A 144,179-nucleotide genomic window follows, 5' to 3' on the forward strand; every position below is an offset into this window, starting at 1 on the left:
CACGCGCGCTCCACGCACTCCGCGCCTCTGCGCAGCCCGGCCGGGCCGCGGTCTCCGTGCGCTCACACGCACGCGCGCCCCACGCGGCCCGGCGCCCGCGTGTCCCCGGCCCTCCTCGCTCTCTCTAGCGCGCGCTCCGACCCTTCTCCGGCCTCAGGCGCTCCGCGGCGCGGGGCCGCAGGTCCCCGCGGGCCGCCCTGAATTATTCATCGGCGGGAGGATATTGGATGTACCCGCCGCCCGCTCCGCGCGGGGCCGTCGTGCAATGCTATCCGCGTTCCGCGCGCGCCGCGCGCCCCTCCTCCTCACGGCCGTCCTCTCCGAAACCTGGGCAGCGAAGGGGGATCACATTTCCTTTGTCATCGGGCCATTTCACCCTCGCTCGGGTCCCCCCTGCAATCCCGGAGCCTCCCTCCCGGGCGTGCTGGAATCAGAGGAGCCGGCGAGGGACCCGCACGGCCACTTCAGGAGCCGCGTGGCCAACGCTGCCCGCGGCTCCCGCCTGCGTCATCCTCCTGCAAACGAGTCGCCGAGCGGGGACGCGGGTGGCCCCGGCTACGCTGCGCCTACCGGGCTCTAGCTCTCCCGGTGCCCTGGTCTCCTGGGTTGCTTTGGGTTTTATTTTTGCACAACTCCCCTGAATGGGGGGCAGCGTGCGCGCGCGCGTGTCCCCTCTTTCTCTGCCTTGCCGCCTCTCGGAACGCCGGTTATTGGGACTGATCGGAATTCGGAATCCTTTTAATCTCCAAAGGAGCAAACTCACTTCCGCCCGAGTGCTGGGAGGGGTGGGGGAGGGGAGGCCGGGGAGGGGGTTCCAGGCAAACAGGAAACATTAGCCCTCTTGGCCCGGCCCGCTTTTGTGTGCGCCTCCCCTCCTCCCACCACCCTCCTCCCCCGCTCCGGCCGCGGGGGAGACGATCGCCCCCAGGCCTCAGTGTGACGACCTTTGGAACCTCCCGGGCGAGGAGCGCAGAGCGACTCTTCCGTTTATTTTAAAAAAAAAAAAAAGAAAGAAAGAAAAAAGACTTCATTCGGAATCCCTGCCTCTTGGAGGCTGATGGCCACTGCCCGGGAGAGCTCGGGTTCCCCCCCTCCACAATTCCCCCCACTTTTCTCTTCCCTTTCCCTTTGCATTTCTCTAGGACTCGGCAAAGCTGAGACTGACCTCGAAGCATCGCACAGTTGGCCAGTTGGATGTGTGGAAATAAACGAATCTGAATTCTGATCGTCTGAGGGGCCGGTTACTCTGTTTTAATGGGCGCCCAGGCATCTGTTAAGAGGAGGTGACCTACTGACGGCCCCTAGGCCATCTGGGTGGTGCCCCAGGCTCTTCTAGGAGAGGAACTCTAAGACTGTCTGAAGAATGACTTGGAAAGGCTGCTCTCAAAACTTTTAAAAAATGTCATTTAAGATGGGTGTGGTGGTTACCCATTATAATTCAGCAGGAGTTGAGGCAGGAGATTGATCTGAGCCTGAACTACACTGTGAGACCTTAGGTCAGATTAACGCATGAAAAAATACATAAATAAATGCCATCTAAGATGTGTATGAAATTTCACTGTATAGATTATACCCTAGTGGAAAAAAAGAAGATGGACACAGGAGCCTCAGAAGATCAAGACCTGGGCCACGTGAGACCACTCAAGAAAGAGATGAAATATCTGGAGAGATGGTTCTGTAGTCTTTCAAGAGGACAGGAGTTCAATTCCCAAAACCAGCGTTGGGTAGTTGAGAACTGCCTGTAACTCCAGCTGCTGGGATTCCGACTTCTTGCTACCCTTGGGCACCTGGATTCATGGGCATATAGATACAAATAATTAAAAAAATAATAAATTTAAGCCGGGCAGTGGTGGCGCACACCTTTAATCCCAGCACTCGGGAGGCAGAGGCAGGCAGATCTCTGTGAGTTCGAGGCCAGCCTGGGCTGCAGAGTGAGTTCTAGAAAAGGCGCAAAGCTATACAGAGAAACCTTATCTCGAAAAACCAAAAATAATAACAATAATAATAATAATAATAATAAATTTAAAGGGAGACTAGAAGAGAATTTAGTCTCCAATATAAATAACCATGCCTGGATCATGATAAGGGTGGGATGCAATTCTAGATACTGCCTCTCTAGCTATTCATGAAAAAAACAGGGAGATCATTCTGGAACCATGAATCAATTCTACTGGATAGACTGCTGGAAGAGCCCTAAGGGCTCCAGTGCTCCTGAGGTGAGAGCTTCCCAGGCCCACCAGTGTCTGAAGCACCACAGGAAGACAGAAGCTGTTGTCCAGAGCAACCCTCTTCACCACTGAAAGAACAGCGAAGATCTGTGACCATCTACTTCTGAAAGGCGGAAGTGAGAAAACTATGGGTCGTCTAAAACTGAGCAGAACCTCACCAAACAAAGAGGACATCTTATGTGTGTTTATAATAAAATTGTCGGGGGCACCTCAAAAAAACATTCTTTTAAATGACCATCTGTGCACAGAAAATGGCTCTGCTGGGGAAAGGCAGTTGCTACTAAACCTGAAAAACTGAGTTCCATCCCTGAGACCCACATGGTCCCAGGAGAGAAGCAAATCTCACAAGGTGTCCTCTGTGGTGGCAAGAATATGCCACATGCATGCAAATAAATGTAAAATGTAATTCAGATTTATTTAAAGATTTCTTGCTACACATGTGTGTACAGGTGTCCACGGAAACAAGAAGGGGCATCGGATACCTTGAAATTGTAGTTACAGGCATTTTGTAATGGGTGCTAGGGACTGAACCCCAGTCCTCTGATAGAGCAGTAAACACTCCTAACTGGTGGACCTTCTCTGCAGCCCCTGAATATGGTTTTAATAAAAACGAAGGGCAGAAGCTGGACAGGGTGTCACAGCAAGTGTAATCTCACCACTGAGAGGTTAAGTCAGGAATATTGCTGTGAGTGTACGTAGCCTTGGCTACATACTGAGATCCTGTTTTCAAAGGAAAAGCAATAAAATTAGGGGCTAAAGCTTGGTGTCACAGCCTAAAATGCCAGCTTTTGCAAGGCTGAGGTAGCAAAATTGAAAGGCTTAGGCCACCCTGGGCTGCATAGTAGTACCCCCGTTTCCAGAACATAAAATAAGCCAGGCATGACCCTACATCCCTTTAATCCAAGCACTTGGGAGTCAGAGGCAAGTGTCTTTGAGGGCAGCCTAGTCTAAAAACTGACCTCTTTCTCAAGAAAAAGTAATAAAAAACTATAAAAATCAGGGTTGGGACGGGCGGTGGTGGCACATGCCTTTAATCCCAGCACTCAGGAGGCAGAGCCAGGCAGATCTCTGTGAGTTCGAGGCCAGCCTGGTCTACAGAGTGAGTTCCAGGACAGGCTCCAAAGCTACAGAGAAACTCTGTCTCTGGGGAAAAAAAATAAATAAATAAATAACAAAAATCGGGGTGGGAGGTATAACTCAGTGGTAAAGTGTGTGTGTGTGTGTGTGTGTGTGTGTGTTACTGAAAGGACCTTCTTGTGGCATCTCTTCATTTTTATTCATACTAGCCTCAACAATCCTATGTCAGCCCCAAGTGTAGAAGACATCAGTCACCACGCCTGGCTAGTATTGCTTGGGGACAATCCAGGGCTCTCCTGTTGTAATGTTAAGAGACGGGCTGGAGCCCGGCGGTGTGGCGCACTCCTTTAATCCCAGCACTCTGGAGGCAGAGCCAGGCGGATCTCTGTGAGTTCGAGGCCAGCCTGGACTACCAAGTGAGTTCCAGGAGAGGAGCAAAGCTACACAGAGAAACCCTGTCTCGAAACCCCCCCCCCAAAAAAAAAAAAAAAGAGACGGGCTGGAGAGATGAACTAGCAATTAAAAGCTATCTTTGTACTTCCAGAGTACAAAGGGCTGGACCTGGGCTCAGTTCCCAGCACCCATATAGCTACTTACAACCCTCTTTAACTTCAGTTCCAGGAGATTCCACTCCCTGTCCTGGCACTAGGCACGGCACTACGCACACGCATGGTGAACATACACGCAGACAACACACTCATAAACGTTAATAAATCCTGAAGAAAATGTTTTTGGCCAGGTACAGTATCACATACTTTTAATCCTAGCACTCAGAAGGTAGAGGCAGGCAGATCGCTGTGAATTCAAGGCCAGCTTGGTCTATATATCGAATTCCAAACTAGTCAGGGCTGCATAGTGAGTCCCTGTCTCCAATAATAATGAGGAGGAGGAGGAGGATGTGCAGAAAGTATTGCAGAATCCATACACACCTGTGTGTTTTCACCATACAGACCTGTCTGTAAAGGTATTTTATGTACATTTCAATTTGGTTTCATTTCCTTTCTTTGATTGACTTTAGTTTTATTGTAGTTTCTTGAGTTTTTCTTTTTTTTTTTTTTTTTTTTTTTTTTTAAGATTTATTTATGTATTATGTATACAGTGAGTGTTCTGTCTGCAGGCCAGAAGAGGGCACCAGATCCTATTACAGATGGTTGTGAGCCACCATGTGGTTGCTGGGAATTGAACTCAGGACCTCTGGAAGAGCAGCCAGTGCTCTTAACCTCTGAGCCATCTCTCCAGCCCTGAGTTTTTCTTATTTGTTTTAAAAAAGAATTTTTTGTTTTTGTTTGTTTGAGACAGGGTTTCTCTGTGTAGTTTTGGTGCCTGTCCTGGATCTCACTCTGTAAACCAGGCTGGCGTCGAACTCACAGAGATCCGCCCGTCTCTGCCTCCCGAGTGCTGGGATTAAAGACGTATACCACTATTGCCCAGCTTAAAAAAGAATTTTTTTTTGAGACAGGGTCTCACTGTGGTCGTGGCTGTCCTGGAACTCTCCATGTAGACCAAGTTGGCCTTGAACTCACAGAGATGCACTTGTTTCTGCCTCCTGAGTGCTGGGATTAAACGTGTGCGCCACAATACCTGGCAGATTTATTTGTTTTTATTTTATGCATATGAGTGTTGTGCATGCTGATGGGTACTACACGTAAGCAGTGCCCTTGGAGGCTGGAAGAGGGCCTCTATCCTGTCTCCTGGAACTGGGAATACAGACAGTTATGAGCCACCATGTGGATGCTGGGAAATGAACCCTGGTCTTCTTCAAAAGCGCAAATGTTTGTAACTGCTGAACCATCTCTCTAGCTCCTGGTTGTTGTTGTTGTTGTTGTTGGGATGGAGACCCTCATGTAGCCTTTCTGGTGTCAAACTTGCTATGACCTTGAGGATAGCCCTTGAATTTCTAATACTCCTGTCTCTCCCTTCCAAATGATTGGCATTATGAGCATGTACCACCAGACTGGATTTAGCTTTATTGGGTGCTGAGAATCGAAGCTAGATGCCCTGCATTCAAAGCCAGCAATCCAGTGGCTGAACTGTGTCCTAGGCTTCTGGTTTGATTACTTAAAAACAAGCTAACACAGTTGGGCTGGGCAGTGGTAGCATGCAATTTTAGTCCCAGCACTCGGGAGGCAGAGACAGGCAGATCTCTGTGAGTTCAAGGCCAGCCTGGTTTACAGAGTGAGTTCCAGAACAGCCAGAGCTGTGTAGAGAGACCCTGTCTGAAAAGCAAAGAAACAAACTGGAGCTGAATGGATTAAGAGCACTGGCTGCCTATGGGACGGGAGAGGTGGTGTAGAGGTTAAGCATTGGCTGCTCTTCCAGAGGTCCTGAGTTCAATTCCCAGCAACCACATGGTGGCTCACAACAACCATTGATAATTGGATCTGATACCCTCTTCTGATGTACAGGCATATATGCAAGCAGAACACTGTATATATAATAAATAAATAAATCTTTAAAAAAAAAAGAGCTCTTCCAGAGGACCCAGGTTTGGTACCCAGCACCCACATGGGGGCTTACAAACATCCATAACTCCAGTTCCACTTACATACATGTAGACAAAATGCATATACATATAAAATAAACTATATCTTTAAAAAAAAATAGCTGGGTGATAGTGAAGCCCAGCACTCAGGAAGCAGAGGCAGGTGGATCTCTGAGTTCTAGGCCAGCCTGGGCTACACAGAGAAACGCTGTCTCGAAAAACCAAAATAAATAAATGTGAAACAAATAGGCAAAACAGACTGGGGGAGAGGAGGGCAGACTGGGGAGCTGCCAGATAAGGGGAGTAGGAGAAAGAGAAGGAAGGAAATCAGAAGGAAGATGGCGCCAGAGGCTTTGGCTCCACCCACCGCCACCACCACCAAAAATACAACAGAGAGAAGACAGAGCGGTGGGTGGGAAAAACCGACAGTCCCTGAGGAGCAGGGCCCGGGGACTTGAGAAGTGACACTTGACTGAAGAAGGTAGATCGGGTTCCTGAGCACAACTGCTCAGAACAACCAGAGAGAATGGAGGAAGAAGGGAAGGAGGAAACCGGGAAGGAAGGAAGGCTGTGAAACTGTAATCTTGACACTAGCAAGAGCAAGGCCAGCCTGAGCTACATGAGACCCCCTCTCAGAAACAAAGGTGACGTAGAACTCTGGTTTGGGGTTCCATTTCTCCACTCTGTGACTTTGGGGGAGATTATTTAATCTCAATTAAATCTCAATCAGAAAACCCCAATTTTCTGTCCACATAACAGGAATGATAGAAATAGCCAATCAGAATTAAGTGAGCTTCTAAATGTGCAATGCTTTACATAGTACCAAGCACTCATATATTAGCTCAGTAAAATGGACGTTTTGTAAGTCTATTGTATGTGTACGGGTGTTCTGCCTATGTGTATGTCTATGGACCATGCATGTGCAGTGTCTATGCAGGGCGGAAGACAGCATGGGACCCTCTTCAACTATAGTTACAGATGGTTGTGAGCCACTGTGTGAGTGCTAGGAGCTGAACTCAAGAGCAAGCAGCCAGTGCTCTTAACTGCTGAGCCATCTCTTCATCCCTCAGTAAACAGACTTTTTTTGTTTGTTTGTTTTGGAGACAGGGTTTCTCTGTGTAGCTTTGCGCCTTTCCTGGAACTCACTCTGTAGCCCAGGTTGGCCTCGAACTCAGAGATCTGTAGCTAGAGTTTTCCTGCCTGGCCCACTGTCAGGACAAATCTCTCTCACCCGCTAGTCCCACAGCCGCTCAGACCCAACCAAGTAAACACAGAGACTTATATTGCTTACAAACTGTATGGCCGTACCAGGCTTCTTGCTAACTGTTCTTATATCTTTTTTTTTTTTTTTTAGATTTATTTATTTATTATGTATACAGTGTTCTGCCTGCATGTATGCCTACAGGCCAGAAGAGGGCACCAGATCTCATTACAGATGGTTGTGAGCCACCATGTGGTTGCTGGGAATTGAACTCAGGACCTCTGGAAGAGCAGTCAGTGCTCTTAACCTCTGAGCCATCTCTCCAGCCTCTGTTCTTATATCTTAAATTAATCCATTTCTATAAATCTATACCTTGCCACGTGGCTCGTGGCTTACCAGAATCTTCACATGCTGTTTCTCATCGTGGCGGCTGGCAGTGTCTCTGACTCAGCCTTCCACTTCTCAGCTTTATTCTCCTCCTTGTCCTGCCTATACTTCCTCCTGCCTGACTACTGGCCAATCAGTGTTTTATTTACTAACCAATCAGAGCAACACATTTGCCATACAGAACATCCCACAGCAGAGAATCCCCTGCCTCTGCCTCCCAAGTGCTGAGATTAAAGGTGTGCACCACGACCACCCAGCTGGTAAACAGACTTTTTAAAAGAATCATTGGGGTCACCCAGCTAGATGGCTCAGCTTGCCTCGAGGTTTGACAACCTGAGTTTGAACCCCAGGACTCATACTGAAGGATAGAACCAATGTGAGTTGTGCTATGACCTCCCTGTACATGCCATGGCACACATTTGCACACACCCCACCACATAGATAAAGACTATTGAAAAACAATCCTGAATGCTATCTAAAGGGACAATGGAAAAGCTGTGTGCTTTTTCCCAGTTTCTGACTAACATTGTTCTTCAGTCTTGCCCCTGATGCCTCCACTCAGGGATCCCCCTTAAGTAGATAATGGACCCCAAGCTGCTTGGCCTGACAGTTCCTATCCAGTCCTCTCCCTCTAGTCTGTCTCCAGTCTGGTACCCTAAGCTCTTCCCCTGGAATGCTACTGTCACTACTTTGAAAGAAGAGGTAAAACATGTCTTTCCCTGCCTGACCCTGCAGATAAGCCTTGGTCTCGGGGCCACAGCCACCATGGAAGAAACACTGACTTACCTTTCAGAAGAGCCTCAGAGATCTCTGGAACACAGAGGAGTCCACTGGAGTCCAGTCCTGGCTGTCCAGACAGGTATATGAGGGAAGCTGTCTTTGAGCCTCTGCGAGCTGAATGTCGCCCTGTAGAGTCAGTCTGAATTCTGAATCCACAAAATTGTGAATTATAATAAAATGATGATGGCTCAGTGGGTAAAGGGTCTTGTAACCAAACCTGACACCCCGAGTTTGAGACCCCACATGGCGGAAGGAAAGAATTGATGCTCATAAATTGTAAACTGACCTCCACAAACACATGGTGGCATGCATATACTCATTCATTTATACACAAAAATAAATAATTTAAGAACTTCATTAGCACGTCTGATGCCCATGACCAGAAGATGGCATTATATAACCTGGAAATGGAGTTAGACAGTTCTGAACTACCAAGTGGGTGCTGGGAATTGAAACTGGGTCCTCTGCTGCCTCTCCAGCCCTAAATTTATTACATTTTTATTTATTTATTTCGAATCTATGTGTATGTGCATATGTATATACATACATATAAGAGCACAGAGGCCGGGCGGTGGTGGCGCACGCCTTTAATCCCAGCACTCGGGAGGCAGAGCCAGGCGGATCTCTGTGAGTTCAAGGCCAGCCTGGTCTACAAAGTGAGTTCCAGGAAAAGTGCAAAACTTCAGAGAAACCCTGTCTTGAAAAACAAAAAAACAACAAAAAAAAGAGCACAGAGTACAGTTGTGAGAGATCCTGGGGATGGAATGGAGATCGTTGTTTTAAATAATTTATTTAGCTTTATTTTATGTGCATTGGATTGGCATGAAGACATCAGCTCCCAGGGAACTAGAGTCACAGACAGCTTGGAGTTGCCATGTAGGTGCTGGGAACTGAACCCAGATCTTCTGAAAGAGCAGCCAGTGCTCTTAACCCCTGAGTCACCTCTCCAGCCCCTGGAATGGAGATCTTTAGGCTCAGCAGCAAAGCGTCTTTATACACTGAGCCATCTTGCCAGCCCTTTTTGTTTGTTTATGGAGACAGGAGATAGTCCTGGCTGACCTGGAACTTGCTATCCGGACCAGGCTCGCTTGGAACTTGCAGCAATCCCCCTGGCTGTACTGCTCCAGATCGAGGATTACCAGTGTGGACCACCACACCCAGTGTAACCACTGCTTTATGCTACTGCATTTTAAAGTCACTTGCTCTGTAAAAAATGATCTTGGGAACAAAAGAGCTCCCACCCAGCCTACCTTACATCTGCTGCCTGATTCAAACCCTAAGGATTCCCTCCCTGGAGGCATAAACTTTTGCTTGCTCTCCCTTGCATTTGCCAAAGTTCCCTAACCCTGGGCTATCCCCAACCCCTGACCTTGAAACACTGATAATTACTGTGAAGTTAATTTATGTTGTGATAAATTTGTTTGGCAGGGTTTTTTTTGTTATTATTGTTGTTTAGGATTTTGTTTGTTTGTTTGCTTGTTATGTTTGGAGACAGTGTCTCTAAGACTGTGTAGCTGAGGATGACTTTGAACTTCTGATCTTCCTGCCTCAGTCTCCAAATGTTGCTCCACTCTTGCCCAGTTTATGAAGTCCTGGTAAAGAACTCAGGGTTTCCTGCATGCTAGGCAAACACTGTACTGCCAGGCGGTGGTGGCTCATGCCTTTAATCCCAGCACTCAGGAGGCAGAGGCAGGTGGATCTCTGTGAGTTCGAGGACAGCCTGGTCTAAAGAGCCAGTTCCAGAACAGCCATGGCTCCACAGAGAAACCTTGTCTGGAAAAAACAAACAAACAACAACAACAACCCACTTTACTACTGAGCTACATAACCAGACCCAATATTTTTTCTTTCTTTTTGTTGTTTTTGTTTTTGAGACAGGATTTCTTGGTGTAGCCCTGACTATGCTGGAACTTGCTCTGTAGACCAGGCTGGCACCAAACTAAAATATCTGCTTGCCTCTGCTTCCCAAGTAGTATTAAAAGTGCATGCCACCACTGACCAGCCCAATTTTCTTTTCTTTTCTTTTCTTTCTCTCTTTCTTTCTTTGTTTTAAAGACAAGGTTGCACTGTGACAAGCTCTCACTGTGTATATAGCCCTGTCTGTCCTGGAACTCACTTTGGAGACCAAGCTAGCCTCGAACTCACAGAAATCTACCTGTCTCTGCCTCCCAAGTGCTGGGATTAAAGGCGTGCACCACCACCGCCAGGCTACATTTTTGTTGTTGTTTTGTTTTTTCCAAGACAGGGTTTCTCTGTGTAGTTTTGGTGCCTGTCCTGGACTGGAGCTCACTCTGTAGCCCAGGCTGGCCTCGAACTCACAGAGATCCACCTGGCTCTGCCTCCTGAGTGCTGGGACTAAAGGCGTATGCCATCACCGCCCAGCCAATTTTTTAAAATATGTATGTATTTATTTATTTATTTACTTATTTATTTATTTATTAGTACACATGTGCACAGTGTTCTACCTGCATGCCAGAAGAGGGCACCATATCTCATTATAGATGGTTGTGAGCCACCATGTGGTTGCTGGGAATTGAACTCAGGACCTCTGGAAGAACAGCCTGTGCTCTTTACCTCTGAGCCATCTCTCCAGTCCCCAATTTTTTATTTTTATTTTTATTTTTTTAAAGAACAGATCATTATGTTACCTGTATAGCTCAGACTGACGTCAAAGTTTGATTCTCCTGTCTCAGCCTCTTGAATAGGTAGAATGACAGATGCATGCCAACACATGTCTTTCAGATTTCACAGATGAGACCAATCACCATCTTTCTGTGCTTGGCTTCCCTCACTTAGCCCTGTGTCTTCCAGGCTTTTCCATATTATCACAGACAGCAGATTTCCTTTCCTCCTGAAGACAAATAAGGCCTGGAAAGATGACTTAGTGGTTAAGAAGGGAACACACACACACACACACACACACACACACACACACACTGGGCACATGCCTTTAGTCCTAGCACTTGGAAGGCAGAGGCAGGCCTTATCTATAGAGCAAGTTCCACGACAGGCAGGGTTACACAGAGAAACCTTGTCTCAAAAAAACCAAAAAGAGAACTGCCTAGAACTCCAGCTCTGGGAGATCTGGCATTTGAGAGCATTGTTCCTGTGTGCATAAATCCACACACAGAGACCATAATTAAAAATAAGATTAATGTCAAAGACTAAACAGTACTCCATCCCACGGGCCTGTCTGCTTCTTTCTCTTCTCCTCTCTCCCCTCCCATCTGCCCGTCGTCGTCGTCATTCATCCCTTCTCTTGTCCTCTCTTAGTTATGATACAGGGTGTTACTGCGTAGTTCCCCAATATCCTCAGATTCCTGACCCTCCTACTTCAGCCTCCCAAGTGCTGGAATGAGCTGTGTGTACCACTGTGCCTACCTGCTCTCTAATTTCCTTTTTCCGTGTACACATCAAAGGATACTTAAGCTGAGTTCACATCTTGGCTATTATGAACACTAGAACATAAAAATCTCTTCGACAGGGCCTGGAGAGATGGATCCCAGGTTAAGAGCATGGGCTGCTCTTCCAGCAGACCTGGGTTTCATTCCCAACACCCATATAGTGGCTCACAACCATATGTAACTCCAGTTCCGGAGGATCATCTGTCACTGTCTTCTGACCTCTTAGGGTGCCGGGCACACACGTGGTGCACATGCATACATGCAGGTGAAATAATGCACACACATAAGATAACAATAATAAATTTTTTCAAGAAATCTCTCCCACATGCTGATTGCGGCTCCTCTGGGTACACGGTAGGACTGCTGCTTCTGGGTACATGCCTGGCAGTAAGGTTGTTGTCTCTGTCAGGTTCTGCTTTGGCCCTTTCTAGAAATCGCCAACAGTTTGCCTCAGCGGCTGTATGAGGTACATTCCCTCTAACATTTCTTTGTCCCCATCCAGGGGGACCCTGACCCTGGGGCTGCAGCCCGCAGGGAGGTGAGAATGAGCACCTTGTGCAACCACGCCTGGGCAGACTCTGCGGCTCCAGGTGTTTGTCTGCACAAGTTTGGCCTCTGCTGTGCTTGGGACTGTCCATGGCTACAGTTTCCCCATCCCAGGGCCTGTCCCCCCTTAGATCTCAGCTTAGACTCTCTGGCCACTGAGGCTGGGGCTAGTGGCCACCTGGGGTCTCAGCACTCACAAGACAGAAGAAAGAGAATTGCGTAAAGGGGTAGCCTGGTCTAGAGTACAAGGCTACATAGTGAGTCACTGTCTTAAGCCTAATGGCCTGAGCTTGACCCAGGGAGCTACGGGGCCGGAGAACCTCTTCCTGCCAGCTGCTCTCTGACTTCCACAGGCACACCATAATACAGTGTGTGCACATGATACAGGTATACACACTCACTCACACGAAATAAACAAGTGCAAAAAGAATTTTAAGCCAGGCGGTGGTGGCGCATGCCTTTAATCCCAGCACTCGGGAGGCAGAGCCAGGCAGATCTCTGTGAGTTCGAGGCCAGCCTGGACTACCAAGTGAGTTCCAGGAAAGGCGCAAAGCTACACAGAGAAACCCTGTCTCAAAAAACCGAAATAAAAAAAAAAAAAAAAAAAAAGAATTTTAAGGGCTGCTGAGGTGGCTCAGTGGTTAAGAGCGCTGGCTGCTCTCCCAGAGGACCTGGCTTCAATTCCCAGCACCCACATGGCAGCTCACAACTGTCTGTAACTCCAGTTCCAGGGGATCTGACACCTTCATACAGACATATGTGCAAGCAGAACACCAATGCACATAAAATAAAAATTAAAAAAAAACCAAACAACAGACTAATAAACAAAAAAATTTAAAAGAGAAAAAATTTCCCTCTCCCTTAATTCCAGCACTCACAGGAGGCAGAAGCAGGTGGATCTTTGTGCATTCAAGGCCAGCCTGGGAACTTGCCTTAAAAGAAATTGTTTGTCATCAGAGAAATGTAAATCAAAACGACTCTGAGATATCACCTTACACCTGTCAGAATGGCCATGATCAAAAACACTGATGACAGTCTATGTTGGAGAGGATGCGGAGCAAAGGGAACACTCTTCCACTGTTGGTGGGAATGCAAGCTTGTACAACCACTGTGGAAATCAGTATGGCGGTTTCTCAGAAAACTGGGCATCAATCTACCTCAAAACCCAGCCATACCACTCTTGAGCATATACCCAAGGAATGCTCAATCATACCACAAAGATACATGCTCAACTATGTTCATAGCAGCATTATTTGTAATAGCCAGAACCTGGAAACAACCTTGATGCCCCTCAACTGAAGAATGGATTAAGAAAATGTGGTACATATACACAATGGAGTACTACTCAGCAGAGAAAAACAATGACAGCATGAAATTTGAAGGCAAATGGATGGAACTAGAAAATATCATCCTGAGTGAGGTAACCCAAACCCAGGAGGACAAACATGGTATGTACTCACTCATAAGTGGATTCTAGATATAAAGCAAAGAACAATCAGACTGCAACCCACAGAACCAGGGAGGCTACATAGCAGGGGGGACCCTAGGATGACGGTGGCTTAGAATAAGTTTTGGTTTTACTCAATTACTGGGCAAGCCTCAGTGAAACATTTCACAATTAGGATAAGAATTTATACTATATCAAGCTAATAATAGAAAAATAAATTTTAAAAAGTGGGGAAAAAAAAAGAAATTGTTTGGCCGGGCAGTGGTAGAGCACGCCTTTAATTCCAGCATTTGGGGAGGCAGAGGCAGGTGCATCTCTGTGAGTTCAAGGCCAGCCTGGAAACTTGCCTTAAAAGTAATTGCTTGTTTTGCTTTGTTTTATGAGACAGCTCTGGCTGCCCTGGAACTCACTATGTAAATCAAGCTGGGCTCAAACTTACAGAGATCCTTCTACCTCTGCCTTTAGAGTGCTGGGATTAAAGGGCACTACTAAACCCAGCAACCTTAAGATTAATAAAGAGCTAAATAAATAGGGGCTGGAGAGGAGGCTCAGAAGTTAAGAGCACCTGCTGCTCTTCCAAGAGACTATGGGCTTGATTCCCAGCACTGTGGCTTACAATTGTCTGTAATTCTACATTCAGAGGGTCCAATGTCTTCTTCCAGCCTCTGAAGGCACCAGGCATGTACATGCCCCCCCCCCCATATACATGCAGTCAAAACACTGATAACTCATACACATAAAAAATTATAAATTAAAAATAAATAAACTTTATTAGTTTAAAATTTTTAAATTGCTTAGCGGGCAGTGGTGGTGCACACCTTTTAATTCCAGCACTTGGGGAGGCAAAAGCAGGTGGAAATTATATGAGTTCTAAGTCAGCCTAGTCTACAGAGTGAGCCAACCAGGGCTACACAGTGAGACCCTGTTTCAAAATAAATAAATTAAGTAAATGAATACAATAAAAGGAAAGTTGGGCACAGAAGTGTGTGTGTCTTTAATCCTAGAGCCGAGGAGGCAGAGATAGGGATTCCCTGGGCTTGGTGGCCAGCATGTCCAGCCAGATGGACGAGTTTCAGGTTAGTGAGAAACCTAGTCTCAAAACTAAGGTGTGTGGGCAATCCAGTTCCAGGAGTTCTGACGCCGTCTTCTGGCCTCCACAGGCACTGCATGCACGTGGTGCACGTACATATAAGCAGGCAAAACCACACACACAAAGTAAGTAAACCTAAAAGACAAAATTGAGGGACTGGAGAGATGGCTCAGCAGTTAAGAGCATTGGCTGCTCTTCCAGAGGTCCTGAGTTCAATTCCCAGCAACCACACGTGGCTCACAACCATCTATGAAGGGATCTGACGCCCTCTTCTGTCATGTAGGCATACATGCAAATAGAGCACTCATATATATACAAAATACATAAATACATAAATCTTAAAAAAAGCTGGACGGTGGGTGGTGCTGCACACCTTTAATCCCAGCACTCAGCACTGGGGAGGCAGAGGCTGAAGGATTTCTTTGACTTCAAGACCAGCCTGGTCAACACAGCAAGTTCCAGGACAGCCAGGGCTGTTACAAAGAGAAACCCTGTCCAAAACAAAACAAAACAAACACAACACACACACACAAAACAAAAACAAAAACAAAAACAAAAAACCAAATTGAACAAATAAAGGAAGTAAGGTTTGAGCACAGTGAGGAGGAAGAGGAGGAGCGTGTGCACCTAACCTGGTGTTCCGTTTCAGCCAGCACTGCCCAAATAACCATGGTCATAATAATACCAACCCGGTGGCTTCCACACACAAATACACGTACAAACTCACAGTAAAAAAAAGAAGGCTTGCCGGGCGGTGGTGGCGCACGCCTTTAATCCCAGCACTCGGGAGGCAGAGCCAGGCGGATCTCTGTGAGTTCGAGGCCAGCCTGGGCTACCAAGTGAGTTCCAGGAAAGGCGCAAAGCTACACAGAGAAACCCTGTCTCGAAAAATCAAAAAAAAAAAAAAAAAAAAAGAAGGCTCGATAGTGGAGCACCTACTTAGCGTGCTTGGGTCTAACTTCCACCCCCTCCTGTTTGCCTACTGAAATCCCAGCGCTTGGGAGGCTGGAGGACCATTAGTTCCCAGCTGTGTTGGGTTACTCAGAAAGACCCTTTCTACCCTCCCACCCCCACCCCAGCCACAAGACCTGTAATAATGCTTCTACTAGCTCACCGGCATCCGTCCACCCAGCCCCTGACAATTAGAAATCAGGCCTGTGCTTCTGCGAGTACCCCTCTCACCTCGACCATTTCTCTGTGTGTTCCCTGAGACCGTCCACATTATCTTATACAACCAAGTGCCGTTATCCAAACCAGGAAATCCCATGTTGATACAAGTCTGCTATCTAATCCACAGACTGTTCACATTTCATCAGTTGTCCCAACGATGTCCTTTCTGCGTTTGTTTTTCCTTTCTGGGATCCCAAGTGCAGAGTCTCAGGGCTCCGTGGATCCAAGACATGCCCCAAGGCTCCCTTGGTGTGTCAGGAGTCTGCCGGGTGTCCAGGCGGGTTGCTTTGTCACAGCCCACACCGTGTTTGAAAATTCTCCCTCTAGGAGCCCACATCTCACCTCTCTCAGCAGGTCTGTGCCTCCAGACCCAGGGGACGGACTCTTTGCAGGGACTTGTAAAACCTTAAATAAACTACGCAGCGAACTAATTTCACTTTGACCACTATCTTGTTAAAATTCCTGAAAAAAGTGAACTCATTGGGCCCGAAGTACCTTAACAAAAGCCAGGCTGTGTCCACCCATCTCTGTCAGCCCCTCACAGCCTTTTATGTGCTGTTTAATGATTTTTTACAAATACTTTCTCTTGCCCTTAAAGTCCGATTAATTGAATTTTAATTCAGTGGGCTTGCTCTCTCTAGCAGTCCTGGTTTAGCAGGTGGACCCTCACTGGTAGACCTAATTAGGGTTCTTGTTCAAGCAGAATGGGATTGTGAGAGGTACATTACTTAGTGCCCCCATTTTGGATCATAGTGAGAAGAGTCCCTTTTTCTTTTCTGCCTAAGGAAGAAACCTATATGTTAGCGGCCAGGCTGGATCTAGTCACACTGACTCGGTGAACCCATGACGACCTCCCCAGACAACATTTAGTCACACTGACTCAGTGGACCCATGACGACTTCTCCAGGACCACTGTCATATCCTTTGTTCTATTTTCTTTCTGCTTTATAAAAAATTGTCTTTTTAAATTTGTATACCATCGTGTGTATTGCCTGTAGGTCTATGCACATGTGAGTGCAGATGCCCAAGGAGTCCAGAAGAGGGTATGGGGTCCCTCTGGAGCAAGAGTTACAGGAGGTTGGGAGCTGATTGATGTGGATGCTGGGAACCAAAGTCGGGTCACCTGGAAAAGCAGTAATTACCCTTCACCACTGAACCATCCCTCCACTCCGGGCCTGCCAGCTTTACACTTCACTTGGGATGGGGATCAGCGGATCAAAGCTCTTTGCCAGTAAGACTGATGACCTGTGTTCCATACCCAAGACCCACGAGGTGGGAGAAAACCCATTCCTGATGCTTGTCTTCTGACACCCACCCACCCCAGGGCAAACATACATGCCCTCACAGGTGCCATCCTTGTTTCCCTCCATTGTGCTCACACAAACAAATGCAATTCTTATTATTTTGTTTTGTTTTTGAGACAGGGTTTCTCTGTGTAGCTTTGGAGCCTGTCCTGGAACTCACTCTGTAGTCCAGGCTGGCCTTGAACTCATGGAGCCACACTATGATGATAATGGACTGAACCTCCAAACTGTAAGTGAGCCACCCCAATTAAATGTTTTTCCTTTATAAGAGTTGCCATGTAGCTGGGTGGTAGTGGTGCACGCCTTTGATCCCAGCACTCGGTTAGGCAGAGGCAGGCAGATATCTGTGAGTTCAAGGCCAGACTGGTCTACACAGCTAGTTCCAGGACAGGATCCAAAGCTACACAGAGAACAAAACAAAATAAAACAAACAAAAAACGAGTTTCAGTGGTCCCTGTGTCTCTTCCTAAACCCTATTTTTTTTTTTTTTCTTTTTCCTTTTGTCAATTTACCCCTGCCTTCCTGGTGAAGGGCTTTAGAACTAGAATTTGAATCCAACAGGTAAATTGTGCTGATTCTGTCTGTGACACCAGCACTTGGGAGGCTGAGACAGGCTCCCTTAACTGCAGAGCCAGCTCTCCAGCCCCATTTTATCCTTTATTTAAATAAACTCTGGGAGCCGGGCGGTGGTGGCACACGCCTTTAATCCCAGCACTCAGGAGGCAGAGGCAGGTGGATCTCTGTGAGTCTGAGGCCAGCTTGGTCTACAAAGTGAGGATGGCCTACAGTCAGGATGAGGTAGAGAGACCCTATTTCAAAAACAAAAACCATACCAAACCAAACAAACACAATGACAAAACTCAGCCAGGCATGTTGGCACACACCTTTAATCCCAGCACTCAGGAGGTAGAGGCAGGCAGATCTCTGTGAGTTCGAGGCCAGCCCAGTCTACAGGGATAGTTCTAGGACAGCCAAGGCTACAAAAACAGAATGGCAAGACTCTGAGGAAACATGCCTTTCCATCTGCCTGCTATCTACGGTGACAGTCCTCTTTCTTTCTTTCTTTCCTTTTTTTTTTTTTTTTTTCCTCGAGACAGGGTTTCCCTGTGTAGCTCTGGCTGTCCTGGAACTCACTCTGTAGACCAAGCTGTCCTCGAACTCAAGGAGATACACCTACCTCTGCCTTTTGAGTGCTAGGATCAAAGGTGCTAGCCACCAGCACCCAAATGGCAGATCCTAATAGTCCCCAGTTCCAGGGGATCCAACATTCTCTTCTGACCTCCATGGCTCCGGCACACAAGAGCATAGACACACATGCAGGTAAAACACTTAAAGTTTTTAAGTGAAAATTTTAATATTCTTAAGTTAGTCTTTGAGACTTTCATGGGTGTATATCAAGTATTTCAAATGGGTTCACCTCTAGTCCACCCCCAACTCATCCTGGATCCCTCCTCCACACACTGCCTTATTGCCCACTGAGTCCACTTAGTACTGCACATATGTGCCCAGGTCAGGGACCATCTACTAGAGCATCTACCATCTACTACCAGGAACCACATACCCACAGAAAACTGACTAGCCCAAATAGACAGTTTTTGTTTACTTTCTTGTAGATTCATTTCATATGGGTGTGAGTATTTTGCCTGCATGTATGTCTGTGCACCATACAACGGCAAGTGTAACAAGTGTAATTGGAGTTACAGATGGTTGAGCCATCATGTGGCTGCTGGGAGCTGAACTCAGGTCTTTGGCAAGAGCAGCAAGTGCTCTTAACTACTGAGCCGTCTCTCTGATACACATACACACACACATAAGATACACACACACACACACACACACACACACACACACACACACACACACAGTCTATGCAGCTCGGGCTAGCCTTGAACTCACAGAGGGGACAGGCATCCTTGTTGTTCCATTTGCCTCAGCATCCTGTCTCTAACTGCCCCTGAAAAGACTGTGAAGACTACTACCAAGCACTATGGAGGGAACCCAGGGCCATTGGACTACACCCCAAACCTCATTCAGCTCCTCCTCTTCGTTCTAAGTGTGGCCTGGAGCTCTTTGGGACTTAGCCCATGGCTGGAGCTCCCCTTCAATTCTGTTCTAGAACTGAGAACTATGTTTTACCAAGAGCAGGTTCCTAGATGGGCAGTAAAAGGTCCAGTGACAAAAATGAATGAATGATGAATGAATGAATGAATGAATGAATGGATAAAATAAAAGCTGGGCAGTGGTAGAGTTAACCTTTAATCCCAGCACACGGAAGCAGAGGCAGGTGGATCTCTATAAGTTCAAGGCCAGCCTGGTCTACAGAGCGAGTACCAGGACAGCCAGAGCTACACAAAGAAACCTTGTCTTGGAAAAAAACAAAACCAAAAAAAAAAAAGACTGATTGACTTTCCATTATTTTTTAATTTATTATTATAAAATATTATTTCAATATATTATTTTTGCAATTATTATTTTTTACGCTATGGCAACTGAAGAAGTATGTTATATATTATTATTATTATTATTTATTTTTAATTTAGTTAAGGTAACACTGGCTGGCCAGGACTTAAAAAGACCTGCCTGCCTCAGCCTCCTGAGTGCCGGGATCAAAGGCATCACCCCTTCCAGCCTTGTTTGATTTTTATTTTATTTTGTACTTTGTGTAAGGTGTTTGCTTGCACAGATGTCTGTGCATCACTTGCAGTGCCTAGGGAGACCAGAAGAGGGCATCAAATTCCCTGGAACTGGAATTACAGACCGCTGAGCTCATGTGATCACGTGGGAGACTTGAATCCGGTCCTCTAGAAGAGCTGCCAATGTTTCTTAACTGCTGAGTCATCCTTCCAGTCCTGGTTTCGGGCATCAGATCCCACTCCGGATGGTGATGAGCCACCACGTGGGTGCTGGGAATTGAACTCAGGACCTCTGGAAGAACAGTCAGTGCCTTTAACCTCTGAGCCATCTCTCCAGCCCCCTTTGTTTGATTTTTTTTTTTTTTTTTTTTGAGAAAAGTTCTTACTCCATAGTTCAGGCTGACCTGGAACTCCTTATGTAGCCAAGCTTAAACTTAGAGCAGTCCTCCTGCTTCAGTTTAGTGACTACAAGCATTATAGGCGTGTGTAACAATGCTCAGCTGAAGTACTTAACGGTATGTATCAGCGGGGCAGTGGTGGCGCACGCCTTTAATCCCAGCCAGGCGGATCTCTGTGAGTTCGAGGCCAGCTTGGTCTACAGAGCGAGATCCAGGACAGGCACCAAAACTACACAGAGAAACCCTGTCTCGAGAAAAAGAAAAAAGGTATGTATCCAATTAATAGATGCTTGCCTGGACCAGCGACGGCATAAAGACATAAAATACTGTTCTTGACAATACCTTGAGTACTTAGTTAGGGCAGCAGTTTCTCTTAACCATGCCTCAAAAACTCAGGCAGAAAAGCCTCAGAAGAGTACAGAGCAAAGATAAGTGAAGGAACCAAAGCAAATAAAATACATTAAGTAATGTGTTACGGCAAAAATTAAAAAAAAAGAAATGGAAAAACCAAAAGACAGTGGCCGGAACATTTACTCAGCTAAAATCATTAGCCACTTAAGTGATGGGAGTAAAAGAAAGCTATATAAAACGAATTCATTGAATAATTAGTTGAATAAGCAAAACAAAATAAATAGAGAAAATGAATAAAATGAAAATAAACGAATAAAGCAAGCTCAGCTAACAGTGAAGAAAACTGGGTAAATTTTTTGGTGGGCTGGGTGGCGTAACGGGCGGGTCTGCGCCGCGCTGCCGCTAGCTGGCGCTCGGCGTCCCGGAGTCCACGTGGGTCCCCGTGGGTCCCCAACTGCGTCCCGAGCTTCTGCCTCTCCGTTCCTTCCCCAGGGGTCCGGCAGGCACCCGGCACGGCTTGGCACTGTATCCCCGTGCCGGGTGTCCCCGCTGGGAACGCTTTGGAAGTCGTGGGAAGCGTCACATCGTGGGCAGGATAGGCTGGTCACAAGGACACAGATGCGCAGCTGGAGCACAGATGTTCCGATGACTTGGACTTCACGGTGGGACAATGCACAATAAAGTTGTTCCTCATACATTAAAGGGTCAACATTTCAGTGTGGAATGAGAACTCCCCACCTGCCGGCTGCCTGTGTTAGCTTCCTGAGGCTTCAGCGGAGACGCGGACCATGGCAAGACGTTGGCCGCCGGCCATTGCCGGAGTCCCAGAAGTCCCCATCAGTGCCGCACTGGGGGCGGGGGTGGGGGTGGGGACAGGCGCTGCTCACATGCTAATGTGGCGGTGACAATCGTGCTGGGCGCCTCTGCGCCTGGGGAGGCCGAGGCAGGAACAAAGCATTAGCGTTTTCTCCATGTGAAAGGGCCGCATTCCTAGGCGGGGAGCGCGGCCCTCCCCATTCACACCGGGGACCACACAGAGCGCCTCTCGCGCCAAATGCTGGAAGGTTCGTTTCAGCTTTTCTTTTGACCCGGGCGATGCATACGAAATGTAGATATTTCCCTAAACGCAGGCTTTGACATTTAATGCGTTCCTAAGTAGTCTGAAATGTGGACAGGATTAGGAGGAGGCTGGGGGCCCACCGGGACACTCTGGCAAATCCCCCTAAATCCTCCAAGACAATTGTGTGTCACCACACGGATTCGCTTTGCCCCAAATGAGGGGGCTAATGAACTTCACTGCCTCCTCCCGTGGCAGCCCACTCGCACCCGGCCCAAGCCTCTGTGCCCCTCTCCGGCTTTGTGTCAGAGCGTGTTTACTTTAGGCTGGGCCAGCTGCCTCCCAGGATCCAGCCTCACCAATAACTAACGCACCTATCCTGGGCCATTGTCCTGAGGGTCATGGATACTGAGGCCCCTTGAACCTTGGGGCTCCTATAGGCAACCCCCTCTCAGGCTCCTTGTTAACACTGCCAGGCGCAGAAAGAAAAATACCATGTTATTTTATTTTACACGTCTGTTTTGTCTGTATATGTATGTCATGTGCTCACGGAGGCCAGAAGAGGGCGTTGGATTCCTGGAAGGAGCTACAGGTGGTATTGAGCCACCACGTGGGTTCTGGGAATCAAACCTGGGTACTCTGCATGAACAAAGGCTCTAAGCCACTGAGCCATCCTTCCAGCTACCCCCCCCCCCCATGTTTTCCTTCCTTTTTTTTTCTTCTTTGAGGCAGGTCTCATTATGAATCCCTGGTTGGCCTGGAACTTGCTATGTAGACCAGGCTGGCTTCAGTCTAACAGATTTCAATCTCACTCAGATTTCAAGGCTTGTGCACCACACGGAGCAAAGTTTTCATAATAGATAAGTGAAAATTACTCCAGCAAGGTAGCGTACACAAAATCCCAGAATTTGGGAGTTAGAGGCAGGTAAATCTGTGAGTTTGAGGCTAGTCTAGTGTACATGGTGAGTTCCAGGACAGCAGGAATACAGAGAGACCCTGTTTCAAAAACAAACACCAACACCCAAAAAACAAAAACAAGGCAAAATTTACTTGGGGAGGTGAGAAGTCTGGGGTTTGATTCCAAATACTATGAAAACAAAACAAAGTATGCTGTAGGTTTGTGGAGTCCCAATAGCTTGGCAGAAAACCCTCACAGAATGAAAACCGGTGAACAGGGAAAAATTTATTCTAAACTGACAAGACTGTCTCCAGTAAGGAGTAGCAACAGGGAAAAGATTTCCAGGGTTAAATGGGAATGGGAGAAAAGGGGTTGTGAGTTGGGATGGGGGGTTTGGAGGCAGGGATTGAAGGAGCCTAGAGGCTAGCATTGACCTTGACAAATTAATAGGCACCAGTCATATGGTAATAGAAGGGCCACATGTTCCTCTTTCCAGAGATAAGGAGAATGACTCCCTTTTTAGCAAGCAGGAACTTTATTCAAGCCCCCAAGGGAATGAGGGCTTTTGTCTAAATGCCCAACCTTGGGAAAAGGACTTTCTTAGGGGACCAGACACTCACCAGACCTGGATACTCGCAGGGAGCACCCAGAAAGAAAGAGGCTTTGGAGACTAAGGACGCTGAGAGGGAAGGAGCACTCTGTACAGAAACTGTCAGGTTCAGTTCTGGGCAGCTGAGTGGCCCAAGGCGTCACTCTCAAAGGTGGAAACTGGGAACCCATTCTGGGGAGAGGACACTGAATCCGGAAGAAGTGAATGCAGTGGAGGAAGAGAAGTGGGAGGATTGAACTGGACTCGGTCAAGAGGTGGAGACCAGAGGATCAAAAGTTCAAGGCCAGGGGGACATAACTCAGTGGTACTGTCTGACTGGAAGATGCAAGGTGCTAGGTTCAATCTTCACTACTGTGGGAGTTTGAAAAAGAATGGCCCCCACAGGCATATATTTGAATGCTTGGTAATTGGGAGTGGTACTTACTACTTAGAGGGATTAGGAGATGTGACCTTGTTGGAGGAAGAGTGCCACTGGGGGTAGGCTTTTGAGTTTCCAAGGGTCCAGGCCAGGCCCAATGTCCCTCTCTGCATTCGGATCAGGACATAGCTCTCAGTCACTTCTCCAGCACCACTCCCTCCGGTCCTCCTGCCTGTCACCGTGCTCCCTGCCATAAAGATAAGGGATTAAATCTCTGAAATGAAGGCAGCCCCAACTAAATACTTCCCTTTATAAGAGTTTCTGTGATCATGGTGTCTCTTCACAGCCATAGAACAGTGACTAAGACAGCCATCACAACATAACTAAGTAAATAAAGCTTGTTGCTGCTCTTCCAGATAAGCAGAGTTAGTTCCCAGCACTCAGGTCCAGTGGTTCAGAACTGCCTGTAACTCTAGCTCCAAGGTATTCAATGTTGTCTTCTGGCCTCCTTGGCCACCTGTATGCACATGGCTGTTTTTAAAAAATGATAAGCAGCGCTGTTCATGAGACATGGGCCACAACAAAACCCAGTATCAGAGCTTTATTGGGGAGGTAGGGGGTGGGACACAAAAGAACCAGGCCTGGGGAAGAAGGAAGTGCAGAGAGCACAGAGAGAAGGAGATAGAGATAGTGGGGGAGGAGAGAACAGAGAGGAAGAGGAGTCTGTGTCCGGCTTTTTAAGGATTCCCATGCACATGTGCAGGTAGGCTTACAGAGGAAATGAAATGAAAGCTCCTACCTTAGCTGGAAAATCTTTTCCCATTAAGTAACCCTGAAAGTACAGTTAAGTCTGGTGAGGTGGGTAAGGCTGTCCCCCTACCCCAACAACAGGGAAATAAGGAGAGGTGGGACCCCAAAACTCCCTCAGAACTGATCAAATGGCTTGGTGTCCAACAGGAAGGAAATGGATTGCCCCCATGCTGCATCCTGGGTTCCCTGTGAGCCCGTGACCAAGCCTAAGAGGTCTGTTGGAGGTCTTAGTTTGATGTCCCCATGCCACTGGGTGCCCAAGGGTAGTCAGCTGACCAGTTATCTCTCTAGATGGCACTTTGAACAAGGCTCAATTGATAGCCCGGCAGGGCATGCACTAGGCCGTGTAGCCTTCTAAAACAGAGACCTGGAAGTCCTTATGCAGCCACTTGGACAGCGTGTGCCAGCATTTGGCAGTTCTGTTCACGGGCTTTCTCATCTCTCCCATGGTACATGTTAAATGCCATAGCTAAAACTTCTGCCTGTGGGGTCAGGAGCCTTGCTCTCCAGATGCTTAAGTTTTAGCCCTAATGTCAGGGAGCTCTTCCAGGGTAACTGTCATAGCTTAGCCCAGAACACAGAGGATCCAAGCCTAGGACTGATTCTAAAGCCCTTTGCTGAGGTTGTGGGTTGGAGAAGAGTCTGGATTGAGAAAGAACATTCAGGAGGATGGTGGTTGCATTCGCCTTTTATCACAGCACTCAGGAGGCAGAAGCAGGTAGATCTCTGAGAGTTCAAGGCCAGCTTGGAGTACAGAATGAGTCTGAGGCCAGCCTGATCTACAATTTAATAAGACCCTGTCTCAAACAAACATTGCTATTGTAGAGGACCTGGGTTCAGTTCCTAGCACTTACATGGTTGCTCACAACCACCCGTACTCCAGTTAAACAAGCTCTAGCAAACACTCACACAATACAAGGACAAGCAGAGTTCTCAATTCTCAGTTCACAGTCTTCAATAACTGGAGTTCCAGAGGCTTTTTTTTTTTTTTTTTTTTTTTCTGAGACAGGGTTTCTCTGGTGTTTTGGTGCCTGTCCTGGATCTTGCTTTGTAGACCAGGCTGGCCTTGAACTCACAGAGATCCACCTGGCTCTGCCTCCCAAGTGCTGGGATTAAAGGCCTGAACCACCACCGCCCATCTCCAGAGGCCCTCTTTTGGCCTCTGTAGAGACCTCTCTCTCTCTCTCACACACACACACAGCCAAATCTCACTCCACAACCCCTAAAGCAGTCTAGTTCTACTGTGTGCCCCACCTGAACTGTTTGGTGCCTGAAGACCTGCTCAGAGAAAGATGCAGACACCCCATATTTGCCCCTAGCCTCTGTAGGATGACAGTGAGACACATCTGACCCTGGCAGCACCAATCTACTTCAGAGAAACTGATGGGCATTGAAGAAACTCCATATGGAATTTGATGGAATTTGTTTTCTTTCTTTTTTTTTTTTTTTTAATTATGTATACAGTGTTCTGCCTGCATGTATGCCTGCAGGCCAGAAGAGGACACTAGATCTCATTACAGATGGTTGTGAGTCACCATGTGGTTGCTGGGAATCAAACTCAGAACCTCTGGAAGAGCAGCCAGTGCTCTTAACCTCTGAGCCATCTCTCCAGCTCCTGGAATTTGTTTTCTTTATGGAAAAATCTAGCCATGTGGTCAAAGAAACTGCCCTTACCTCAGTTGCTGACAGTATACCATACAACTGGACAAGCAGGACTCAAAAGACAGTGACTGCCAAACTCTGCCAAGACAAGGCTGAACTGCTGTGGATGATTGATTGATAAATAAAGTGCTGATTGGTCAGTAGCCAGGCAGGAAGTATAGGCGGGACAAGGAGAGAGGAGAATTCTGGGAAGTGGAAGGCTGAGGCAGAAGGAGACAGACACTGCCAGCCACCACCATGAGAAACATGATGTAAGATACTGGTAAGCCACGAGTCACATGGCAAGGTATAGATTTATAGAAATGGATTAATTTAAGATCTAAGAACTAGATAACAAGAAGCCTGCCACGGCCATACAGTTTATAAGTAATGTAAGTCTCTGTGTGTTTGGTTGGGTTCCAGCGGCTGAGGGACTGGCGGGTGAGAGAGATTTGTCCTGACCGTGGGCCAGGCAGGACCAGGAAAACTTCAGGTACACTGAACAGTCCTTCAAAACTCCCTGCTTCTCAGAAAAGTCTGTGGATATTCTAGTCCTTTGGCCAAAGTCAAATGCCCCAACATTACAGAAGAACCGAGGGTGACTGTCTAGGCAGCCAGATGTCCCCGTCATTCAGTAACATTTTACCCTTCTGGGGTCTTTAATGAAGTTGAAGACTAGATAGTCATAGTTAAAGTTTTCCTTAGTTATAATAAAAGGTAAATTAGGTGTAAAACTGTAACATAAATTCCAAAAGGGTGTTTCAATAAAAAACCTGGTACCAGATGTTGGGGTAAATGCTAAAAGATCAGAGAGACAAAGGAACAAGCCACTGCCACGTCTCACCTTACCAGTTCCACAAATCTTCTGATTGAAATCCTCTGAGTCCTCACCTGAAAGGCTCTGGCTGGAAAAGCCTCTATCTGAAAGGGGCACTTCTGCCAAAAAACCTTTAGTTCCTGTCTCCTCATGACTTATATACTTTTCTCTGCCCAGCTATCACTTCCTGGGATTAAAGAAATGTGTGTTTCCCAGTACTGGGATTAAAGGTGTGTGCCACCACTGCCTGGCTCTGTTTCTCTCCTAGACTGAGTCAATCTCATGTAGTCCAGGCTGGCTTCGAACTCAGAGATCCAGATGGATTTCTGATTCCTGAGTGCTAGGATTAAAGGTGTGTGCCACCACTGCTGCCTCTGTGTTTGTCCTGTCCTCTGATCTTCAGGCAAATTTTTATTAAGGCACACAATATATTATGACATTTCCCCTTTTTTGTCTAAAATAATAAAAGGTTATAACTAATATAAAAAACTATATACTATAAGTATATACAACATATACAGTCAATAATTATATTAACAATGTCCAGTCCATTTACATTTGACAGATTCAGAGAAAATACTCCATTATTTATCCTATTTAGGTGAGTCCAAAGTGTTGTACCTAATTCACATTCTATTCTAACTTGTATTACCAACCAAATACTATCTTCTGATGTCTTTCAGACTTATACACTTTACACCTCTTTAGTGAGTTTCTTTTCTGAATTTGTTAACAAGGAAAACTATATCTATAACTATTTAGTCTTCAACTCCCTCCGAGACCTGAGAAGGAAATAATATTACCTAAGTAAGCAGGAAGTGCAAACAAGAAACTTCTAAAAAATGTAAGAAATGACAGAAACAGCTGGCTGCCTGGACAGTCACCCACGGTTCCTCTGCAATGCTGGGGCATCCATCTTCAGCCAACAGGCCTAGCACATCTGACAGACTCATCTGTGAAGCAGGATTTTCTAAAGGGCCTTACTACTTTGTGTTGGCAAGGATCAGCAGTCCTTTCTTTTGTGTCCTGCCTGTTCATTTGGACAGCATACTGTCAGCTATTGAAGCAAGCGCACTTTCTTCCCCAGTGGGTGACTTTTAGCACAAAGAAAGTAAACTCCATATGGAGTTTCTTCTATGCCTATCATCTTCTCTAAAGTAGACTGGTGATGCCAGGACCAGATATGTCTTATAGTCATAAAAAAAAATCTATGTTATTAAAACATCTTAAATGCCATATTCTGTAGATCTCTGAAGTTTTGAAGACAACCTGTCTATCTAAAATATATGTTTGATCTTGAAAACATACCTAACCTGACAAGTTCCATTATAATAGGTGACTATCAACAAAACTGCATTTCTTTTTTATCCTAAATAGTTGGTAATAATAACTTTGAAGGAGCAGAAAATTGCATTACATTGTTAAAAGAGTTGTATAGGTACAATATCTTAAACAAGATTAGAAATGTATGTACAGTATGTTCTAACAGAAATAACCTCAAATTTGTGTCAATATACAAAATTTGTACACAATATACAAAAATCCAATCCATTATAAAATATTTAAAACTAGTAGTTGCTTTTGAAAATTAGATTCAATAATCTACCTTTTTATCTTATCCTAACCATATTCTCCCCTTTTTCCTTTCAAAGTAGATTCAATAATCTATGTTATTATCCTATTATTTCTATATCTCTTTTTTTCTCAGAGTAGATTCAATAATCTACCCTTGGGGGCTGGAGAGATGGCTCAGAGGTTAAGAGCACTGGCTGCTCTTCCAGAGGTCCTGAGTTCAATTCCCAGCAACCACATGGTGGCTCACAACAACCTGTAATGAGATCTGGTGCCCTCTTCTGGCCTGCAGTCATACATGCTGTATACATAATAAATAAATCTTAAAAAAAAAAAATCTACCCATTTGTCCTAGCGTTTCTTTTTTTCTTTCTTTTTTTTTTTTTTTTTTTTTTTTTTTGGTTTTTTGAGACAGGGTTTCTCTGTGTAGCTTTGCACCTTTCCTGGATCTCGCTCTGTAGACCAGGCTGGCCTCGAACTCACAAAGATCTGTCTGCCTCTGCCTCCCAAGTGCTGAGATTAAAGGTGTGTGCCACCACCACCACCCTGGCTTGTCCTAGCATTTTTTTTTTTTTTTTTTTGGTTTTTCGAGACAGGGTTTCTCTGTGTAGCTTTGTGTCTTTCCTGGAACTCACTTGGTAGCCCAGGCTGGCCTTGAACTCACAGAGATTCTGCCTCCCGAGTGCTGGGATCAAAGGCGTGCGCCACCACCGCCCGGCTTGCCCTAGCATTTCTATATATTTCTTTTTTTTTTTTTTTTTTTTTTAAAAATATGGAACGCTTCACGAATTTGCGTGTCATCCTTGCGCAGGGGCCATGCTAATCTTCTCTGTATCGTTCCAATTTTAGTATATGTGCTGCCGAAGCAAGCACTTCTATATATTTCTATATCATATCCCCCCTTCTTGTTTTAGAAAGAGATTGACTATGATCAATAACAATTTTTAACCAACCCCTAAGCAAAGACAGACATCCATAATCCATTTTTCGAGAATGTGGGTGTAGTTTTCTAGGCTACTTCCTGCTGATTGGGAGCACTGGTAGTCTTATGGGGACACAAAGAAAATTTAGGATTATGGTCAAGTCATGATTGGAGTAGTCTGTGAAGCTGAATCATCTCAGCTAGCCATCTCGATATTGTCCTGAGAGTCTGTAGTCCAAAACTGATCTTTGGGTGATGTTTGCCAGCTTAGTGGTATTATCATTGTCCTGATGGAATCGACGTTTTGGTGTCCCACCATCTTTTTTTAAAAAAATTATTTATTTATTTATTTATTTATTTATTTGGTTTTTCGAGACAAGGTTTCTCTGTGTAGCTTTGCGCCTTTCCTGGAACTCACTCTGTAGCCCAGGCTGGCCTCGAACTCACAGAGATCCACCTGCCTCTGCCTCCCGAGTGCTGGGATTAAAGGCGTGCGCCACCACCGCCCGGCTTTATTTTTTTAAATTTATTTTTATTTTGTGTTCATTGTTGTTTTGCCCATGTTTCTCTGTGTGAGGGTGTCAGATCCCCTGAAACTGTAGTTATAGACAGATGTGAGCTGCCATGTGGGTGCTGGGAATTGAACCTGGGTCCTCTGGAAGAACAGCCAGTGCTCTTAACCATTGATCCATCTCACCAGCCCCCCATCATCTTTTTGGAGACTTCAAAGTTGCTGTTAGGCGTGGTCATGGGTCACTGTAGAAAATCTTTTTTTGTGGGACATTTTTTCTGGATGATTTGTCTTTTCTCTTCAGATGTCTCATTTGTTCAGTGCTCTTTAGATTCCTTCCCTGGATGCCTTCATTTTCCTGAAAGACAAAATCAAAACCCTTCCCCAACCCTAACTTTGGAGAGTTTCCAAATCTAATCTTTATCATTTTTGATTTATGGTTTCTCCTGAATTTTTTGTTCTCTCTTCTATAGCTTTTCTTTCATCCAAAGCAGTATGATTTCTTTACAATAGGCATTAGGTTCTTTAATTGCTCTGGGAAAGAGTTTCTTCCATGATTAGAGGAAAGGACTAAACAGAATTTGACATGGGGGCCTTCGAGAGGCCTCTGAGAAAGTTTCCTGATGTCAAAGGCAAAGTATTACCTTGTCTGTCCCTTGTTGATCTACATTCCTTAGTCCAATGTCTGCCTTTGTCACACCTTCTGCATAATTCAGAAGGGAAGGGCATTCTGTTGGGATTATTCCTTGAAAAAAACATTATTTCTAGAAATGTCCTGTTTACAGTCCCCCTTTTTAGGTGACATTGTTTACCACAATTGAGACATTTGACATTACTGTTTTTCTTCAAACCTCTGGAAATCACTTCTCCTATCCAAGCATCATCATGGTCATGAGATTCAATATTAATTGTATCTTGGATCCATTCCAAGGGTGCTGTCCTTGCCTTTAACAGCCTAATTACCCTTTTGCATTGTGCATTATTAGCATTTTCAAAAGCCAGAGATTCAATTATTATTTGTCTAGCTTCTGAATTTGGTATCATTCTATTTACTGCTGAAGTCAATCTTTGTAAGAAATCAGTGAAGGTTTCTTTTGGGCCCTGTATAACTTTATTAATTGACTCAACTTTCTTTCCTACTTCTTCAATTCTGTCCCAATCATTCAAGGCTGCCATGCAGCATAAAGCCAGGGTGTGGTCATCCTATAAAGATTGTCTTTGTATATCAACATAATCGCCTTCTCCAAGAAGTTCATCTTGGGAGATTTCCATAACTCTGGTTCTACTCCATTGTTCAATGGTCTTAGCCTCATCCTTCCACCAGGTCCTCCATTGTAATTGGGGACCAGCCTCTAAAACTGCTCTAACCAAATCTCTCCAGTCTTGAGGAATAATTCTATTACAAGCTGACCACAAATTTAACATTTGCTTCACAAAAGATGAGTGCATGCCATATGAGACTATTGCTTCTTTGAATCTCGTCAAATCTAACATTTGCACAGGAGTCCAGTCAGCTCTTACACAGCTTTGAGGACATCTATCACTGGGTAGTTCTTGTAAGGTTACTGGATAGATTAAGGTTGGCTGTTGAAAGTCTTAGAATGTTTCTCTGTAACCTTATAATGCAATGCTAAGATTGGGTCTCCTTTAAATTGTTCTGTCTGGGTCTGAGTATCTCTATGATCTGTTTTAACAAGTTTCTCTAAAACTTTTATCTTGGCACTCATTAACCAACTTTTTTAATAATAAAACAAAAATGATCAAACAAATAGTATTTATAATTGACACTACATCTATTCCATCAACATAAATTATCCTCTCATTATTCCATTTTCAGACTGTTTAATGTGTAGTCAGAGACCAAGTGCCATCCATTGTAAAACTGTTTCCCATTTTTTAATGTGGGAAAAAACTTTTTAAACTACTTTTTCCCTTTAAGAAATCTTTTTTTTTTTTTTTTTTTTTGGTTTTTCGAGACAGGGTTTCTCTGTGTAGCTTTGCGCCTTTCCTGGAACTCGCTTTGGAGACCAGGCTGGCCTCGAACTCACAGAGATCCGCCTGGCTCTGCCTCCTGAGTGCTGGGATTAAAGGCGTGCGCCACCACCGCCCGGCCCTTTAAGAAATCTTAATTGACTCACCAAATCTGCTGCTGCTGATTCAGATGACGGTGTGGCAGCAGCCCAGGGAGGGGGCCCAGAGAAAGCCAAAGGGAAGAAATTAGAGAGCCAGCTGTTTGCTCAAGGTAACATGCAAAAGCAGCTAATTCTAGCATGTTTGGAGCCTAGGCATGGGGAGTTTGCTGCAGAGAGGCTGCAACAGAAACTTAGCCAGTGGGGTAGGGACTCTTGGCCCAGGCAGGGTGGACATTCCGGCCACATGTAGCTCCAGCTTGAGCCTGTGGCTTTTTTGTGAATTTGTGCCTCACATATAAGGCATGAGGAGACAGGAACTAAAGGCTTTTTGACAGAAGCATCCTTTACAGCTAGAGGCTTTTTTGGCTGGAGCCTTTTGAGTGAGGACTCAGAGGATTTCAGTCAGAGGATTCATGGAATTGGTGAGGTGATATGTGGCTGTGGCTTGGTTCTTTGTCTCTCTGATCTTTTAGCACCCCCCCCCCCGGGGCGGGGGAGGGCGGCGGCAAGAGGGCCAAGTATAAGGTGTGAGGAAACAGGAACTAGAGGCTTTTCAGGCTGAGGAGTCCTAGAGGTGAGATGTGGCAATGACTTTGCTCTTTGTCTCTCTGATCTTTCAGCATTTATACCAATATCTGGTACCGGCTTTTTTTTTTTTTTTTTTAATTAGAAGACTGTTTAGAAATTTGTGTTACATAAAACTTTATAGAGACACAAAAATAAAATAGATAACATAATATTTTCTCTAATTTTGCCAAATACACTTGAACTAGATATTGTAACTGTAATTCTTACTTGGTAAGTGTTTTTTAACTCGGTCTTTAGAGTGCCTGCTCCAAGACCACATCCAGGGTATGCAAAAAAATCCACAATGTCATTGAGAACTAAACTTTTTCTATCTGAGGGGTAAAGAAGGAACACATGTGTTCTGATGGTAACTTTTTTTACTTTATCTTGAATGTCTCCTCTCCTCTGTCTTTACACATTTCTATCTATTCCCAACAGAAAGCTTACATTTTGAGGGTCACATTATATTTCTTGAGTAAACAATAAGAAGCAGAGTCATTCTGATAACACATGGGAAATCATATAGTTTTTCTTGGATTTGGAATGTTATGCTGACCATAACCATGGCAACACTTGGTTGTCAGACAAGCTCCCTGGTGAACAGGTGGGAGGCACATAACACTTGAGTGTTCCACACTTTCTTGAGGGACAGTGATCATAAGAGCATCCCAAGACCTAGACAATAAACAGTTAGTTGCCTGAACCTTGAATCATGTATCATAAAACTGAGGTTTTGGAGTTCATGGAGAGTTAGAATTTGTGTAGGGAGTTATCTCTTTAATGTGATCAGCCAGAGTTTTGCACATTAAGAACTGGCACTAAAGTTGCCCTATGCCTGACCTTGGTTCAACAACCAGACACCTGTGAATCTGTCCTTGTGTGATTCATTTGAAGGGGCAACTAGTCTACTTTGAATTTGCTCTGAGGTCTTAAGTCAGCTAACTGAGTAAAGAGCTCTTTGTAGCTGAGAATACTGTTATTTTCCTATGTCAGCCAGAGCTATGAAAAATATCCTACTATTATTTCTATTCATCAAAACTATACAGCTTAAGAAGAAATCGTTTGCTGGGCAGTGGTGGCACACGCCTTTAATCCCAGCACTCGGGAGGCAGAGCCAGGCGGGTCTCTTCGAGTTCGAGGCCAGGCTGGTCTACAGAGTGAGATCCAGGACAGGCTCCAAAACTACTTGAAAAACCAAAAACCAAAAACCAAAAAAAAGAAATCATTTTCCTGACCACCCATAGATATATGTGTGCCTAGCACATGGAATATATTCACAAGATAAACACACAGGCAGTGGGGGAAACACCCATAGCTGTTTTAGGGAAGAAATTTAGTAGCACATGAGAAAAATTACCGACAGAAGCAAAACAGCATCCACAGGCAGTGGCCCCATAAGCCTTGCTTAGTGAGGTTCCTCCATCAGTTACTCATCAAACTTACGGCTATAAATTGTCACCTACTGTATATTCTTATGGCCATGACCGTTTTTTATTTTTTATTCATTCATTTATTTATTTATTTTTCTGAGACAGGGTTTCTCTGTGTAGTTTTGGTGCCTGTCCTGGATTTTGTTTTGTAGACCAGGCTGGCCTCAAACTCAGAGAGATCTGCCTGGCTATGCCTCCTGAGTGCTGGGATTAAAGGCATGCACCACCACTGCCCAGCAATACCTTTTGTTTTTTTTTTTTTTTTGAGACATGGTTTGGGGGTTGGGGATTTAGCTTAGTGGTAGAGCGCTTGCCTAGCAAGCGCAAGGCCCTGGGTTTGGTCCTCAGCTCCAGACAAAAAAAAAAAAGAGACAGGGTTTCTCAGTCCTGGCTGTCCTGGAACTCACAGAGATTGCCTAACTCTGCCTCCTGAGTGCTAGTTTAAAGGCAAGTGACACCATGCCCAGCTATTTATGTGTATGTGAGTGAGCCCTGAATTTATGTACACTTTATTTGTGCAGGTGCCTGTAGAGGCCAGAAGATGGTGTCATATACTCCTCAGACTGGAGAGCTACAGGCAGTTGTGAGCACATGGGTGTGAGGAACAGAACTATGGATCCTTGTAGGACCAGCAAGTGCTCTTAACCACTGAGCCATCTCTCCAGCCCCATTGTCAGTAATTTTTCAGTAACGAGTCACTGGGGGTGGGCTTTGAGGTTACAAAAGCCAACACTAAGACCAGAGTTTCTCTCTTGGCCTATTGACCGGGATGTAGCTCTCATCTCCAGTGCCAACTGTGCCCCCATGCTCCCTGCAAGGATGATAATGGACGAACCTCTGAAACTTAAGCAAGATCTCAAGTAAACGCTTTCTTTCTTTCTTTTTTTTTTTTTTTTGGTTTTTTTGAGACAGGGTTTCTCTGTGTAGTTTTGGTGCCTTTTCCTGGATCTCGCTCTGTAGACCAGGCTGGCCTCGAACTCACAGAGATCCACCTGCCTCTGCCTCCCGAGTGCTGGGATTAAAGGCGTGTGCCACCACTGCCCGGCAATGCTTTCTTTTTTAAGTTGCCTTGGTCATGGCATCTCTTCATAGCAATATTACAGTAACTAAGACAGACCCTGTAGGTGAGCATGAATTTACCTCATCTCTGTCACCACAAGGTCAGTTTCTAGTCTGGCTACAGCTGAAGTTCTTTTCTGTTAGTGTGTGTGTGTGTGTGTGTGTGTGTGTGTGTGTGTGTGTGTGTGTGTATGTTTGGTTTTGGTTTTTTGAGACAGGGTTTCTCTGTGTAACAGCTCTGGCTGTCCTGGAACTTGCTTTGTAGACCAGGCTGGCCTTGAACTCACAGAGATCTGCCTGCTTCTGCCTCCTGAGTGCTGGATTACAGGCATTCCCCACGGTCACCGATCACCCGTCTTCTGTTAGCTGGCCTTGACCTCAAAGAGACCCGCCTGGCTCTGCCCCCCGGAGTGCTGGGATTAAAGGCGTGCGCCACCACGGCCTGGCTAGGTTTTTACAGCTCTGACATTAAATCTTACTAAATTATTCCAATAGCTGTAAGAAAGACTACAAAACTGCTCTGATAAGAACATCTTTTAATGCCTAGACACAGACACAGCACAGAATGGGTCACAAGTAAAAGCCTGGCAAATAAAAACTGAAGGTGGGTTTGAGTCCTTAATTTTAAGTACGCCGTACGCCTCTGGCAAAAGAACCCAGTGGGGGTAAACAGTCTCAAACTGTTTTCAGAACCAGCACCTTTCCATCTGTCGTCTTTATTGGCTTTCCTGTAGGACAACTGAAAGGCCACTGGCCAGGCTCCAGGCCTCAGGTAACAGTTCCCCAAAGCAAGCTCTCACTTCCTCTGCACCGGGGTGAATGAGGGCATTTGGATGGGTTGGATGGGGTGCACAGGCTGGAACACGGGCTTCTTCCTCATGTCAGAGTGCGCCTTCACTGCGGGGAGCAGCTGGTTCCGCTTGATCATCTGCAGGGCCAGCTGTGTGTTGCCTAAAAAAACACTGTCCATTAAAGAAAACCAAGCACAGAACACTACCAATGCACAGACCAAGCCACCAGAACCCTGAAAAGGAGGTGAAGGAGGCCTAGACAGCTCTGCTCTGCAGCCCTGGCTGTGCACCATGACAAAAAGCCACTGCTTAGGCCACATCATCTAAGTGATGTGTAGTGTGGCAGAGTGATGTTTGTGGGGGGCCCAAAGTAACTTGACCACACAGCTGCCATGACAGGCTTAGGAGCCCAGACATAGCTGCTGTGATAGGCTTATAGCATCACCCAGGGATGGGCCAGCATCTAAGGGGAAGAACCTGACATCCCAAACATTCCAATCATTAGATAAGATTAGACAAGATAGATATCCCTGAGCCTAGCACATACCTACTTTCCTTTTACAGATACCCCTGAACAAATATCAGCCAGGGTCCTGAACCCTAGAAATCTCCTCACCCCAACCTCTGCTAAAGACCCTACCCTGCCTGGGCTTAGGGCTCACACCACTGTGTGGGACAGACAAGAGAGACCAAGCTCAGAGCTTGAAATAAAGGCTTTTACATATGGGATTTGGTCTCTGTGGTGTTCTTTTGGAGGTCGCCGTGATCTGGGTGAAACAATGTTGTTTTGTCCTGTGCTAGGGTTTAAACACAGACCCTGCACATGTTTACTACTCAACTACATCCCAGGCCAGCAACCTGTTATAATACAGGTGGGCTGTACAAAGAAGGGGTTCAAGGGATTCTGGACCACAAACTCATTCAAGTCTTGGCTTTTAGTCAGCCAAGACCCGTGGAGTGCCAGGCACTTAATGTTTCTTCAGTTATAAAAACAGGAGCTAAAGAACTGGCTCAGAGGTTCAGAGCACTGGTTGCTCTTCCAGAGAGCCCGGGTTTGATTCCCAAGTGATTGGCTTGGATTTGTTCTGATAATTCTTATAAAAGTCGGCTAGGAGTGGTGGCATATATCTTTAACCAGTAGTCAGAGGCAGAGAGGCAGGCAGATTTAGGAGTTTGAGGCCAGCCTGGTCTACATAGTGAGTTCCAGATCAGCCAAGGCAACATAGGGAGACTTGAAAAAAAACAAAAGAATAAAAATGACCAAACAAACCAAACAAAAAAATACAGCATTGTTCAACTCCAAGTAAGCAGCATCGTGACTTACGTTCTCAAGAGTCAGTCAGCTGCCCAAGAATGGCTGAATGTTCAGGGACTAGTTGATGGTCAAAAGTTAAAACTCTGCATTCTCTTTTGTTTGTTTGTTTGTTTTTCAAGACAGGGTTTCTCTGTGTAGCACTTGTCCTGGAACTCACTCTGTAGACCAGGCTGGTCTCGAACTCAGAGATCCACTGCCTCTACCTCCCAAGTGCTGAGATTAAAGGCGTGTGTGTGTGTGTGTGTGTGTGTGTGTGTGTGTGTGTGTGTGTGTGAGCGCTACCACTGCCTGGCAAAACTCTGCATTCTTCAGACTAAAGGGAATATTTTAATTTGTTGGCAGGAATCTGTATGACATCAACACCGTGCTAACTACTCTTTCTATCCCCGCCTTCCTCTGGGCAGTGCTATGGACAGAACCTGGGCCAGCACTCCTGCTAAGCTCCAGTTTAGGCCCTTGTTGTGTGTGTGAGCACATGTGTGCATGCATGTTGGCATATGTATGGAGGTGAGAGGATAACTTTGTGATTCAAGCTCAGGTCACTAGGAGCAAATGTCCTTTATCTGCTGAGTCACTGTGCTGGCCCCTAAGTTATTCTCTCTACTTAGAAAACCGGATGGGTCATGTTCTCAAGGACTGTGAAACTTAGAATTGTTTTAGGGACACACCAGTATGGATCACATGACTCTTCTGCCTCTGCCTCTCAAATGCTTTAATTAGAGACACAAACTAACATGCCTGGTCCTGAGTTTGGATCTGAAGAGAAGCAGCATATACCAAAAATCATGAGCGTTTTGAAGGGCAGCAGCATCCAATAAGAATCACTCACCGTTCTGCAGTTCAAGGTAGACTGCCAGCAGGATGGCCTCAGGGGGCACCTCCTTAGGATGGATCATTGAAGCCGCCTTTGCTCAAGAGAAAGACACCCATGAAAACAAAGTCCTCCGTGAGTCTCCATGAGAAGCTGGACATGACTCGGGGCTCATGTTCACGGGACCCCTTGGCACCTCGGCTATCTCCCAGCTGCCTGTGCTTTTCTCAGAAACACTTTCTCATACCGTAGCCCAGGATGGTCCCACACTGAGTGATGGGAGCTAGCTTGGCTATCTGTGGCCAAATGAGGATGACAGGCCTGAACACACGGGGATGTCCTGCCTCATCCTGAGTACAGGGTACAGGAATATGCCACCTCACCCAACAGTGCATTATCTTGATACCTATTAAACTCAATGATACTCTTTTTTTTTTTTTTTTTTTTGGTTTTTGGTTTTTGAAGACAGAGTTTCTCTGTGTAGTTTCGGTGCCTTTCCTGGAACTCCATCTGTAGTCCTGGCCGGCCTCGAACTCACAGAGATCCGCCTGGCTCTGCCTCCCGAGTGCTGGGATTAAAGGCGTGTGCCACCACCGCCCGGCTCAATGATATTCTTCCTCATGTATGGCATAAAAATGTAGATTTCCCAGCCTCCACCCATTTCTCCAACTCTGACTTTGGCTTTTTTCCCTTTGCTACCCCAAACTATGTAGCCAAGGTTGAACTTGAATTGCTAACCCTGACCTCTACCTCCCTCTTCAATGGCTGGGAGTAGAGGACTGTATGACTATACCTGTTTTTAAAATTACAAAAAAAATGTAGATCTATTCATTTTTCTGTGTATTTTGCCTGTATGTGTGAATGTGCACCACATACATGCCTGGCACTGAGAAGGTCAGAAGAAGGCATCGGCGGATGCTTCGGAACTAGAGTTGTAAATGGTTGTGAGCCAGCAAGTGGGTGCTGGGAAGCAAACCTGGGTCCTCTGCAAGAACAAGTGCGCTTTTTTTTTTTTTAAAGATTTAATTTATTTATAATATATACAGTGTTCTGTCTGCATGTTTGCCTGCAGGCCAGAAGAGGGCACCAGATCTCATTATAGATGGTTCTGAGCTATCATGTGGGTGCTGGGAATTGAACTCAGGACCTCTGGAAGAGCAGCTAGTGCTCTTAACCTCTGAGCCATCTCTCCAGCCCCCTTATTTTATTTTTTTGGCTTTTTAAGACAGAGTTTTGCTGTGCAGCCCTGGCTGTCCTGGAACTCACTCTGTAGACCAGGCTGGCTCAGAGATCTGCCTGCCTCTGCCTTCATTGTGCTGGGATTAAAGGTGCGAGCCACCACTGCCCAGCGAACAAGGGCTCTTAATACCTTAGCTATCACCTGATGTGGTGGCACATCCGTTTAGTCCTAGCCCTCCGGAGGCAGAGGCAGGTGAATCTGAGTTTGAGCCCAGCCTGGTCTACACAGTGAGTTCCAGGACAGCCAGGGCCACACAGAGAAACCCTGTCTCAGAAAACGAAAAAAACAAAAACAGAACAAAAAACCCAAAAAGCTGAGTCATCTCTCCAGTCCCTAATTCATTTCTTTTCCTAATTCAAGTTTTAAAAATTATTTATTCTCTTGTGTGTGTGTGTGGGGGGGGGGGCAGTGTGCATGCCACAGTGCACATGTGGAAGTCCGAAGACAACTTGTGCCAAGTTGCTTTCACCATGTGGTTCTCGGGGAATTGAACTCAGGCCATCAGGCTTACAGCAAGTGACTACCAGCTGAACCATCTTACTGGCCCTGTTTTCCTGCTTCTAACTTTTAAAAATGTTTGTGCAAGTGAGTGTGGGTGTGGATACTCACAGAGGCTAGGTCTAATAGCTTTAGATCCCAGAGCTGGAGTCACGGGTGACTGACAGCCACCTGCCATGGGTGATGGGAACGGAACTCAGGTGTTGCAAATGCTCCTAACTGCTGAGCTGCAGGAATTTTACTTTGTAATTCTACCTTTATATTCTCTCTCTCTCTCTCTCTCTCTCTCTCTCTCTCTCTCTCTCTCTCTCTCTCTCTGAGAAAGGGTCTCTGACTGTGTAGCCCTGGATTGCCTGGAAATTGCTATGCTGACCAGGCTGTTGTTAAATTCAGAGATCTACCTGTCTCTGTCTCCTATTAAAGGCACGTGACATCACATCTGGTTTCTTGCTGTTCTGAGATGGTTGCTCATGAAGTTGTCCAAGCTGACCCTAACATCTCAATCCTCCTGCTTCAGTCTCCTCAGTAGGAGGGATTACAGGGCTGCACCACCAGACCTGTCTTTCTCCTCTCATGGGAGTTCTGTGTGTCTCTGCTGTGTGGCACAACAATGAGTCTACACTCTAGTCACAGGACCAGGTCTAGTGGTGTCTCTTCAGGACAGCTAACAGTTACATTTACAGAGGCCAGATTCAATACTTTTAGACCCCCAGAGCTGGAGTCAGAGGTGACGGGTTTTCCAGAGGTTCTTAACTGCTACCATCTACATGAGGATGGACCCGGTGGGGCAGAGGTTTCACCCAGAACAAAGGAGGCAACAGCACAAAGATCACAAGTTTGTGGTTAGCCTTGGCTACAAAGCCAGACTGCCTCAACAAACACACCACGTGCTTTCCTAAGTGAAGCTGTTTGCTGATTTAAGCAAGAGCTGCCACTGAATGTGGGTCAGTGCCACAGTTCCCCAGCAGTCTCCTGATTTCACTAAGAAAGGAAGTCTGGGTGGCTAAGACGATAGGTGTTATTTCCTGTGCCTGTCTCCAGGAGTCTGTCTCCAAGAGTCTGTCCTCGGGTGCCTGTCTCCAGGAGTCTGTCCTCAGGTGCTCTATGTGTCCTCACCGCTTTGCTTCTTTAACCCAACTGGGAAAATGTTCTTGTGCAAATACTTGTTTTTCCCTTCAGCTTTTTGAGGCAAGGTCTTACACTGTAGCCCAGGCTGGCCTTGAAACTTGTTTTTGTTTGCTTTTATTTTCTTTTTTGAGACAGGGTTTCTCTGTGTGTAGCTCTGGCTGTCCTGGAACCAGGCTGGCCTCTAACTCACAGAGATCCACCTGCTTCTGCCTCCCAAGTGCTGGGATTAAAGACATGCACCACCACCACCACCACCACCACCACCACCACCTGGCCTGGTCTTAAAACTTTGAGTAAGACTACCTGAGATTACTGGTGCATGCCACGATGCCCAGCTAAGACAGCAGCCTCCCTGATGATAGACGAGCAAGGAAATAATAATTTGTTCAGGTTTAGGAAGAGAGGCAAGTGAACACACGTGAAAGCGGGCTAAAATGAAGTTTCTTTCTGTTTGAAGCTTTGCAGGTTGGACACCTGACTGATGGGAAGAAAATGGGCAAAACAGGGAAGGCTGAGAGGGAATGCAGAGGTGGGGCTCCGTGGGTATCTTACCCCAGAGCCTGTGTAGCCCTGGCTACCTGGAACTTGCTCTCTAGACCAACCTGGCCTTGAACTCACAGAACCCGCCTGCCTCTGTCTCCTGAGTGCTGGGATTAAAGGCATACCCCACCACTGTCCTGCAGAACCCATGCTCTGAAGACATGCCCTATGAGCGAGGTGGGCAGCTTTTGTCTCCCACGTCACAGATGTCTAACAGCTAGGTCTAGAAACTGAAAATTCTATACTTTTTTTTTTTTTTTTTTTGGCTTTTTTCGAGACAGGGTTTCTCTGTGTAGCTATGGAGCCTGTTCTGGATCTCGCTCTGTAGACCAAGTTGGCCTCCAACTCACAGATATCCACCTGCCTTTGCCACCTGGGTGCTGGGATTAAAGGCATGTGCCACCATCGCCCAATCTGAAAATTCTATACTTACAGGTAGGCTAAGGTTTTATGTGGGGAAGAGCATCATCACACCACTTTGTAGACATTAAGATTTTTTTTTTTTCCGGGGTGGGGGGTGGTGGTGGGTGGTGGTTGTTGAGATGGATCAGTGGATAAAGGAAAAAACTAACTCCTTTCAGTTGTACACACACACACACACACACACAAAATGTAAAAAAGAAATTTAAGTTCTATTTTTTAGTGGCTAATAAACACAGGTAATTTGTTATTGTTTTTGCATCAGCCTCAACCTACACAGCTTTTTCTAAGATATAAGATTTCAAGGTAACGACTTTCCGAGACTTAATGGCATTTGGCTGCTGACTGCTCAGAATCATGGGGTGGAGAATGACTTTGGAAGCATCAGCTCAAAGCCCTTTCCGACTCTCCAAATCATTGTCTGCTCTGCTAGACAGGGTGGGCCTCCCAATTAACAATGGTCCTGCCACTGGATTAACCCAAAGAACAGAGACCAAAAACAAACCGGAGACCTCGAACCAGGACTGACCTCGTCTGCCTCTTCTTGCATGGAGGCAGCCACGACCACCTGCAGTACAGGAACCTGAGCTGGACTGCACACACTAACTGCAGATCAAAAGCCCTGCTGGTCACAGGGTTGGGGGCATCAGGAGGGCTGGTGACTACAGAGCCCCATCCCTGAGAACAGTTCACACCCAGCTCATGTGCGTGCTCAGCTCCTCGAGGTTCCCTGGAGAGCTCAGCATCGATTTTCTGATTCTGCACTAGAAATGCTGACCCTAAGTGACTACAGCTCACAGATAGTTGTTTTCCATGATGCAGCCCCATCACTTCTGGACACATAAGGTCACCTGCATAAGCAGACAGTGTCTGGAGGCTGTAACGTACCCCGAGAGTCCAATCAGTTTCAGTGTCAGTCTCCCCAACACCATGTCAGAACACAGGTTCTCTCATGGTGTCTTGTGTTTGGCTTTGCTTTTTTTCTTTGAGACAGGCTGTCTTAGAGTTTCTATTGCTGTGAAAAACACCATGAACTAAATCAATTTGGGGAGGAAAGGGGTGATTTCCACTTATAGTTTACAATTCATCATCCAGAGAAGTCAGGATAGGAACTCAAGCAGGGCAGGAACCTGGAGGCAGGAGCTGATGCAGAGGCCATGGAGGAGTGCTGCTTACTGGCTTGGTTCCCATGGCTTGCTCAGCCTTTTTTTTTTTGTTTTTTTTGTTTTTTGATTTTTGGTTTTTTTTTTTTTTTTTTTTTTTTTTTTTTTTTTTTTTTTTTTTTTTGGTTTTTCGAGACAGGGTTTCTCTGTGTAGCTTTGCGCCTTTCCTGGAACTCGCTTTGGAGACCAGGCTGGCCTTGAACTCACAGAGATCCGCCTGGCTCTGCCTCCCGAGTGCTGGGATTAAAGGTGTGCGCCACCACCGCCCGGCCGATTTTTGGTTTTTTTGAGACAGGGTTTCTCCGTGTAGCTTTGTGCCTTTCCTGGAACTCGCTTTGGAGACCAGGCTGGCCTCGAACTCACAGAGATCCGCCTGCCTCTGCCTCCCGAGTGCTGGGATTAAAGGCGCGCGCTACCCCCGCCCGTCAGCCTGCTTTCTTATAGCACCCTCCCCCATGAATCACTAATTAAGAAAATGTGCCAGGTGGTGGTGGTAGTGGTGGTGGTGCAGGCCATTAATCCCAGCAGGCAGATCTCTGAGTTCGAGGCCAGTCTGGCCTACAGAGATAATTCAAGGACAGCCAAGGCTACACAGAGAAATCCTGTCTCAACAAACAAACAAACAAACAAACAAACAACAACAAACAGAAGGAAGGAAGAGAGAGAGAGAGAGAAAGGGAAAAAAATGCACCACAGACCTGCCTACAGCCAATCTTATGGAGGCATTTTCTCATTGAAGTCCCTCTTCCCAATGACTCTAGCTTATATAAAGCTGACATAAAACTAGCCAGCACACAGGATCTTACTATGTAGCCCAGGGTGGCCAGGAACTCTCTTTGTAGGCCAAGTTAGCCTCGAACTCACAGAGATGCACCTGAATGGTGGAATTAAAGGTGTGCCCCGCCATGCTCCGAAGAATATTTTAAAGCTGGAAAGTATTTCAGGTGTTTATTGATCCTAAACCACAAATAAAACGACACACCCCATAAGCTCTGGTCCTCTAATGTGTGCATGAATGCTGCCCTCTCCACACCCTCTTACCTGGTGCAGACACTTGCGGGCTTTGTCATACTCGCTCCTCAGGCAGTAGGCACTGCCCAGGTTGAAGAGCATCACAGTCCGGGCAGAGTTGACAGAACTGGGGTAGCACTGAGGGGCGCGCTTGCCAGCTGAGGAGAGAGCGTAGATACTGATGAAGGGGCTGTGCAGAGGACACGGAGCACCACTCCACCGCTGAGCACTTGGAACAAAGCACTATGCCTCAGGCTGACAGATACACGAAGGACACAAGGGATGCAGAGTCTAGATCTTTGGGATGCAGGCCAGGCTACTTAAGGATTTACAAAACTTCTTACTTACAGGACTCCATTGCTTCATTTTCACCCTTGTCTGATCCTACAAATACACGAAAATAAATCTGAGGGCAGGACAACAGCACATTCTAAACACCTAAGTTTCTTACCAAGTAGGAACTTAACGGATGGTAGCGTTGACTTTTGGTGTTGTGGAGGTTTTGTTAAAGGGGTCAGGATGCAACCTCACCACCACCCCCATGTGAGCTAGCCATGAAGAGAGGGGACCACATGGCTTCATAGCCTCAGAAACTTAACATGACTGAAAATTGTTTGAAAACCACACCTCCATTCCCTCTTACATGGAGGAAATCAGTTCAAAGAAAAAAAAAAAGTGTCAGAACCAAACCAAAATGAATCCTCTTAAGCCAGGTGAGCTGGTGCAAATGTCTGTAATCTTAGCACTGAAAAGGTCCAGCCAGACCAGAGGATGGCATGTGCCCAGGAGTTTGAAGCCAGCCTGGGCAAATAGTGAGATTACGTCTCTTAAAAAAAGGGGGTGGTGGGGTGGGGAGAGGAAAGGGAGAAAGGAAGGAAGGAAGGAAGGAAGAAAGGAAGGGAAGGAAGGAAGGAAGGAGGGAAGGAGGGAAAGGAAGGAAGGAAAGAAGGAAGAAGGGAATGGAAGGGAAGGGAAGAATCCTAACATTATCAGCCTTTGAGTGAGAATTTAGGCCAGTGACAATCAGTTCCCAGGCTTACTTAGCAAACAATTACTACACAGTAAGAACAGCCATGAACATGGAGAGCTGACTTCAAACTTCCTTCCCTTCACAACCATGCCCTTAGGTCTCTACCTATCCTCAAGTACACCAGGAAGGAAGTGGCAACAATGACCAGTTCTGATCAAATGTGTCCTCATTAACCTTGGTCCTGCTCATTTGAAGAGATCCCTAAGGAGACATCAGTGACATTCTCTGGGTTCAAGTGCGTAATGGCATCAGATATTCTGTCGAGGGAGATGAGAGCTTCTGCAGCATATAAATGGCCCAAAAACCTGAAATGGAAATGCAGATTTCAGTCTGAAGAACAGGTCATCACAGAAATGCTTAGTGTACAGTAATACTGGGCATATGATTCACATACTCCATGTCCCTGACCTGAAAGCTAAGCTTATTTATTGGTCATTCTAATCCAGCAAGGAATCAGTGGGTAAAGCCACTTGCCACCAAATCTTATGTCCCAAATTCAATCCCTGGGACCCATGTGCTGGAAGAAGGGAGCTAAATCTTGTAAATTGTTCTCCGACCACCATATGCATATCATGGCATATACTTGCCAACCTCAATTTGCACAAATACCACAAATAAACAAACAAACAAACGAACATAATGAAAAAAAAAAAAGAACAAAACCATTGTAGGAGGGGCTGGAGAGGTGGCTCAGATGTGACACTGACTGCTCTTTCAGAGGACCTGGGTTCCCTTCTCAGTGGCCCAGAACCAGCTGCTAACTCTACTTCCAGGTTATCCAATGCCCTCTACTGGCCTCCACAGGCAATGCACACATTGTGGTGTACAGTGGTGTACAGATCTACATATTGACAAGACACCCATACACATGAAGTAAAAATAAGTAAGTCTCAGGTCACACCCCCCCCTGCAAAAAAAAACCCACTGCAGATTAGAAAAAAGCTGGTGAGATGGCCTAGTAGGTAAAGGTGCTTGAAAATGCAAGCCTGATGCCCAAGTTCAATCCCCATAAAGTTGGAAGGGCCTCCCTGGCTCCCAGCCTGGGGTAGACAGCACAGTGGCAGAAACAACAGGAGGTACTGGCTCCAGAACGTGGACCGTGAGCTGACTCTGAAGAGCGGTCCTCTGACTTCCACAGAGTGCGGCACTCGCACAGCTACATTCACACACATTCTAACAATAAACTAAGTGTATACCCTGTCCCTCATCATGAGCCAGGCAAGGTGGAGCACACCTTTAACCCTAACACAGGAGTCAGAGGTAAACAGCCAGTCCACCAGGGCTACACAGTGAAGTCCTGTCTAAAAGTAAATACAACTGGAGATCCTCTTGCCAGCCTGTGCTACCACAGCTGGGGTTATGTGGCACATGTTATATGGATGCTTCACCGGAACCCAGGGCTTCATCCCTGTGAGACAAGCACACTATCAACCTAGCCACACGTGGTTTTTTTTTTTTTTTCTGACAGGCAGGGTTTCTCTGTGTAGTTTTGGTACCTGTTCTGGAACTCACTCTGTAGTCAGGCTGGCCTCGAACTCACAAAGATCCACCTGGCTCTGCCTCACGGGTGCTGGGATTAAAGGCATACATCACCACCGCCCAGCATGTGCCATGTTTTATACTTTTTTTGTTTTGTTTTTAAAGATAAGCCCTGGTTGGCTCTTAAGTCAAAGCAATTAATCCTCCTGCCTCAACTCCTGAGTTCTGGGATTATAGTTATGAGCTACCATTGCCTGTCTGTCCTTCCTTCCTTCTTCCCTCCCTTTCTTATCTTGAGACAGGGTCTCAAGTAGCTCAGGATAGCCCTGAACTCGGTATGTGTCTGAGATTGGCTCTGAATTCCTGATCCTCTTGCCTCCACCTCCGAAGTTCTGGGATAACAGTCACACATTACCATGTGCTGTTCTCACCAACACCTATCCCACTGGAGAGTAAAAGCAAGTCATGTAAAGAGGACCCAGAACCCTGGGAACAATCCTGAGTGCAGGGGAAGTCACACTTACTTAAGAGAGCCCGACAGCTTGGGCTGCTGAAGGAGCTGGTCTGCATGATTCAAAGCCATGAGGTTATCACCTAAGGCGAGAGCCACGTAAGCGCTGCAAGCAAGGATGGAACACCTACAACAGAAGACAGAAGGTAGGAGCCTGAGTCAGAGACACGACGGGGTCCTGGTCCAGTACCAAGTCGTTATCCACTCTTTCCCAGGGGCCATGTTGAGCTCTGTGTCCATCAGTTTTAGTATAGATGCTGCCAGAGTGACCATGGAAATAGGGTCTCACTCCTAAGTACAGACTGTTCTCAAACTTACATAGTCGAGACTGGCCTTATACTTGAGCCTCCCAGTGCTAACTGACAGGCGTGCTCCCCATCAGGTGCTGACTGACAGGTGTGCTCCCCATCAGGTGCTGACTGACAGGTGTGCTCCCCATCAGGTGCTGACTGACAGGCGTGCTCCCCATCAGGTGCTGACTGACAGGTGTGCTCCCCATCAGGTGCTGACTGGCAGGCATGAGCCCCATGCCAACTTCTGTTTGGTTTTCTTTTTCTGAGACAAGGTCTTCCTCTGTAGTCTAGGCTGGCCTCAAAACTCACAGCAATCCTCCTTCCTCTGCTTCCCAAATGCTGGGATTACAGGCATCAGGATTACAGGCACGAGTCACCTTCTGGCACTTACTAGAGAGACCAGACTGGCCTCAAACTCACAATAATATGCCTGCCTCCACCTCCAGAGTCCTGGATGAAAACTGTATGTCACTGTACCTGGCTTGTTTTAATTCCTTTTTATTTCATTCATTCATTCATTCATTTATTTGAGACAGGGTTTCTCTGTGTAGCCCTGGCTGTCCTGGAACTTGCTCTGTAGACCAGGCTGTCCTGGAACTCAGAAGTCCACCTGCCTCTGCCTCCTGGATGCTGGAATTAAAGGTATGTGCCACCACCACCTGGCCTAATTCTCTCTCTCTCTTTTTTTTCTTCAATTATTTTTTTATTTTATGTGTCTAGGTATTTTGCCTCCATATACGTGCATCACATGTGTGCCTGGCATTCAGAGGACAAAAGAGGGCATCAGATCCTCCAGACTGTAGTTATAGATGGTTGGAGGCCACTAAGTAGGCACTGGGAATTGAACCCAGGTGGAGGCCACTAAGTAGGCACTGGGAATTGAACCCAGGTAACTCTAGTGCTCTTAACCACTGAACCATCTCTCTAAAAAAACCTCTAATCTTTTTGTTTGTTTGTTTGACACACGGTCTCCCTACATAGCCATGACTATTCTTGAACTCACTCTGTAAATCAGGCTGGCCCCAAACGCACAGAGATCTACCTGCCTCTCTGCCTTCCAAGTTCTGGGGTTAAAGGAATGTGCGACCACACTGCCCATCTAATTCTATGGAAGCAACAGTGTCCCAGGAACATAGGACTGGAGACATAGCTCAGTGGTATGGTGCTTGAAAGCACAGGCAAGGTCATGAATTCAGTCTCCGGTATCACAAAAATGAAAAAGGGCTGTGATAGTTTGAATGAGAAACGTCTCCTGCTCATTCACGTATCTGAGCAACTAGCCCCAGCCAGCAGCACTGTTTGGGGAGGTTATGGAACCATTAGGAGGTGTACCTTGCTGGAGGAGAAGGTCACTAGGGGCAAGCTTAGTGGCTTTGTAGTCCTGTTCTCCTTCCTGTCACCTCCTTACTTGCTTACTGGTGGTTGCTGGAATCTTCTACTGGTTTCAGGAAAAGGTTGCCCCAGGGGGCAGCCATCTCTTGGCTGGAAGACTCAAGGGGCCAAGGGAGGAGAGCACTGACTAGCTGGGCACATCTCAACTTCAAAGACATTTCAGCAGTTAGATCTGTGTGACAAGACTAGGTAGCTTAACTTTTTCTTTTGGCTTGTTTATTTTACTATATTTATTTGATTAAGTGGTGTTTTAAGACAAGGTCTCATGTAGGCCAGTTTGCCTCCTCAAACTTATTGATGCAGCCAAGGATGACCCTGACTGAACTATTTTTCTTGCCTCCATTTCCTAAGTGCTGAGATTATAGGCATGTGTTATTATACCTGGTTATTTTGATCACATAGTCCAGATCAGCCTCCAACTCACCATGCAGCCGAGGATGACTGGACTTCTGATCCCCCTGCTTCCACCACCTGAGTACTGAGACTGCAGACATCCACCCACTTGTGTGGCTGGGATCTAGCCCAGGGCTTCCTAGGTAGTATAAGTTGGTCAACTGGGCACACCAATATTCTTCTTTTAAAACTTTTCTTTATGTGCGTTGGTGTTTGCCTGCATGCATGTCTGTGTGAGGGTGTTGGGTACCTTGGAACTGTAGTTACTAACAGTTGTGAGCTGCCATGTGGGTGCTGGGAACTGAACCCAGGTCCTCTGCAAGAGCAGCCATTGCTCTTAACCGCTGAGCCATCTCTCCAGCCAAACACTAATATTCTTGTTCAGATTTTATTAAAAAAAAAAAACTTTTTACTTTAATAAAACTTATTGTGTGTGTGTGTGTGTGTGAGATGTGTGTGTGTGTGTGAATGAACATTATGCGCCACAGCACACACACGTGTGGGGAGTCACAGGATAATCTGTGGGGGTCGGTTCTCTCCATTTACCATGTGGGTTTTGAGGACTGGACTCAGGTTTTATTGGTGGCAAACACTTTTACGTGCTGAGCTATCTTGCAGGCCGGGTCTAACAACCCCTCTGGTTTTATTTAAAAACAGAAATGCATATTCGTACACTGAGGAAGTACACAGCGCACTCAGGAGGCAGAAGCAAAGGATGGTGAGTTTGAGGCTACCCTGGGCTACACTTAAAAACAATAAAATAAAATAAAAGGAAATGGAGGGGAATGCTGGAGAGATGGCTCAGAGGCACCTGGGTTGGATTCCCAGCACCACAGGAAGCTATCTGTAACTCCAGTTCCAGGAGATAGTACGCTCTCTTCTGTCATCCACAGACACCAGGCAGGCGGTGCACAGATATACATGCAGGCAAAATCACATAGACCCATAAAAGTAAAAATAAATAAATCTTAAAAAAAGGAAGAGAAGTTAAAAAAACACAGCGTCTACTCCAAGTTACACACATAAGTTATAAAGGGAAATAAAGCCACTTATTGGTTTAGCATTAGGGATTGAACACAGGCCCTTGCACATGATAGACAAACAATGAGAGTCTCTAGAGCCTGAAGGCTACCGAAATTTGTGCATGAATGATGCTTACAAAGTTTAATCTTTTTTTTTTTTTTTTTTTTTTTTGGTTTTTCGAGACAGGGTTTCTCTCTTGGTGCCTGTCCTGGATCTCTACCTGTAGACCAGGATGGCCTTGAACTCACAGAGATCCACCTAGTTCTGCCTCCCGAGTGCTGGGACTAAAGACATGTACCACCGCCACCTGGCAAAGTTTAATATTTTTTTAATTCATTTTTATCTGTGACTTTTCCAAGGATTAAGGCAAACCGAGTTATTTAAAAGCAGAAGCAGTCTCTTCATTCATACAGTATCTCACTATTCTCCAGGAGGTATATAGTAACTGCTGAAGAATATGGGTTATGCTAGGCATGGTGGTACACATCTGTACTCCTAGCATTGGGGGTTGGGGGGCACAGGTACAGAGGCAGGACAGTGTTCAAGGCCAGTCTGCACTGGACAGCAACGCCCCATTGCAGACACCGCCCCCTCCTTTCCTTGTTTCCCACAGCCGGAGAGGCTGGCCCTGCGTGCTGTAGCTCCTGGAGCCCAGACCAGGACCACCTCAGCAGGCTCACTGGGAAACACTGGCCCTCGCCTCTCCTGACGGTAGGTGGGCTATTACTGCTCCAGCCCACTGTCAAACTCACTTTGGGTCCAGAAGTCGGTCATGTAAGCGCTGGAGCAGGGCAGCTTCCAGCACAGCCACGGCAAACCTACGTGTAAGAAAGTGATGTTTCCCCAACTTTACCCTAAGATTCTATTAATAAAATCAGTCCACCAAAATATTTAAATATGTCAATATAAAACTGGGGCCAGGGATGGTTCAAGTGGTAAGAGACCTTGGCTAACATGCCTTCGTTCAGTCCACAGCAAGGTAGAACAATTAATTTGGCTGGCGTCCTGATCAAGGGCCATGGAATGAAGGCAGTGTCACTCCCCTGACTGACAGCAGCTTTTATGATGCTCTCGAGCTTCTTGAAGCCCGATAATCTACCTGAGGGCACTTCTCAGTGCCCTCTCCACTCAGTTTCCTGTTAGAAAACAGTATTTCCCGCAGGCTCCAACAACAGAAAGAAACAGGCACGGCTCTCTCTACTAAGCCCTTGCAGAAAATCACTTTACTTTTGATCATTACTACTTAAAGTCCTCCCCATCCCCAACACACACTACACCCTGGAGTCACTGTCCGATCCGTTTTACCTGACACTCAGTGGATCTGACAGCTCATTGGACTAGAAGATGGAGGAGGCAAGGGCAGAGACACTCTAGCTTCTGCCCCCCGTGGAGAACCTGACAAAACCCTCACTCCATCCACATGCCTGAGGAGCTAGCTAAGTCCTCAGACAACAACTAGAAAGAGAAGAAAGGAAGGAGAGGCGAAGGGGACTCCTTAAAACAGCTCCAATCAGCTGCAGAAGACGAGGCCTTACAAACTGTCAGAGAGATATACCTCCTGGGACTAATGAATGCAGTCCAGTTACCTCAAACTTCAACCACCAGTAAAGAAGCTGACACGGCTAAAATCAGTCAGTCACCATTTATCAAAAGGAAATGCATTTACAGTGAAATTTCACAACAAATATCATTGGAAAAATTGGCTAACAAAATCAATGCACAGCAAGCTGAAAAATGTAAAATTTCAAAGAAATAAAACTACAACAAACAAGAGCCCCCAAACCACCAAGCTTACTTTCCTTCTCTACAGGAAATTCAGAAAAAAATGAACCCTGTCAGCTAATAGCTGACATCTGATTCTCCTGCCTCCACCTCCAGAGTGTGAGGATTACAGGCACGCACCACCACGTCCTCTGTGCAGTGGTGAGGATCCAACTCAAGAGCTCTGTATTTGCTGGGCAGACCCTCCACTAACTGAGCCACACTTGTAGCCCCTAAGAGGCCCTGCCCACACATGGAGACCCAGCTCTGCTGAAGCAGCCTTGGCTAACCTCTCCATTCCCTCAGTCTCCTAGATTACAGGATCACAGTGTGGGCCTTACGTCTGGGCAACCCCCACCCTACTCCTATAGGAGACAAGGTCTTACTATGTAGCCCTGGCTGGCCTGGAACCTGTTAAGCAGACCAGGATAGTCTTGAACTCACAGAATCCGCCTGCCTCTGCCACATGAGTGCTGGGGTTAAAGGTGTGTGCCACCACATTCTCAGGATTTTTTTTTTTTTTTTTTTTGCTTGTTTTGCTCTTTCTTTAAAAAAAAAAAAAAAAAAAAAAAAAAGCCGGGCGGTGGTGGCGCACGCCTTTAATCCCAGCACTCGGGAGGCAGAGGCAGGCGGATCTCTGTGAGTTCGAGGCCAGCCTGGTCTACAGCGCGAGATCCAGGAAAGGCGCAAAGATACACAGAGAAACCCTGTCTCAAAAAACAAAAACAAAAACAAAAAAAAAAAAAAAAAAAAAAGATGGGTATTTTGCTTCCTTGTGCAGGTATCACTTGTGAGCCCGAGGAGGCCAGAAGAGGGTGAAAAACCCCCTGGAACTGGAGTTACAGATGGTAGTGAGCCACTATGTGAGTGCTGGGAATCAAACCCGGGTCCTCCTGATCTCCAAAGTATATAAAGAACTCAAGAAACCAGTCATAAAAATACTGAACAATCCAATTAAAAAATGGGCTAAAGAGCTAAACAGAGAATTCTCAAAAGAAGAATCTCAAATGGCTGAAAGACATTTAAAGAAATGCTCAACATCCTTAGTCATCAGAGAAATGCAAATCAAAACGACTCTGAGATACCACCTTACACCTGTCAGAATGGCTAAGATCAAAAACACTAATGACAGTCTATGTTGGAGAGGATGAGGAGCAAAGGGAACACTCCTCCACTGTTGGTGGGAGTGCAAACTTGTACAACCACTGTGGAATGCTCAATCATACCACAAAGATATATGCTCAACTATGTTCATATCAGCATTATTCATAATAGCCAGAACCTGGAAACAACTTAGATGCCCATCAACTGAAGAATGGATTAGGAAAATGTGGTACAATATACACAATGGAGTACTACTCAGCAGAGAAAAACAATGACAGCATGACATTTGAAGGCAAATGGATAGAACTAGAAAATATTATCCTGAGTGAGGTAACCCAAACCCAGGAGGACAAACATGGTATGTACTCACTCATAAGTGGATACTACATATAAAGCAAAGAACAATCAGATTGCAACCCACAGAACCAGGGAGGCTACATAGCAGGGGGGACCCTAGGATGACTGTGGCTTAGAATAAGTTTTGGTTTTACTTAATCACTGGGCAAGCTTCAGTGAAACATTTCACTATTAGGATAAGAATTTGTATTGTATCAGGCTGACAATAGAAAAAAACAAAAAACAAAAACAAAACAGAACAAAACAAACCGGGTCCTCTAGAAGAGCAGCCAGTGCTCTAACCCACTCCAGCCTATTTTGCTGTATCTAAAAAGGCCCTTTTATCTTTAGCAAATGTAGTCTCACAAGAGCTGGTCATATCCTAGGCAGCAAATCAAACATACTGTCTGGCTGGAGAGATGCTCAGTGGTTAAAGACAAGGATGGCTTTTGCCGAGGACGAGTCTGAGCCCCAGCACCAACTACAGCTCCAGGGGACCCTATGCCTCAAGCCTCCAGTCACTTGTCCTCACATGCACCCCCGCCCTCCAACACACAATTAAAAGTAAAATCAATCTTAAGAAAAGCAGAAAGTCCTGGAGACCCAGCATTTTCTATAAACAGGACCCTGATGTTACATAAACTGATTCTAACTCTGCTACCTGACAGAAGAGAGTGAGGCCAAGAGGGTTAAACTGTCTGTTTGGTTAGTAGCGGCACTGTAGTGGTCCAGAGAGGCAGAGTAGTGAGAAATCACTGTGCCCAGTGTGTGAACAGTAGTCAGCGGCTGGTCTAAGGGAGCTTTGTGGAGGCACATGGAATCCTGCTAAAGTGGACGCAAGGCAGATGATGTGCAGGACAGGGCTTCTGGGCAGGATTCCCTGGAGAATCTGCTGGATAGGCAGGCTATAGCAGGACCACACTCAAGTCATACATTGCCTGGAACCCCAGCACTGGGGATGCTGAGGCAGAAGGATCACCATGGGTTATACAGTATGACTGTGTATCACGTATCTCTGCCTCAAATAGAAAAAAACAAAAACAAAAACAAAAACAAATCAGTTGAAATGGGGAGGGGTATGGGCCCTAAGAAGAAGTACAAAAAGTGAAGAGCAGGGGAGGCACACCACCCAGCAGTCTCACCTTCTCCAACTCTGCCCCAGGGCAAGACTCAAACCAACATCCACCCTCCTGCAAGACCCACGTTAGCAGCCAGTGTCCTTGGCGTCCTTTCAAACAATGGAGAAAGAGCTCCAAGGGTACCAAGTCAGGACCTAAGAATTACCTAACCCACCACGATTTAGAGTTGTGTAACAGTCACACTGGGCCTAATTATGTTTGTCCTAAACATTTCCTTCTATCCATTCAGACAAATTAAAACTCATTTTTACTTTGTGTGCTTTGATTTTAATTTCCTGTACAGAAGTCTCCCACACTGGTCGCAACCTTGTTTCCTACACCTCCCCAGGACTGCTGTAGTCTTTCCAGATCTTGGAATCCTCTAGCTCATCTAAGATTTATGCTATCTTAAATTATGTGTGTATGTACGTGAGTGCAGGCAAAAGGGAATACAGGGAAGCTTTCATCTCTCATGACCTTGGATTCATCAAAGTTTTTTTTTTTTTTTTTAAGACAGGGTTTCCTGTATTCTAAGCTGGCCTCAAATTCATTATGTAACTGAGGGTGACCTGACTTCTGATCCCCCAGCCTCTACCTCCACAGTGCTGAGATTACAGGACTACATCACCACATCTCATCTCTTCACCCCCCCCCACCCTACACCCACCCCTAGACAGGGTTTTTCTCTATAGTTCTGGCTGTTCTGGATCTCACTCTGTAGACCAGGCTGGCCTCGAAATCACAGAGATGTGCCTGCTTCTGCCTCCTGAGTGCTGGGATTAAAGGTGTGCGCCACCAACCACCACTTGGCTCTCTTACTCATTTTAAACATCAAATAAGTTTTTGGAGGTGATGGGCATAGAATACAAGGCCTAGGACACAGAGGCTACCAAGTTTCACCCCAGCCCATCCACGATCAGCAATAACAGTATTCCTTGTTGTTGTTTTATTATTTAACTTTATGTGCATGTGTGTGTACGCATGTGTACCACGTGCATGCAGGAGTGAGTCTGTAGAGTCCAGAAGGCATCAGATCCCCTGGAACTGGAATTACAGGTGATTGTTGATAAACCAGCCCGCCTCTATCTCAGGCTTGAAGCCATCTTATGGTAAAAACAAACTAGATTCATTCTTGTTTGTGGTTAAACCTGTTTCTGAAGGACTGGGCTATGACCCTGTAATCTTTCCTCTTCTTCTACATTTTTTTCCCTCCCTAAGACAGGGTTTCTTTGTGTAGCCTTCTTTGGCAGTCTGGAACTAGCCCAGGCTGGCCTCAAACTCACAGAGATCCACCTGCCTCTGCCTCCCAAGTGCTGGGATTAAAGGTGTTTGCTACCACTGCCCAGCCCCATCTGTAATCTTAACTACAAATGGTTCTGTACTCCTGTTCCAGGAGATTCAAACAGTTGTTATGACCATCTAGCACCCCTGTCTTTATTTCAGAAGGCTGTTATGACTAACGTTATACCTCTGCTTCTGTAACCCCGCCTATTTGCCTGCCAAATCCCCATTTGGAAACCCCTACTCCTGAGAGCAGAAAGGAGGGAAGCCGGGCTAAGAACTCTCAAGGCCTACATCTAGTGATGTACACCTTCTAGACCAGTTGAGGTCAATGCGTTCAGATACATGAGTCTATGGGAGATGTTTTACTTTCAAATCACAAATGGTGGCATACTGGGAGAAGTGAAAACACTTACCACTTTACCATGGCTGGTTTTGGGGATTAAACCCAGGACTCTGCGAAAGCCACGAAAGCATTCTACCGACTGAACTACACCCCCAGCCCAGTGTCACCTGTCTTTAGCTTGCTTAGAGTGAGTTTTTTTTTTTTTTTGGTTTTTCGAGACAGGGTTTCTTTGTGTAGCTTTGCGCCTTTCCTGGAACTCACTCTGTAGACCAGGCTGGCCTCGAACTCACAGAGATCTGCCTGGCTCTGCCTCCCGAGTGCTGGGATTAAAGGCGTGCGCCACCACTGCCCGGCTAGAGTGAGTTTTTTAGACTCGTCTTCCTTTATGTGCAAATGGAAAGACTGATCACATGTCTTACAGACGGTCTGGATGGCTTGTCCACAGCAGCTCTGCTGGAAATAGGAAATGGCCCTGCACTGGTGCCTCTGGTGTAACTGAGCACAAGGGGTCAAACACAATGGTCTATCAAAAGTAAACTTCACACCAATTACACATTTTCAACCACATAGAAGAAGTCAAGTCAGAAAACGATGAAGTCTTTTATGATCTCCATCTCGACAAAGACACGAGGTGCTCAGGCTCTTTAGAAGACGTCTGTCTCCTGCCTCACACCCTCAACACACCCCACTGTGTCTCCAAGTACCTACTGCTGCTGTCTGCACCCTGAGCTCCTGAGCTTGCTACATTTCCTCTTCCCCACATCCTCCACAGGGGAAAGGTTAGTATGTCCTGGAGACCCTGTTTCTGCCTCTTTTTTTATCATGGACTTCTCTATGGACATCCCATGCCTCTTTCCACACAAAGAGAGAAGTAATTCTATTTTCTCTGAAAATCACCAGTTGTCCCGCAAGGACACAAGGAAAGCAGAACTGCACCGTTAAAGATGGAAAACTGAGAGGCCTCACTCGGCTGTATCTGCCCTTCTCTCAGGCTCATTCTCAGAAGGGAAGTGAAATTACTACAGTGCAGGGTAGGTCTGGTGTCTGCTGGATGCCTATAATCAATCCAAGCAGTCAAGAGACGGAGGCAGGAGTACCAGGATCATCCTTGGCCACATGGCCAGCCTGTGCTACACAAGCCACCTCAAAGCAAACAAACACACAAACACACAAATGCTGGTGAGGCGGCTGAGTGGGGGAAGCACTGGCCATCAAGTCTGAAAATCTGAATTTAGTCTCTGAGACCACATGGTGAAAAGAGGGAGTAAACTCTGACAAGATGTTTTCTGACCTCCAGGGCTCTGTGTGGACACACACACACAAAATAGCTAAGTGTAAACTTTGTCAGACATACGTAAAGGGAAGTATCTGGGGCAAGGTTACAAAGTTTCCTCAGAGGCTGCTCCGGGTGAAACTCACATGCATGTGTATAAGTTACACCAAACCCAGCGAGATTTTTTGTTTGTTTGTTTGTTTTTGTTTTTTCGAGACAGGGTTTCTCTGTGTAGCTTTGGAGCCTGTCCTGGAACTCACTCTGTAGACCAGGCTAGTCTCGAACTCACAGAGATCCTCCTGCCTCTGCCTCCTAAGTGCTGGGATTAAAGGTGTGTGCTACCACCGCCCGGCACCCAGCGAGTTTTATAAAATTCACTTTGCTTTTCCATTTGGGACAAAAATGTAGTATAGTGACTTTATTTTAGTTATACAAGTGGATTTTTTTTTCTTTTAAAAGCTCAAACATGTCTCAAAGTCACAATGTAGCAGAGGCTGGCTTTGAACCCCAATCCTCCTGGCTCCTGTTAAGTGCTGTGATCCAAGGTGTGGACCACCATATCTGACTCTAAGTGGAATGTAAAGCTTTTTTTTTCTTAAGCTTTTTTTCTATTTTTACACCTGTATTAATTTGCATGTGTATTCACATAGGCACTCAAGTGTAGAGGCCACAGGACAACTCATACAACTCCTTTCTCTTTCTATTTCATGGGTGTGGGGATCAAACTGAGGTCATCAGGCTTGGTGGGGAAAAGCCTTTACTGCTAAGCCATCTTGCTGGTTCAGCGACAACATACAACCAACCAACCAACTGTATTTGGTAGATTTAGTGCTCTTAAGCCCTGAGCCATCTCTTCAGCTCCTATTTCTGAGACTTTTATCTTTGTTTTCTTCAGTCACCCTTTTTTATGAGCCAACCCGCTTTTTGTTCAGCTCACTGGAAAATTTACTTTTTCAGAGAACAAGGTGTTATACGATAAGAGCCAATCAGGATCCGTGACTAGAGGCGGAGCCTAGCTCCATGGTAATGATGAAGCACTTGCCCAACATGCACATGTCCCTGACGGCATCCCCAGCATCATGGGTAACAGCACAGGCTGTGCAGGCATGGGAACTTGACTTTGCATCCCCAGCAGCCATGGAAAAGGCCAGGCATGGCTGCACACCCTGTAACTTCAGCATGGAGGTGGGGAAAGGGAAAGGCAGGACTGTTAGGTCAGCAGGACAATAGAGCCAGAAGATGGTGCTATGGAGCAGTCCAGACAATGGTGCAGGCGTGTGGCTCACCATCTGACAGTGGTGTAACAGAGGTGAAAGCCAGGACGCTCACCTCCATGGATGTTCACTGCATCAGATACTTACTTTAGGTTTTCTAATTCCTGTTTCCTCAGCGGAGAAGAAGGTGGGGCTGGAATGAACTTATCTCCATCATGGCTTTTACTGCTGAAATAGAGAAAGGCTCAGACAGAAAAAGAAACAAACCAGTATGCAATCTGTTTTCTTCTCCCTACTTCACCACACCAATGCACTACTGCATTTTCCCTAGTATACAATAGCACTTCTACGAAATCTCTAGCCGCAAACATCTCTACTACATAAGTATCTTCACACTTTAGTTTTGCTCCAAAATTTCTTTAGTAAATAAGCTGGGGTTGTGGTTCAGTTGATAGAGTGATTGTCTAACATATATGGAGCCCTGGGATCCATTCCCAGCATTGCATAAACCAGGCATGATGGTGTGTATCTTAATCCCAGTATATGTGAGATAGCAGCCTAAGGGTCAGAAGTTCAAGGTCACCCTCAGCTACACAGTAAGTCAGCCAGGTCTATATGAGACCTTGTTTCAAAATTTCTGTAACAAATACTTTAAAAAAATTATAATCAAGAAAGGAGGTGTTGGAATGGAGACATGGGTTTAAGGTAACACACAGGACCACAGGGCATGGTGGCTTGTACCTCTCATCCAGCACTCAGGAGGCTGAGGCAGAAGGCTCACTGGAAATTTGAAGCTGACTTGAGCTTGGGCTATAGATCTAGACCAACATAAAAACAGAAACGAAAAGAGTTAAAAAAAAAAAAGCAAGTAGTTTTCTTTTCTTTTTCTTGGAGACAGGGTTTCTCCGTGTAGCCCTGGCTGTCCTAGAACTCACTCTGTAGACCAGGCTGGCTTCTAACTCACAGAGATCCAAATGTCTCTGCCTCCTGAGTGCTGGGACTAAAGGCATGTGCCACCACGCCCAGCTGGCATTTAATATATATATATATATATAAAAAAATGTGTGCATGTGTATGCGTGTGGCCACGCACATGCCACAGCGTACACACGGCGGTCAGAGGACAACTTGAGGAAGAGTCAGTCCTTTCCTTCTACCAGGTGGCTCCTGGGGACTGAACTAAGGTTGTCTGGCTTAGCAGCAAGTACCTTTACCTAATGAAACCACCTTGCTTGATCCCTTTTTTTGGGAGGAGGCAGGACCTCATTATATAGCTCTGGCCGTCCTGGAACTTGCTAGGAACTCACAGAAATCTGCCTGCCTCTGCCTCCCAAGTGTTGAGATTAAAGGCATGTGCCACCTTGGCCTAACGTGGCTCCTAATATTTAATAAAAGTGAAAAAGAAATGCTGTCTCTAACACCCACAAGACTTTTGAATACCCCCACTGTTAACCTACAGGTATTTCTTTTCTTTCCTATAACTTCACGGGATTTTGTTATGTAACCCAGACTGGTACCCAACTTGTCCTCCTGCCTCCCAGAACTGGAATACAGATGTGCGCATCATACCTGGCTCTGGCCTCAAAGCTGCTTCTTTAAAAACTAAAAGAGCCCACACCCCAAGTTCGTTTCTCTCTTGTCTCAAAGCACTCTCCTCACGTCCTTGAACTCTGCTTCAGTTCCTGCCTTCTCTCAATGATGGACTATGACCAAGACCAAACCCTTCCCTTCTTGTGGTGTGAGAGTAAGAATGACTCCCGCAGACTCACATATCTGAACGCTTAGTCACTAGGGAGTGGTACTATTTCAAAGGGTTAGGAGGTGTGGCCTTGTTGGAGGAAGTGCGTCACTGGGGATGGGTTTTGGGGTTCAAAAACTCAAGGCATTCCTAGTGTCTCTCTTCCTGCTGCCTGTGGATCCAGATGTAGAACGCTCAGTCATTTTCTTCAACACCACGTCTGCCTGCGTGCAACCATGACAATAATGGACTAAACCTCTGAAACAGTAAGCAAGCCCCAATTAAATATGTGTTGCTGTGGCCATGGTGTCTCTTCACAGCAACAGAACACTAAGTAAGACACTTCCCAAGTCGCTTTTGGTCATAGTGTTTACCAGAGCAGTAGAAAGACACAAGACAGGAGGTGGGTGGAAGGGTACCTGCACGTCTCGCTGCCCTCGCTGCTCTCGGCATTCCCTCCCAGCTGGCTGCTGCTGTTCTTGGAACCAGTTTCCTGCTTTGGGTCTTGCTGTTCTTCCGGTAAGAGCAACAAGGCATTTCTGAGACAGATGGCTGCGAACTCCACACTGGCTACAGGAATGGCTGAAGACTGCCCGTCACTTCAAAGAACAAGACAAACACACACCCTTCAATCCCAGCACCGGGGAGACAAAGGCAGGCGGATCTCTGAGTTCAAAGCCAGCATGGTTTACAGAGTGAGTTCTAGGACAGCCAGGGCTACACAGAGGAACCCTGTCTCAAAACACCAAAAAAGACCCCACAAAGGACTGTAAATACATACATCAAACAAACTCAAGTACTTTGCACTGTCAATATTAAGGCAAGAGAGGAATTACGGACGAGGCCAGGAGAATAAAGGTCAGAACAGGTGCTGTAAGAATGCAAAGAGGGGTGGTGGGAAGCCGAAGAAATAACTCAGTGGGTAAGAGCACTGGCTGGCCGGGTGGTGGTGGAGCACCCCTTTAATCTCAGCACTCGGAGGCAGAGTCAGGTGGATCTCTGTGAGTTTGAGGCCAGCCTGGTCTACACAGTGAGTTCCAGGACAGCCAGGGCTACACTGAGAAACCCTGTGTCAAAAAACCAAACACCAAACACCAAAAAAAAAAAAAAAAGAGCACTGGCTGTTCTCACACAGTTTGATTCCTGTCGATCACATGATGGCTCACAACCATATCTAACGCTAGTTCCAGGGGACTCAATGCTATCTTCTGAACTCTATGGGAACCAAGCATGCATGTGGTGCACATAAATACATGCCCACAAAACACAGACACATAAAATAAATAAATCTAAAAAAAAAGGAGTTGGGTAGTAGTGGCTCATGCCTTTAATCCCAGCACTCAGGAGGCAGAGGCAGGTGGATCTCTGAGTTCGAGACCACCCTGGTCTACAAAGTAAGTTCCAGGGCAACACACAGAAACCCTATCTCAAAACACAAAAACAAAAAAGGAACTGAGACAGTATATGTTCAATACAGTTATAATTTTTTTGCTTGTGGATGTTTTCAATCAGAGGCTGGTTGACTCCATGATTGGGGACTCACAGACAAGGGTGAGGAGTGTAGGCAATTGTTCTGGAAACAGTGTGATCTACAACGGAGACACCAAATGCCCTCTTCTGGACGTTCTGATTCACAGCAATGAAGAGGTTGCTTCCTCAGGATATAGACAGTTTCAGCACCACCACAGCACTAAATCATAATTACAGTAGACACATCAACTCACTGTGGATTTACTCAGTATGGGTCTATTTGTTTGTGGGTCTGTTTACCGATGCAGCAAAAAAAGTCATCACAAAGTAATTCCTCCTGTAAAACCCAATAAACCCCAGGCTACTTCCCATTAAGACCACAGTGTGAACAGGGTTATTACAGAGACACACTGGCTCATGGCAAAATACTTACTTGTAGACGGTGTTCTGAATAGACTGTGATGCCAGAACTATTTTACGGTGATATCCTTGACCAACAATAGACTGTACAATTCCCTTTTTGGTAGGAAGACCTTTAGTTTCTTGCTCAGAAGTCTACAAAACAAAAAATATTTCAAATAAAATTTAAAGGAACTATAAGAAATGACACAAAATATGATCAATTAATTTACAATGATTATGTTTTATAAATGTATTTATTTTATGTACATAAGTGCTTGCCTGTTGGCATGTATGTACACTATGTGTGTGCCTGATGCCTGCAAAGGCTGGAAGAGGGCACTAGACTCCCTGAACTACAGCCTGTTGTGTGCCACAGTGCCTAGTTCCTAGGCACTAGGAACCTAACCTGGGTTCTCTGCAAGAGAATCAAGCGTCCATCTCTAGCACCAAATTTTACACTTATTGAATATGTGGATGTGTGTATTTAGGATACAGGGTTTTGTTACGTAGTTCAAGTTGGTCTCAAACCTGCAATCCTACTGCTTCAACTTCCTACAGCCATTTTGTGAGGCTGCATTTCCCCTTCCTGTGTATCTGTATGTGTGACACATGTGGGTGGTGATATTGTGTTCCCCAAAATATTGTGTGCCCTAATAAACTTATCTGGGGTCAGAGAACAGAATAGCCACTAGATATAGAGGCCAGAAAATGGTGGCACACACGCCTTTAATCCTAGCATTCCAGAGGCAGAGATCCATCTGGATCTCTGTGAGTTTAAAGCCATACTGGAAACAGCCAGGCATGGTGACTCACGCCTTTAATCCCAAGAAGTGAGGGCAGAAAGGTATACAAGGGGTGAAAACCAGGAGCTAGGTTGGTTAAGCTTTTAGGCTTTTGAGCAGCACAGTTCACCTGAGAGGCATCTAGTCTGAGAAAACAGGATCAGCTGAGGAATTGGTGAGGTAAGGTAGCTGTGGCTTGTTCTGTTTCTCTGATCTTCCAGTGTTCACCCCAATACCTGGCTCCAGGTTTGATTTTATTAATAAGACCTGTTAAGATTCGTGCTACACGAGTGCACATGTGTGCCTGTGTGTGACTCTGGAAACCGAGGGTAACATGTGGAGCTGTCCTCGGCTCACCTCCTGTTTATTTATTGAGGCCGAGTTTCTCAACAGAACCTGGGCTGGCTGTAAGGCTAGTTTATCTGGCTGGCTAGGGATTCATCTCTGACTTCCCAGTTCTGGAACTGTACTCATCCTTTTCATGGTGCTGGGGAGCCAAACCCTAGTCCTCATGTTTACTGTGGCAACCGGTTCATTTTGGAGCCATCTCTCCAGGTACCCCGGGCCCCTCACTCTCCCGACCCATGTGTTTCTGTTATACAAGGTCTCACTATGCAGCCCTAGCAGCCCTGGGACGTGCTATGTAGACCAGGCCAGCTTTGTGATGGTCCCGCCTTGTCCTTGCCTCCCAGCTGCTGAGATTATAGGTACCACCTTGTCCAGCATCTTTTCCCTCTAAAGTAGTAATCACATCACCAGAAATAATCTCACAAGCTACATATAGAGTTCACACAGGTAGAATTCTTGCCTTCTAGGCAATTTAAAGCCTTAATCCATAAAACCAACAAACACTTAAAGATACAAATTACTTCACCACAGGAGCTTGGTTAACAGCAGTGACACACACCTCTCCTTCCATCTCACTAATTAGCATCACTATCATATGAGACACCCTGAATCTCCTCTACAGCAAGCAGCACATTGGAGCCAGCCAGCACGAATACAGAACTCAGCTTGGCCCTGGAGCCTTTTCTCTAAGCACAAATACTTCCGTAATCACTCTCTCCTTCTAGTTAACACAAAAGGGCCTCACAATCAAGTTCATTAAAGGATTAAGAAGATAAGTGACTCCTAGAGACTCATTTACATTTATTTTTAAATTACGTGTATTTGTGTGTGCTTCAGTGGGGGTTTATGCACATGAGTGCAGTGTCCAAGGAGACTAGAAGAAAGCATTAGATCCAGTCTAGATTCTAGAGTCTAGAACTTGGATTACAGGCAGTTTGTGTGCATGCTGGGCATCTAATTCAGGCCCCCTGGAAATGCAGCAAGTACTCTTAATTAATGAACCATCTCTCCAGTCCCTAGGCCCAGTTAACAAGTTTCCTTTCTTCTTTATTTATTTATTTATTTTTTATTTTTTTATTTTTTCGATTTTTTAGAGACAGGTCTCTCTACATAGCCCTGGCTGTCCTGGAACTCACTATGTAGACCAGTCTGTCCTTGAACTCAGAGATCTGCCTGCCTCGCCTCCCAAGTGCTGGGATTAAAAGCATGTGCCACCACTGCCTGGCTTCAAACAAGTTTTTTTTTTAAACAGGTATAAATCTGTCTAGAATTTATCAGTTAATTTAAAAATGATTCAAATAAGAAAGCTGTCTTTTGTTTTTGAGTCAGGTTTTTAAATAGCTCAGGATGATCTTACCATGAACTGCTAAATCTCCTGTCCCTACTCTGAAGTCTTTTTTTCTTCCTGAGACAGGGTTTCTGGCTGTCCTGGAACTCACTCTGTAGATCAGACTGGCCTCTAACTCACAGAGATCCACCTGCCTCTGCTTCCTGAGTGCTGGGATTAAAGGTGTGTTCCACCACCACCTGACATTCAAGTCCTTTTTAAAAAACGAAAGTACAAGAGAGACTGCTCAATGGTTAGGAACACTTGCTGCTCTTGCTGAGGGCCCAGGCTGTTTCCAGCATTCACATGGCACTCAATTTCCAGGGGCTCCGATGCTCCTTTCAGCCTCTGTGGGCATTGCACACACATGTGGTGCACAGTATATATGTAGGCTAAACACTCACATAAATAAAAATACATCTTAAAATGAAAATCCCCAAAGAAGCTCAGTGGTAGAATACATTCCTACTATGCACAAGGCTCTGAGTTTGAACCAGTATGTGTACATGCATGCATTCTCTCTCTCTCTCTCTCTCTCTCTCTCTCTCTCTCTCTCTCTCTCTCACACACACACACACACACACACACACACTCACACACACACTCCCCCCATCCCCATGCCATGGAAAGTAAAGTACATTAAAGCTGCCTTTCAGGAGCATCATTAATCTCTTCTCTACTGTATTCAAGCCATCAATACTTAAATACTGAATGCAAAAACTGCCCAGCATACATGCTTCTTTTAAACCCCTTGGTTCTTTTGCCTGCTTTTCAGAAACTGCTGCTCAGTAAAGAACCTCATTATCCTACATAACCTATGGTGGGCAGGCATGCCAGGGAAGGCCTTAGGAAGTCAACTGCTGTAGCATTCCCACACCTGGGGAACATGGGAAGAGGGGTGAGGGGAACTTGGCATTTCTTATTTCCCCCACTTTTCACTGACCTCTCTCAACCAGCGATTTGGAAGGCTGCTACCAATATAGAGATAACAATGTAGAGCAGCCTGTTTTTAGACACTGGGGACTGATGTGTCAGCGAGGACATGACTGTCATGTGCTCCACTGGAGGGAATGCTGTTCAGTGTACCCCTGTCCATTGTCTAGCAGAACCAACTGTCTCTTAGCTTCTCATCCACAGTCTCCTCATGCTTGCAAAGGGCACAGGCCGGGCCCAGCAGGAGCAATCATTGTTCCCACAGAGTCTTCTCATTGGCATCCACCTTGGCCAAGAATCAGAGCTAAGCATGATGTTTTGAAACTAATTCCAACCTCGAACTGCTAAGAGAAGACTCTCTGTCAATTCAGGGAGGGTGAAAGGAAGTGAGGTCTTTGACTCTCAAGTATGTTTAGCTTCTGTGTAAAAGTGTTGGAGAGGAGAAATAGAGGTTCAAACACAAGTAGCACTCACCCCTTTATTAGCAGCAATGCAGCATTCAGCCAGCCGTAGCCAAAGACGAGGATTTGCATGATAAACCTGAACAGCTTCAATCAGACACTCGAAGGCAGCAAGAGGCCTCCCGATGTGCAGCAGCTGGATCCCACAGTTATATAGCAGCTCATATCTTTTGTTGGTTAGCAATGTACACATGGGTCTTCCAGAAAACTTTTTACCTAGCAATAAAAATTGGAGGGTAGATCATTAAAGTGAGTTGCACCAAAGGCATTTGCTCTCCCAAGTAAACACTTGTATGTCAGAACCAACAACCACAATTTGAAACTGTAATCAATGGCTCTCTCCAAGGTGGTCTCTCCATGCTTAACCCTACAAGTATCTGCCAGTCACGTCAGATGTCTGTGCTAGCAGGAACCAAGATGGCCTTGCTTGGGTCGGCTCTTCCGTCAACGTTGCTTCCGGGAGGCACAGAAGTCAGTGAGAGTCCCTGGCTCCCCAAGCCTATAGCACCTTGCCCTGCTTCAGCTCCTTTTCAGTGACTCACAGTCTACAATATGAACCATGCCATTTAGGATGTATTTTTCTTTTCTTCCTTTGTTTTTTTCAAGACAGGGTTTCTTTGGGTAACCCTGGTTGTCCTGGAACTCACTTTGTAGACCAGGCTGACCTTGAATTAAGAGATTTGCTTGCCTCTGCCTCCTGAGTGCTAGAATTAAAGGCATGTGTCACCATGCCCAACTCAGAATATATTTTTTCATCAATTAAATACATGCTTATGATTTTAAAAACTAGAAAATTGCTTGATTTTAAGTATTTCTGATCAAGGATTCATATAATCTGAATGTTAAATAACAAACTAGCAATGCTTTAAGGCTGTCAGATGCCACCAATCCATCACTTGGGAAGTTCTGCCAACAATTTACAATAATGTTGCCCTGACAGTCGAAAAATCTTAATGACTAATTAAAACTGATTGACATACCATGTAGGATTACTGATTCAAATCCAAACAAACTGAAGTAACTGAATTTTTTGTCTTTTTTTTTCCCATGCTTGTATGTTTTCATGTGTATACAGGTGTGTGTGGAAGCCTAAGCTTGAGGTCAAGAATCTCCCTCAGTCACTCTTGTCTTCTTTTTGCTGGCAGTCTTTCAATCAAACGGAAGCTCGCTGATAGAGCTGACTTACTAGCTAGCTTGCCCCAGGATCTCCCCTTTGCTTTCTAAGGCTGGAAGTGCAGGTGAGCTGCCAGGGGCGTACAGCATCTATGTCATTTCTGGGCTCCAGTCTGCTCCTCTTGTTTAACTGCTGAGCCATTTCCCCAGCTCTCATTTTTTGGTAATTCAAAATTTCTCTTAGCTTTCTAATATCAAGCGGCAATAATTACTAAAAGTCTCCAGAGCCAAGTCTGTCCACATTGTCTGCACCCTTGATGGGATGACTGCTACTCCTTGTATTATGACATCTTGTCTCATCTCTGAGCCCTGACTATACCCCCTACACCCAGGTCTCCTCCTCCACGCTTGCTATCTCAGTCATGTGTTTCTCAGGTAGGACACTGCAGTTCCCAGTGCCGCTTACCTGGATCAGTGCCACCTGCACTCAGCTGGGCACAGACGTTGTCATTTTCTTGCAGAGCCTTCTTAAAGTAGAAAATCCCCAAATTGTGCTTGCTCATGGCAAAATGGATGCAACCAAGATTATTCCAGAACATGCACCTCAGGCATTCACCTGAAAACAACACAAACCACTTTATCCACAGAATTTTGTTTTTGTAGTCCTTCCTATAAAAATCAGACCTAGCTGCTGTCAGCCAACTAACCTATTTGGAATGTCACTTGGTTGCTGAAGGACACAGTTCATGAGGCATGGTGTAAGTCATGAGGACTGGAGAGGGTGACACAAACACTCTTTCTGGCAGATAATATTATTTTAAAACAACCTTGCATATTTTTTTCTGACCTTATTTCTAGCAAGTGACAAAAAATAAAAAACTTACTATATAAGCCATACATCCACAGTGAAATACTGTACAAACTGCAAACAGTGAAGCAATTTAAACATGAGTAAGCTCAATGGTAGAACTGGCTTAGCATGTACAAGGTATTGAGTTGAACATATACAAGCACATGGAAACAGCTAAAATATATTAAGTGAAGAACAGTAAGGAAAATGTATGCAATAGAACAGAGTAGACAGCACTCGGGAGGCAGAGGTCAGTCTGGTCTACAAATTGAGTTCCAGGACAGCCAGGACTACAAAGAGAAACCCTGTCCCCAAAAACCCAAACAACAACAAACCAAAAGAGAACACAGCGTATACAACCCCTGTTTCATTTGAAGCTTAAGTTTCCACTCTTTATTTACTCTGTCCATCCATCATACTACTTACCACCCGAAACAGGACCCTGTGTAAGCAAGGCTGGCCTCACTTGAACTCTCTATGCAGTTGAGAGTGACCCAATTCTCTTGCCTCTACCTGCTAAAGTGTAGGGTCACAGACATGCACCAGCACACCTGGTTTGTGTGGTGGAACTAGAGATGAACCCAGGGCTTTGTGCATGACAGGTGAGCACTCTACCAGCTGAACTGCAACTCCAGCACTATTTTCATTATTTTGAGAGAGGGTCTCACACTGTGGTCCTAGTGGCCTAGAACTCACTAGGTAGCTGAAGCTGGCTTTGAACTTTGGAAATACTTCTGCCTCATCCTCCTGAGTGCAGGGATTACAAGCGTCATCTGCCACACCCAAATGGGCATTATTTCTTAGTTTATGTATTATCTCATCTGGTCTATCAGTTGCCCCTTGACTTGTATGTCAGAGAAGCCTTCTGTCTGTTTCAAATACTCATGCCCATAAATATTTGTCATTTTTTTGTGACTTGATCTTGTAATGTATGTGTATATTTGTGTTTTTAATCATAAAAACTGAATCTTTGTGTGTGTGTGTGGGGGGGGATGTCAAACTCCTTAGCTATCTCTCCAAACTCTATGGGACTAGGATTTTGGATAATGTTCAAGCAAGCCTTCTTCACCACAAAGTAGAATATTCATACCAGTCTCCTTCTGCAATTTTATTTTTACATTTTAATCCTTTACCTTGATTGATTTTCACTTTGGTATAATGACAATAACCCAGATTTAGCTTTCACTTTCACCATTGACCAAAGCTTTGTGGTGGCAGAGAAGGAGCACGTGCCTGTATCTTAGCACCTGAGAGGTAGAGGCAGTGACGTCAGAGTTCAAGGTTGTCCTTGCTTACACAGCAAGTTCAATGGTAGCCTGGTCTATGTGAGACTGGCTGTGGTGGCTCATGCCTTTAGTCTCAGTACTAGGGAGCCAGAGTTAGGTAGATCTCTGAGTTTGAGGCTGGCCAGAGCTACACAGTGAGACCCTGTCTCAAAACAAACCATGCTTTATACTCACAACACAAAATGCCAGATTATGACAAGTTGGTAACAGGATCTTCACTGCTAAATACCAAGGGTGTATGCTTTGAGTATTTTTTTGTTGTTGTTGTTGTTGTTTTTGTTTTTCAAGACTGGCTTTACTGGAACTCGCTCTGTAGATCTGCCTGCCTCTGCCTCCTGGTGCGTCACCACCATCTGGCTATGCTCTGAGTTTTAAACAAGGCGGCAGTATCCAAAGGAAAAGAAGGGGACTGGGAATTCAGTTTCATGAATCAGACTCTGGGTCTGACCACAGATAGGATGAGGAAGGCTGGCCGGGGCTGCAGAGCAAAGCCCTATCTCAAAGAAAAACCATACAAAAGAGAATAGTAAGCACACTAAAATGCTTAAACAGACTGACTCTAGGAATGACATTATGGGCAATTAAAGCTAGATTCTATCTTCCAAATATTCTTTAATAAGCGTATTTTATCAGTAGCAAAAACTAAAGTTTACATAAGGGAAACAAAGATTTCAACATTAGAAGTTGCATGGTGGTGGTGGTACACACACACCTTAGGCGAATCTCTGAATTCAAAGCCCACCTGGTCTACAAAGTGACTTCCAGGATAGCCAGGGATACACAGGGAAACCCTGTCTTGATAAAAACAAAAAAGAAACCTTCCTATCAGAGAGCCCTAACTTTGATTCAACACCCACTTCACGTCCAGCTCTTGACCTCTGCTGTTTTCTCAGAGTGTACTTGTGATTTGAGAGGTCATTTTATACCATGACAATAAAAACATTAGAAACAGGATTCAGGAGAACAGGCTAGGGATGTGGTTTAATAGGTTGGGTGCTCCCTAGCATTCACAAGCCCGTGCACATCCTCAGTCCCTAGCACCACATTAACAGGTAGTGGCACACGCCTGTACTTCTACCACTGCAGACGGAAAGGTAAGAGGATAAAAACAAAACAAAACAAGGTCATCCTTGATACACCGAGTTAAATAAGCAAGTCCAGCCAGGGTACATGAGCTACAAGACACAAAGCTAAACAAACCCAGGAGGATTAGGGGTGAGTGTTTAAAAGAATGTCCAGGCCGGGCGGTGGTGGCGCACGCCTTTAATCCCAGCACTCGGGAGGCAGAGGCAGGCGGATCTCTGAGTTCGAGGCCAGCCTGGTCTACCAAGTGAGTTCCAGGAGAGGCACAAAGCTACACAGAGAAACCCTGTCTCGAAAAACCAAAAAAAAAAAAAAAAAAAGAATGTCCAAGAGGAAACCAGAGTAGAACTGCCTTTCTCCATTCTCCAGTGAACTCAGACAGCATCCTGGGGGAAGGTCTAGCACGTCTGCAGGTAGAGGCTATGTAGTATGTATACATCTGAACAGGATCCAAAACAAAGAACACAAGCATTCGAACACACACACACATGGACCAGGAACAGGTAAGATTAAAGGAAAGCAAAGATGTGATGAGCCCTCTTTCAATGCAGAAACAAACTACAAGGCAAAATCTGAACAATTTTTTTTGCGGGAAGAAATAGGAAGACCCTGTTTTAAGACAGAGCTTTGAAAGGCAGCTTGGCTGCCCTCAAATTGGAGACTCCTCTGCTTCAGTATACCCAGTGATGGGATTAGTGTGTCACCATACCAGACTTAGAACATTTCTACTTAAAAACGAACAAAAATCACTTCAAAAAGACTGGTGTGGGGGGAGGTGCGGGGACCCCAAGCAATAAGGAGTAGACCAACTAAAACTTTACAATTTTCGCCAGGCGGTGGTGGCACACTCCTTTAATCCCAGCACTCGGGAGGCAGAGGCAGGCAGATCTCTGTGAGTTTGAGGCCAGCCTGGTCTACAGAGTGAGATCCAGGAAAGGCGCAAAGCTACACAGAGAAACCTTGTCTTGAAAAACCAAACCCAAACCAAAAACTTTATGGTTTTTTTCTTACCTGTTTTCATGAAGCCTGGATGCTCGGCAATGTTTGAACTATTTAACAGCTTCACTGCTTTCCGATAATTGCCCCTTAAGTACTCAAAATTGCTTTTAAGAAACAGGGAGGGTGCAGACTGCAAAGGAAATATAAAAGTGATTTAAAATTTGTTTTCAGTTCTTTTTTTGCATGATCGGGACTACACTGCTGTGCATGGAAGTGTTTAGGACATAAATCAATCAGCTGAATCACGTCACAGAAAACAATCTCTCAATGCTTCATGGACCTTGCTATTTAAAATACTAAAAACCTATAGGAGAGAGGTGGCTCAGTGGTTAAGAGCATTGACTGATGTTCCAGAGGAACTGGGTTCAATTCCCAGGTCATCTGGTGTCCGATGAAGGGAGGAAGGAAGGAAGGAAGGAAGGAAGGAAGGAAGGAAGGTAGGAAGGAAGGAAGGAAGGAAGGAAGGAAGGAAGGAAAGACTGACCTTGCAGAGAACAGCCTGTGAAGTGTCCACCTACAAATATTATAACACATGTGCTTAAGAACAGAGTTCAGAGTATCACCTGACTGTTTTTCATTCACTGCAGTCTCCCTGTGCCCAGCATGGTCTATGTTCAAGTGATCTTTTGCCTTAGCCTCTTAGGCAGTTGGGGATATAAGCACAGAACCCTGGGCCTGGCTTAATGGCAAGTCAATTTTATAGCACAAACTATGACTTTTGTTTTAAGGGTTATTGCAAAATTGATGATTGTGGTGGTTTGAATGAGAATGGCCCCTGTAGACTCACACATTCGAAAACTTGGTCCCCAGTTGGTGGAACCATTTGGAAAGGATTAGGAGGTGTGGCCTTGTTGAAGGGGGTGTGTCACCGGAGCCAGGCTCTGCAGTTTCAAAAGCCCCCATGCTTCACAGATAGTTCTCTGCCTCATGCTTGTGGATCAGACGTAAGCTCTCAGCTCCTGCTCCAGTGTCATGTCTGCCTAACTGCCATGTTCCCTGCCTGCCATGATGGTCACAGACTCTAACCTTCTGGAACCATGAGCCCCTAAATTAAAGGATTCATCTTGTAAGTTGCCTTTGTCATGGTGTCTCCTCACAGCAGTAGAAAGGTAACTTGGAGAGTGATCTTCCTTATTTCTTTTTGATTTTAAAAAAGATTGTGGTGGTTTGAATGAGAATGGCCCCCAAAAGCCGGACAACGGTTGGGCATGCCTTTAATCCCAGGAGAGGCAGAGGCAGGCATATCTCTGTGAGTTCTAGGACACCTAGTACTACACAAAGAAATCCTGTCTTGGGGGAAAAATATTAGCTCCCATAGGCTCATATATTTGAATACTTAGTCATCAGGGAGTGTCACTACTTGAGAGGAATTAAGAGGTGGGATCTTGTTGAGGAAGTGTGTCTGGGGGTGGCTTTGAGGTTTCAAAAGCTTGAGCCAGCCCAGTGTCTCTCTCTCCCTGCTGCCTGGGGATTCAGATGCAGAACTTGAAGCTACATCTCCAGTGCCCGTCTGCCTGTGTACCACCATTCTCCCCACCATGTTGATAATGGACTAACCCTCTGAAACCATAAGCTGGCCCCAGTTAAATGCCGTCTTTTATAGAAGTTGCTTTGAGTCATTGTGTCTCTTCACAGCAATAGACAAAGACAAGTTACTTTTTTAAAATTGATGTGTGTGGGGAGTCTGGGGTGGGGGCAGACATACTGAGTATGGATGCCTACGAAAACCAGAACAGGGTGTCGTGTCCCCTGGAGCTGGAATTATAGCTGGGATGACCTTGAACTTCTGATCCTCCTGCCTCTACCACCCAAGCGTTGGTACTGTAACTCTGAGCCACAACACCCAGGTTTTTTATTTACGTATGTACTATCGAGGGATATCTTTTTTGTTATTGTCACTTCAAGATTTCATTTTTAATTATTATATGTCTATGTGAGTGGTAGTTTGGGCACTAGAGTACAGTACTCTTTGAGGTCAGAAAAGGGCTTTAGATCCCCTGGATCTGGAGTTACAGGCAACTGTGATCTGCCTGATGTGGGTGCTGGGAACCAAACTCATGTTGCAAGAGCAGTGAGTGATCTTAACTGCTGAGTCATCTCTCTAGCCCTCGGGTTTTTTTTGGGGGGGGAGCTGAGGATTGAACCCAGGGCCTTGTGCTTGCTAGGCAAGCGCTCTACCACTGAGCTAAATCCCCAACCCTCTAGCCCTTGTTTTTAAGATGGTCTCACTGTGGCCTAGGCTGGCCCTAAAATCCTGATCCTCCTGCCTTCACTTCTAAAGTGATAGAACAGTATCCTGTTTGTGTGTGTGTGTGTGTGTGTGTTCGCGTGTGCGCGCGCGCCTGCTCTTATGAACTTAAGACTAAACCAAGGGAAGGACTGTTGTAGAATATTAAAGATACGTTACATTTGTTTATGCTGTGAAATATTTGTTTAATGATGCAAAGATGTGTTGCATTCTTTTATGTTGCATTTGTTTAACTCTACAAAGCTGTTTACTTTGCCTGCCTAAAATGCCTGATTGGTCTAATAAAGAGCTAAATGGCCAATAGTTAGGCAGGAGAGAGGGATAGGCAGGGTTGCCAGGCAGACAGAATAAATAGGAGCAGAAATCTAGGTCTGGGAGAAGGAGGAGGAGCGAGAAGAGGAGAGGAGGAGGACACCAGGGCCCAGCCGCCCAGCCAGCCTTGGAGTAAGAAGGAAAGAAAGACATATAGAATAAAGAGAGGTAAAAAGTCCAGAGGCAAAATGGAGCTAAAGAGAAATGGGATAATTTAAGTTAGAAAAGCTGGCTAGAAACAAGCCAAGCAAAGGCTGAGTATTCATAAGTAAGAATAAGTCTCCATCTATTTATTTGGGAGCTGGGTGGCAGCCCCCAAAGAATAAACAGTGAAAAAACCAACTACAAAGGACTGCACGCTAGCCAGTGCTCTTCCAATGAGCTATCCCCAACCTTTCTCATCTCTTAGGATTCAATTCACCTTTCACCTAATACCCAATAACCAGTTATTCTCCCAAGTATAAAAGGAAACTGTTACTGTATGAAAGGAAGAATGCGCAAACAGAAAGTTTTGTTTGTAGGCCCTAATCTTTCTATTCCAAAATTCTTGTTTTGGATTTCAGATCACTTTTACTAAATCTTCATGCTTAGGGGCCTCCAGAGAGTACTGATTTAGAGTACAAATACACACAGAGGTCTGGACACTGTACTTTGAAAATCTCCATCCCAGCATTTACTCACTAGCTCACAAACATTCTCTCCTTTGATGGCCTAGTTCTTTCTCTCTCTGCTCAGCCTTCTGTTGGCCCAGAGGTCTTCTGGTCACTAAGAAATCATAGTCTCAGGGATTATTCTAGGCGGAGGCACTTTCAAGCCAAGTATTCATGGCCTCGGGTACAAGCAGTAAACTGCACAAGAATTATCAATTCATTTTATTTATTTAGGTGTTTTTTGTTTTTTGTTTTCCCCTTCAAGACAGAGTTTCTCTGTGCTGAATTAAAGGTGCATGCTCCCACCACCAATTCTTAAAAACAAGATTTATTTATCTATTTGTATGTGTGTAGGTGCATGAGCCCGTGTGAAGAGGCCACAAGAGGGCAGGTGTCCCACCCCCTTCCCCTGTTCTGTTGAGACAGGCTCTCCTCCAACCTGAAGACTGTGTTTTCAGTGGCAGGCTGGAAGCCAGCAAGTCCAGAATCTTCCTGTTCCCCCTCAGAACTTGGGTTACAGACATGCGCTTTACCACTAAGCCACCCCCTCACTGAAAACTGATAGATCCTCGAAGTCTAACTACGAAAGCCAGAAAGTGGCAACCACGAGGAAAGTCCAGGAGAACTTACATTCCCAGCCGTGTTCATGACAGACTTGATTTCCCGTTTGCATGCCTTCAGGGACTTCATCTGGATGTATGCTCTGACTTTGTGCTGTCAAGGAGGAATGTAAGGGGGGGTCATTTACACATGCTCAAGTTCTGCTTCCCAGCGCAGGACATTCAATCTCCTCTGCTCACAACACAGTCAGATGCCAGCCACATGCAAATGCGACCTTTAAATTAAATATCTGTTTCCATTCTGGTTTTGTGGTGCTGGGGACAGAATCTAAGGTGTCATGCGTTGTAGGCAATCATTCTACTCCTGAGCAAAAAACCTACAAATCCAAATCTGCATAATTTATCTTATCTGCATAATTTTAAAATTCCATATATTGACTTACCATGCATTCTAGGTTATTTCAAAGTTCTATACAGTAACTTAAAGAAGTTATATTGTATGTATCTCAAGCAAAATGTATTTAGAGGGAAAACTGTACTTCTAAACTACAAGCCTTCCAAGCTGATAAACATACTGCCTTGAGTTAGTGTTTGTGCGCCTCTCACACTGCTCAGTGCACGCCCACCCTTTGAATATACACTACCTGGTGTATCTTGGATTTTGCAGCCTCTATTAGAGCTCCACTCTCAGCTTTAGGATTAGATCCATCTTTGTTGCTATTATTGCCAGTCTGTACAATAGTGAAACAGAGTTGATCAAAGAGTTATCATCATAACTGATTTCCAAGTGAGCTAAGTACAAAGTGCTCAAATCAAGTGCCCAGAGGCCATTTTCAAATCGAACCTGCTGCAGAGTCCACTCCCAGGGACTGAGGGCCAGTGTGGCATTCCTAACAGGAAACTCACAGATGAGCATAACCATGGATCCACTTTTAAATCATGGGTGCCACTCAGACAATCTCTCTCTAAAACCCAAGACTTCTTACACCTTTCTCTTCTAACACCCTTCTCTGCTATAAACACTGCCAGCACCACTGACCCCTAACTTCCCAAGGAAACACTGTCTCCCACCTTCCTTATGCTCGGACCCACTTGCACTCTAGTGAGCTCACCCTGGCAGCTCTCCACACGTCTTAGACACTGCTCATGTGAGTACCACGGTGATTCAGCCCCTTTGTGCTGTTTTCTCCCCACGACAGTTACTTACTCCAGCCCTCCCTTTCTGACTATCAGACTGAATATTCCAATCAGACACTCAATTCCTGGAGACTTCTCTAATTTTCTTCCTTCCTACTCATGAGCTCACTGTACTCCATCCATCCCTTCCCTGCAGAGGGCCCTGAAGACAAGGACTGCAGTGTTCCTACTGTCAGATTAGAACCTACCACACATATACACATCTACCAAACTAAGATCTACTTCACCAAATACAAGTATCAAATATGAAAATGAAATATTAATGCAACAAAGTTTAGGGAGAATGCTAAGAGCATTAGGCTGCAATCTCTTAATACACGTGTTGGGGTTGAAAATGTAAACTATGCAGATGTTAGTAAATGAAGTTTTTAAAAGGCAGTTTACAAGGTTGGACAGATAGTACAGTTTCTGTGAATCACACCTCCATAAAGCTGCTAGGACACTCACTATCTCACACGACAGACATGGGTCACACTTTCTAAGCTTCGGTCCGACGCCTGGGAACTCACCTCGTTCTTCCCATTTTTGTTGCTGCTGCCCTGTGAAATCATTTTTTCTAGGACAGCAAGAAGATGCAGAGCTTTCTCAGCTTGGTGGGTTAATATATACAAGTCTACAAGCAGAAAGCACACTGCTTGGGCAAACTTTTCTTCTGGCAAAACAAACACACAAACAGGAAAAGTTATAATCCAAGGCTGAGCATATACCTCTGCTTACTCTTAAACAGGACACAGCTCTGCAAAACAACGCACATCTTCACTCCAATTATGGATGTCACTAAAGCCATGAAAGAAAGCAGCATGCTATCCCAGAACTGCCATTGTTCTATTGGGGTCTCCAGGCCTCTTTCAGGGAGTCAGTGACCGAGCATTCTTTGGACAGTCTTTATAAAGCCAGCCACACAGTGGGAAGAAGCCTCAATTCCAGCACTTGCTTTATTACTTACGAATACACAGTGACTTCTGCATATCACTTAACTTCCAATTTGTATTTATTTTAGTGTGACCGTGCATGCATGCGTGCATACATACTTACATGTGTTTGTGTGTATGTGCATTTCTCCAGGCACATGTGTACCACAGAGTATGCATGGAGGGTCAGAGGCTTTGCTTGATTACTGCATCTAAAAGTCTCTATTTCATCAGCCTCTACCCTTTTACCTGATTTTAGTACTACTCCACAGCATTCAACTACCTTATAAGTCTGTGTTACACCTTCTCCAATAAGAGTGATAAGGGTAACAGTTTCCTCTGTTTAGCTCACTGTAATACCCCCACACTCCAAAGCTATTTGTCTGTGTACTCAATAAATGTGCTATATGAAGAGCTCCAACTTGGATGGATACTCTAGAAGTACAACTATAAAGATGGCAGAAAGCTAAGTGTGTGGGGGAGAGGAGAGAAGACAGCCAGGAAACAGCATTTATTTAAGGGCAGTGACTGTCCTCTGGAGAACACCCCAGTGGGGAGGTACTTTGTCCAGATCTACAGAATGTACACCAGGAGTAAATCCTAATGTAAGCTACGGACTCTGTGGGACTGTGGTATGTCAGTGTGGCTCACCCAAAGTAACAAGCACACTGATCCTTACCAGTGAGGGGCAGCCATTATGGGGAGTATGAATGTTGATGAGGAGGGCAATAGGAAATAACGGTATTTTCCTCTCTATTTTGCTATGAACCCAAAACTGCTCAGAATAAAATCAAAACCCAACTAGTACAAAGCAAAACCTGAACTGCACACGGTGGTGCACACCTTTCATCCCAGCACTCAGGAGAGGCAGGCAGATCTCTGAGTTCCAGGCCAGGCTGGTCCACATAGCAAGTTCCAGGACAGCCAGAGCTACACAGTGAGATCCTGTCTCAAAAAATAAAGTAAGGGGCTAGAGAGGTGGCTCAAAGGTTAAGAAAGCTTGCTGCTCTTCTAGAGGACCAAGTTCCTAGTACCCACATCAGGCAGCTTACAACTGCCTGTAACTCCAGCTCAAGGGAACCCAACACCTGACTTCCGGGAATCTGTACCCATGTGCACACCCCTCCCCCAGACACACCCCCAACACATATAATTTTAAAAAATACTTAAAATATAAATAAACAGAAACTTTTAAATAGAAAATTTAAAGTACCCACAGTAATTCTCACAAAACTAAATCAATCCAAATGACTTACACTGAATTTTATATTCTCTTAGTCACAGTAGAGATTAACAGCATTTTGTGAACTGTTGGCAGAGTTCAGAAAAGCACCGCCAATGCTTTCTAGCACACAGTGGGGACCAACCAATTCTAACATGTAGCTTCATGGAGGGACTTCATCCCTGTCACACATCCCTACCACCGCCTCGCTCCTGGCCAGCCTACCAGTCACCGAACCATCAGAACTGAGAGACAGGTGAACTCAAAATGGTTCCCTAGAGTCAGTTATCAACTGCTCAACAAATTGTCAAAGGGTCCCTACAGATCCTCTTCCCAAGGGCCACAGGCATAACCACACTCCACCACTTGCTGTACCACCACGAGACCACCGGAGTTTGGACGTCTCCTTAACGGACTGATCTAACAGAAAGAGGAGACTCCTTGTGGACTGGAGAGCACTGGTGCTCTCTAATCACACACCAGCCCATTGTTCATTTGCTGGCTCCTTCCTGTCCCTCAGCCCCCGCCTTTCCCAGTTCTTAAGTCAGCATCAGAATGCAAACACAAACCCATATTAGCTCTCTCTGCATGCAGAAATTTCAGCAGGGCAACAGAGAAATAAAATACTACCCTGTCCTCTAATATTCCAAAATGGTCTTTTAAAAATGTTTACTTTAGCCGGGAGGTGGTGGCGCACACCTTTAATCCCAGCAATCGGGAGGCAGAGGCAGGCGGATCTCTGTGAGTTCGAGGCCAGCCTGGACTACCAAGTGAGTTCCAGGAAAGGCTCAAAGCTACACAGAGAAACCCTGTCTCGAAAAAAAAAAAAAATGTTTACTTTATGCACATAAGTGTTTTGTCTGTGTGTATATATGTGTATGCCTGGTGCACGCTAAGGCCAAATGTAGGGCTAGGAACCAAAAGCAGATTCCCTACAAGAGCAGCAAGTACTCCAAAACACTGAGCCATCTCTCCAACCCTCCCAATCTTTTTTATGTACATTAAGGGAAAAAGGGCTCCAGGTCATTAAGGGAGTATTTAATAGCAAAGAAAAGACAAACGTCTTTCTACTATCCAACAGTTCACTCCTTTTCTCTCTCTCTTCCCATCTTCCTTCCTTTTTGATAGGGTCTCATGAAACCCAGGCTGGCCTCAAACCCAGTGTGTGTCAGAGTATGACCCTGAACAACTGGCTCACCGGATGCTAGGATTACAGGCATGTGACAGCATGTGGGGCACCTTTAAAACTCAGGTGAGAAGGAGTGCAAAAAGAAACTGGACTTCTCTAAATGTCATAGAAGTTTTATCTAGTCTAAGATCAAATTTAGAAAGGTTGAAACAGCTTTATTTTTGGTCATTTTATATGTATGTACTCAGGTATGCAGGTGAATGTGTGGAGGACAGAGGAATCTGGGAGGTTGCTCCTGAGTACCTGTTCATGTCAGTTGTTTTACATGTATGTCTGTGCACCATGTGCATGCCTGATGCCTGAGGAGGCCAGAAGAGGGCAGCAGATCTTCTGAGAGCGTCAGATGACTATGAGCAGATATGTGGGTGCTGGGAATTGAACTTGTCCTAGGAGAACAGCCAATGCTCTTAACTACTAGGCCATCTCTCCAGGTTGACTCTAGTTTTCTGAGACAGGTATCTCAATAGCTTAGAGCGTGTTAGCAGGCCAGGCTATCTAGCCAGCAAACTCACGGGATTCACCTGTGTCTGCTTCCCTAGCACTGTATTACAAGCATACACTACTATGCTCAGCTGCTTTTATGTGCATTCTAGGCATTGAACTCAGGTCCTTACATTTGCAAGGCAAGCACTCTACTGACCCAGCTAGTCCCTTTAAATGCTGACATACAGCTCTAATTTAGGTCATCTAGATAAAAACACTAGAGAATTTTCCAAGTAAGAGAGGACGAGATTTCTGGCTCAACAGATAACATACCGAAAGGTTCTATGAATTGATAAAGTTTTTCACCAACAGATATGGCCTCTGTATACTGCCGCAGATGATAAAGAATGACTGCTTGATTATAATACAACATGCTGTTTTCAACATCATCTAATCCATCCATTTCTTCAACAGCTGAGTGAACCTACAAAACAATCCAGGCAGAATGTGCTCTAACAACAGTAAGAAAACAAACTGCAAGTGAAAGACTTCAGCTGGATGTGAGGCACACCCCTGTAATCTCAGCTTTGTAGGTGCTGAGATTACAGGGGTGATCTCAAGGTCAGCCAAGGCAAGACAGTGAGTTCCAGGCTAATCTTTTAAATAGCTGTGAATGCAGATATGTGCTACCATGCCCAGATCCAACACATCTTCTTATGTTCCTATATTTTAATAGTACCTTCACCAGACTGGTGGCACACACCCCTAATCCCAACACTGGGAGGGAGGGACAGGCAGATCCCTGAGTTCAAGGCCAGCCTGGTCTACAGAGCAAGTTCCAGGATAGCCAGGGCTACACAGAGAAACCCTGTCTCAAAAACAAAATAGAAAACAACAAAAAATAGTCCTGTCAGGTTCTTTTAAATAAAAAAAAAATTTTTTTTATTTACTTATATTTTATGTATGAGTGCTCTGCATATATACCTGCATGCCAGAAGAGGGCATCAGGTCCTATTAAGATGGTTGTGAACTACCATGTGGTTGCTGAGAATTGAACTCAGGGCCTCTGGAAGAGCAGAAAGAGCTCTTAACCACTGAGCCATCTGTCCAGCCCAAGAACCTTCAGGTCTTTTGAAGAACAGCCAGTGCTCTTAACCTCTGAGCCATCTCTCCAGCCCAGTACCTTCAGGTTTTAATTAGTTCCAAATACTAGAAATTATTTCATCTGTTTCATTCACATTAAAATTCTGTTAAACAAAACATTTTGAGTCTGACTTACATAGCATGTTCCAGGCCAGCCAAAGCTACATAGTGAGAATGCAGAAATTCATCTTATAAATAAGGGAAATCAGAATCTTAATTAGGTTGTCCAAGACCAAGGGAGTATATTTAAGGGTTTAGTCCCATAGTAAAAAAGAACAGATGTTGCGAGCCACCATGTAGGTGTGGGGTCTTCTGCAAGAGCAGTGAGTGCTCTGAATGCTTAGCCAGCCCATCTTTCCATTTTTCAGAATAAGATTTCTGAGATGTGTCTCATTCTATAGCCCAGGAGGACCCAAACACACAGTAATCCTCCTGCCTATTTTAACAAGTGTAGGGGTTATAGATTAGGTTTGTATTTTATTATCATTGCTTTTCTGTTTGTTTGGAACAGGGTCTCACTATATGGCCTCAGCTGTCCTCAGAGCACTGCCTCCTGAGTGCTGGGGTTAAAGGTGTGCACATACCTGGCTTACTTGTTTTCTTAAGACAGGGTCTCCTGTAGCCCTGGCTTGGCCTAGAACTCATTTTGTAAGCCAGGCTGCCTGAATCTCTTTACATTTCAGAACAAATCTCTAATTACTATTAACACACATAACTAAAATTCTAGTCACATTAAAACTAACATTTCTTTACCATCATAAAAATGAAAACAAATTATCATATAACGTTATAAGATTAATTCTGATTAACATTTCCCCAAATCACGCAGTGGTTTAGTCTACATGGATGTAACAACCTTGGTATGGCTGATGGCATGGAACCTAAAGCTTCACAGAACACAGTGGTTCATAACCAGACTCAGTCACCGAGACGGTTGAGCCTGATGCGGCAGGGGAGTTCACACTGTGGAAAAGAGCCTGGCTGACCAGCAGCTCAAGGGAGCTCTTCTTGATTTCCCCAGCCACTATCTTCAGATTAAAAGGTGTCTTAAACAGAGAAAGCTCCATTTCCAAAGAAAGGCAACTCTTTCGTAGTATTAGTTTAGTTTATTTTCAAATTTCTGTTGTGTGTTCATGTGTGTGAAGCTCCTGTGAAAGCTAGAGGCTGACATAACATATCTTCCTCTATTTTTTTTTTTTTTTTTTTTTTTTCTTCGAGACAGGGTTTCTCTGTGTAGCTTTGCGCCTTTCCTGGGACTCACTTGGTAGCCCAGGCTGGCCTCGAACTCACAGAGATCCGCCTGGCTCTGCCTCCCGAGTGCTGGGATTAAAGGCGTGCGCCACCACCGCCCGGCATATCTTCCTCTATTGCTCTCCATCTTTTTCTGGAGACAGGGCTTCTCACTGGCCTTGGGCTTACTAAAAAGGCTCGGCTGGCTGATCAATGACTCCCCAGTGTTGGGACTGGAACAATAATTAAATCAAACAAAACTAATAGCAACAAAGGATTCAGAGAAATAGAAATTCTGTCTTTAATATCAGACAAGCAATCACATTTATTTTCCTTAACTATTTGTATTTCACAAATTAACACAACAAATTTTTACAATTAAATTCTTTTATCACCTGATTCTTCAGCTGGTTAAGTGTTTGCCTCAAATTATCTGTTGTTGTTTGATTATTTTTAAAAAATTCAGCTACTGCTGTATTCAAAATTATTTTGTAATCATCTTTGTTTATATCTTGGAGACAGGCAAGGTGTTGCAGACAGGCATCATAATTTCCAGACTAAAAAGAAAAGACAAACAAAACCACACATATATACACAAAATTCCATGTCAGCTTTAAGAACAATACAGCTTTTCTTTCCAAATCCGTTTCCCTCCTCTTACTTACGTTTTAAAGTGAGAGTCCCTTAGTATTCTAAGTGAAAGCTCTAGGTAGAGCACAGATAGGCATGTCAGTGAACACTGTCATGTTTTCTAAGACTCTCACATCAGCAGGTAGAGCCATAACACACACATGCAGACATGATAGATAATGTGCACATACTGCTGGCGGGGGAGGGATAGGAGAGGCTAGCCAATCAAGGGAATGTAACTAGTCCAAAGGTCAGATCCTAGTAAATATACTTGGAATGCAAATCAAATCCTTCTGTCTAATACATATTTCCCATGTATGTACATGCATATCATAAGGTTTTTTCATATTGTTTAATGTCAGAAACGTTGTAATTCTGACAACAAATACTTGGTGTTCCGCTTTAAAGTACATTCAAGACAAGAAATGAACAAAGTGGGGAAAGGGAAAGACTGACCCACACATTTACCAACCTAAATGTAAACGACTCAAACAGCACTGGAGTTAAAACATGTTTGTGAAAACAAAAATCTGGGGGTGGCTCAAAGTACTTCCAATCTTTTCACCATGTTTACAATAAAATGTAACCTATTTCTCCCTCAAGTTAATTCCTGAATTATGACAGAATAGAATTTATAAAATTCAAATGTGTTTTGAAGAGAGAAACCATTTCTTACTGTGAAGGCCTGGAAAGCGCTGGTGGACAGCTCCTTCTCCTGGTCGGTGACCCCGGACGACTGGCCTGTCCCTTCATGTTTCTCAGCTCCCTGATCTGCAAACACAAAGTTTCTTTAAAAATGGAAGTTGGGGCTGGCAAGAGAAAATACTGTTTGCACGTAAGCCTGACAACCCGAGTCCAAACCCCAAATCTTAAAGGGTGGAGAGAACTAAGTTATCCTGACCTCCACATGGGTTTGACAGCTCATCACATGTCCACACACGCACAAGAAATGAAGCTGGGTGGAGTTGGTGAGAACATGGAGATTAAGAGCTTGGAGCAGGGACACCTTAATCCCAGCACTCTTTAATCCCAGCCGTCTCCGTGGGACGCGACCAGAACGAACACGAACATTCTGCCCGAGGCCAACCCAGGGCCCAGCTGCCAATCCTGCAAAACCCAACAACTTGGAGGTGCTGGTGAGATTGCCCTACTAAACAACCTGCTCAGCTGAGTTCGATTCAGGAGAGGATTCAGAATCCTATAGTCTGCAGTCTGAGGAAACAAGATCAGCTGAGGAGTTGACAAATGAGCAAAAAGCGATCTGAGAACACAAGAGAAGGAGCCGCCCAGCCACTGAACCAGATCACCAGAATCATAAGCCCATCCTACACCAAATGGGAACAGGTAAGGCCCCATCTCTGGTCCGGCAGACCAGGTCTCTAGCCCCTAAACCCCAGCCATCGGAGCCCCAGGGACCAGACAGCTTCCTTTCCCTGATCCCTCACCAAAATAAAAACCCAGCCCCTGCGAACCCAACAACCACTGGAGCCATAAGCCCACCCTGCACCAATTGGGAACAACTGCTCCCTGAGACACAGAGCCCAACAGCACCGATTCAACCAAGAACTCCTAGTGGACCAAGACTAACAATTAGAACAAGAGAGGCACCTTCAGACACAGACACTGCCTGCACCAAGCAGAGGAAGAGATGAGTGGATGCCAGTGCAAAAATACAGGCAACAACATAAAGACCTATATGACAACATCAGAACCTTGCGATTCTATACCTGCAAGACCTGAACACACCAAGGCAGAAGCAGCAGAAGAAATCAATCCTAAAAATGACTTTAAGAAGATGATAGAGGCCCTTAAAGAGGAAATGAAAAACTCCCTTAAAGAGGAAATAAAAAATTCTCTTAAAGAAATGGAAGAAAAAACAAACAAAAAATTGGAAGAAATCAAAGAAAGTCAAGAAAAAGTAATTAAACAGATGAAGGAAACAGTTCAAGATTTGAAAATTGAAATCGAGACAATAAAGAAGACACAAACTGAGGGAATGCTGGGAATAGAAATTCTGACTAAACGAACAGGAACTTCAGATGCAAGCATAATCAACCGAATGCAAGAGATGGAACAGAGAATCTCTGACGTTGAAGACACAATAGAGAAAATAGATTCGTCAGTCAAAGAAAACACTAAAGCCAAAAAAGTCAGACGAAGTAAACAAAACATTCCATGATAAAACAAGATTTAAACAATACCTATCCACAAATCCAGCCCTACAGAAAGCACTAGAAGGAAAAATCCATCCTAAGGAAGTTAAACACACCCATGAAAACTCAGGCAATAGATAATATCACACCAACAAATACCAAGAAGGGAAACACAACACTACCACAAAAAAAAAAAAATAATAACAGGAATTAACAATCACTGGTCATTAATATCCATTAATATCAATGGTCTCAACTCACCTATAAAAAGACATAGGCTAACAGAATGGATACGAAAACAGCATCCATCCTTCTGCTGCATACAAGAAACACACCTAAACTTCAAAGACAGACACTACCTCAGAGTAAAGGGCTGGGAAAAGGCTTTCCAATCAAATGGATTTAAGAAGCAAGCTGGTGTAGCTATCCTAATATCTAATAAAATAGACTTCAAACTAAAGTCAATCGAAAGAGCGGGAAGGACATTAAATATTTATCACAGGGAAAATCCACCAAGATGAAGTCTTGATTCTGAACATTTATGCCCCAAATACAAAGACACCCACATTTATAAAAGAAACATTACTAAAGCTTAAATCACACATCAAACCCCACACACTAGTAGTGGGAGATTTCAACACACCACTCTCACCAAAGGACAGATCTACCAGACTGAAACTTAACACAGAAATAAAGGACCTAACAGATGTTATAACTCAAATGGACTTAATAGATATCTACAGAACATTCCACCCTAACACAAAAGAATATACCTTCTTCTCGGCACCCCATGGAACCTTCTCAAAAATTGACCACATGCTCACAAAGCAAATTTCAACAGATACAAAAACATTGGAATAACCTTCTGTATCTTATTGGACTACCATGCCTTAAAGTTAGATTTCAACAACAACAAAAACTATAGAAAGCCTACAATCTCATAGAAACTAAATAATGACCACCTGAAGCACCAATGGGTCAGGGAAGAAATAAAGAAATTAAAGATTTCCTAGAATTCAATGAAAATGAAAGTACAACATACCCAAACTTATGGGACACTATGAAAGCAGTGCTAAGAGGAAAATTCATAGCACTAAGTACACACATAAAGAAGTTGGAGAAATCTCATATCAATGACTTAACGGCACAACTGAAAACTCTAGAACAAAAAGAAACAAACTCACCCAGGAGGAATAGACGCCAGGAAATAATCAAATTGAGGGCTGAAATCAATGAAACAGAAACTAAGAGAACAATACAAAGAATCAATGAAACAAAGAGTTGGTTCTTGGAAAAAATTAACAAGATAGACAAACCCCTAGCCAAATTAACCAAAAGGCAAAGAGAGAGCACCCAAATTAACAAAATCAGAAATGAAAAGGTAGATATAACAACAGACAACGAGGAAATCCAGAGAATCATCAGGCATACTTCAAAAATCTGTACTCCACAAAATTGAAAAATCTGGAAGAAATGGACAATTTTCTGGAAAGATACCACATACCAAAGTTAAATCAAGACCAGATAAACTATTTAAATAGACCAATAACCCCTAAAGAAATAGAAACAGTCATTAAAAGTCTCCCAATCAAAAAAAGCCCAGGACCAGATGGTTTCAGAATTCTTCCAGATTTTCAAAGTTAAGCTAATTCCAATACTCTTCAAATTGTTCCACACAATAGAAACAGAATGAACATTACCAAACTCTTTTATGAGGCTACAGTTACCCTGATACCCAAACCACACAAAGAGGCAACAAAGAAAGAGAATTACAGACCAACCTCCCTCATGAACATTGATGCAAAAATACTCAACAAAATATTGGCAAACCAAATCCAAGAACACATTAAAAAAATTATCCACCATTACCAAGTAGGTTTCATCCCAGGGATGCAAGGATGGTTCAACATACGAAAATCTGTCAATGTAATACACCATATAAACAAACTCAAAGAAAAAAACCACATGATCATCTCATTAGATGCTGAAAAAGCCTTTGACAAACTCCAACACCCCTTCATGATAAAGGTCTTAGAGAGATCAGGAATACAAGGAACATACCTAAACATAATAAAGGCAATTTACAGCAAGCCAATAGTCACCATCAAATTAAACGGAGAGAAACTCAAAGCAATACCACTAAAATCAGGAACAAGACAAGGCTTGTTCTCCCCATATTTATTCAATATAGTACTTGAAGTTCTAGCTAGAGCAGTAAGACAACAAAAGAAGATCAAGGAGATACAAATTGGAAAGGAAGAAGTCAAGCTTTCACTATTTGCAGATGATATGATAGTATACATAAGTGACCCCAAAAATTCTACCAGGGAACTCCTACAGCTGATAAACTCCTTCAGTAAAGTGGCAGGATATAAGGTCAACTCAAAAAAAATCAGTAGCCCTCCTATACACAAATGATAAAAGAGCTGAGAAAGAAGTCAGAGAAACATCACCCTTTACAATAGCCACAAACAATATAAAACACTTGGGATAACACTAACTAAACAAGTGAAGGACCTGTTTGATAAGAACTTTAAATCTCTAAAGAAAGAAATTGAAGAAGATATCAGAAAATGGAAGGATCTCCCATGCTCATGGATAGGCAGGATTAACATAGTAAAAATGGCAATCTTACCAAAAGCAATCTACAGATTCAATGCAATCCCCATCAAAATCCCAACACAATTCTTCACAGACTTGGAAAGAACAATACTCAACTTCATATGGAAAAACAAAAAACCCAGGATAGCTAAAAGAATCCTGTACAATAAAGCAACCTCTGGAGGCATCACCACCCCTGACCTCAAGCTCTATTATAGAGCTATAGTAATAAAAACAGCTTGGTACTGGCATAAAAACCGACATACAGACCAATGGAATTGAATTGAAGACCCTGACATTAATCCACACACATATGAACATCTGATTTTTGACAAAGAAGCCAAAACTATACAACGGAAAAAAGAAAGTATCTTCAACAAATGGTGCTGGCATAACTGGATGTCAATATGTAAAAGATTACAAATAGATCCATGCTGTGGGATGGTCTGTATGTCAAATGTGTTGCTGATTGGTCAATGAATAAATCACTGATTGGTCAGTGGCCAGGCAGGAAGTATAGGCGGGACTAAGAGAGAGGAGAATTGAGAGAACAGAAAGCTGGGTGAGAGAGACAGTGCCAGCCGCCATGATGACAAGTCACATGTGAAGATGCCGGTAAGCGACAAGCCATGTGGCAAGGTATAGATTAATGGAAATGGATTAATTTAAGCTGTAAGAACAGTTAGCAAGAAGCCTGCCACGGCCATACAGTTTGTAACCAATATAAGTCTCTGTGTTTACTTGGTCGGGTCTGAGCGTCTGTGGGACTGGCAGGTGAGAGAGATTTGTCTTGACTGTGGTCCAGGCAGGAAAACACAAGCTACAGATCCATATCTGTCACCATGCACAAAACTCAAGTCCAAGTGCATCAAAGACCTCAACATAAATCCAGTTACACTGAACTTGATAGAAGAGAAAGTAGGAAGTACTCTTGAATGCATTGGCACCGGAGATCACTTCCTAAATATAACACCAGTTGTACAGACACTGAGAGCAACAATTAATAAATGGGATCTCTTGAAACTAAGAAGCTTTTGTAGGGCAAAAGACACAGTCAAAAGACAAAAAGACAGCCTACAGAATGGGAAAAGACCTTCACCAACCCCACATCTGACAAGGGACTGAGCTCCAAAGTATATAAAGAACTCAAGAAACTAGACATAAAAATACTGAACAATCCAATTAAAAAATGGGCTAAAGAGCTAAACAGAATTCTCAAAAGAAGAATCTAAAATGGCTGAAAGACATTTAAGGAAATGCTCAACATCCTTAGTCATCAGAGAAATGCAAATCAAAACGACTCTGAGATACCACCTTACACCTGTCAGAATGGCTATGATCAAAAACACTGATGACAGTCTATGTTGGAGAGGATGCGGAGCAAAGGGAACACTCCTCCACTGTTGGTGGGAGTGCAGACTTGTAAAACCACTGTGGAAATCAGTATGGTGGTTTCTCAGAAAATTGGGAATCAATCTACCTCAAGATCGAGCCATACCACTCTTCGGCATATACCCAAGGAATGCTCAATCATACCACAAAGATACATGCTCAACTATGTTCATAGCAGCATTATTTGTAATAGCCAGAACCTGGAAACAACCTAGATGCCCATCAACTGAAGAATGGATTAGGAAAATGTGGTACATATACACAATGGAGTACTACTCAGCAGAGAAAAACAATGACAGCATGAAATTTGAAGGCAAATGGATAGAACTAGAAAATATTATCCTGAATGAGGTAACCCAAACCCAAAAGGACAAACATGGTATGTACTCACTCATAAGTGGATACTAGATATAAAGCAAAAACAATCAGACTGCAACCCACAGAACCAGGGAGGCTACATAGCAGGGGGGACCCTAGGATGACTGTGGCTTATAATAAGTTTTGGTTTTACTTAATCACTGGGCAAGCTTCAGTGAAACATTTCACTATTAGGATAAGAATTTGTACTATATCAAGCTGATGATAGAAAAAATTAAATAAAATAAAATCTTAGCCGGGTGGCGGCGGTGGTGGTGGCACACACCTTTAATCCCAGCACTTGGGAGGCAGAGGCAGGCGGATCTCTGTGAGTTCAAGGCCAGCCTGGTCTACAGAACGAGTTCCAGGACAGCCAAAGCTGTTATACAGAGATACCCTGTCTCAAATAAAACAAACAAGAGTGAACGTCTCAAACCTAGCTTTGTATTCTATGTCTGTGGATTGGAATGCCACTGTCTGCCTGTCACTTGTCTTGCATGAACCTGGAGCACTCTGCCCTATAAGTTTTGATCCCAGGCCTCAGCATACTTCTCTCTAGCTCTCACCTTGTATTAGCACTGTCAAATGTGACATTTGGGAGAAGCTTGTGGAACCTTTGGCCTGTAGTTCTGTTGCAGGCACCATGTTCCTGCTTCATAACCAAAACATTGTCCTTTTAAGATGATCTGTATTTGGCCTGGAGAGATGGCTCAGAAGTTAAGAGTACTGGCTGCTCTCCTAGAGGTCCTGAGTTCAATTCCCAGCACACACATGGTGGCTCTCAACCATCTGTAGTGAGATCTGGTGCCCTCTTCTATTGTGCAGCATACATGCTGACAGAACACTGTGTACAAAATAAAAATAAAAATGAATCTAAAAAATTAAAAAAAAATGAAGCTGTATAATGACTGCACAATGAATCTGTTCTCCATCTGTTTCATTGTTTTTTTTGGGGGGGGGGTTGGGAAGTAGGTTTATACAGTCTCATATAGTCAATAGCCTCAAAAATCAGGATTTTACTGATCATCTTCTACCTCCCGAGTGCTGGGATTATAGGCACATGCCACCTACACCTGTCACTCTGTGTGTGTGTGTGTGTGTGTGTGTGTGTGTGTGTGTGTGTGTGTATGTGTGTGTGCTGCTGAGGGTTTAGGATCTTGAGCACTTTCTCTGGTTACCAGACTTGAGGTCACACCCTGTGTCTCAACAAAATTTGACCACTCATCCTTGATAAGCTAATTAAAATAGCTAAATTAATAGTAAAAAGCAGAAAGGGGATTTATTCAGTGTGGCCTCACTGGGAAATAGGACAAAGAGTCCTAATAACTTTTCAGGTCTACCTTCAGAGTTCTGAAGTTAGGCTGAGGTTTAAGTAGAAAGTCAGAGTTATATGCATATTTAAGCAGACCCTAGCCAAGGTGGTTCCATCACACACACACACACACACACACACACACACACACACACACACACACACCCCTCATGTATGCTCCCTGTGAATTAAGACAATAGTTGAGTTGGGACTGTAGTGACCTAGTGGAAGAACTCTTACCTAGAATATACAAGGTCTTGGGTTCAATTCCCAGCAACACCAAAAATGAACAAACAGGATGTAAATCGCTTGGCAGAATGCTTGCCTAGCACCTATGAGGTCCTTGGTTTAGTACTCAGCACTGCATAAACCAACTATGGTGGTTCCTAGCACTCTAGAGGTAAAGTCAGGAAACTCAGTTCAAGGTTATCTTCAGTTAACAAACTCAATCAAGGTCAGATTAAGATAGGAGACTCTAACTTAAAAAACATTGTTGGGTGAGAGGGGGCTGTAGAGATGGCTCAGAGATTAAGAGCACTCACTGGCTGCTCTTCCAGGGGTCCTGAGTTCAATTCCCAGCAACCACCTGGTGGTTCACAACCATCTATAATGAGATCTGGTGCCTTCTTCTGGAGATCAGGCAAAAATGCAGACAGAACACTGTATACATAATAAATAAATAAATCTTTAAAAAAAAAAAACAACAAAATAAACCCAAATCATTGTCTAAAAAGCTGAGGCAGGAAAATTGTTAGAAATCCAAGAGTTCAAGACCAGCCCAAGGTAGATAGTGAGACCTTGCTTCAAAACTAAAACACAATAAAGTGCTCATTTTGGCATCTCACTTAGTAAAGCTGGAATGACAGAGATCAACAAGGCCCAGCTGCAGGGATGACTTGAAGATTTGTGAAGTGCTCCATACTTAACACCAAAACCAAACCAAGTAAGGTAGTAGGGAGGCTGGCTGAGTGCTAGAGGTGCTTGCCTAGCAGCTAAGGCCTCGGGTTTGAGCCCCAACACTGTGTGTGTTAGAGAGAGAGAGAGAGAGAGAGAGAGAGAGAGAGAGAGAGAGAGAGAGACAGAGACAGAGAGACAGAGACAGAGACAGAGACAGAGACAGAGACAGAGAGACAGAGACAGAGAGACAGAGAGAGAGATCTTAACTATTCAGTAAGGTACTCAAGATTTCTTTTTTTCTGAGACAGGGTCTTAACACTAGCTCAGGCTATCCTGGAACTTACTATACAGTCCAGGGCTAGACTCAACATCATGACAATCCTGCCTCAGCCTCCCAAGTGCTGGGCTTACAGGATGAGCCATGATGTCCATCTAGGACACTTAAAATTTTAAACATCTGTCTTCCACTAAAATCAGACTTACTAGACTTAGCCACAGCTGTCATCATCCCTAAAAAACAGAAAAAGTCTCAAGACTCCCCAGGAAATTGGCCAGAGCGGGGCTGACAGACTCTGAACCTCATTTCTACGTCTACAGAGACCTGAGCTGCACACTCTTTTAAATACTAGTCAACCATAGTTCCCCTCCATCTTCTGCTCCAGGATAACAACCAAGAAACACTTGGACGAGATGACTATTTTGTACTTCTTGTGCACTTGCAGGGTTGCCATGAGGCTTTCCAATGTTTAAAGAGACATGCACTGTCCGTAGCTGCTGACTTCTTACCAGACAGCGTCTGCACATAATCCCACAGTGTGTCTTTACTTGTCCAAAAGTAGTCTCCATTGCCAATGGAGAGCGGGCAAGCCTGCTCCTCCAGCAGCTTCACCTTCCTTCTGCCCTGGCCTAAGGAACATGGCTGACGCAGGCGTACAGAGCTCTTGGATGCACACACCTTGACACTCTTCAAGCTGAAAGACTTCATTTCTAACCACACACACACCTTTAGGTTTCAACTACACAGAAAAGAAATGTAAGACCTCTTCCAAACTGAAAGTCAGTTAACTGAAAGCCCAGACATATTCCAACACAGAATGTTAACAGTTCAAAGCTGATTGGAGGCTGACTACAAACTGTGCTGTCCAAACACAGCCCCGGGGCGGGGCGGTCAAGGAAAGACTGGAAACACAATGTTGAAGGGGAAGACAGACAGTATGGTCACAAAATATCAGCAATTCCTTGGCAAAGCCAAGTTTTAAACTATGTCTTTCATTTTATTTTGTTTTGTTTTTGAGGCAGGCTCTCATGTAGTCCAGGCTAGCCTCAAACTCACTATGTAGCCAAGGAATCATCTGAAGGTCCTCTTTCCTCCACCTTCTGAGTGCTGGGATGACAGCCCTCACTGAAGTCATCAGAGGGCTGTTAGGACCGCTCAGATGTAGTTTCTACCCCCCACAGGAAAAATGAATGCATCCAAACTCTCACATTAGCTTCAATATAATGCAAAGAAACTACATGGCCAAAGAGTAAGGTGGGCTGAGGAGACGGCTCCGTGGGTAAGAGTGCTTGCTCTTCGAGCATGGCAGTGTGAGTTTGGATCCCCAGTCCCCACATCAAGAGCTGGAAATAGCTGTACATCCTTCTGCACGAAGACAGAAGGATCCCAAGAGCTCAGTGGCCAGCTGCCAACTTAGCCAAAACAGTTTCTGGTTCACTGAAGGACCCTGTCTCAAGAGCATGAGATAGTAGAAGACATGTGTCCTCTGGCCTCCACATGTTAGCTCACATACTCATGAGCATGTAACACACACACACACACACACACACACACACACACACACACACACACACACCACAGAAAAGCAGAGCTGGGAAAAATGGGAGAATACCTGTTCCGAGACCAGAGCAAGGTACTTGTAGGCTGCAGTACTGCGGTTTCAAACAACCTGATCAAGTCTGTTCTCAGGGTAGCTGAGTGCCGTGGTACAGGGAGACAGGGACATCGCAAGTTTAAGACCAGCTCTGAATACTAAGCAAATTGGAGGATGGCATGCGTGACCTCCATCTGCTCTCTGCCTTCTTTGTGTTTTGTTCTGTTGAGACAGGGTCCCAATCTGTAACCCAGAAAGACCCTAGACTTTACAAATTTCCCAGGCTGACCTCGGCAATTCTGCCTCCAATCCCCAAGTGCTAGGATTACTGGCCTGTGTCACCACACCCATCCTCTCACACAGACACTGCCATTCATTGAACAACACAGCCATAGGGGTCCTCACCAGAGGCTCAAACACTGCCATTTGATCTTGGACATTTAGCATCCAGCATTGAGGTAAACTGAGGACAACGACACAGCACCTCAGGAGGCTGAGGCCAGTGTAGGATCTACAGGCTCATCAACTGTCGAGGAGCCACACAACCCAGACACAAACGAAAACTGTTTTTCCCTTTAAACGATCTTTAACCAAACGGAAAGAGAAAGCAGAAGGAAACTACACAAATCCTCCCTCCTTTCTCTCCAATGTGTTTCTTTCAAAAACTGCTTCCAGAGGCTGTTCAAGGGTGAGGCTGCCTTAAAAAACCTCCCACGGGGCCTGGCAGCGGTGTCGCACGCCTTTAATCTCAGCACTCAAGGGGCAGGTGGATCTCTGCAAGTTCAAGGTCAGTCTCATCTACGAAGTGAGTTAGTTCCAGGGCAACCAGAGCTACACAGAGCAATTCTGACTTGAACCTCCATCTCCAACACCCCCTCAAAAAAAAAAAAAAAAAAAAAAATCCCATGGGAAGTGACTGCCATGGCTTCTCACAGCTCATGGTAGATCAAGAGCAGAGACAACCCAGAGCTGATGTCATTTAAGCCTTTACTAGCTCTAGGAGAAAGACACTATCACCATTTTTACTGTATATATAGGAACACTGAGGCTTAAAAAGACTTCTCAGGCCACCAGGACGGCTCAACAAGCCACCGAGCCTGATGACCCAAGTTCAATTCTTCAGAGGTGAAATCTGAGTCCCATATGTTGTCCTCTGACCTCCACATATGTATTGGGGCATGAATTCTGATAGACACGCAGATGAATAGATAGACGGATGGATGGATGGATGGACAGACAATAAAAAAACTAAAAAGCAACAGCTAGAGAAATGTCTCAGGAGTTGAGTATATTTACTGCTCCTGCAGAGGACCTGAGTTTGAAAGTCAACTGTGAAAAAGCTCACAAACCATATTAAAGAGTAAGTAAACAATGAGATAATCAGACAATTTATAGAGATGAAAACAGCGCATCTAGTGATTATTTTAGAAAAATAACGAGCAGTGAGAGACTGGGGAGATGTTTTAATGGGTAAACACTTGGCACACAAGCCTTACAACCTGAATTTAGATGCTCAGAACCCGGCTTAAAGCCAGATAGGATGGCATGTGTCTGTAATCCCAGCACTCCCACAGTGAGATGGATGGTCAGTGAAGACAATGGAACCCCTGGAAACTTGGAGTATACAGCACAGTGGCAAACTCTTCCTCAGAAAAGAGTGGGCATCTTGGAGATGGCCCAGTGATTAAGAGGAGCATAATGTTCTTCCCGAGTTTGGTTCCCGGTACCATGTCAGGAGGCTCACAATTGCCTGTAACTCCAGGTCTAGGGGATTGACACCCTCTTCTGAATTCTGCAGACACTGCACTCACAGGCATATGACCACATACAAACACACAAATGTACATAATTCAAAATTTAAAAAAATCTTAAAAAATAAAGAAGTGGAAGATGAAGACACCCAAGGCTTTTTGCAACCTCCACACACGTACCATGGCACATGTGTACCCCTCACAGAAAACACATATACATACATACCACGTACACAAATTCACAAAACGAAAAATAAAACAGATCAGTGAAGCAAACACACTGAATAGAAAGAGACTAACAATACTGTCTGGAGGCTAATGTGAATAGATACAATTTTAAAGAGTGTGTCCTGTTCATCAGAAGACCAGAGTCTGAATGCCAACACCCACATGAGGTAGCTCACAAATGCATGTAACTCAAGCTCCAGGGGATCAAAACACCTCTGGCATCCTCCAATATCTCTCCACATATGCACATCTGCATATACCCACACAAAGACACGTACACATATACATAATTAAAAATAAGTCTTAACTTGGGCGGTAGTGGTGCATGCCTTTGATCCCAACACTCTGTGAGTTCGAGGACAGTCAGGGCTACATAGAGAAACCCTGTCTCAAAAAACCAAAAATAAGCCGGGCGGTGGTGGCGCACGCCTTTAATCCCAGCACTTGGGAGGCAGAGCCAGGTGGATCTCTGTGAGTTCGAGGCCAGCCTGGTCTCCAAAGTGAGTTCCAGGAAAGGCGCCAAGCTACACAGAGAAACCCTGTCTCGAAAAACCAAAAAAAAAAAAAAAAACCAAAAATAAAATAAAGTCTTTTTTTTTTGGTTTTTTTTCGAGACAGGGTTTCTCTGTGTAGCTTGGCGCCTTTCCTGGAACTCGCTTTGGAGACCAGGCTGGCCTCAAACTCACAGAGATCCGCCTGCCTCTGCCTCCCAAGTGCTGGGATTAAAGGTGTGCGCCACCACCGCCCGGCCAAAATAAAGTCTTAAAAAAAAAAAGACTAGTATGAACGAGAAAATATGGAGACCTGAAGGCCAGAACCATGCCACTGAAAACAGCAGAGATTCACGAGAACTTTGCCAAACTCATCTACTTCACACAAATTCAACATCTCAGCAGAAGTGTCCTAGTCCAGGAACATCAAGGCTGCTCTGGATCTTTCTTCAATTAGACATGTTACACAGCTCTTACCAACTAGAGTGCAAGTCCTCAGGGGTAGGTTGTGTCTCTTCCACACCTGCAGCACTCCCTGCACAGAAGCTTGGGAATGAATGAATGAACCAGTGAAGCAATTCGATATGACTGAGACACTGGGTAGTCCTCTCTATCTAGTAAGATGGTTCCAGGGAAATGAAAGCAATGGCCTCAATAAGCAGGAATGTTAACTGGGGGCCCACAAGCACTGTCCTAATTAACAAGACTATGTTGAGTCCTACACCATGAGGATCATTCCTTCACTTTATTCAGATCTCTGCTCAAATATTACCCCAGAAGGGGTTGGCTCAGCAGGTGGCTCAGAGGGTAAAGGTGCTTACAGCCTGATGATGCAAGCCTAATAATTTGAGTTCGATCCTTGGCAAAGCATTCATGTACACACATACATTCACACACACTCACAAATAAAACATTAAGAAAAAATTCACTGTGGGGCTCAGTGATTAAGAGCACATATGGCTCTTCAGAGAACCTGAGTTTGATTCCCAGCACCCACAACCACCTCAACTCCAGCTTCAGGGGACCCAACTCCTCTGACAGCCTCTGCAGGCAGCTGCACAAGTGCACACACCCACAATTAAAAATTTAAAAACACCTCACTAGAGACGTTCCCTGACCAACCTATCTAAAATTCTATAGCAGCAGGCTCAGTGGTACACACCTTTAATCTAGCCCTCAGGAGGCAAAGGCTGTAAGTCTTTTTGAGAACACCCTGGTCTACAAAGCAAGCTCCAGGCCGGCCAGGGCTATACATGTGACCCTGTCTCAATCACTAATCAATCAATCAATCAGTTCCACAGCAAACATTATTAGCCGCATTCCCTAAATCTTTATTGTTTTCTTATGGACCACTGAAAAGATTCTCCAACAGTCTTGTTATCTGTACCTGAACTGGGATAGGCTCACTTTAACTTAAAGGTCATTTGTCAGTTGTTGAGGACCAACTAAAATCTATGCTGAGATTTTTTTTTTTTTTTCCTAACTAAAGTTCACTGGGAAAAGTGTGCTGACTACTTTAAATTCTTGTCATTTAAGTTTCTTTCAATAAAACCTGAGTACCACAAAGAATATTACTTTCTTGAAAGAAACATAGCAGACCTTCCAGGTAATGGGCTAAAAACTCAATTTTAGAGGGGCACTACAGAAAAATCATAGAGATTAAGAGTTTAATCTTAGGGCTCTGACGATGGCTTCCTGCTCTTGCAGAGGACTAACACTGGGTTCCCAGCAGCCACAAGAGACAGCTCACAACGGTCTGTTAACTCCAGCTCCATTAGCTCCAACGTCCTCTTCTGGCCTCTGCGGGCACCTGCACTCACGCACATTAAGAATTTTTTTTAAAAGAAGTTAATCTTGAGGAGCTAGAGAAAACCAAGTAGCGAAACAAGATAACTGAGAGCAGGCAGAAGACACACTGAAACTTCACGTCTATTTAAACAGTTTTCAGAAGGAGGATTCCACAGGACACGCTGACCAGAGGCAAACTTTCAGTGGCTGAGCCTGGGGACCTTCAGACAACTGTGTATGCTCGGGAAGACCTTCCCTTGAAGCGTCTGGAAAGCGGAGTGACATATTTGAGTTTCCTGGGCCACAATTATCTCGGAGAAAAAGGCAAGGATGGTCTGCAGTGGATTCAAGAGGAGTCACAGCAGAAAAACACCGGACGTGGGACCCGAGGGCTCACAGTAGACAGCTGAGAAGAGTGAAGGGTAGAAGTACAGGAGCGAAGTCAAGTGGCCCTCGAGTCCCCCACGGGGGCCCCGCCGTCCCCGCGCGCGGAGTGTCAGCCCCTGGGTCGCGGCGCGGGCGCCTCACCTGCAGGCTTGTCTGCAGCCATCTTCCCGCCTCGGCTCGAGTTCTTCCCTGCAGGTGGCGTGGCCCCGACTCCCGCCGCCGGGCTGGCCGCAGGTTCTGCAAGGCGGGGGACAACTCTTAAGCTCAACCCGGCTCCGGTCGCCTCTGGTTCGGGCCTGGACGGACCACGGGCTGAGGAAGTGACGAAGCTACTGTTCGTCGTCTAGCAACAGCACCAACATACCCGCCTGTGCAGGGCTGTTTTCCCCGCCATCCACAGCTTCCGCCCTGTAGCAGCCAAGGAACACACTACTTCCGGGGCGGGGCCAGCTGCGCGGTCAGCTGGGCGTGGGAACAGGAGGTGGCCTCGGCCCCGGAAGCGCGTGCAAAGCCGGAAGTATGCTAGTGCAGGTCCCGAGTGAAACACGGAAAGGGTAAGGCTTTTTGTTCCGCGTTTCACCAAAATGACAAGCACCACACCTGACGTTTATGTGCCAAGTGCTGAGCCGTACATGGCCTGCACTGTCTCACTGGTTTCCCACAACAACCCTATGAGGGAGGCGTTGTTGCAGTCCCTCCCCATATAAAAGATATTTTTAAGTTTTACAGCCGATTTGTTATTCGTAGCCAAGTTGCAAAAATCATTTACAGAGTTCCTGAATTATGCATCCTGTTTCCCGCATAGTGAGCCCTGCATCATTAACTTATTATGGTCACATCTAAGACATCATCTTGGTGCATCACTATTACTAAGCACAATGATACAATTTCAGATCCTCTGCAAGAACAATACCCATTCTTAGTCACTGAGCCATCTCCAACTCATATCTTGACAGATTTTGTTTAATTTTTTGAGACAGAGACTCACTATGTATCCCTGACTGGCAATCTTTGTGGCAAAGGCTTTATGTGTGAACTGGTTCTGGTTTTGTTCAATGACCACAGCCTTGGGCTCCAGAAGCACTTACTTCATCCTTCCTTTCCCTTCCAGGGAACCGCCAGTGCTTATGGGTACAGAGGTTCATATCATGAAGGGAAACAGACACCGAGGACACATGTGTTAGACTTTTTGCTGCTGTGAAAAATGCCCTAGAAAAGGATTTAAATGAGGAAGGATTGATTTTGCCCTGTGGTGTCAGAGTTTTCAGTCCACAGTCACTTGGTTCCGTTGTTTCTGGGCCCTTGGTGAAGCAGTGCATTTTTCCAGGGCACATGTGGCATAGTAAAATTGCTAACTTCGGAGGCTTGGAGGCGGGTCTTCTGCCAGAGGGCTGCCCCGGACGTGCGGGGTGTGGATCCCTGCGAGGGGCGGAGCTGGAGATGGCGTCCGCAGCGGCTTGCCGGCTGGCCCGGATAGCAGTCCGACCAGGGCCTCTCTGGAGCGGGCCGAGGGGGACGAGAGGTGGCGATGTTTCCGCCGTACCGGGTAGCTCAGGTCGCAGCCTGGTACCGTCGAGGTCAGTCATCGTGACTCGCAGCGGAGCCATTTTGCCCAAGCCGGTGAAAATGTCCTTTGGTCTCCTCCGTGTCTTCTCCATTGTGATCCCTTTTCTCTATGTTGGGACACTCATTAGCAAGAACTTTGCTGCTTTACTTGAGGAGCATGACATTTTTGTTCCAGAGGATGACGACGATGACGATTAACAGGGCATGGAGAAGAAGTACAGAAAGGAGAAAGCACTAACAGACGAAGTGGTGGCACGCTCGGCTCCTTCCCTATTGGCAGAAGGGTCAGGAAAGCCCTCAGCCTTACCTCACGGTTTGTGACAACAGCCCAGAACCCTGTGCTTTGGGAGCTTCCCTCAAATGTGCTGTCCACAGACAGAGCACTGGAAATAACAAGCAAGCCAACTACGAGTAACGTAATAAATATGAGCTGTGTATGACTGAAAAAAAAAAAAAATTGCTAACTTCGTGGTGGCTAGAAGCCGAGAAGGTTGAGACAGGAAATAGCCTTGAAGGACACGTCCCACTGAGATACTTATTCTAACGAGGCTCCACCTCCTTAATTTCCACTACTTCCCAATAATGAATCAAATTACGAATCTGCTAATGGATGAATCCATTGAATAGTTCCAAACCCTTGGAATCCTATCACCACCCTCAATGACTGGGGTCCAGGCCTCTATATAGGAGCCTTTTGAGGGAGTGGGCACTTCATATCTAAACGACAACAGCACTGTTTTTGTTTTGTTTTGTTTTGTTTTCTAAGACAGGGTTTCTGTGTGTGACAGTCCTGACTGTCCTGGAACTCACTTTGTAGACCAGGCTAGCCTGAAACTAACAGAGATTCACCTGCCTCTGCCTCCCAAGTCTGGGATCAAAGGTGTGTGCCACCACTGCCCAGCTCAACAGCACTGAATTGTAAAGTGACCCAGAGTGGTGCTTTGATGGTGTGGTGGTTTGAAAGAAAATGGTCCCCAAAGGGAGTGTCACTATTAGGAGGTGTGGCTTTGTTGGAGTAGGTATGGCCTTATTGGAAGAAATATGTCACTGTGGCAGTGGGCTTTGAGGTCTCCTATATGCTCAAGCCATACCAAGTATCATAGACTACTTCCTGTTGCTTGCAAGTCAACATGTAGGGCACTCAGCTACTTCTCCAGCACCATGTCTGCTTATATACCACCATGTCACACCATGATGATAATGGACTAAACCTCTGAAAATGCAAGCCACATAGATTAAAATTTTTCTTTGTAAGAGTTGCTGTGGGGGGCTAGAGAGATGGCTCAGGGCTTAAGAGCACTGGCTGCTCTTCTAGAGGTCCTGAATTCAATTCCCAGCACCCACATGATGACTCACAGCCATCTATAATGAGATCTGGTGCCTTCTTCTGGTGTACAGGCATACTATATACATGGTAAAGAAATACATCTTGGGCTGGAGAGATGGCTCAGAGGTTAAGAGCACCGACTGTTCTTCCAGAGGTCCTGAGTTCAATTCCCAGCAACCACATGGTGGCTCACAACCATCTGTAATGAGATATAGCGCCCTCTTCTGGCCTGCAGGCATACATGCAGACAGAACATTGTATACGTAATAAATAAATCTAAAAAAAAAGAAATACATCTTTTAAAAAAAGAAACTAAGAGTTGAAAAAAAAAAGAGTTACTGTGGTCATGGTGTCTCTTCACAGCAACAGAAACCCTAAGACAGAAGTAAAGATAGTAAATAAATAGAATACATTAACCTATTTAATTTAAAATTTTCTATTTTCTATGTAGCTGAACTCAGAGATATGCCTGCTGCTGCCTCCTGAATGTCAGGATTAAAGGAATGCACCATCATACCATGTGTTACTCACAGGATTTTTTAAAAAAATGTTTTAATTTTTTTAAATTAAGCCAAGAACCAACAGAATATATAGGAGGGTAAACAGCTGCCACCAAACCTGATGTCCCGAGTTTGATTCTCAGAACCTACATGGTAGAAGGGGAGAAATGACTCCCACAAATTGTCCTCTGACCCCCATAAATGCATGCTGTAGCACACCTGTGCACACACACACAAATGAATGAATGAATGAATGAGTAAATGTGAAAAAATAAATTGAGCAAGTCAGGGTGAGATACAACCACAGGACTCAATAGGCTGCAGAAGGAGGAATTCTAGTCTAAGGCCTGTCAGGGCTATAAATAAGACCGGACCTTGTCTCAAGAAAAAAGTAATAAAATATTTTATTAAAATGTTTGGAGTAGTTCCTATTTTTCAAGCTAGACCTTGGATAGTATAAATCTTTGGCAAAAGGTTTAGAGGTCAGATGTAATGGCGCATACATAGTATCCCAGCACATGGGGGTGGGGGCTGAGGCAGGAGGATTTTGAGTTTGAGGGTCAACCAGACTGAACGACAGGATCTTATCTCAGATTTAAAAAAAAAAGATGCAGAAGAAAACTTTTGACTCTCTATTGATGCCTCTTTGAAGATATTTTTAATTTGACACTTTAAAGATATTGCTACAAAGATGATTCTTGAGCATGTGCAGAGCTAAGATTCGTTCTTTAGGATTCAAACAATGAATAGGAGGTTAGCTGCATGTCACCTTAAAATTTTATTGTGAAACATTCCAAATATTTGCAAAGTCAGTGAGTATCACAACTCCCACGTCCACGGTGTAATTTTGCTGTGTATTCGTTTCCTCAATCTTCTTTTGCATTTTGTGTTTTGTGGCTAAAGAATGTTGAAGCAAGTCCAAACATTTCAGTATGTAATTGTTGGGAAATAAACATGTGGGGCTGATCAGGGGTAGTTGTGCATGCAGGCACATCTCTGAGTTCAAGGCCACCCTCTTCTGTAGAGAAAATTCCAGTACAGCCAGGGCTACACAGAGAAATATTAAAAAAAAAAAAGGGGGGGGGCTGGAGAGATGACTCATCGATTAAGGGCACTGGCTGCTCTTCCAGGGGTCTTGAGTTCAATTCCCAGCAACCACATGGTGGTCCACAACCATCTATAATGAGATCTGGTGCCCTCTTCTGGCCTGCAGGCAAACACTGTATACATAATAAATAAATAAATCTTAAAAAAAAAAAGAAGAAAGAAAAAGAGGAGGAGGAGGAGGAGGAGGAGGAGGAGGAGGAGGAGGAAGATCTAGGACCTGGGGAGATGGCTCAGCACTCACACCCACCTGGAACCTGATGACCTGAGTTTGATCCCTGGGATCTACATGGTAGGAGAGGACTCCTGAAAGTTGTTCTCTAACCTACACACAGACACTGTGGCATTTGTACTATGACAGGGACATAAACAACACACACACACACACACACACATATATATACAAACTAGCAGAGTGTTTGGTCTTTAATTCCAGTATTTGGGAAGTAGTGTCCAGAGGATCAGTATGATTTCTAGGACAGTCTGGGTAGAGAATGACATCCTGCTCAAAAACCTCAAATCATGTGTGGTGGCTCATGCGTATCATCACAATACTGGGAAGGCAGAAGAAGAACCAGACATTTACAGTCACCCATGGCCACATAGCCAGCTGGAGGCCAGCATGGTAAGATGCATGGGACCCGGGCACAAACAACAACAATAAAAACGAAAGGCCAAAAAAACAAGGGAGAACAAACAACAAAGAATACCCACAAAACAAACAAACAAACAAACAAACAAAACAAAACAGGGGCTGGAGAGATGGCTTAGTGGTCAAGGGTATCTGCTGCTCTTTCAAAGGACATGAGTTCAGTTCCCAGCATCCATGTCAAGTAGTGCACAAACTACCTGTAACTTTAGATGCAGCAGATTCAACTTGCTTTTCTGGCCTCCACAGGCACCTCCTCACTGACATTGTCCTATACACACAGAGAAAAAGAGGAAAAAAAGCAAAAATTCCAACCAATAGGTTGACTCCCACTTTCCAAGTTCTGGCATTACAGATGTGCACCACCACACCTGATTTATGTGGTGCTGGGGATCAAATCCAGGCCATCATGGGTGCTGGGCATGCATTCTGCCAGTAAAGCTCTATTACTCGCTACAAACAGTGCCTTTAGACTTGTAACTCGTCTCGTTTTGCACACTGTGCAGACATATCAGTGGAGGGTTCTTGTGGAAGAAAAGACAGATGCAGATGCCTTTTAGATGAATTGAACCTGTTTCCTTTGGGAACTCCCAGTTTATTAAATACCTGTCCAGTCTCCATTGTGATCTTCCTCAAGTCCTCTTATGTCTCCAGGACTTCTGGGCCATTGCAAGTTAAAGTGTGAGGTTAAACAAATATTTTAAATGTCCCTGAATTTTGGTGTGAGCTTTTCCTGAACCTTCCATGCCAAGAAAAGACCTTTCATTGCCAACTATATTGACAAATGTCAACAGTTGGCTCCAAGTGAAGAAAAGCCAGTTTGGATAAATTATACCATTGGGTAAATCACACATTTTTTTTTCCTACCTAAAGGAGACAGAAAGAAATGTGCAGAGTAGGGGCTGGAGAGATGGCTCAGTGGTTAAAAGCACTCATTGCTTGTTGGCAGACTTTTCTTTCCTGCCTGTCAGTTCCCAGATAACTGACATGGAGACTCAATATTAATTATAAATGTTTGACCAATAGCTCAGGCTTGTTACTGGCTAACTCTTACATTTTACATGAACCCATATTTTATCTATGTTCTACTACCTTATCTACCTTATCTCAGTACAGGATGTTCATGTCCTACTTCCTCTACGTCTCCTGAGACTCCTCAGATCCCGCCCTTCTTTCCAGTGTCCTCTTAGTCTGGCTCTCCCACCCAATCTCTTCCTGCCCAACTATAGGCCGGTCAGCTCTTTATTAACCAATGAAAGTAATACATATTTACAGTGTACAAAGATTGTTCCACAGCAGTTGCTTATAGTCAGAAAGTTTCTCTGGTTCTGCCAAGTCCCAACAGTCCTGTGGTCCACTTATAGAATAACCACTCAGAAGCTTATATTAATTATAACTGCTTGGCCATTAGCTCAGGCTTATTACTGACTAGCTCTTGTACGTATATTAACCCATAATTCTTATTTATGTTTAGCCATATGGCTTGGTACCTTTTCTCAGTTCTGCCTTGTCATCTTGCTTCTTCTGTGTCTGGCCGGCGACTCCTGCCTCAACCCTTCCTCTTCCCAGAATTCTCCTTGACTGCTTGCCCTGCCTATACTTCCTGCCTAGCTACTGGCCAATCAGCATTTTATTTATCAACCAATCAGAGCAACACATAGTCACAGAATAGAGAACAGCAGTTGCTCTTTCAGAGGTCCTGAGTTCAATTCCCAGCAAACACATGGTGGCTCACAACCATCTATAATGAGATTTTGTGCCCTCTTTTGGCCTGCAGGCATACATAACAAATAAATAAATCTTAAAAAAAAAAAAAGAAATGTGCAGAGTCAGAAACAACAGCAAACAAACAAACCAAGTGGATCACCAGTATTCTTTGGAAAAGGGGGTGCAAGGGCTTCAGAATTGATATAAATCCCATTACGGGGATATGAGCTTCGTAATAGGGAGACCAGCAGTGACAAGTGCACTAGCTACTCTTCTCCTTCTGGGTCAAACAGATGGTAAGAAATTAGTTGAGGGAGGAAGGGTTTATTCTGGCTTACAGTTTGAGGGAATATAGTTTGTTGTAGTGGGAAAGTCTTGGCTCCAGGTGGCTCCATAGCTTTAGTGGGAAGCTGCTTGCTCACATCTCTGTGGATCAGGAAGCAAAGAGAAGGAAATTCTAGCATTCAGCTGATTCACTACATTCAAAGAAAAGATGTGTGGCTGGAGAGACAGCTCAGAGGTCTTCTAGAAGACTTGGGTTCTTTCTACTTCCTCACTGGAATGGCAGCTCTCAACTGTCTGTAACTGCAGTTCCAGGAGATCTGGCCTCCACAGGCACCAGACATGTGCATGGTACACAGACATGCAGGTGAAATGTTCATACACATTAAAAAAAAAGTGTGTATGTGCGTGTGTGTGTGTGTGTGTGTGTGTGTGTGTGTGTAGGTTAGAAGACTACCTTTAGGAGTCAGTTCTCTCCAGCCATCCAGTGGGTTCCAGAGGGTGAAATCAGGTTGTTGAACTTGGTGGCAAGTGTTTAAACCCACTGAGTCATCTCATTGACCCGTACTATTCTCATACAAATGTGTCAGTATACGCTTTAAAAACATGGTTTGAGGTAGGGACTCACTATGTATCCCTGGCTGCTCTTGGAATTTGATTTGCAAACCATGCTAGCTTGAACTCACAGAAATCCACCTGTCTCCTGTGTGCTGGGATTAAAGGCATGTACCACCATGTAGGGTCTATGTCTGTATACCCTTCCTTCCCCATAATTATGCTGTGGTCTGACAGTCCAGCCCATGACATGGGTGTACTGGTTACTTTTGGGTCAACTTGACATAAGCTAGAGTCATTAGAGAGGAAGGAGCCTCAGTTGAGAAAATGCCTCAATAAGATCCAGCTGTAAGGTATTTTCTTCTTTTATTTTTATTTTTTTCTTTCTTTTTGATTTTTTCCAGACAGGGTTTCTCTGTGTAACAATTCTGGCTGTCCTGGAACTTGCTTTGCAGACCAGGCCGGCCTAGAACTCACTGAAATTCACCTGCTTCTGACTCCTAAGTGCTGGGATTTAAGGTGTGCATCACTACTACCCGGCTCATTTTCTTAATTTAGTGATCAATGGGGGAGGGCTGGTGGTCCTGGGTTCTATAATAAAGTAAGCTGAGCAAGCCATGAGGAGCAAGCTAGTAAGCAGGTCCCCTCCATGGTTGATGCATCAGTTTCTGCCTCCAGGTTCCTGCCCTGCTTGAGTTCCTGTCCTGACTTCCTTTGGTGATGAACAGGTTGTTAAAATGTGGAATGTGGAAGTGTAAGCTAAATAAACCCTTTTGCCCCCAACTTGCCTTTTGGTCATGGTGTTTCGTTGCAGCAATAGAATCCCCCACTAAGACAGATGATACCACCATGTTCAGCCTGAACCTTCCTTTCTCACTTCATCCTCTCTGGAAACTCCCTCTCAGACACACCCAGAGATGTGTCTCCCAGGTGATTCCAAATCATGGTCAAGTTAGTGGTGAAAACTAACTAGGCAGGATGCGGTTGCCTTAGGCCTTCAGGAAATGCCACTGCCAGCCTTCTTCTCTGTGTATGTAGCAGCCTGGCTATGTGGTGAGCCAGGTGATCTTTATCACACTCGACGTTACACAACATACAATAGGACTTCGGGGCACCATCCTCCACCCTCAGATGAAAAGGCTTTATCCTTTCCCCTTCCTGATCAGGTAAACACATCCTGGCCCCAAACACTCCTGTACTCAGAACAGCGACCCTGGGCAAGTCTCTAGGGTTTTGGAGACCAACCAAAAGCTCATTAGACAAGGGAGCTAGAGAGATGGCTCAGTGGTTGCATTTGCAGAGGACCTGGGTTTGGTTTCCAGCAACCACATGGTGGTTCACAACCATCTTAACTCCAGTTTCAGGGGCTCAGACAAACTCTCTGACTTCTGCAGGCATGCACAAGGTACACAGACATACGTGCAGGCAAAATACCATTATGCACAAAATAATTTGAAAAATATATTTTAAGAGAAAGATCTTTAGACTATCTCAAGGTCCTAGCTACAAGCCCTTAGGGGTCAGGCCCTAGAGTCATGTTACACCTCACCCTCTGTTACCTCTGTCCACAGATGGTGCTGTTATCTGTTTCAGGACCCCATATTCTGACCTCAGAAATGGCCTTCCTAGTCCCAGGTTCTCTCTACACCGATCTTATGTGTGGCTGCAGCACATGCATTGAATGGCACCACTTTTAAACCTGTGTAACTTGGCTTGTATACTACTAACAGAAAACGCCGAATTTACCATTGGCCACTAGATGGTACCATCTCACAGATTATGCTACATTTAGAGGGTACATTCTGAGACAGTTTTGAGAGTGTTTGCTTTGACCAAGGCGTTTTCCTGGAGACTGTCAAGTTTAAAAACATTGTGGACCCTCTCCCAATATGAATGTAAAGAACTTGACTGAAACTGTCATGGTGGCCTGTAATCCCAGCACTTGAGAGGCAGAGGAAAGTGGAATCCTGTGAGTTTGAGGTCAGGCTAGCCTGAATTTTGAGTTCTAGGACAGCCAGAGCTATGTAGAGAGACCTTGTCTAAATGATGATGATGATGATGATATAAAATTCCTTATAGTCTTAAATATATATATATATATATATATATATATATATATATATATATAATAGTTATACATACATTGGTCAGAAGAGAAGCATCTACAGAAGAGAAGCATCCAGACCAAGAAAATGTTTGCCAGGAAGAATTTAAAAAACAGCAGTGTGCCTTTTCCTGTCTGCTTCTCTGTCTGTAAATGCAGGCTGCGTCTAGACAGCGAAATAAACACAATTGTTCAGTGTAATTGTTTCTATTGTTTATGGGGCTGAGTCAGCGTGGGGAGGGCTGCCTAATGAAGAGGTTAACCATAATTTCTTCTTCCCACTCAAATGCAGATTGGAACAAATAGCTTGGATTGGGACAAACACAGCGTTGCAAAGGTAAAGTAATGTTTTGGATGCCTTCCTTAGGCCTCTTCACTGATTTCCCTTTACTCTAGTTCCAGTGGTGGTGGCTATGCTGGGAAGGTTTCGCTGTTGTTGTTGTTTGCTTTCTCGTTGTTTTGTTTTGTTTTTGTCAATTTGACATAAGCTAGAGTCATCTAGGAAGAGAGAAGCCAATTGGGGAAATGCCTCCATCAGACTGGCTTGTAGGCAAGTTTGTGGGGCATTTCTTGATTCATGGTTGATGTGGGAGGGCCCAGCTCATTGTGAATAGTGGTATCCCTGGGCAGGTGGTCCTGAGTTGTATAAAAAAGCAGGCTGATCAAGCAATGGAGAGCAAGCCAGTAAGCAGCACCCTTCTATGGCTTCTGCTTCAGTTCCTGCCTCCATGTTCCTGCCTTGACTTGTCTTCCTGATGGACTGTGACCTATAAAATGTAACAAACCCATTCTTCCCTGAGTTGCTCTCTTTACAGAGTTTATCACAGCAATAGAAATCTAGCATGGACACTGGCATTACAGTGATGTGGCCCAGGAGTCCTTGTGCAGAGCAAGCGACCCTACTGTCACAGCAGCTCAGCTTTTGGCTACGCAGCCCTGTCCTAATTAGGGCTTCTGTTGCTGCAATGAAACACCAAGACCAAGAAGCAAGTTGGGGACAAAAGGGTTTCTTCGACTTGCACTTCCACATCACTGCTCATCGTAGAAGGAAATTAGGGCAGGATCTCATACTGGGCAGGGACCTGGAGGCAGGAGCTGATGCTGTGATTGTATGTGTGGGGTAGGGGAGCTTGTGCACAAGTGCAGTCCCTGCCACCATCAGAAAAGGGCATCAGCACCACTGGAACTGGAGTTACAGACAGTTGTGAGCCTCCTGAATGAATACTGGGCACTAGATTTGGGTCTTCTGAAAGAGTAATATGTGCTCTTAATCACCAAATCATCTCTCCAGCCCTCAAATAAATCTTTTTTTTTAAAGTGGCATCTAAAGTGTCCATAAAGACCCTTGATATTGGTTCCCCTGTGGCAGTGGTTCTCAACCTGTGGGTCGAGAACCCTGGGGTTGAGCAATTCTTTTTTTGGGGGTTGCCTAAGGCCATCTGCATATCAGATATTTACATTATGATTCATAGCAGTAGCAAAATCACAGTTATGAAGTAGCAACAAAATAATTTTGTGGTCAGGGGTCACCACAACATGAGGAGCTGTATTAAAGGGTCACATCATCAGGAAGGGTGAGAACCGCTGCTGTATGGTCTTTCTCACTGCCATTACATCATATACGCTCCATGTGTTGCAGCTTATAAAGACTTCACCTTGGGTTTTCTTAGGGTTTTTTTTTTTTTTTTTTTTTTTTTTTTGAGACAGGGTTTCTCTGTGTAGCTTTGGTGCCTGTCCTAGAGCTTGCTCTGTAGACCAGACTGGCCTCGAACTCAGGAATCTGCCTGGCTCTGCCTCCCGAGTGCTGGGATTAAAGGTGAGCGCCACTATGGCCAGGTCCTTAACTTTGTTTTTTAAGATGAAAAAGATTAAACAGCCCTTTCAATTTTTAAATGTTAAAAGAGCTATTTTTTCCCTTTTGCCTTCTTTGCCAAAGCTATACTGATCAGTAAATATCTTGGAAATTTTCATGCGAATAAAAACAAAATGTATTGTTGCCAGGCAACAAATAAAAGGAGAGCATTATTTCTACGCTTTTTGGGAGGTATACCATCTCACAGTGCAGTTTCCATGGAGAATCCCAATTATCAAGATTAATCAAACACTGCAACGTGGAAATTTTATGCAAAGAGACTTGTTTTAGTAAGCAGTTACCAACACTAAGGGACAAGGAGGAGGAATTCTTAAATGGACGCTCCTAGACGGGCACAGGAACACAGCAAGCACCCTGAGCATCTCCCTGGGGAACTGTATCCTTGTGAACAGATAGACGTGCAGAGGGTGTTTGGAGGACAAAGGGTTTGATTTCGGTGTGCTAACCTGGGGTTGCCTACCAAGGCTGTTTTTTCAGGCTCTTGCTGGCTTCTGGATCTTTCTCTCCTGGGATGGAGAATGTACCTGCCACGTGAGCATCTGCAGGGCGGAAGGAAGAGAGAAGATTGGAGAGTGACGTTCTTGGGTTTCCTGATGTGCTTTAGGAGGAGGACCAGAGAATTCTGCAGATGTGCTCAGAGGTTAAGATCGCTCCCTGCTCTTCCAGAGGACGCTAATTCAGTTCCCAGCACCCACCTGGAAGCTCACAAGCTCCTGTAACTCCAGCTCTAGGGTGTCGATGACTTCTTCTAGCCATCTTGGGCTAGAAGACACCTGCAGACACGTGGCATGCACACACAGAGACACATAAAAAATTAAATCTTAAAAAAGAAAGCAAGAAAACATGCTCAATATTATCAGCCTTGGCCCCCACCCAGCTGCTTCCTGACTGCTGAGGTGATGTGGACAGTTGCCTCAGGCCCCAGCCTTGGGCTTTCTTGTCTTTAGAAACTCTGAGGTACGTGAAACTTTCCTCCCTTGTCCAGTTTCTGTCAAGCATTTTGTCAGAGTGATGGAGAAGTAACTAATACATGGTTATTCAAACATTTAACTTATCAAGTTTACATTTGTTTATAGATTTGTAAGTCAGTCAGCTTCAAGGTGAGCTGGAAAAATACCCCCCCCCCCCCCCGATATATTAGAGAAAATTTAAGACAGTTCTAAGTGAGTAGGAACTGACGTTGTCAGCCTGGTGCTTTTGTGTCCCCCCCCCCCTCACCTGACAACATCTGTTGTTCTGCTTAAGCTTGATTATTTACTTGATGGTATTTAGACTCTCCTCGGGCATGTCTGTGAGGGAGGGAGTTTCTAGACTGGGTTAACTGAGGTGAGAAGACCCACCCTGAATGTGGGAGACACCATTCCCTGGACTGGGGTCCTTGGATGAATGACAAGGAGAAAGCCAGCTGAGCATCAGCATCCATCCATTTCCACTTCCTGACTGTGGATGCCGTGTGACCAGCTGCCTCACGCTCCGGTCACCAAGCTTTCTCGGCCATGATGGACCTTCAAACTGGGAGCCTTCAAAGGATGACCTTTCGCACCGGTGAGCCACAATGAACTCTTCTTTCCTTAAGCAGCTTTCCTCGGGGTTTTTATTTGTTTGTTTGTTTGTTTGTTTGAGCAATGAGAAAAGTAGCTAACACACCTGGCGACATTCTTTGTTAACACAACTGTGTAGGTAGAATTTATGTAGGGATGGTGCTGGCCGGTTTACAAAACACAGGCCATGCCCCTTGATCGCCTCAACAACATGGATTATCCAGCCTAAAACATAAGTGGAGTTGAAATAGAGGACCTAGAGAGAGGCAAGGTAAAAAGGAAGGGAGCTCTAAGATTAACATAACAACTGTAGATAGGAATTTAGGAACTTCTCTCCATACCAGTGATCAGATAGGCTGTCCCTTGGGGGGGGGAGCAGTCGCTGGGCAGGAGCAGAGAGGTAAGCAGCTGTCCAGGCAGAGGGTGGGAAGGAGAAGCATCTTGGATTTATCCCTCTTGCAATTTGCCAAACTCCCACCTCAATTCCCATTGGCTGAACTTCTCAGCCCCATCATTAAGGTCCAGGAAGTCTGGCTTACAGTAACCCTGTGAAATATGTCATATGAGCTTGGAAGGGCAAAAGCAAGGGATGCATTTGGGAGCAAACAGTATTTTCATCATGGAAGATGAAGATCAAAATCTATCCAGTGCTGGGCTGGCGAGATGGCTTTGAAAGTAAAATCACTTGCCAAGCTAGCCTGACAACCAAGTTTGGTCTCCAGAACCCATGTAAGGTGGGAGGAGAGAGCCGGTTCCACAGTTTATTCATTGTCCTTTTTCTTTATGAACCACCCAGTTGCGTGTCACTTAACGATGGAGACATATTCCGAAATGCAGTTAGGTGTTTCTGTCATTGTGCGATGTCATTGACTGTCCTCACAGGACTAGTTGGCGGCCCCTTCACCTGGGCTATAGACTACATAGTTTATTGCTCATTAGCTACATACTAAACAAAAGATGACTGTACTGAATCTCTGAGAGCATGGTGCACATACATACACACATACAGACAGACAGACATACGTACAGACAGACAAAACACCCATACATATAAAATGAAAAATAAAATAAACCTTGAAAAAAAGAAGGGTACAAAAAAATAGTAGACAATGGGACTCTTTTTTTCTTTTTTTTTTTTTTTGGTTTTTCGAGACAGGGTTTCTCTGTGTAGCTTTGAGCCTTTCCTGGGACTCACTTGGTAGCCCAGGCTGGCCTCGAACTCATCGAGATCCGCCTGGCTCTGCCTCCCGAGTGCTGGGATTAAAGGCGTGCGCCACCACCGCCCGGCTGACAATGGGACTCTTAATCCCATTATAATCTCAGGGGACTGGTGTCATATCTGTAGTCTGCTATTGACTAGAAAGTCGTGAGAAGTGTGACTATTTAATGTTAATCTTTATTTATTTATTTATTTATTTATTTATTTATTTATTTATTTATTTATTTATTTTGAGACAGGGTTTCTCTGTGCCTCTGTGTTGTCCTGGCTGTCCTGGAACTCACTGTGTAGACCATGCTAACCTCAAACTCACGGAGATCCACCTGCCTCTGCCTCCTGAGTGCTGGGATTAAAGGCATGTGCCACCATCACCTGGCTTAATGTTAATTTTACCGTAATGAATAACATTGCTTATTTATGTCATAAATGTTGCTAGTCAAAATTACAGCCATCTTCTTGTGCAATTTTTTGCTTTTTCTGGAGTTAATAATAGCATCCTTTGGGGGCTGGAGAGGTGGCTTAGCACTGAAGAGTGCTGCTTGCTGTTCTTCCAGGGGACCTGAGTTCAGTTCCCAGAACCCATGCTGGGCAGCTTACAATCACCTGTAACTCCAGCTCTAGGGGGAATCTGACGCCCTCTTCTTGATGCTTTGGGCACTCACACATCACTCACACATGCACATATTCCACACGGATAGACAAACACACACCAAACAGCTTCATTTACTTCATTTTTTTTTGTGTGTACCTATCACTAATTACTTTCGAACTGTCCACCAGATCTATGTAACTTCTTCAATATTATTATTTATTTATTTATTTATTTATTTATTTATTTATTTATTTATTTATTTATTTATTATGTACACAGTGTTCTGCCTGCATGTGTCCCTGCAGGCCAGAAGAGGGCACCAGATCTTATTATAGATGGATGTAAGCCACCATGTGGGTGCTGGGAATTGAACTCAGGACCTCTAGAAGAGCAGTCAGTGTTCTTAACCTCTGAGCCATCTCTCCAGCCCCAATATTATTTTTTATGGCAAGTTTCTTCAAATGTATTAGAAAGTCTATAGTTGTTTGTTTTTTCCAGTGATCTCCTTCCTGGGCCACTTTCTTCTTTAGCCTCTGTGCTTTGAAAATATGCATAATTGCTGGGTGGTGGTGGCACACGCTTTTTATCCCAGCACTCGGGAGGCAGAGGCAGGTGGATCTCTGAGTTTGAGGCCAGCCTGGACTACAAAGTGAGTTCCAGGACAGGCTCCAAAGCTACACAAAGAAACCCTGTCTCAAAAAACCAAAGGGGGGAAAAAAAAGAAAAGAAAAGAAAAAAAATATGCATAATTTCCCATGTATCTTTCCTATAGGAAAAGTTTAGGGCTAGAGATGTAGCTCAGTGGTAGAGTGCTTTCCTATCATATGAGCAGCCCTGGGTTTGACACCTAGCATAGGGAAAAAGGAAAGAAATAAATTTTACTCTCTTAGTATTTTTCTATTAATGACATGTTTTTTATTGATGAGTTACTCATGCAATAAGTGATCAATCTCTTTCATAAACGTGTCCCAGAGTTGGTGGTAGTCCCCAAGTGCTTGTGGTCTAGAGAGGGCAAGTCCTGGACTTAGTAAATCAAACTCCAGCACCTTTCCTTTGTCGTTGTCACTGAGGAGACACTGTTAGTATCTGCCCTGACCCTCTGTGTCAGTTCTCCTGGCCCCAGATGGTACTCCCATCCCGGGTATTAAAAGTGCCAACTTGGATCTCTGTGAGTTCAAGTCCAGCCTGGTCTCCAAAGCGAGTTCCAGGAAAGGCGCAAAGCTACACAGAGAAACCCTGTCTCAAAAAAACAAAACAAAACAACAACAACAAGAAAAAAAACTTAGCCGGGGCGGTGGTGGCGCACGCCTTTAATCCCAGCACTTGGGAGGCAGAGGCAGGCGGATCTCTGTGAGTTCGAGGCCAGCCTGGTCTCCAAAGCGAGTTCCAGGAAAGGCACAAAGCTACGCAGAGAATCCCTGTCTTGAAAAAACAAAACAAAAAACAAACAAACAAACAAACAAAAAGTGCCACCTGCTAATGGCCCACAATCACACCCTTCTCTGGAGAATTGCTGTTGGTCAGTGGGATCCACATTACCAAGAAACTCATGTGCACCACTTCAATATAGCTCTGTGGCGAGAATCCGTGCTTCAGTTTTGCCTCCCGGGAGCCCACCCTAAGACAGTTCTCTTAGACTCCTCCATTCGCCCTTCACAGCAGCAGCAGTTTCTTGTTTGGGGACCCCTCTGTCATTGTATCCTGTTATGATGTGACTTTAATCCAGGTGCTTGTTCTTTCTCAGATGCCGACGGGGTCCCTCTCTTCCACCCCTCTTTTCTTCCGTGAGATAGCAGGCTCAGGTTCGGGATCTCATCGCAGCCATTCCCACACTCCTAACCCCATTCTGTCTCCACGGTCTCAAGGAGCCCAGGATGGCCTTGAATTTGTTATGTAGCTGAGAATGACCTTGAACTTATGATCCTCACCACCATATCAGGTTTATGGGGTTGTATTAATCACTTTTTTTTTCTTTTTGTTTTTTTCAAGACAGTGTTTTTCTGTGTAGTTTTGGTGCCTGTCCTGGATCTTGCTCTGTAGACCAGGCTGGTTTTGAACTCACAGAGATCCACCTGCCTCTGCCTCCCGAGTGCTGGGATTAAAGGTGTGTGCCACCACTGCCCGGTGTATTAGTCACTCTTTTGCTGCAGTAAGCACTATAACCAAGCCATTAATCCCAGCACTCCAGAGACAGAGGCAAGTAGACCTCTGTGCATTTGAGGCTAGCCTGGTCTCCATAGTAAGTTCCAGGACAGCCAGGGCTACATAGTAAGACCTGTATAAAACAAAGCAAAAAAAAAAAATCAAAATAAGCCCCCCTCCCCGCCCCCCAAAAAACCCCAAAACCCAAACTATCACAACCAAATGTGATTTCTAGAGGGAATAGTTTATTTGGGCTCACAGTTCCAGAAGGATGAGTCTCTGGTGGTGGGGAGGCATGGCAGCAAGTAGCAGCCATGGCGGCAGTAGGATCAGAAAGCTGAGAACTCACATCTCAACCCCATGAGGCAGGGAGTGAACTGGAAAGCTCTGAAAGTCTGCACTGAGTGATGATGCATTTCCTCCAGGCAGGCTGCACCTCGCCACAGCCTCTCCAAGCAGCAGCACCAGCTGGGGACTAAGTGTTCCAATGCCTGAGCCTATGGGGGACATTCTCATCCAAACCACCACAGGAGTGCCAAGGACTCCACCCAGGGCTCTGTGTGCTGGGTGCATGTGTGGGAGAAGTCCCTGGAGCCATGGAGGATATTTTACCCCAAAGGACACAGCTACCAAAACTGCACCTTCCTTCATCTGCTTCCTAACTCCTCGTCTACCTGGCGTGACTTAGAGTGCAAAGAGTCATAAATGACGTGGCTAATTAGGGTTCTGTCTGTGTGCAGAGTGAAAACACATGTGGACTGGATGACAAACTCCGGCTTCTAATCACGGCCAGGAAGGACCTACTTGGACAGCTCTCTTTGTTCCTGTGAAAAGGCTACGTGGCCTCTCAGGTCTGTGGGAATGACTGAGTGGTCCTGTGTGACATGCTCAGTCAGTGGCTTTTCTTAGAAAGCCTATGTCTGGCTGAAAGGCAAAATGTACATCTCTACCTAAAACTCTTCTCAGCTCATTTTGCTTTATTCTCCTCCCCTCCTCTCCCCTCCCCTCCCCTCCCCTCCTCTCCCCTCTTTTTTCCCTGCCCTTTCTTTTCTGAGACAAAGTCTCATGTAGCTCAGGCTGGCTCAAACTGCCTGTATATCTGAGTATGACCTTGAACTCCTGATCTTCTTTGCTTCTACCTCCCAGAGTGCTGAGATTACAGGCATGTGCCACTGTGTCCAGTTTCTGTGGTACTGGGAATCGAACCCAAACAATCACTCTGCCACCTGAGCTACATCTCCAGCCCTCTTCTCTTCTATGTTCTCATAACAGTCCTGGATACAGAGAGGATCAACTGCATTAAGACAGTTGTACTTCCTGACAAAAATACCTTCTTGAAGGAAATCCTTCCTTCTGAGTGAAAGTTTATTTTCCCAAAAATTGTTCAGAGAAAACTATATTGGAGGGATAGAAAATAAACTCAACAGAAAAGCCCAAATAGGCTAGATTCCAGAGGATCAAAAGGCAACCCACTGGCATGTGTTACCAGGCAACTGTCTCTCTGAGGATGCTGTCATTGAGTTTACAGAATAATCAGATGCCTGAATTCCTGACAAAAGATGCCCTAGGATAATAAGGAATTCATCGGTGACCACAACAGAGCAGGAAGCTCTCTTGCTAGGCTCCCTGTTTCGCTTCTCTGCTGCTGTGATGAAACAGTGTCCAAAAGCACCTTGGGGAGAGGAGGGTTTATTTCATTTTACAACTCCTAGGTCATAATCCATCACTGGGGGAAGCCAGGGCAGGAACCTAAGGCTTGGAGCTGAAGCAGAGACCACAGAGGAATGTAGACGAATTTCTAAACAGTCTTATTAAATAAAAAACACGGAGCCAGATATAGGGGTAAAAACCTGAGAGATCAGGGAAATAGGGAAAGCCATAGCTAACCTCACCTCACCAACTCCACAGCTTCCAAAACAAGTTGCTTCCTGTCTATCCACGCCTATATGCCTTGCTGTTCTGCCATCTGATTTGCTCTCTCTGTCCAGCTACATCACTTCCTCTTTCTGCCCAGCTCTGTCACTTCCTGTCTGTCTGCAAAGACCTCCAGACCTCCTTGTTTAACTAGTGTTGGAGTTTAAGGCGTGTGCCACCACGCCTGGGGCTGTTCTCAGTGTGGCCTTGAACTCACAGAGATCCAGACAGATCCCTGCCTGCTGAGTGATAGGATTAAAGGTGTGTGCTACCATTGCCTGACTTCTGTTTAATATAATGGCTGGCTTTTTCCTCTTATCTCCAGGCAAGTTATTAGAGCACAAATAAAATATCACCACAGAGGAATGCTGCTTACTGGCTTGCTTACCTATCATTCCTACACAGCCCAGGTTCACCTGCCTAGGGATGGCATTCTCCACACCTAGAGTGGGCTGAGTCTTCGTACATTAATTAACAAGTCAGAAATGCCACACAGACATGGCTGGAGGTCTATCTTGTCGAGACAGCTTCTCATTGAGGTTCCCTCTTCGCAGGTTGTGTGATGTTGACAGTTAAAGTCAACTCTATGACACAGGGATACATACATGCCTGTGTTTATTTTGTTTGGTGATTGGTGTTTTCCCTCATAGTATCCTTGTTTCATGTCTTCAAAGCAACGAGGTTCGTCTTCTGTGTGGGATATTTTTGTTATCTCCTATTAGGAATAGGAAGTAATGAAGACTATGTAGGGCAGTGATTTGTAGATGCTTCACTTCTGATCCTATAGTTATTAAGCTGTTTCATCTAGAAGAAAAGAAAAACATTCCCACATATGTATTAATTGAAAACAGTTTTATCTGGTGGTGCATGGCTTTAATGCCAGCACTTGGGAGTCAGGGGCAGGCAGATCTTTGTGAATTCAAGGACAGCCTGGTCTACAGAATGAGTTCCAGGACAGGCAGGATTGCTGTGGGATGTCTTTCTGTATGCTGTGAATATGTGTTGCTCTGATTGGTTGATAAATAAAGCTGTTTGGCCTATGGCAAGGCAGCTTAGAGGCAGGTGGGAAATCCAGACAGATATACAGGGAGAAGAAAGGAGAGTCAGGAGTCGCCAGTCAGACACAGAGGAAGCAAGATGACAAGGCAGAACTGAGAAAAGGTACCAAGCCACGTGAGTAAACATAGATAAGAATTAAAGGTTAATTTAAGTGTAAGAGTAGTTAGTAATAAGCCTGAGCTAATGACTGAGCAGTTATAATTAATATAAGGCTCTGAGTGATTATTTTATAAGGTCATGGACTGAGCAAATGCCACTACAACCAAGCACTGAAGTATATGAGTTTATCGGGAACATTCTCACTCAAACCACAGGGCTGGAGTGAACTCAGGTTCTTGTGCTTGCTAGGGAAGCACTCTACCTAAACTAAATCCCCAATCCCCATGTCACCTTTTATTCATTTTTCCTGAGTGAAAACCAAATTTGTGCAAGAGTCTTGGTAGATACAAGTGTAGTAGAAGACCACCATCCCAACCTTCAAGGGTTTACCTTCCTTGAAAGGGAGAGACACAGGTTAATCAATAGCTCTTGGCCAATGCTTTAGAAGTGAAAATAGCAGGATGTGTAAGTGGCATTCTATGTATGTACTCTAAGTGTGGTGGTGCACACCTGTAACCCCAGGACTTGGAAGGTGGAGGCAGGAGGATCAGGAATTTAAGGTCATTCTCAGCTCCCAGTAAACTTGAGTCTAGCCTTGGCCACAGAAGACACCTGGTCTAAGAAACAAAGCAAACAAAACCCAATAGGGCCAGGAAGGTGGCTCAGTAAATAAAAGTGCTTACTGTGCGAACCTGAGTTCAGAGGCCCTAAACCTGTGTTCGAAGCTAGGTGCAGAGGCCCCTTTATCTGTGAGAGCTCATTGTGGAAGGGTTATCTGTGACTCTTTCAAGCAAACAGGGATGCAGAGAACTTAGTGCTTATGAGACTGGTGTGTGTGTGCGCGCGCGTGCGTGCATGCGTGCGTGTGTGCGTGTGTATTCTGCACTATACCCCAGGAACACTTTTTTTTTATTTAAAGGACTGTATTTATTTTATTTTATTTTTATTTATTTATTTATTTATTTTGGTTTTTCGAGACCAGGATTCTCTGTGTAGTTTTGGTGCCTGTCCTGGATCTCTCTCTGTAGACCAGGCTGGCCTTGAACTCACAGAGATCCTCCTGGCTCTGCCTCCTGAGTGCTAGGTTTAAAGGCGTGCTCCACCACTGCCTGGCTTCATTTTATTTTTTAATGATATGTGTATGGGTATGTGTGTGGGTATAAGTATGTGCAAATGTGTGCAGGTGCCTGGGGAGGCCAGAGGTGCTAGAGCTACACACAGGCAGTTGTAAGTTGCCCAATTTGGGTGCTGGGAACCAAACTTGGGTCCTCTGCAGAAGCAGTGCACACTCTTTCTTCAGCCACACCTTATTTGTTTTTTATCTTTTATTTTTGAGGCTGGTCTTTCAGTGAACAAGGAACTTCCTGTTTTCACTAGACTGGCTGGCCAGTCAGCCTCAGGGGTCTTCCTGACACTACCCTCTTGAACTCTGGAGTGACAAATGTATGCTACTGCATTCAGCTTTGAAGTGGGTGCAGGGTCTTCATGCTTGCACTATAAACACTTTGCCCGCTGAGCCATCTCTCTAGACCCCAAATGCTTGAATATTAAAGGAGCAATCACTTCTAATCATACTTTGCTGGACTATAAATCCACTCCCCCACCTTCTTTCTTTCCGACAACACACACACACACACACACACACACACACACACACACACACACACACGGCATTTGTGTGCACCACATGTATACAGGTGCCCTCATGGCTCAAAGGGGGTTGGAACACTTAAAACTGGAGTTACAGGGCAATTGTGAGCCATTTGATGTGGGTACTGGGAACTGAACCCAGGCCCTTTGGAAGAGTTTCATGCTCTTAACCATTTAGCTAATTCTCCAGCCCCTGGAAATCCCCATTAAAAGACAGTAGCAGGGCCAGGCGTGATGGTGCAAACCTGTAGCCCCCGTTGTTCATGAAGCTGAAGCAGGGGAGTCACTTGAGCTCAGGCGTTTAAGGCCTTCCTGAGCCACATAGTGAGATCCTGGTTCAAAAACAAACCCATCAATAAACCAAAACAACAACAAAGGCAAGCCACACGGAGGGAAGAAGTAAGGAAACACTTTATTTTATTGGGTGCTGGGAATTGAACCCGGGTCTTCTGGAAGAGCAGTCCGTGCTCTTAACCGCTGAGCCATCTCTCTAGCCCCAAGGGAACATTTTAAATTACATTTATTTACTAGTGTTTGTGGGAGCAGATCTGTATGGGCACATATGTGAAGGTCAGAGGACAACCTGTGGGAGTCTGTGGTCTCCAATGTGGTGATGTATTGTGCACCCTAATAAAACTTACCTGGAGATCAGAGGACAGAGCCAGCCACTAGATTAGACATAGAGGCCAGACCATGGTGGCGCACACCCTTAATCCTATCACTCAGAGACAGAGATCAGTCTCGAGCTCTATGAGTTCAAGGCCATGCTGGAAACAGAGCCAGGTGTGGTGGAATGCACCTTTAATCCCAACACTTGAGATCTCATGCATTTGCTTGGGAAGCACACACGCCTTTAATCCCAGGAAGTAAGATGGCAGGGCAGAAAAAGGTATATAAGGCTTGAGGAAACAGGAACTCACTCTCTTGAGGCTGAGGATTTCATAGAGGCAAGAATGTGGCCGGCTTGTTCTGTTTCTCTGATCTTTCAGTTTCACCCTGATATCTGGCCCCAGGTTTTTTTTTTTTGTTTTTTTTTTTAATAAGACCTTTTAAGATTCGTGTCACTTGCCAGATGGTGGTAGTGCACGCCTTTAATCCCAGCACTCAGGAAGCAGAGGCAGGTGGATCTCTGTGAGTTCCAGGAAAGGCGCAAAGCTACACAGAGAAACCCTGTCTCGAAAAACAAACAAACAAACAAACGAACAGAAGATTCATGTTACACCCAGGATCAGGATCATACTTAAGTTAAGGGATCCTGGGGGAGCCTTTGGTGGTAAGGGTCCCTTAGGTTACTAGCCACCAATTCTAGTTGTAGGACCTTGATATGGCCTGGCTTAACAGATAACACAGATCACCAGCTTGTTAATCACCTCCAATTCCCAGCCTTCTGGATGGAAGAACAAGTTTTCCATCTATTCCTTTGAAAGAACAACACAATGTGCTTAGCATCCCTGGTTTTCCCGGAGACTGTGGGCACAGGGACCTTCATGCTGTGCTCCCAACAAGCCGTCCTGAGGGTCCAGCAAGGAGGCCCTTTAAAGGCTTTTGCTGATGAGCATCCAGACAGCTGCCCCACACCTGGGCAGTGCGAGGTAATGCTAAATATTAACACATAAGAAGATTAGCACAGACTGCGGGAGGATTCTCACTAGGTTAAAGGCCATTTGCTTACAAGTCTCTTAGTCCTGGGGACGCTCTGTCCATGGGGAAGTGGAGCCAAGAGGCAGGAGGCTGAGAGGAAGAGCTGCTCTTTTCTATGAGAAGAACTCTATCTTCAGCTTCCATGGTGATCTCTGAAGGATGAAGCTGAAGATGGTTTCTTTTCTCCGGGGTCAGACTCAAACAAACTTAAAAAAAATGTAGAATCAAATCTCTAATACAGGACTTACAAACCCCGTTTTATTTATCTTTTGTTGTGTGTGTGTGTGGTGTATGTACATGTGTGTGAGCAGGTCTGTGCCTGTGTGCACATCGGGAGGCCAGAAGAGGACGTCAGGTGCCCTGCTCTGTCACGCTCTGCCTTGTCCCCAGAGATGGGAACCTGCCGCTGGACTGGCCACCAGCAATTCCCCCTTGATCCCCCGGGCTCCAGCCCCAACACAGGACAGGAATTACAGGCAAACACAACCACACTGAGCTTTTCCTTTAGTTTTTCAGTATTTTATTTTATGTATATAGGTATTTTACCTGCATGTATGTCCATGCACCACGTGTGGTGTGCCCAGGGAGGCCAGAAGAGGGTGTTGGATCCCCTGAAACTTAAGTTACAGATGGTGTGAGCCACCATGTGGGTGCTGGGATTCAAACCTGTGTCCTCTGGTGGAGTAGTGAGTGCTCTTACCTGCTGAGCCATCTCTGCAGCCCTCACTGCACTGGGCTTTTAATGTGGATGCTAGGATCCAAACTTGGGCCTCCATGCTTCAGCATTTGAGAAAGGTTTCCTGTAGCCCAGGTTGGCCTCATACTCACTATGTAGCTGAGGATGACCTTGAACTTCTGATCCTTCTGCCTCCACCTTCATTTCCTAAGAGCTGAGGTTACAGTTGTGCACTACCACACCCGGCATGGCCCTTCTCCTATCTGGGATGGAGGGGATGTGCTTATGTGGGTAGGACTTATTTAACCAGCACTTGGTTTATTCAGGAGCTGTCGGCACCTGGTTCCCATGTTGTGGCCTCCTGATCGGTCCCTGCTTCTTTCCCAGTGTGATTTTATTGCAGATTCATCCAAGAATGCAGCCTGCCTCCTGCCTCATTTTTTTTCTTAAAGATTTATTTATTTATTGTATACAGTATTCTATCTGCATGCATGTCTGCAGGCCAGAAGAGGGCACCAGATCTCATTATTGATGGTTGTGAGACACCATGTGGTTGCTGGGAATTGAACTCAGAACCTCTGGAAGAACAAACAGTGCTCTTAACATCTGAGCCATCTCTCCAGCTGCTATCCTATACCTCTTAAATCCATGACTCTTGAGAATTGCTTTGGCCAACCGAATGGAACAGGAGAGATATCTTTCAAATTCTATAGTCTTCCTCTTCCTCTTTCTCTTCCCCTTCCTCCTCCTCCTCCTTCTTCTTTCTTCTCCTTTTTTTCTTTTTTTAGATTCAAGGTATCCTTATTTATTTGTTGCTTTTTTTGTTTGTTTGTTTTTGTTTTTGAGACAGGGTTTCTCTGTGTAGCCCTGGCTATCTTGGAACTCTGTAGACCAGACTAGCCTTGAACTCTGAGATCTGCCTGCCTTTGCTTCCCAAGTGCTGGGATTATAGGCACGTGGCCATCACCACACAGATTATTTGTTATTCTTTTTGCTTGTTTGTTTGTTTGTAGAGACATGGTTTCTCTGTATAACAGTCCTGGCTGTCCTGGAACTCGCTTTTGTAGACCAGGCTAGCCTCAAACTCACTAAGATCCTGCTGCCTCTGCCTCCCAAGTGCTGGCATTAAAGGTGTGTGCCACCACTACCGGGGTTATTTGTTACTTTTAAAAGACTTCTTTTTGACTGGACTCAGACTTAGAAGTAGAAGCTGTCAGTGAGGACAGCCTATGTCTGTTGGTGATATGTTCCTGTAGCTCCCACTTGCTGATACATGGAATAGTCCCATCACGAGACAGTAAAGCCTAGGCAGACTGCTGCCTTTGAGGAACCATGTGGAGGGGCTGCAAGCTAAGGGCCATCATTAAGGCCCTAGCCCATCCTAGACTCTCTGGAGCAAATAACTCTGTCAGTGGATTGTACTTGCATAAGAAACTCCAAACAAAACTAGTGGGACTACACATCTGAGTCCAGCTAATCCATAAGACCATGAGAAATAACGAGGCAGTGTATGTGTGAGTGAGTGCGTGCGTGTGTTTGTGTGTGTGTGTAACAGTAACCAGAAGAAGGCATTTGATGTCCCCCTTCAGAAATCTCCATTTATTCTTATTTATTTATTTTTTGGTTTTTGTTTGTTTGTTTGTGTGGTTTTTTTTATGGTGAAAAAGTATATTTAGAATTAGCCAGCTGGACTCAGTTTAGATGATACCAATTTTGTTGGCAACATCCAGAGCATCATAATCAGGAGCCAACCGAACATATGCCTTCTTCTCTCCATGAGGCCTTATGAGAGTGTTGACTTTGGCCATATCAATGTCATAGAGTTTCTTCACAGCCTGTTTGATCTGGTGCTTGTTGGCCTTGACATCCACAATGAACACAAGTGTGTTGTTGTCTTCTATCTTCTTCATGGCTGACTCAGTGGTCAGGGGGAATTTGATGTTGGCATAGTGGTCAAGCTTGTTTCTCCTGGGCGCGCTCTTTCAAGGATATTTAGGCTGCCTCCTGAGCCGCAGGGTCTTGGGCCACTGAAACGTGGGTGACGTGCAGGTCTTCTTTTTGTGGCTGTGGACACCTTTCAGCACCGCCTTCTTGGCTTTCAAGGCCTTCGCTTTGGCTTCGGCTTTGGGAGGGGCAGGAGCTTCCTTTTTCGCTTTCGGTGCCATCTTGGCGGAAAGTGTTTGTTTTTGAGACAGGGTTTCTCTGTGTAACAGCTTCTGGCTGTCCTGGAACTTGCTTGTAGATCAGACTGGTCTCCAAATCACAGAGATCTGCTTGCCTCTGCCTCCCTAATGCTGGGGTTAAAGGCCTGCACCACCGTTGCCTGGCTTCCATCTATTCTTTTGAGGCAAGGTCTCTCCCTGAACCTGGAGCTCATGTTTTCTCAGCTAGGTGAAAAGCCAGCAGGCTCCAGTGGTCCTTCTTTCTCTGTCCCCTTCTGACAGGTGCTACAGGCACATGTGGGATGCTGGACTTCCTATCGGGAGATCTGAACCGTGGTGCTCATAACCACCCAGCAAACCTCGTCCAGTAGCCAAGCCTTCCTCCAGCCCTTCAGCACTGCTGTTTTCGTTGTCGCCCTTTGCAATGGCTTGCTGGGCCGCCGCCCTGTGGGGGAGACTCGGCCTTCTCCAGTTTGCTTTTGTCTGGATTGCCGTCGCCGTCCCACATGGGTGAGGGAGGGAGTAGAGACATAAGGGGTGTGGAATTTTGAAAATAGAAATTCCTCTAACTCATTCCCCGTCATTTCCCCAGCCCTCTGCACCACATGTCTCTGAGCTCTGCGTCTCCAGCGAGGCAGACCGCTGCTGGCGACCTGACCCGACATTTTCTTTCCCTACTTAGTAGCACCGCTCTGATTTTAGCAATCTCCCCGACAAAAGCAGTCTATTTCTGAGCCTCTTTTGTAAGGAGGAACTGCCAGATGAGAACGTATAATGGGCTTTAAATGGAAGCAGTCTGAGAGATTTGCCGGAGTGACTCCCTAAGCGGAGCTGACTTACGAAAAGGGTTTCTTTCTTGCTCATCTGTCCTTTCTTCCATGCCTGCCTAGAACGTCGATGCATTGGCTGGAACTGTAGTTGTTACCTGGCCCCATGAAGTGACTAATGATGAGAAACATGTACCAGAAATAGCAGGATTGAACGAGAAGACCAAGGGGCTGGGGAGATGGCTTGGCAGTTAAAAGCCTTTACTGCTCTTGTATAGGACCTAGGTTAGTCTCCCAGTTCCCAGCCCTCACCCCACCACATGGTGGCACACAACCATCTGTAATTCCAGTTTCAGATGATGTGATGGCCTCTGTAGGCATTGCATGTGTGTGGTACATAGATATGCATACCTGCAAAACACCCATACACATAAAGTAAAAAGAAATAAATCACAACAAATCTAAAATAAGAAAAAGAAAGACAAGACTGAGTCCCTGATGGCTCACTGGAACAGCCATTTAGCTTTGCATTGCCCACTTCCTTATTCCATATATGGAACAAGGAATAAGCTCCTTGAGCTACAGCTGATGCCCTCACCAATGTGTCTGTAAGCTTTAACATTTGTATCAATTTGTGTTTCTGACTCTGGTTGCTTAGGTTGGGTCGGGGGAGTCCCACAGTTACTCTTCAAAGGCTACCATGGTCTTCAGTTGGTGTTAAGGTTGGCTCATAAAATGTAGCCCACAGGCTTATGGGTGGAGCCTCACTGGAGGAAGTGGATCTCTGAGGGACTGGTCTTCAGGTATCTAGCCCCACCTCACTTTCTGTCCATCTCTGCCAGCTAGTCCTCGGGATGTGAACCAGTAGCTTTAAGCTCCTGCTGTCACAGACTTGAGTGGCTGTGGCAAGCACAGATTCTGGTGCAAGGATTTGATGGGGAGCTGGGGCGGGGCGGGGGAGTGCTCGGAGCACTGGAGGTGAAGTCGGGGGAGAAAGGAGCAAAGGCAGAGTTGCTAAAGATCAGACTCCTGCTTTAGGCACACGAGGCCAGACCGAACAAAATAAGGGAACAGAACATTTGGAGCCCAGCTCCCACTGCTCATGGGTTGCTGGGAACAGTGGCTCTCCTTGCCTGGGCTGGTCTGCTTTCTGAGATGCTCCTGAGTAAGGCTGCAGCCAGAGCCAGGGCTCAGGCGGTCTCAGGTGCTGCAGTAGGAAGTTGTCTGTTGATGTGTGCTCAGAGAATGTGAGCACAGCTCTGACAAGGTCTGCAGAATAAACCCCAGACCTGGGAGGTCTTGTCTTTAACAAAAAAGGACTAGGTGCTCTTGTATGGCGCTTTGCTCTTCCTGGTTAGAGTGTGTGTGTCTTCTGCACATGTGGGTGGAGGCCAGGTGTCAGCTTCAATAATTGTTCCTAGGGTGCTATCAACCTTGTTCTTTTAAAGATTTGTCTTTATTATTTTAAATTGTGTGTGTGTGTGTGTGTGTGTGTGTGTGTGTGTGTGTGTGTGTGTGTGTGTAGGGTTGGTTATGTACATATCAGTCAGGTATGTAGAGAGAGTGTCAGACCTACAGCTGAAGTGACACACTGTTGTGAGTCAACTGACGTGGGTACTGGCATCTGAACTCAGGTCCTTCGGTAAGAGGACTGAGCCATCCCCCCAGCCCCTCTGACCTTGTTCTCTTAGACAGGCTCTCTCACTAGCCCATTCAGCTAGACTGGCTGGCCAGCTAGCCCCAGGGATCCACCTGTCTCTGCCTCCCAGTGCTGGGATTCCATGTGTGCACTGCCACATCCATCTTTTGTCACATGGGTTCTAGGACAGCAGACTGGGCTCCTCATGAACATTAACTTTGGCTCCTAGACATTCCTCTAAACCTCACGGTTCAGCCCAGTGTAGGGAGAGACGGTTTATTTTACTGGGCAGGGTCAGCTGATGAAGAAGGAGATGGCCTTTGGCTCCTGAGAGCCAGAAGAACACAGCGGGCTGGTCATCTGGCATGTCCCTTTTCTGTGTTATGATGCCATTGAGTTTCTAAAAACAACCTAAGCCTGGAGTCTGAGGGCCTGGCCAAGTCTGGACCAAAGACTGCTCTCAGAGAGGTTTGTCTAGGGCTGACATGGGTGTCCTGGACAAGTGGCTGAGAACTGCCAAAAAGGACAAGTGACTTAACGCCTTTACCCTTTCTTTTCTTTATCTGGGAAAAAAAAAAAAGAGCGTGTTAAAGGAGCGCGTTAAAGGAGCTGTCCGGGTATTTGCAAGCTCAGGGATTCTGGGACTGAATGTTGCTGGCCTGCCTTGTACTCTCTAGCCAAAGAAAGTCATCTCTGCAGTCTTCCCTTTTTCCATTGTTGGCATGTAGCCCAGGCTAGCCTCAGACTTGCTATGTAGCCCAGGATGATCTTCAACTCCTGATCTTTCTGCTTCTACCTCTCAAATGCTGGGATTATAGACATGTGTTGCTATGCCCAGTCTATGTGGTGCTGGAGATCAAACCAAGGGCTTTGTGTATGCTAGGCAAGCACTCTACCACTGAACTACATCCCCAGCCCAAAGGGTCTAGACTTTTGGACTCACTATCTTTTGTGTGTGTGTGTGTCTGTCTGTATGTTTGTATGTATGCATATATGTGGTGTATGCATATGTTCCATATGTGTGTGGGGTGCATATGCTCCATGTAGTTGTGTGTAGAGCTGTAAGACGTAGATGTTGGGATATATTCCTAAGTGGCTTCTCCACTTTGCTTTTTGGGATAGAATCTCTCCCTGAACACAGAGACAGGCTAGCTAGTCAGCAAGCCCCCAGAATGCATCTGTCTTCACCTCCACTGTGCTGGAGTGCTGTGGAATGATCCTTCTGTGTACACTGTGAATATGTTAATAAAAAGTTGACAGGTCGGTAGTCAGACAGGAAGTTAGGCAGGAAAGCAAAACTGAGAATGATGGGAAGGAGGGCAGAGTGAGAGAGACACCAGCTAGACACAGAGGGAGCAAGACATGCTGGAGGATAGGTAAAGCCATGAGCTATGTGGTAGAATGTAGATTAATAGAAATGGGTTAATTTAAGTTGTAAGAGCTAGTTAGTAATAAGCCTGAGCTATCAGCTGAACATTTGTAATATAAGCCTCTGTGTGTTTATTTGGAATCAGGTGATCGGGGGATCAGACATGTGGGCCATGACCAGCTTTTGAGTAGATAGTAGAGTCAAACTCAGGTCCTCATGCTTGCCTAGCAAGCACTTTGCCCACTGTGCTAGTTTTTGTCACCCTGACACAAACTAGAGTTATTTGGGAAGAGAGAACCTTAACTGAGAAGATGCCACCTTCAGATTGGCCTGTCATCAAGTTTGTGGGGTGTTTTCTGGTAGTGGTTGATGTTGGAGGGCCCAGGCATTGTGGGCAGTGTCATCCCTGGACAGGTGGTCCTGGGTTGTATAAGTAAGCTGAGCAAGCCGTGGGGAGCAAGCCAGTAAGCAGCATTCCTCCATGGTCTGTACTTCAGTTCCTGCCCTGACTTCCCTTCATGATGGACATGTCGCCAAATAAAGCTTTTCCTCCCAAGTTGCTTTTGGCCAGTGGTTTATAACAGTATTAGAAACCAACCTGGAAGAGCCATTGAGCCATCCTGTCAGCCTGGATTCATCCTCTTTTGACCCTGTAATCCTATAAGGGAACACCCAAGTGTTGAGTGACACACACAAAAAAGCATTAGCCACAGTCATAGAAACTCAAAGAAGAGTGGCCAAATGATTTCAAAATTTGACTTCAAAATTTGGATATAAGGATATGATACTTTGGAAAAGAGTCTCTGCTTTTGTTTCCACAGAAAGCCAGAGGCTATGGATTTGTTCAAGATTAAGATACATCTCGTTTAAAAAAAAAAAAAAAGGGGGGGGGGCTGTAGAAATGGCTCAGCAGTTAAGAGCACTGGTTGTTCTTGCAGAGGACCTGAGTTCAATTCCTAGCAACCACATGGTGGCTCCCAACCATCTGTATTGAGATCTGGTGCCCTCTTCTGGCATGTAGCAGAACACTGTATACGTAATAAATAAATCTTTAAAAAAAAAAAAAAGATACATCACGTTTGACCAGCCAAGACCCCCTGAAAGGTCTCCGATGACACCATGGCCCAGATGATCCAACATCCAGAATGGTTTGAAGGCAACTGGCTCAGACGATACACCCTCATGGACTACTCCATGATCCTAAAATTTTCTTTGTGTCCCAATAAGATACAGCGCCCCCCTCCAGCAGGAAGTAGTAAGAGAAGCTATGCCCAAATTCCCAAATTATATGTAATTTTACTTTGTTAAGGTTAAAACCTTCCTTTTTGAAAAAAAAAAGGGGAAGTGCTGTGGGATGTTCTGTATGGCAAATGTGTTGCTGATTAGTCAATAAATAAAACACTGATTGGCCATTGGCTAGGCAGGAAGTGTAGGCGGGACAAGGAGGAGAATAAAGCTGGGAAGTGGAAGGCTGAGTCAGAGGGACACTGCCAGCCGCCATGATGAGAAACAGCATGTGAAGATGCCGGTAAGCCACGAGCCATGTGGCAAGGTATAGATTTATAAAAATGGATTAATTTAAGCTGTAAGAACAGTTAGCAAGAAGCCTGCCACGGCCATACAGTTTGTAAGCAATATAAGTCTCTGTGTTTACTTGGTTGGGTCTGAGCGTCTGTGGGACTGGCTGGTGAGAGACATTTGTGCTGACTGTGGGCCAGGCAGGAAAACTCTAGCTACATACCGATGTACATAAAATAAAAATAAATTATTAAAAGAAAGAAAACAGGACATAAAACCATACATGTAGAAGGATCCTAGCTGGTTCCAGTATATGATTATATTATAAAAGATCTGGAGCCAGGCATGGTAATGTTGTCACCCCAGAACTTGGGAGGTGGAAACAGGAGAGTCAGGAGTTTCAAGTTTCATCCACAGCTGTATAGAGAGTTCCAGGCTGATTTGGGTTCCATAAGATCCTGTCTCAAAAAATAAAATGAAATAAAATAAAACAAAATATAAAAAAGTGAAAAAATTTAATTTCAAAAAGATCTGAAATTTATTTGTGTATTTTATCTATATATTGCAAAAGGAAGTTATAACTTCTCCCTTCTTTAATTCATTTATTTTTGAGGCAGGGTCTCTTGATATAGCCCTGGATGGCCTGGAACTTACTACATAGACCAGGCTTGCCTCATTTGCAAGAGTTTGTCTGCTCTGCCTCCCAAGTGTTGGGATTACAGGACTGAGCCACTGTGCCTGGCTTTTCACATTTCCTAAGTGTCCTACTGTTACCAAAAAGTCATACTTTTTTTTTTTTTATGGTCAAAAAAGATAAGAAAGCCCGGGTGGCTGTGGCGCACACCTTTAATCCCAGCACATGGGAGGCAGAGCCAGGTGGATCTCTATGAGTTCGAGGCCACCTTGGTCTACAGAGCGAGATCCAGGACAGGCACCAAAACTACACAGAGAAACCTTGTCTCAAAAAACCAAAAAAAAAAAAAAAAGAAAAACAAAGATAAGAAAATGTTCTTCTCTTCAGAGGAAGCATGAAAACAGTGTCCACTTGGGCCTTTTATTTGTCTGCAAGAGCTCTTATGTGGGCACCAGGGACTTCACTGTCATCTGTGACTCACTGGATTTAATTGGCATGGTCAGAGGGAATCAGCATCACCCCCTCACTGCTTGCTGTGACACTGGAGTCAGAGATGTTGTCTTGCAAATGCTACCTTCTCAGTCTTCAGGGGAGTTTCCATGTGGTCATCTGCCCATACTTGCTAACTCTATAGAGAAAGACTGACATCATTTATTCTTAGTAGGAATGGAGTTGGGGGATGGGAACCACAAAGGAGAATGCTACCATTTGTGGTAGTTTGAATGAGAATGGTCCTCAGAGGCTCTTATGTTTGAATAGTTGGCCCCCAGTTGGTGGAACTGTTTGGGAAGGATTAGGGGGTGTGGCCTCGTCGGAGGAGGTGTGTCACTGGGGGTGGGCTTTGAGGTTGCAAAAGACCCCCATTATTACTCTCTCTGCCTCCTGGTTGAGTTTGAGGATGTAAGCTCTTAGCTATGGCTCAGGTGACTGCCTGGCTGCCTGGCTGCTGATAATCATAGACTCTAACCATAAACATATTCTTTTATAAGATACCTTAATCATAGTGTCTTATCAAAGCAATAGACTAGTAAGTAAGACACGATTACAAATTGCTTTTTCCCCATGGCCCACAGTAATAGCTATTTCTGCTACTTAAAGTCAAATGGATCAGGCATGGTAACAGTGGGTTTCAAAAGACCCTGACTCAGGGGCTGGAGAGATGGCTCAGGTGCTCTGAGCACCTGTGCTTGTGGACACAGACTCATAATGAAAAATAAAACAAATATTCAAAAATATTCAAAAGACCCTATCGTATTTTTATATACACATAATAAGTAAGTACAAAAAAGATTAAAAAAAATAAGCCATGGGGCATGGAGAGATGGCTCAGAGGTTAAGAGCATTGACTGATCTTCCAGAGGTCCTGAGTTCAATTCCCAGCAACCACATGGTGGCTCACAGCCATCTATAATGGGATCTGATGCCCTCTTCTAACATTGTATAAATAATAAATAAATCTTAAAAAAGGATAAGTCATGTATTCCTCAGTAAAAGTATATGGTGTGGAAGCCAGGTGTGGTGGCGTACACCTGTAAATCAGCATTTGGCAGGTTGAGGCAGGAGAAGTAAAAGTCATATTGAGTCTGAGGCAAGCCGTGGTTACATGAGACTATCTCAGAACACACACACACATACACGCACACATACACGCACACACACACAAAGTAGGAAGAGGCAGTGAAATAGTTCAGTAAGAAAGGCACTTACCAACAAACCTGATGAAGGGAGTGTTATGAATTATTCATGAGTGAGAAACCCCCAGCTGGGGGGCCAGGGTACCCCACTTGTGCAGGGAACCATGCTGGCATGCTGGGCAGATGCAGCGGCAGGCTGGCAAGGGACCCACTCCATGCGGGCATGGCGACAGGGTGGTGGGTGGACATTCACAACCCAGATGCTACATCCAGGCAGAAATGGTTTATTATAATAGAGAGACAAAGAGGAGATAGGAAAGGGAGAGAGAGAGGTCAAGGGGCGCACACCTCGTGGGAGAGGAGAGAGAGAGGAAGGGGTGGAGTTTTTCCTTAAGAAGAGGCTTCTATGTCAGGATGCCATGCCGGCAGGTTGAAAATTGTCAGATTTGTAATCTCAGTACTCACAGGCGGAGGCAGGAGGACCAGAAGTTCAAGGCTGCACTTACCTACATAGTGAGTAAGGCCAGTCTGGGATGCAAGAAAACCTATCTTAAAAACAAAACAAAACAGAAAAGCTATAGTAGAATTAGGACTATTAACTTTATCTTCGCAAATACAGGCCATTAAGCAGGAAGACGCCCTAAAACCCCAGTGGTTTAAAGCTCTCAACACTTAAGATGGTTAAGCACCTGTTAAAACCTGGGTAGAAGGGAGCAGTGAACTGTCCCTGCTCCTACAGACAACCCACTCTGGCTACTGGCTGGAACAGAAAAAAATCCCTCATTTCCCTGAAGGGCTGAGGACACTCCCCTGCCCCCTAGAACAGTCTAGCAAGAGCTTTTTACATTACTGTGCCTAAAAATAACACCCTCACTCCCAAGTGGGTTACAAGTAGAGGTGGTAGGTTCTATACATCCACCTCCGGAGCAGCCGATCAGGAGCCAGGAAGAGAAGGGATTATGCAATGATTTGCTGTCTTGCCTGGGCAAGGCAGGGCATAGGCTTTCAGAACAATGGCACAGAATGGCTGAGGATAAGACAGGGAGGGAAGAGAAGGGTGAAGGCGAAGGAGAATGAGAGATAAACAAAGGATTAACAGCCGGCTGCACAGAGTCCCTGGTCAGCCTGGGCTGTAGTGAGACATCTCAGACAGTGTAATAGAAAATGAGAATGGAAGGATACAGGATGACCAGATTGAGACATCTCATTATACAGTCAGTGAAATTGTTGTGCTGGCTGGTTTTTTTTGTTTATCTTATTTTCTTATTTGTCAGCTTGACACAAGCCAGGATCGTTTGGGAAGAGGGAATGTCAACTGAGAAAATGTCTCCTTCAGATTGGCCTGTCGGGAAATCTGTGGGGTATTTTCTTGATTCATAAATGATATGGGAGGAACCTGAACACTGGAGGGAGGGCCAGCCCTGGGCAAGTGGTCCTGGGCAATATAAGACAGCAAGCTGAGCCAGACATGGGGAGCAAGCCCGTAAGCAATGTTCTTCCCAGATCTCTGCTGTAGTGCCTGTCCTGACATTCCTCAGTAATGGACGGTGACTCGGGACACGGGAGCCAAATCAATCCTTCCCTCCACAGGTCGGTTCTGTCAGTTCTGTCACAGCGATAGAAGGCAAACTAGAACAGTCCTAAAGTGGGGTGAGGTGGCTCGGGGGTAAAATCACCTGTTTGCTGCAAAAGTCTGACAGTCTGAGCTTGATCCCTGGAACCCAAGTTTAAGAAAAAGCCAAGCGGCCGGGCAGTGGTGGTGCACGCCTTTAATCCCATCGGGATCTCTGTGAGTTCGAGGCCAGTCTGGTCTACAGAGCGAGATCCAGGACAGGCTCCAAAACTGCACAGAGAAACCCTGTCTGGGAAACAAAAAAAAGAAAGAAAGAAAGAAAAAAAGAAAAAGAAAAGACAAGAAAAAGCAAAGCCAGATGCTGCAGATGCTGGAGGTGGGGGCACCTATAATCCCAGCACTCCTATGGGAGATGGGCATTGGAGAGAGAAGCTCCTGGAAGCTTATGGTCCAGCATAGTTATCTATGAAGTGACATAATTCTATCCCAGTTCCTTCTGTCATTTGCTGCTCTAGTTCCCACGGAGACTATCTGAGTCTGAGGATTTCGAGAGATAATGCATGAAGAATGTTTAGCATGCTATAAAGATCTGAGAGGCGTATGGTACCTGGCCAACAATTGATTCCAAAAATATTCATTTCCTTTTGTTCTAGAGCCCGGGAAAAGACACTGAACTCTAACTTCAACTTTACCTTGGAGCCCAGTAGCTCAATATGGACACAAAAGCATGAAGACCAACAAAAGGTTCTCACCTTGGAGAGGGGCTCATGAGGCCCCATGCCATGAAATGATCTCTAATATATACTAAACTATATCCCCAGTCTACTTTGTAGTTTTTACTTTGAGAGGGTCACACTAAGTTGCTTGGACTGTCCTTGAAGTCATTCTACAGGCCAGATGGGCCTGGAACTTGGGTGCATCTCTTTTTTTGGTGGGAGAGGGTTTCGAGACAGGGTTTCTCTGTGTTTTGGTGCCTGTCCTGGATCTTGCTCTGTAGACCAGGCTGGCCTTGAACTCACAGGGATCTGCCTGGCTCTGCCTCCCGAGTGCTGGGATTAAAGATGTGCGCCACTACGACCCGGCTTGGGTGCATCTCTTATGAATGATCTTGCCCTGAGTGCAAACTGACCACACAAAGGGTGTTATTTGCTGAAAGAGGAGAGACTGAAGTGGGGTGTCTGCATGGCTCTGTGCAGGTGGTGGGGGAGCTAGGTTGTTAGGTACTCCGTCAGGTATACACAGTGTATATTCCATGTAGGGACTTACAAATCAGATCACTGTGCATGCGAACTCAAATGATCGTTTGGGAATTTCCTGTACTTGAAGTTTAGGAGAGACAGTTTAATCCCACTTCCCAAGCCTGAGCAGCTGCACTTCCTGGTGCTTGCTTGCAGGTTCGTCCCAGTGACAACGAGGCTGCTTCAATTCTGTGATTGTCAGAGTTGATTGTTAACCTGACAGACTCCACTGGGAGATGGAGCTCTGGGCATGCCGGTGGGGGAGCATCTCGATCGCCTTCACTAAGGGGGAAGACCAACTGTGGGTTCCGTCATTTCCTGGCTGGGATCCTGGGTCATATAGATGGACAGTGGAGCTGAGCATCAGCCTGCATTCATCCCCCTCCATTCCTGACTATGGATGTGACATGACCAGCTGCTTCAAGGTCCTGCCCCTTTGGCTTTCCCACAGTGATGGACCATGCCCTTGAACTGTGGCAACAAACTTTCTTCCCTTCAACTCCTTTTGTAAGGTATTTTACCACAGTGACAGGAAACTAAGATAAGCTTTGTGGTTCCCTCTATCATATGAAACATATTCATTGCAAGCTCCAGATCAGACCAGCAGCCAGGGTGAGACAGCGAGACCCTGTCTCAATAACAACAACAACAACAACAACAACAACAATAATAATAATAAAAAGGAAGAGAAAGAAAATGGTAAGCTCAATAACATGATTTCAGTTGGTGTATAATCCCAGAGCTTAGGGGACTGAGTAAGAAGATTGCCAGGAGAGTTCAAGGTCACCCTGTAAGGTGACTGAATTCCAGGCCAGCCTGGGGCTACACGGTGAGATCCTGTGACCAAACCAAAGCAAACCAACAAAGCCTGTTTCTTTCTGCTGTAGAATGCTGGCTTGTGGTCCAGCTACGGCCATCCATCAGAAAGTGTTAGAAATGGAAGCTCAATTGCTGTGGAGCCACAGGCCTTGAGTCAGACTTTCGGTTTTAAGGGATTTCTGTGGGGATTCCTGTGTGTGCTGCTTGGTTTTTGCTGTCAACTTGACACATCTGGAAAGAAAGACCCCCAATAGAGGAATATCCCAGATCAGAGTAGCCAGTGGCCATGTCTATGAGAGATCGTCTTGATTGCTAATTGACACGGGAGGGCCCAGCCCACTGTGGGCAGCACTGTCCCTATGCAGGTGGGCCTGGGATGTACAAGAAGTGGCTGAGCCTAAGCCTAGGAGTGGCCCATTGTATGAGCCAGTGAACAGCATGTCTCTGTCCACATGGTCTCTGCTTCAGTTTGTAGTCAAATGGTTTCCTATGTTTTGCCCAGCCCACGGTCAGGACAAACTTCTCTCATTCGCAGTCCTGCAGCCACTTATAAAATAATCATTCAGAGGCTTAATATTAATTACTAATTGTATGGTCTATGGCAGGCTTCTTGCTAGCTAGCTCTTATAACTTAATCTATTTCTATTAATCTAAAAGAAAGGTGGAGAGGAAGGATGCCAGCCGCCACCAGGAGAACCAAGATGTGAAAGTACCAGTAAGCCACAGCCATATGGCGACATATAGATGAATAGAAATGGGTTAAGTTATAAGAGCTAGCTAGCAAGAAGCCTGCCATAGACCATGTAATTAGTAATTTATATTAAGCCTCTGAATGATTATTTTATAAGCGACTGCAGGACTGCGTGTGGATGAAAAAGAAAGAAAAACTGCTCTATAAAGTAGCTTTATAAATATATGTCAAATAAGAATAAGAATAACCAGGCACTGGGCTGGAGCTGTAGCTCAGTTGGTAGAGTGCTTGCCTAGCATGCAAAAAGCCCTGAGTTCTAACCCCAGTACAGTGTAAAACAGGCATGTCAGGCTATTCCTATAATCTCAGCATTCTGGAATTAAAAGAAGGAGGATCAGAAGTTCGGATCCATCCTCTACTACAATCTGTTTGAGGCCAGTAATGTGGGGTTTTATCAAAACAACTCCATGTAGTTAAAAAGGAGGTTTATTTTGAGGGGTAACTTACAGCCAGTAAAGGGGTTGGTTACAGGATCCAGGAGAAGTAAGGTGCCGTCCATGAGGGTTCTCTGGAGAACTCTGACTCAGTCTGCCATTCAGCATCCAGGATCACGAGGAACCAAGAGGCCCTGCACAATCTCAAGTCTTAAGGGTTCTTGTCTCAGCCCTGTTCCAGGGGTAGGTCATGGGTAGGCATGGCAGTTACCAGAAGCCTCACTAGGGGTAGTACTTCCAGGTCAAAGCTGGAACAGCTACCCACTACAGGCCAGCCTGGGCTACATGAGACCCTGTACAAAAAGAGTGAAAGAGGGGAGTCCTCACAACATTCCAGATGTATTTGCTTATTTCTCACAATAACCCTAGTCAGAGTTGAGGAAACAGAGCTCCAGGGCTACACTGCTGGTCCAGTGGCTCAGCTGCACTCACATTGGGCTGACTCCGGATCCTGTTCTGTAGTCGCTGTCTAACGCACTTTGCTCTAAACATTGAGTCCAAACATTTTTTAAAAAAGATTTATTTTTAGTATTTTTAATTATGTGTATGTTCATGCCCATGTGTGGGTATGTGCACATGAGTGCTGGTGCCTATGGAGGCCAGAGGCATCAGGCCCGCTGGAGCTGGAGTTACACAGACAGTTGTGAGCCACCTGATGTGGGTGTCGGGAACCGAACTCAGGTTCTGGAAGAGCAGCAAGTGATCTTAGTGATCTATAACTTCATCTGATGCCCCCTTCTGGCTTCTAGGGGCACTTAATACATGTCGTACACATATATACATAGGCGAACACTCATTCACATAAAATAAAAATAATTAAAAAAAAAAAAAAGAGCCAGGCAGTGGTGGCGCACGCCTTTAATCCCGGCACTCGAGAGGCCGAGTCAGGCGGATCTCTTTGAATTTGAGGCCAGCCTGGTCTACAGAGTGAGATCCAAGACAGGCACCAAAACTACACAGAGAAACCCTGTCTCGAAAAACAAAACAACAAAATAGAAAGATTGCAGATAGTGGTGACCCATACCTTTGATCCCAGAGGCAGGTGGACCTCTGTAAGTCCAACACCAGCCTTGTCTACAGATTGAGTTCCAGGACAACCAGAGGTCTACACTGAGAAACCCTGTCTTGAAGCCCTCATCCTCTCAAAAAAAGAACTTAAAAAAGGAAGATCAGAAGGATTAGGAAGAACAATTCTGCTCTCTTTTTTGTTTGCTTTTTGCTTTTTTCAGACAAAGTCTGTCTATGTAGTCTTGGCCTGTATTGCTCTGGATTTTCATTTTGTGTGTATGCACAGAATCATGTATGTGTGTACATGTGTGTATGTAGGTGCAAATGTGTGCACATGTGTGCGAAGCTCAGGCTTATGTGGGGCATTTTCCTCACTCAATTGTTTTGACACAGAATGTACTTTGCAAATAAGAGTTCCCAACAGGGCAGCTCTCTTACACTCTTCCCACCTGATGTTTTCATAGGTACAGGATAAAACAGGTTAAGATTCCAGGCTTGGTTCTTAAGAGTGACAAGAAATCATAATTAGCTTTAGACTAAAGTAGGATTAGTATGAATATGACATCACCTATGGCTACAAAAGGTAGCACTTTGCTAAAAATAACAAATTTCATATTTTTTCCATTATGCATAACACAGAGCCTTGAAAGTAAAAAGACTTACTTACCTTTGTGCCCAAAGTCAGCAGACCTCCACCTATAGAACCCTGAATAGAGATCTCTTCCTTTAGGAAGCAGAAATGGTTACAGAATATTAACACCAGGAATCTAAGAAGTGCCATGTAGCTCAGCTGTCAGAGTACCCGCCTGGCATGCAGAGGGCACTGGGTTCCAACCTCAGCACCTCAGAAGACCCAGTCTAATGCTCCCTCTGTAATCCTGGAACTGGGGACACCGAGGCAGGAAGACTGTTGTAAATCTATGTAGCTTGTACTACATAGCGAGTTATAGGCCAGCCAGAGCTAGAGGGGACTCCTATATCCAAACACAAAACTAGTGTGGGAATGTGATAGCTCCTACTGATTAGCAACCTGACAAGATCTAGAGTCACCTAGGAAAGGAGGCTTTGGGCTTGCCTATGAGGGGCTCTCTAGGTTAGGCTAGCCTTGGGACATCAAGGATTAGCTTTTTTTTTTTTTTTTTTCTTGAGAAAGGGTCTCTCTCTGTAGTACTGGAACTTGATATGTTGGCCTCAAACTCACAGAGCTCTACCTGTCCCTGTCTCCTTTGTGTTGGGATTAGCAGTGTGTGCCGGGCCATGAAGAATAATCTTTTTTTTTTTTTAAGAATAATCTTGATTACATTAGCTGAAGTGAGAAGACCCTTCCTAAAAATGGGCAGTGCTATCCTATGGACTGGGATCTGACTCACTAAAAATGAGGAAGCCTGCATGCATCTCTCTCTGCTTCCTGATTGTCGATTTAATGCAACCAGCTGCCTCCTGCTCCTGCTCCTATGTCTCCCCACAACAAAGGATTGTACCCGGAGCTCTGAGCCAAAATAAATCCCAAAGGAACAAATACAGGGAATTCCATTTTAAATACACTAATAGGGGCAACTCTCTATTTCTATTACACACACACACACACACACACACACACACACACACACACACACACACAGAGTCTAGATAGATAGATAGATAGATAGATAGATAGATAGATAGATAGATTGAGTGCGTCTCATGTAGCCCAGGCTGGCCTCCATCTCCTGGTTCTCTTTGCCTCCACCCTCTGAGTGTTGGAATGTGCAGCTCTGTATTTCTACTTTTTGTCTGGCATTTCCACACTTCTTGGTAATAAGATTTGAAGTTGAGTGATGGTTCACCTGATACAAATCACCGAGGAGTTGAGGAGACGGCTCAGTGGGTGGGAGTGTTTGCTCTGTAAGCAAACCTCAGTTCTGATCCCCAGCATTCATAAAAAGCTGGCCAAGGCTGTGTGTGCCTTCAGTCCCATCATTGCTGGGGTAGAGACAGACAGATCCCAAACGTTTGCTGGCCAGCCAGTCTACGCCCAACAGTGATCTTCCTGTTTAGTGAGAGAGCCTGTCTCAAAAGAGCAATGGCCTGTAACCTCTGCAGGGGTGCTGCTATGTACACACAGATACACACTCACATGCATACACCAGGACACCACATACACAGACACACTCCTGGGTGAAGAAAGGAGAGGTGTTAGAGGTGTAATTAGAGACAGTGAGATCAGGAAAATGAAGCAATACCCACCACTCCCCCATTGTAAAGAGGCACCCACAATAGGATAAGCTAAACAAGCGCGGGGACTACTGTCTCCTGGGTCCCAGGTTGGGTCTTCTCGGAGAGGATGCAAGGAGTGCCACTCTGATGTTACTTTTTGTTTTTTTTTTCTCAAACATCAGAGATGTTAGGTTTTGGTGGGGAGGGAAGAAAGGAGGAAGAGATCTTCAGTATTGTGTAGGTGATGGACTATTTAAATTCTGAGACCCATTCCATGTCCTTTTTGCCCACACAGTCAAACCATAAGGGCCCTTTGCTTTCTTCTGTTTTTGGCTTCGTGACGCTTTAACATCAACTGTGACTTGCCTGCATTTGGCACAGTGGATGAGGCAAGCCTTATCTGGCAGCCTATGAGAGCTGGTACAGCTTGAGCAGTGATGCTCTTGTCCCAGTTTCCAAACCCAGAGGGAGAAACCTCCTGCAGTGAGAGGAAGTGGCTCTCCGTTCCCCCAATCCTAGACCTCAGCCGAACCAAATTTTGGCAGAGTTCTTGTGTCAAAATACCCAACTGTGTCCTCAGCGAAGCCAATGAGTAGGCAGAGGATGCTGACATACAGACAGAAGAAAAGTAAGCAGAGAAGACACCTGGGAGACAGACAGCTGAGTGAGCAGGCCCTGTTCTCCTCTGGTGAGCATTACATTTTCCCGTGCTTCAGCTGAATTAAAGGCCAAACCAAAAACGCAGAGCCACCTTGGGTACATCTGAGATGATCCAGTAGAACCTGACTCTGATGAGCCTCAGGAAGCCCAGAGTTTTCCAAAGTAAATCTGTATTTATATAACCCAGAATAGCAAGTGTGTACAATGCATTCTTCAAGGATTTATAGTTTGAAGTTATTATTGTATTTTTTGAGACAGTCTCATTATGTAGCCCTGGCTGTCCTGGAACATGCTATGTAGACCAGGCTGGCCTTGAATTCCCAGAGATCTGCCTGCATCTTCCTCCCCAGTGGAAGAACTAGAACAAAGGCCCAAAGCAAAGTGACACATTTTCAAGGGACAGCAGCAGGGCTGACAAGGCTCAACAGGGAAATCTAGGCAGAGAACGGCCAGGCAGAGGAGGTCAGAGCCTGCATGGCCTTATAGATCCTTAGAAGGTCTTTGGCTTGTACTCTGATTAAAATTAGGAGTTACAGGGCTAAGACAATGACTCAAGCAGGCGTGAAAACCTAAATTTGGGTTCCCAGTCCCCACAGAACAAGTATGGCAGGCAGCATACCTGTAATCCCGGCACTGGTAGGGATTTGCTGACCACTCATTCTAGTCAACGGGTAGACCTCAGGTTCACTGAGAGAGCCATCTCAACAAATACAGAGCAAGTGAGCAAAAGGCCAAACATTGGTTTCTGTCTCTATACATAGGTGCACCCATGTGCACCACACATGCATGCATGTGTGAACATGTCTGCATACATGAACATAAAATAAAAAAAATAAAAATGAGGAGTCACTGTAGTGTTTTGGGCAAAGAAGTGATACTGTCTGTACAATGTCAAAAGCTCACTTTGTTGTGTTACTATTGAGCGGGCCTCTGGCCCAGGCTGTCATGAATTCCCTCTGTAACTGAGGATGATCTTCAAGTTCTAATCATCCTGTATCCACCCATTGAGTGCTGGATTACAGGTGAACATACCTGGTTGATGCAATGCTGGGGGTCCAACCCAGGGCCTCCTGCATACTAGGCAAGCATTCTACCAACTAAGCTACATCCCCATCCAAAGATCATTTTAGATGCCGTACTGAAGGCTTTTTATAGTAATTGAGACAAGAGATTAGAAGTGGTCCACACTTGTTACACAAATACCTGATGTAGAGGCAGGATGATCAGCAGGTCAAAGGTAGCCTTGGCTATAGCTACATAGTGAGTGTAAAGCTAGCCTGTGCTACATGAGACCCTGTCTCAAAAACCACTGCCAATAAAACACCCCTCCATTCCTGCTCAATCAAGCAACTATAACTAAACTCAGTGGGTAACAAAAAAACAGTAACCAGAAAGTAGGGGAGCAACTTGATGGGAGGAGCATTTCAGCAGGAGACGGAGAGAATAAACGGAGAGGTGGGCATGGCTAAATCCCATTCTCTCCGTGCATGAGATCAAATAGCTAAAAAAATGGATCACAGCTCACACCCAGGGGCTACCAGTAGACGAGTAAAAAGAAGCTGTATTGTGAGCCCAGCAGTGGTGACGCACCACCTTAATCCCACCACTTGGGAGAAAAGGCAGGCGGATCTCTGAGTTTGAGCCCAGCCTGGTCTATAGAGTGAGTCTCAGTACAGCCAGGGCTACACAGAGAAACCTTGTCTCAGAAAACAAAACAAAACAAAACAAAAAATTGCGTCGTGGGGTTCTCGAATGGCTCACGGGTAAAAGTGCTTGCTGCACCAGCCCATGTAAAAGTGGAAGAAGAGAACCAGCTCCATCCACAGAGTTGTTCTCGGATCTCCACATAGGTGCTGTAGCACCCGTGCAGATGTGCGTATACACCCCCACACCCCCACACACAAATAAAAGAAGTTGCATTGTGGGTTTATGTTGAAGGTAGGCAGGCACAACAGGACTCCTCATGGTTTCAAGATTCAGTCTGAGGTTTGAGAGAAATAGAGAAGTTTAAAATGACTCAGGATTTGGGCCTGAGCCACAAAGGGTTGCTCTGTAATGGAGAAGTGGGGTAATGAAGCTTTTATGGGAGTAGGCTAGTTTAGTTTGGGGTATGTTGAGTTTGAAATGCCTATTAAACATCTGAGTGGAGATGTGAAGTTGGCAGGTGGGTATATTAATCTGAATTCCAGAAGAATCTCTGGGCTGAAGAGATAAATGTAGAAACCTGTACCATATGCAGACGTCCTTTGGTATCTGTATGGTGCGAGTGGAGATGGGTTTCAGGACCCACTGTGAGTACCACCATCCGATGATGCCAAAGTCTCTGGTATAAACAGTGCCATATTTGCATATAATCTCTGCATGTCCTAGACTTTCAATTGGCTTGTCTCAGCCTTCCTAGGGCTGGGATTACAGGCTTGTGCCACTCTATCCATCCTATGTTCTTTAAGTCTCAGCTTCTTCAGTTGTGGAGTGGGATGCTACATAGGGTCTCACAACTGCATTGGGGTTATGAAAAATTTGGCATCAGTAAAAGGGTTCTGAACAGGCAACTCCAAATTAATTTAAAAAAAAGTCAAAAGCATAATGAATCCAAGATGTTTCTAGCCCCGCTTACCTGTGTTGCATCAAAGGACTTCACCACAGCCATGGTTCTGAACACACATGTGTACTTTGCATGGTGCATGGTATTACACTATGTAAAGCTAGTGAAAGCTGCCTGAGACACCTCAGCTTAAATCTGACACTGTTTTACACCATGACCAAATTTTCTGCTCTTATAGAAATCAAATAGATTAATTACAGATTTTTTTTTTTCCGAGACAGGGTTTCTCTGTGTAGTCCTGGCTGTCCTGGAACTCACTCTGTAGACCAGGCTGGCCTTGAACTCACACAGATCCACCTGCCTCTGCCTCCTGAGTGCTGGAATTAAAAGCGTGAGCCCCCACTACCCAGTGAAAAAAAAAGACTTTTAATATTTCCCTACTATCATTCCTCAGCATGTAAGTACCAAATTACTTTATCTTTGGATAGTATGTGTTAGACTGTTTGATTTTTTTTAAACTTTATTTTATGCGCATTGGTGTGAAGGTGTCAGATCTCCTAGAAATTGAGTTACAGACAGTTGTGAGCTGCCTTGTGGGTGCTGGGAATTGAACCTGGGTCCTCTGAAAGAGCAGCCAGTGCTCCTAACCGCTGAGCCATCTCTCCAGCCTCTGATTTTTTTTTTTTTTACAGTTGCTATATAAGTTACTAACTTAACGTTTCATTAAAAAAAACATCACTAATACCAGGCAGTGGTGGTGATGCCTGTGACTCCAGTTCCAGGTGAGCTAATGAAGTTTTTTGGCCTCCAAATGTACGTGCATGCACATAGTGCAGATATACTAAGAAGTGTGCGTATGTGAGAGCGTACGTGCGCGCGCGCGCGCGCGCGCGCACACACACACACACACACACACACACACACACACACACACAATCTTTTTAA

At 45.1% G+C, this 144,179-nt stretch overlaps 2 protein-coding genes, 1 non-coding gene and 1 pseudogene across 12 annotated transcripts; 1 reads left to right on the forward strand and 3 right to left on the reverse strand.

The window, feature by feature from the left end:
- Positions 1-29,027: 29,027 nt before the first annotated feature.
- Positions 29,028-29,134, reverse strand: LOC128106084 (U6 spliceosomal RNA). Its single transcript, XR_008216594.1, has one exon. It is a non-coding gene; the product is annotated as a U6 spliceosomal RNA (small nuclear RNA).
- A 6,267-nt stretch (positions 29,135-35,401) lies between these two features.
- Positions 35,402-98,540, reverse strand: Cnot10 (CCR4-NOT transcription complex subunit 10). 10 transcript variants are annotated; one of them, XM_052723260.1, is made up of 19 exons: positions 98,229-98,537; positions 83,536-83,630; positions 82,625-82,786; positions 80,190-80,340; positions 76,621-76,760; positions 75,559-75,645; positions 74,985-75,068; positions 71,157-71,274; positions 67,393-67,542; positions 65,827-66,029; positions 61,994-62,115; positions 60,510-60,689; positions 58,501-58,581; positions 46,833-46,946; positions 45,004-45,134; positions 44,148-44,183; positions 43,830-43,957; positions 37,818-37,893; positions 35,402-35,833 (listed from the first exon to the last, which is right to left on the reverse strand). In XM_052723260.1, exons 1-19 carry the CDS (start codon positions 98,248-98,250, stop codon positions 35,679-35,681), a joined length of 2,235 nt encoding a protein of 744 aa, XP_052579220.1. In that variant the 5' UTR covers positions 98,251-98,537; the 3' UTR covers positions 35,402-35,678. The 10 variants fall into 10 exon arrangements, with proteins under 10 accessions (XP_052579220.1, XP_052579211.1, XP_052579204.1 ...); XM_052723251.1 differs by having other exon boundaries at positions 58,501-58,578; positions 76,621-76,763; positions 98,229-98,536; XM_052723244.1 differs by having other exon boundaries at positions 76,621-76,763; positions 98,229-98,535.
- Positions 98,541-99,469: 929 nt separating this feature from the next.
- Smdt1 (single-pass membrane protein with aspartate rich tail 1) lies at positions 99,470-100,093 on the forward strand. Its single transcript, XM_052729867.1, has one exon. It carries the CDS (start codon positions 99,528-99,530, stop codon positions 99,849-99,851), a length of 324 nt encoding a protein of 107 aa, XP_052585827.1. The 5' UTR covers positions 99,470-99,527; the 3' UTR covers positions 99,852-100,093.
- A 22,135-nt stretch (positions 100,094-122,228) lies between these two features.
- LOC128100747 (60S ribosomal protein L23a-like) lies at positions 122,229-126,707 on the reverse strand (annotated as a pseudogene).
- Positions 126,708-144,179: the final 17,472 nt, after the last annotated feature.

Source organism: Peromyscus californicus, unplaced genomic scaffold (genome assembly GCF_007827085.1).
Source record: "Peromyscus californicus insignis strain IS unplaced genomic scaffold, ASM782708v3 Scaffold_11__1_contigs__length_118956290, whole genome shotgun sequence".
In the NCBI taxonomy this organism is placed as follows: domain Eukaryota; kingdom Metazoa; phylum Chordata; class Mammalia; order Rodentia; family Cricetidae; genus Peromyscus; species Peromyscus californicus.

What these genes read in the sequence shown, in the direction of transcription:
- Cnot10 (XM_052723244.1), bottom strand. Translation starts at nt 98,250, where the DNA reads ATGGCTGCAGACAAGCCTGCAG. An exon ending in TTAACCAGCTGAAGAATCAG is followed by an intron (nt 80,341 to 82,624) that starts GTGATAAAAGAA and finishes ATTGTTTTGTAG; the next exon opens with GTTCACTCAGCTGTTGAAGA. An exon ending in GAGGGCAGCGAGACGTGCAG is followed by an intron (nt 58,582 to 60,509) that starts GTACCCTTCCAC and finishes TCTCTATTTCAG; the next exon opens with CAGTAAAAGCCATGATGGAG.
- Smdt1 (XM_052729867.1), top strand. Translation starts at nt 99,528, where the DNA reads ATGGCGTCCGCAGCGGCTTGCCGGCTGGCCCGGATAGCAGTCCGACCA.